General features: G+C 27.9%; 4 protein-coding genes across 7 annotated transcripts in view; 2 read left to right on the forward strand and 2 right to left on the reverse strand.

Moving 5' to 3' along the window:
- The window catches only part of LOC119662503, a 48,916-nt gene extending 42,962 nt beyond the window's left edge, over nucleotides 1–5,954 (forward strand). For 2 of the 3 annotated variants that reach the window (XM_038072133.1, XM_038072134.1), the window contains exon 5: nucleotides 3,150–5,954. In XM_038072133.1, the coding sequence (XP_037928061.1) occupies nucleotides 3,150–5,659 (2,510 nt within the window). In that variant the 3' untranslated portion in view covers nucleotides 5,660–5,954. The remainder of the gene's footprint in view (nucleotides 1–3,149) is intronic. The other variant, XR_005250790.1, reaches the window with a different exon arrangement.
- Nucleotides 5,955–32,390: 26,436 nt separating this feature from the next.
- LOC119688035 (sodium/hydrogen exchanger 9B2) lies at nucleotides 32,391–85,761 on the reverse strand. Of its 2 annotated transcripts, none has more exons than XM_038102657.1 (8): nucleotides 85,642–85,761; nucleotides 45,537–45,797; nucleotides 42,120–42,231; nucleotides 35,909–36,160; nucleotides 35,656–35,828; nucleotides 33,420–34,187; nucleotides 32,994–33,348; nucleotides 32,391–32,928 (listed from the first exon to the last, which is right to left on the reverse strand). In XM_038102657.1, exons 2-8 carry the CDS (start codon nucleotides 45,780–45,782, stop codon nucleotides 32,768–32,770), a joined length of 2,067 nt encoding a protein of 688 aa, XP_037958585.1. In that variant the 5' UTR covers nucleotides 45,783–45,797; nucleotides 85,642–85,761; the 3' UTR covers nucleotides 32,391–32,767. The 2 variants fall into 2 exon arrangements, with proteins under 2 accessions (XP_037958585.1, XP_037958584.1); XM_038102656.1 differs by lacking the exon at nucleotides 85,642–85,761 and adding an exon at nucleotides 45,982–46,062.
- On the forward strand, nucleotides 52,409–53,477 carry LOC119688037. Its single transcript, XM_038102658.1, has 3 exons — nucleotides 52,409–52,800; nucleotides 52,856–53,329; nucleotides 53,389–53,477. Exons 1-2 carry the CDS (start codon nucleotides 52,473–52,475, stop codon nucleotides 53,242–53,244), a joined length of 717 nt encoding a protein of 238 aa, XP_037958586.1. The 5' UTR covers nucleotides 52,409–52,472; the 3' UTR covers nucleotides 53,245–53,329; nucleotides 53,389–53,477.
- A 12,048-nt stretch (nucleotides 85,762–97,809) lies between the features above and the next one.
- On the reverse strand, nucleotides 97,810–99,015 carry LOC119690166 (ubiquitin thioesterase OTU1-like). Its single transcript, XM_038105164.1, has 2 exons — nucleotides 98,206–99,015; nucleotides 97,810–98,132 (listed from the first exon to the last, which is right to left on the reverse strand). Exons 1-2 carry the CDS (start codon nucleotides 99,001–99,003, stop codon nucleotides 97,923–97,925), a joined length of 1,008 nt encoding a protein of 335 aa, XP_037961092.1. The 5' UTR covers nucleotides 99,004–99,015; the 3' UTR covers nucleotides 97,810–97,922.
- Nucleotides 99,016–125,817: the final 26,802 nt, after the last annotated feature.

Here is a 125,817-nt window from a genome sequence, read left to right on the forward strand (position 1 = left end):
TTAAAATGGAACTCATTTTTATTTTAAATACTAAGAACATAAGGTCCTCTTCGGGGGTAGTTGTATACTGACCTTTTAGTCTATGTAGGAACCAACGCTATTCCTGTGGTATCACAATGACCCAATATTGGAGCACAAATGAACTTTCTTGGATACAATCCCATCACTTCAACCTACCTTGGATCAACATAACTTACAAGTTTTGTGTAGACAAAGCTTATACATCTTTATGTTATTAGGAATTACTTTTTTTTTCATTACAGCTGTTTTGATTTCTTTAAGTCTTAAGAAGTCTTAGATTAAGTCTTTTTCTTCTTGACATCTTTGGAACTCTGGTAATAACGGGTTAAAGTACAATAATGACAATTTTAAAAAGACTAATAAAAATCTTTTTATTTTGTGTCACAAATATTAGATTTTTAGGAAACTTGCTTTAAATAAAAAAAAATCCTTCTCATTCTTCTTTAAATTTCCCTCCTTCGTTTTTAAAAAAAGAAATGCTAATAAATAAATATTTCTTTAAAATAGTTTTTTTGTGAAGCATAATTTTAAGAAGTCTTGAAAACATTTCTCAAAGTATTTTGAAGAAGACATTAAACAATCAGAAAAGAGAACTTAATATCGAGCATTGTAAATATTCCCTTCTGTGTATTGGAGATTTCGATGGCATCTGACCCCAATTAAACAACATATCCATCTTAGAGCTTGAGACGTAGTTGTTTACTTAATATAACAAATGATATAATTCATTTACGGGGGGAGAAAAGTCTTATTTCAACAATTTGCTTTCATTACTGTACTAGTTTCCACTTTTACCCAATCATTTTAGTTTCTGAAGACAAAATATGACATCTAGAATCTACAATTTAAAATCTTTTTTTTATTTTTAATTTAATTTATATATCTGTTAAATTTTTTGTTTTTATATAAGACTTTGCAAAGGGCATACATACCTATTTAATAAAAATATTCAATTGTTATATATGCAAACTACTGCAATTTTTCTTTCCACATTGCTTAAAATTTTTCTTTCCTTCAATTGTAGAGATATCATAGGCATGTTAAATGCATGTAGAAAGCACATTTATGCTCTGTTGCACCACTTTGGTTTTTCAAACATTTAATTTTAGCAAAACTAAACTTAATTGTTTTAATCAACTTCTGTCATACGGAGTCCTGCCCATTACTAGCCTTAATTACTTTCTGTGCTAGTGAACTACGCTCGATTACATTTTTAATTTAGCTTGTCACAAGCTTATGAGATGTCCACCGTTAAACTCGTTGATGGAAGTGGTTATAAACTTTTTGTGCGCTTCATGGAGACAGTTTTTCGTTCTTAATTGATACATTGTTGTCATTGTTCAAAGAGAATCTAGAAAGAATATATCAACAAAAATTGTTCACATTCAACAATATTGCCAGTTAAGCATGAAAATGACAAGTGTAATTGGAGGGGAGTGGTTGTCAAAAGTTACGAACTACCAAAATGAGCACTGCAAAACCCTGGCATGTGATGGAAGAAGACCCTGAAGTTGACGAATGCGTAGGTGGAATTTAATTTAAATCCTTACATGCACCAAAATTTTGAATGCATATTCAATTATACTAAAATTCTATATCATTTAACTAGTTTAGTAAACTAGTCTCCGTTAACTGGAAAAAAGTGTTGTCATTCCCGAATAATTTGCTTTTGGTTGAAAGTTTTAATTTTTGAATAATTGACGTTGAAATGCGATTTAATACAAAAGATATTTACAGTTGGAAAACATAAAAATTCGCAGAATAATATCTAAATAAAATTAAATATTTGAATTAATATTCAACAACTGTTGAGTTATTAAAAAACATATTGTTTATATTGCTTTAATCTTAGTCTCCTAACGGTAGCAATATTTTTTCTTTAAATCAACTAATATTATAAGAGAGAGCTACTCAATAAATATTTAAATAAATATTTCAGTGATAACTCTGAAGATAGTAATAGTCGTTATAATAGCTGCTATAAATAAACAAATCATATTTTTTTAAAAATTCACAAATGAAATGAGTTGTTTTTAAAAAACGATCTGAAGTTCTCCAAAAAAAAAAAAAAAACAGAAAACAAATACATATAAAAAATTAAATATGGACCTAATTGTCCAGCCATGAAATTGTATATTAAGTATTATTATATTATATGTATATTATGTATATTAGTAATATATTAAAGTTACTATGTTATTAGTTATTTTTTCTTTGATGTAGTCCCTTTTTAATATTAAATTTTTTATTATTATTACAGGTTCCAATAAAAATTATATACGTAACTAAAAGTAACTATTTATAAAGTTTGATATATATATATATATACACATTAGTCCCCCCTAAAACGCGGTAGATTGGTTCCGCGTTATAGGAAAACGCGCTATAGGGGTATTCTTGTATACCTCGAATGCATACGAGCAAAAGTATACGAAGCTAAATATGAACTGTAAAAATCCCCGCATTATATGGGGGAATCCACCGTGTTATACTGGAGTTACAAATCGCGTTATATGAAAACGCGTTATAAGGGCACCGCGATATAAGGGAGCTTACTACATATATACAGTGTTAAGCGATTCAAATGTTATCTATTCAAGCGCCCATATCTCTTTCGTATGAAATTATTTTTTATTGATTTAAATTACCCTTCACCCTTAACCCCTTCATTATTTTTTACGGAATGTAAATTATTAATTTTGAATTTATTATTTTTTTACTAAGTGAATTGGTAAAAATTACAAACACTAGTATTGAATACTTTCAACATATATAAAAAACAAATTGTAAATTGCTAAATAAAACAATAACTTATAATATGAATTTGTGTATGTTCCTGAGGTTTTTTCCGTGTATGGTCTATAACTCTTTAATATTAAATCACACCTCGTTATTTACCGTTTATTTAGTAAATTAGATAACATCAAATAAATCAAAAAGTGCTATAAAAGGCCACTTATACTTCTGACTACATATACATTTTTTAATAATTTGTTAATTAATTAATTAACAATAATTAATTATTGTTTTTACTTGTTTATTCTAAACAAATGAAATCAAATTAATGTATACGAATTTTATGTATTTTATTTTTCCCACATTAATTGAATATTTTTTTTTTCGTTTAGGTTATTTTTCATTCATCAATGAAAAGGGGTTACCAACTGCTACTTTGTATACATCCCTTGTACAGTTGGTACGTGAACGTGTCTACAAATTTATATCGGTGGATAACATGACTTCATTTACCGAATCCCAACCAAACGCAAACAGTTCTCCAACTGAGGGCTGTCTACCATTATATTCGCCACAGTCAAATAATCGGCCACAGTATGTTCGCTCTACAGCTCGTGGAGGCCAAGTGTTTCGTTTGCTAGCAGTATTTGAGGACGGCAAACAGGATCATAATGCTTTCACTAATAACAACAACTTAAAGTTAAATACAAGCCATGGACGTGAAAAAGAAAAAGGACGTTATGCGCAACTGTTAAATGAAAATCGACAGATTTTATATGTTTCTCTATCAACCAAAGGAAAGTTTTATGAAATTGAACCGGGCATTCCCCAGATATTGCAAAAACTGAGCGGCGTAAATAATAATGATCCGAATAAGAAGATTAATCCTGATTGTGTGCATAAAATCACGACTTTGATAACTCCCACTAAAGAGTTGCCAATAACATTACGTTACATAGCTGGTCCTCAATGTGGCCATATTACAATTCCTGACACAATATGTATAACCAAAATCACAACTGAAAATGTGGTTATTGTTTGCCCCATCGATGATGTTGAAGTACAGAGTCCACTGCATTTACGTAAATTACATTTAACCAAAGAAATGTACCTATTAAAGGATACTTTGGGCTTCGAGAATGAAAAGCGCATGTTGGCTAATACCAATGTGCAAAACATACTGAAATATTGTCAGTTCAACTGCGATCAATTTTTGAAAATAGTGGAAATTGAAATACTTAATCGTTCTGAACGTTCGGGTTCTAAAAGTCGTGTCGAAGGCTTGAAAATTCTTAAGCCGCTACATTTGCCAAAGCTGTTGCGCCGAGAAAAAACAACTATTCTGGCTCATGAAAAGGAAGATTCAATAATATTTCTTAGTAAGAATGATTTAGCTAATATGGAAGCTAAAGATACTGTAACAAATACTAAAACACAACGGATAACTACTGTTGAGGGCGCTTCAAGCAGCAATCGCATCTCTGAAAAGATGAAAGTTTTTCAATCAACTAAAAAGAAGTGGTTCCGAAAACAGGATAAGCATACTTCAACAAATAACTTTAATGATTCTACCGCGCAAACTAAGAGCTTAAGCATGGAACGATATTCTGATATGTCTAAATTGCTACAGGAACGTTTTAGCGATAAAACAAACACTATTGATCACGACAATATGTCAGAACACAGTTGCAACTCTGAACCTGGTGGCTCCGACACTGAAACTACTACACTAGCTACAATTGAGGAAAAACTTAAGAAATTTGGTGATATATCGCTAAAGTCCACAGTTGAAGTCAGCACACTGCAAAAATCTATGTCTTTGCAAGATATAGAATTAATATCTGGCGTTGGTGGTACTCGCAAACCAGATTTGTTATCCACACTTGTCACAACTGACACAATATCTGAAGCTGGTACAGATCTAGAAGATTTAGAAAATGCTAAGGATACTACACACCAAACATCGTTTATAACAGAAAAACTCTATAATGAATTTCATGTTAAGACACGTCAATACAGTAAATCTTCTTCAAGTCTCCATCAATTACTTAATTTCTCTTTACCACAGAAAATGCAAATGAACGACAAAGATAAGCGCGCGAGCAAAATGACCACAGGAAACAATGCCCCGGGTAATAGTGCTGCTATTGGAAAATTGGATAAACGTTTTGATTTTAATGTAGGTGAACCGGTCACAGGTCGTCGAGCTGCTGGGGGACTCACTTTACTTACTGTTGGTAATAATGGCAGCGCTTACAATAGCCAAAACACTTCACTTATATCACCACTAACACCAATGAGCATGCTGGAAGACGAATTGCCATATTCAAATGTACGCGATTCGCTTGTACTGTCAAGTGATGAATCTCCATTACATCATCAACGGGTGAACATTTGTCGCGATCTTAATTTAGTCGATTATACAAAAGAAAATATATATGCAGAAATCTGTCACGATCTTAACACTATGAGTAATACTCGCCCTTCGCATGTGCGTGAAAATTATTCAGCTGGTACTCATTCTACACGAATTTCTGATGACTATGGCGATTACGCCTCACTTTCTTATCCTACACCCAGACCAAAACAACGCACTAGTGACAGTGGCAAATCCATAATTGGAAATGCCATAAGCCGTGTGCATGTTAATTGCAGTGCAAGTCCGGTAAGCTACCATACCGTTTACTTTGGTGACGAACCACTTGGAGAAAATTACACACACGATCGGAATACACGGGCTACTGGCAGAACTCGGGAATCACGACACTCGCGTAACTCACGTGACTCGCAGCCCCCTTCACGTGATCGTACTCATATTACGACCGTTGAATTAGAAGGTGCTACACAGAGTGCTAGCTCCGATATTGAGGGATTCGACAATATTTACAATACGCTCAAATGATGTTTAATGTGATTTAGTTGGAAATTGGGGGCATCTGTTGCGGGTGGTGGTAATAATAACAACAAAACTGACACAAATAGGCAGTATGGCGGTAGCAACGGTGGAGGCAAAGGTTTATTTTGAAATATTTTTTAAAATCATATAAATGAGTTATATTAATATGATTAAATTTTAATTAAATTTAACCTAAACTTATTTTCTTAAAGGTTAAGAAGAGCAGTATTTAATATATATGATATCGGAAAACAACCCGAATTCCTGTTGAAAGATATAAATGAAATATATAAATATATAAGGACGAAAATATTGTAATCTTGAAAAATGTTACAATTTTGAAGTATATAACGCTTTTGGTGTCATGTTCTAATAGTTTTATATAATGATTATATTTAAAAGTAGTATAAGAATAGTTTAAAAATTATTACTCAAAATAATACTGATTAAACTTTTCACATTATTTATTTAAATTTATTTAATTCTTTACGAATTTTTTTCTAAGTAATTACAAATAACCTTATAAAATCTGATATATTTAAATATATACTTTCGATTTATTTTGTTCATTTGGAAAAACTTTTTTTTTCTGAAAATCTAATATAACGTTTGAAATATAATAAATCAATAGAGATATGACTAATGTAATTCCATGTATTATAAAAATTTAATTTACACATTAAAAAATATGCACCGGTGCATATTTACGGAAAAAAACGCGCGGCGCCGTAAATCAACAGCCTTTGTGGTGGTGAGATAAATGAGATAAATTAGAACATATTGCATAGCGGCTCCGCTATATACAGTGCATCCAACTTTGCCGCATTTGCGGCGCTGCGCTTTTTTGCCGTAAGTAGGCGCCTTTATTATAGGTCAACTTTGTATTTCTTAAACGCAATGTTATATCTTTAAGTTTATTTATTATCACAAAAGATACAAATAATTTGTCATATAAGTATTTTGTTATCTATTTCAAATTAATTAATTAAGCAATTTGAAATGCTCTAAAGCGGTGCTTTTCATTTATTAACGTACTTAAATCTCCATTCTCTTGAAATGCACTATAGCAGTGTTTCTTAACCCTAAACGTACTTAGATTTCCTTTCTGTTAGAATGCACTTTAACAGCGCAAAAAAATATTTAATGTGTTTTATAAAAACCTGTACTAATATTTGCTTTAATTAAATAATGTAAAAATATGCTCTAAAAAGATATATGTATATGTATGTATATAATAATTTAAGGATCGGTGTTTCACTACGTCGTTATTATCGCCAGTCTTTTAAATATTATATTTTAAACTTTAATGAGCTTATTTTCTTAGGCAAATATAAGTACGGGTGATTCTAAAATAAATTGAATATATTTGCGAACCGCAAAAACGCTGCTTTATATAATGAAATGGCAGAAAGTAATTACTTACTAATAGGTTTATACAAAAATCATCAAATTTTATTTTCGAGATACTAAAAAATCTCAATTCGTCATTTTTAAAAATTATGAACTTATATTAATGTGCAATAGAATTTATTTTTTATATAGTAAATTTTCTAAAATACTTATATCATATTTATTTAATTAATAATTATATTAACATCTTTAATGTTTTTGTTTTCAAATAAAAGTAGAACTTCTGTTAAGTCCCTCTTATTCTCTTGATAAAGTCTTAAATACTGAAAAACGTTCACAAAATATATTTAATAATAAAATTTTTGAAATAATGAAATTAATAGATTGACATATACAAAATTATAAAGAATTTCCGATCACCAGACAGACAGTATGATTTGACAAGGATTTTATTAACTTCTCAGTTTGGAGCAATTTTCTTTACTACTGCTATATATACTGATATAACTTCTAGCTTAATATATTAGGTTTTGAAGTTGCAATCTTTTTACGTCAATAACACGCACAAAACCATATGCCATCTAGCGGCAATCAACATTTGTAGTTTTTACATTGGTGATATTCAGATGTGCATCTGTATTTTGGTAATCGGTAAAGAGATAAAATGACAGACGTTATTAAATAGAATTGCCAAAGCAGTTGATATTGTTTGTGCTTGTTTTGTTTTACATTAAATTAAAAAATTAGACAGAAAAGTTAAATTAAAATCAAGCAAAAATTATTTTTTATTTATTTTTTTAATCTTGCTAATATTTTTTTGTATTTATTATGTTTTCAAGCACTTCAAATTCCATAAAAAAAATTTAATTTTGTACAGCATTTTATAATAATAAAAGTCAGTTAATGTTTCATAGTATATATATATATATACCCCTTATGCTTTGGTAACTAGTTAAATTGATAACGTGTTAATTTTACAAAACCCCAAATATATCTATATATAACATTACCGAATTATCGATTTCTCGAGCATGTCTTAATGCTCCTATTGATGACACAAATAACTATTAATAAGTTGACGCGGAGGATGGCCACTTGTTTTTTTTTTTTTTTTTTTTTTTTTTTTTTTTTTTTTTTTTTTTTTTTTTTTTTTTTGTATAAACATGCAAATTTATGGCACAATATCTTAAGAACTAAGCTATATTCTTGTATATCGTGTTGAAAAAAAATTGCCCATAGTACTGAAATTTATTAAAATCCGCTGACAAATTGTAGTATCCGGGAAACCGAAATTGTGTTTAATTTATATAGTAACAAATTATTTTATGTATGTATTTATATATATTAATAAATTATTTTAATTTTAAAACAGTACATGAACAAGACGCATATACATATGACATATTTATGTATTTAATAAATGCATATAATGGTAAATGTTATATATAATAATAATGTAGCTTCAAATTGTAACATTTGTCAATAATATAATAATTATACTAAGAACATGTTTAAATATTTAAATCAAAATATAAAATGTACCTTTAAAAAATTTATAATATATATGTATTTGTATATAGTTAATGAAATATTACAAAAGAACCACTTCTAGATCTGCTCTCCATAGTAACTATATGTGTTTAGTGTTAAATAGTTTTTGGCCAAAGCCAAAAGTCGTTGTCAAATGATAATGTAACTAATGGTTTAGTTAAAATTTTGTTAAGAATTTTAAAGTTGTTTTTATTTTCGTAGTGCTATAAATAAAATGCTTTCTTCTAAAACAAAAAATCTTCATTCGTATCTCTGTAAAAATTGAATGTTCTACACAAGAGAATTGTGCAACAATCATGCAACTTTCCTTAAAAAATTGACAACATTTATTGAAAAATAAAATAAAACTTTGTGTCTAATTAAAAAAAAAAACAAAAGTTATATATAAGTTAAAATTTTAATGCTTGATAAATTTACTATAACCAATCAGTTACTTATTGTACTCCATGAACACATAACCAACCACTCGTAATAGCTAATAACCGCCACCAATTTTGAAAACGAAACCTACTTAATTAAATGAAATAAATATAACTATTATTGTACATTGTAGTATCTGAAAAATAGCATTAAGTAAAAGAAAACCAACATTTATGAGCTACTCTAATATATTTTTAAACTATTTATTATGAAGAGAAGTATTTAATGAATATTTTTATAATTAAAAAATATCACATAAGAAAACTAATTCAAAAATTTTGAACTTTCTTGTACAAAAAATATATATATAATATAATATAATATGTATAAGATATATATTATAAATGAATTTGTATATGAGAGTACATATATAAATATCTGTATATGTATCTCTGTATGTATATGTATATATATATATATATATATACGTAACTGCAAACTCGCTATTTTATTATTCGTAAAAAAAAGAAATATTTAAAATATATTGTAAATCTATACTTCCAAATCTGACGGATTTTTCTGAATATATTCCCTCATTCTGTCACTCTAGAGTGGGTGCCTTACGGTACCACCAGTTAAAATATTCTTCCTGAAAGCAAATGCAAAAATATTAGAAATTCAGTATTCGGTGTTTCAAATGTTTCTTATTCTATCAGTGCCTGTTTTTAGTCCAGCAAGCGTAGCATAATGCTGGTCACTTATCGTGAGATTTATTAGTCCAAGAGAGTTAGTATTCTTCTACATATTCAATTTAATAATTCTTCTAATTGTTATAAATCTTCTACTCTTAAAAATAACATGCTCTGTGTTTTCTATTTTGTCAGAACTCGTAACAAATTCGACAATAAGGAATCGCGATAAACTCTGGCTGAGGTAATAATCCATTTAAAACTTTTTTTTCTCTCGAGTCATAACGTTTAATATTTCAGAACTGTTCATCTATCTGCCGTTTGTAAAGGTATCTGATCTCTGTGCTATTGTTTCGTTAATCAATTGCATTTTTCTAAACGGCAACCTACCGTCTATGTTATTTCTAGTATGCTCAGCTTTGTTGACAACAGTAATAATTGACTTCGGAACAGTATTTACGTTAGTTTGTCAGGGATGTAAATTGGCTACATAAGAGCATTGTCATTAACTTTATCATTAGAAACAATTTGGAATACCCAGCACATTATCAGTAACATAAACCTATGTCACTTCCTTTATATATATGTCACTTCTATTAATATCTAACATTCACCCGAATCGAAGTATACGAGAAATTTTATGCCTTGACATATGTCAATATATACCCAATGTTAAGTATAGGTCTTGCTACAGCTACGCATACTTTTGCAATTTTTTTTCTTGTACACTTGAGGTACACCCTGAAGTTTCATTTATAATCTTATAATATAATTCAGATCACGACTTTCGAAATTTTTTGCCGATAATCACTACTGTTACTATTTTATGTTATATTAAATATAGTTCACATTTTAATAAAAAAATTCTCTACTTGTTGGATTGTATTATTACAGTTTGTTACACCTTTGACCGTATTTCAGTTATTGCCACTAAGATTATATCATCAGTACTGCCAACTAACTATACTGCGTTGGCTTGTATATTCGCATTATATAGAATGCTCGACAATAATGTGTTTATTACTAATCGTATACTCTCCGTTATCAGATGTCACTTAGCACTGTTTTTAGTGGTATGTTTGAATATTCTTTTTACAAAGTGCTCTTGTTAATGTTTAATATATTACCAATGTTTTCAGGCCTGCAAAGCTTTGATATATGTAGTTGCATATTATCAAATTTAATGTGTTTTTACATCTAATATCAGTGCACAGTTCATTTTATCCTATACATTCATTTTGCTCGAAAGCTATATTTTTCTGTGTGTCTGTTATCACTTAAATTTAGTTGTGCTTTTAGATCTTTGATATTCTTTGACAATAGCGTATATCTGGGCTGTGTCAAACTTTTGTCCCAAAATTTGATACTTTTATTCTTCTTAAAGGTTTCGCTTAATATTATATTATATTTCTTTATTATAGACATTCATTAGATTGTTCAATATGCCTTTAGCTTGATTTGCTGTATCATTCACTGTTACCTAGTATGCTATTAACAATGTCATATTTCTTTACTGTATCAAATTTTTCTCCCAAAAAGGGAATTTGGTACTCTGTTTCCCTTTTATTATATGTCCATATCATATACATCCATTAAGTTGTTCATAATGCCTTTAGTTCGATATGCTGTATCATTCACTCTTATCAAGCATGACATTAAGAATGTCAAATTTTAGTATTTTTCACTTTCTATACTTTATACTATACCTTCTTTATTATGGTCAGATTTTTAAAACATAGACGAGGTGCTATAAGTATTATATATAATTGCGTTATGGTTGTTATGAGTGTAAATATGTGATACTTTTCATTTGTTGTTGTAGATATCAATTATTGAGCCTCTCTTGTTATATGTGGATATTGTATCGTGGTTTAATGAGACAAATGCATCTATTAGTATCATTTTTGTTTCTCTTGCTCAACTCCCCTTTCCTGATATTCCTATTGCATCCATGATTATTGAGTTCAGATTTCTACATCCCAAAAATTGATAGAGCCTAATATTTGTGTAAATGTATTTATAGGTATGTGTTCGTTTGGTTGTACGCATATTTACAAATATATTTTTATGTATATATATGTATATATATAAACATATATGATATTCTGTATATTTTGCAATCGAATAAAGATTAAACAAATGAAACAACCGCTTTAAATATTTCTAAATTTAAGCATATTACAGATATAAAGTGGCAAAAACTTATTGACTGTTTGGCATATATTTACTGTAACATAAAAAATTTCTTATATATTATAAAAATATAAAAATAATATTTTCTATGAGTATTAACTTGAATTGTGAATGCAAAGAGATAGTTGCATTTGAGTGTAAGACTAACATTTTGTATAGCTTGTTTTATATTCAGTATTTTATATATATAAGCAACAACTACATTCAATGAAACAAAAATAAAATGTAATATATATTTAATCTTATACTAAGCAATACAATTGTAAAACTTATAACTATTTTAAAATAGTACATACTTTAACATCTTTTATTTTTAATTTTTTTTAATACTCTATAATATATTATCCATACTTTTTATATAGTTTTTGTAATTATTTTTTATATATACAGTATTGCAATTTTATTTTTTATTTCATATTATTTATTTTATATATTAATTTTTCTTATTTATTAATTTTTTTTATGTGTTAATTTTGTAATATATTGATTTTTTATTTATGTTATTTTTTTTATATATTAAATTTTTAATATATTGAATTTTTTATATATCACCTTTATGTATAAATTTTTTTTTTATTATATGATTATATTATCTAAAAATATATAATATTTTTTATATGAAAGTATTAATTTTTTTTATGTGGTTATGTTTTTATGTATTAATTTTTTTTATGTATATCAACTTTTTTATATATTACATGTTTTTAAGTATTAATTTTTTTTATATATTTTTAACATTATGTTCACCTGAAAACCTTATTATTTCCGTTGCTTTCAAGGCGAAGCAGACTAACTCAGCAAGCCTAAATTGAATTCACTGATCTTATATTTATTTTTAATTATTATTTATGTAAGAAATTTGTTTCACTTTAATTTGTAATTTACTTAAATCGGCCAATTAAACATAACTTTTTAATATATTTAATATATTTTAAAATACAAGCAGTTTATGTTGGTAATTCATAGTTAAGTACTAGTTAGTTAGATGAACTTTTTTTTTAACTTCTTTCTAGATTTTCTATAATCAAGGATCGTCTTAATTTTTTGCGATATTGAATTTTTATTTTACTTCTCTTATTACCACATAACTAGGTATTCCTTATTTGTAAACTATCGTTGGGTAAATTTATTTAAACTTAACTTATCTAAACTTTAATATTATGTATGGATTTACTTACACAGATAATAAAAATTTAAATAAATTTTATGATTTTGTAAATTACGTCAAAAACCGACGAAAAAAGTTGATACTGACAACTCAAATTGTAATATTAACAATTTAAGCCGATTAAATGTAAGCGTCAAAATTATAGTGACGCCAATAAAACACAAAATAAATTTAAGTATAATTTATAGTTATATAAGCAAATATATATATATATATAATCTCTATAAATAATAATCAGTAAATATGATAATGGAACTTTAAATGATTATCACTACGAAAGAATTATAATTTGTATATATGAAAGTCATGTTAATATGAGTTAAAAATAAATTAAGTGCAAAAATAAAAATACACACACACAATAAAAAAACAATAATAAATGTTAAGTCAAGTAGTGAACTTTAACCTTCTAAGGTATTATTAGTTACTAGTTATGAAGCAAACTCCAATAAATAACAAAACCGAATAATGTGAAAATCGAATCGAAATACCTATAATCAATAACATTGATTTAGAAATCAATACATTAATTTATTTTATAAGCCCATTGTGAGATTATGATTGTTAAAAGCGACTCTTAATTATTACACATAAATCACTATTTAAAAAAATTATATATAAATTTAATCTGATATATATCTTACTTATTTATCTACTAAGCTCATATGTAAACGAAGAACATTCGAATTTTGTGTACACTTTTTTTTATTCTTTATATAATATGATCTATATTTGAAATTAGTGCTTGATGCAATAAGAATTTGTTGATATATTTTTGAAAATTGTATGAATTTATTGTGTGAAGAATTTTGTTTTATTTTAATTTAACCAAACAAAAATGTCTTAACATAATCAAAATTTTATATCATTTTAATTAAGGAAATAATTTTACCGAGAACACAAATACACTCAGCTATTAAAATCTAAGTTAAAATGATTTCGTTAAATAAGCTTCATTAAAGTTATTAAAATTATAACTTCTATATCCTTTTTATTATTGAATTATTTTTTATTTTTATGTAATATATATATATTTACAAATTAAAAAAAAAAACAAACTGAAAATATTGATGTTTTTATTTATTATTTAATATTTTTTAAATTTATTTTTTAATTTTTATTTTAATTTGTTTTGTAATTTCTTTTTTTATTTTGATTTTAAGTTTTGTTTTTAATTTATTTTTTATTTCAAACTTATTTAATTGTGTTATTTTTTATATATATATTAATATTATAACTAATATTTTCTTCATATTATTAAATTGCTTTTGATTTTTAGTTAATATATATTTACAAATTAAAAAAAAACAAACTGAAGATATCGATGTTTTTATTTATTACTTGTGTTTTTAATTTTATTTTTAATTTTTCTTTATATGCATTTTTCATTCTATTTTTTATTTTAAATTTATAAAAAAAAATATGTTTATAAAAATAATATAATTCTTTGTTTTTATTTTAAAATTATTTTCCGATTTATTTTTTTTTTATTTTCTTTTTTCTTTTAAATTAATTTTATTGTGTTATTTTTTAATTAATTTTATGTATATTAAATATAAACTAAATCTTTATATTATTGACTTATGTTTTTTGTTGCTTAATGCTTGTTTGTTTTTATATATTTCTTAATTTATTTTTGGTTTTAATTTTAAATTTGTTTTTCATTTTTCTTAATTTTTTGGTTTTATATATTTATTTGATGTTTTATCCGCAAATTGTTTGTTTTTTTTATTACATTTATTTTGTTGTGTTTTTTAAATTTAAATTGTTTTTTTTATTTACTTTCGTTATTTTATTTTTATTTATTTTTGTTGTTTATTTATTATATATTCAAGCTGCTCCATAATATCGAAAATCTTATGTGTTATTATAAATAAATGAAAACTTCGTTTACAGCAGATATTACCTTCATTTCTGACAAAAGTTTTTATCTGTTAATAGAAATTTTTTAACTTTCAACCAAAATAAGGTCACTTGAGATCTCTTCTCATAAATAGAATGGCAGGCCAGGCCAATTACTTCGGGCCATAATTTAGCAATTTTGGGAATGAAACCAATCGAAGTGTTTACGCATATTATAACAAACTCTTTTCTTATTAAAATGAAAAATGTTTTCGACACGATTCGGGATTCAGTTGTTATGCGATTAGCAACATACCTGTTCCATACCCAAAAATCAGTAGCAGTGACTAACAATAAAGCATATTCCTTGTTTTTAACTCTTTCATACTTTTAATTCATTGTTTTGATTTTTATTTGGTTTCCAGAGTGTAGTGGTGGATCTAGATTGTATTAAAATTTTTGAATCTGCATTAAAAGTTCACTTTGTTTTGTTAAACAGCTTTGGACCTCCCTAATAAAGTCTTGGAAAGACATAAGACGATTGCATTTTGAGTCTAGCATTAGTCAACACAAGCAAAAATCTTCTGCCTAAACGTTCTTCCAAATACGTTGCTTTAGCAAGCTCTCTGGGTTTTGTTTGATCATCATCAAACACCATTTGATCCGCTTTTTAGATTGATTCATCAATAGCGGCTGATTTTGTCTGCATTGAATTAGTCTTATTATATTATCTAATACGGCTACTAGCCAATATTATTTGTTTTAATTATTAATTGCTGTAACTTTAAAAATTGCAACTAAAAAATAGATTTTATTTCAAAATCGGAGCTGACACTGTAAAATATTTCTACTCGTATACACAGTCTATGACTTAAGAATTGAACAGGGTTTAAAATATCAAATGGAACGATTATTATTTTTATTTTTCTTTTTATTTAAAATAGTCTTTTTTTCCAGTCAACACAATGCTGAAAATGTTTAGCGGATTTTACAAATTATTGTCAAAACTCATCTGCCGAAATTTTTCTTAGTGGGGTAATCAATGCCTTAAAGAAGATCGGTATAGTATCAAATGGAGTTTTTTCATTGTTAATTTCAGTGTAGAGAAAGGCTAGAGTAAAGCTAAATTAGGCATATACGGTGGATAATCAATAGAGACAATTCCTTTTTTGGTCAAAAACTTACGTATCATAATGGTTTTGTGCGATAAAGCATTATCATATAACAAATATCAAGTTTTTATAGCTGGCAGATTGCTTTGAGATATTTTCAACAAATCTAGTCTGTGGTGAGTTCTCCAGTATTTTTAATTATCTACTAGAGTGGGTATCTCATGTGCACATAGATGTCGCTCCTCTAAGAAATACGGAAGCTAAACTAACCTGATCTAGGAAAAAATGTGTATATAGCAGAATTTCCTAAGCAGACACTATTCGTACAAATTTTAAAGATTTGGAAATTTCTACAGTTAAAACAAATAAACAAAAATATTTAAAATTAATTCAATTCTTACTATTTAGAAACTTTGAATCTTAGAATTTCCTTATATGGAGCAGTCATACATGGCCTATTTTTGTTTGGAAGTTTAAGAATTATTTTTTACTGGTTCTTTTAAGTTAATTTTTAATGGAATTATTCATTATTGTTTACTTAACATATTGCTACGAGTGATTAAATTACTTGATTTATAAAGTTCAATAATATTACTCTAAATAGAATTACACTTAATTGTGTATGTAAAAACTCATTATACTACAAATACATAAATTTAATATAGATCTCAGAAACAACAATTGTAAAGAAACTTTTATCAGTATAAACTATCAACAATCCTGCTTTTGAAAGCAAAGCTAAACCATAGTACTTAGCTTTACTAACTTCAATAATCGTAAACCGTTTATGATTCCTGCTCCACAACTCCCTTCAGGCAACAAAAACCGTAAATACTAAGTTGGTGGATACAATTAATTGGGTAAGAAGATATGTGATAATAGAGGTGAGATCAAAATGAGTATTAAAGTCCTGAAACAATCTATTGGCTTTGATTATTTAATATCAATTTACCTGTCGATATTTTTAAGTGCTTTTAAAACTAAAATATTCCTTATTTGTAAAAAATCGTCTTTGATCTGTTTTCCTGCTAACGTTAAAGTTCCAGTTTTTATTTGATCCCAAACATATAGAGTAATTCATCATTTTGGTGTATTGTGTCATTTTAAATTTCTGTTCAGTGTTAACCCTGGTGAGTTTGACTTCTGGTACTGCGATTCTAACATAGTTCTAGAAGATTGTGTTTTAATTTACTGATCCATATATTATCTTATAATCGAAGATGCTTTTTTATTATTTATTTAATAATGTTAGAATTAATTTATTATAAAATGCTCTTTTACTATCGTAGAAACTTAATTAAAATTTTGATCTTAACATTATTAGCCTCAGTAGAATTTGATTCTGTCGTTAATTTTGAGACCAACATTATCTATTGATTTATTAAGTTTAGGTAAATTTCTCAAAGTCGCAATTTAGTTAAATGAATATTTAGATTTATTTTGAATACTTCCTCTAATATTGATTCTATTGACAAAAGAGATGGATTCGTAATTGTTGTAGTTGGATTGATTACACTATGCGACAAAAATGATATCTTTTTTCTCTTTCCGAATTTTTCAGCAGTACAAAGTTGTTTGGATCTGCCGAACTTAAATATGCAATCTATTTTTATTGTAGTCATCTGAATCTCTAGAGATTTTGAAGGGTTAATAAAAAAATATTTATTTTAAGATATACCAAAACTTGCTTCGAATGAATAGATAAAAAATGTTTTTTTTTTTAAATCACCTCGTCTGCTTTTCTAAAACTGCTTGATTCTGCTACTTTTTTATAAAGTTTGTTGAGACAGTCCTTATATTGTGCAGTAACTATATATTAAACTGGAATGTATGCAATACTTGTATTATGTGGCGAATATCCGCATATCTATTAAGTTACAGACTTGTAACTACTTTCTAAGCAAATTAATATTTTGTTAGGAAAATGGTAACATAGATTTTACAAAATCGATCAAGCGCTTTCTTTAATCTTTATGTATATTTTAATCGAGATTTCGCGGACGTTCGATACTTTAGCTTCCACTAATCGTGAGGTATTAAAAAACCGCCTATAAACGGTATTTAATAATAACTGCAATATTGTTAATTTAAAATTTTGTCAGCATAATTTATAATATCTTGTATCTATATGCTTCTGATACAAGTTGGTGACGTTCCTCGCTGTGTTATCTGATTGAAATAAGCCATATAGACGCCATATGTTAGACTGACAAATTGTGGAAAGACGCTGTCAATTATCTGTATTGTAAATATTATATAAATATGAAGATAAAAAAGTATCTTAAAGCATATCAACTTCTACACCTAAATTGGAGGAATTAAATGTTCCACAGTCTTTAAGAAATTTTCGAGTTGTTGTTACCCAAGAAGTACAAGTTTTATACTATTTTTATTCTCTAGCTTCATATTATGACTTTGTTTTCTTTATTTTATCAAATAGTATTATAAACTCATTCCTTATGTACTTCTTGAGGGGTTCTTCAATGTTTGTGCGTGTCGGTGTGTCTGATACCAGGGAGTCCTTCTTGTGCGTTTCATCGCAGTATTTTGATGTGTCTGTAACTACAATTCAGTATTGTTATGATTGGACTAAGTATGAAGTGGAAGTATTACAACTTGTTAATAGTTCAGCATTTTTTTTTATTTTTGAATACTAAGCCTCCTTTACAAGGCTTACTAAAGTAACCTAGTATTACACTTAGTTATATTATTGTTATATTAGTTATATTCGATTATAATCTCATTTTCTAATAATGAAAATATTTTCCATTTGCTGAAATTTCTTGTTATTTAATTTATGTTATCCTGTAGATTCACATGAATGAAGTATTCTTCCTTGCTGTAATGTATTATTTAGGTATCGTCTCTATATACCAAGAGAATGTGTCCGGGTTCTTAAAGGATGTTCGTTGAAAATATTAAGCTTAAGTCACTTCAAGTAATTTACTAAGTTGATATATTGAATTTCTATTTATTAATAAGCCAATAAAAAAATTATTGAAATTTTTGCATATTATTAATAAAAATTAATTTAATAAAATATTTTAATACTCATTTTGAATAGATACATTTAAGCAATATAATTACGATAAATGTTTATTAATTTTTCTACATTTTCAGATTTTTTTCACCAAGTAAATTACGGCAAAAATATATTTATATATTAAAATACAAAAATTAGAATAAATATAAGTTAACAGACTATAACCGGAAATCACTTCATAACTTAAATCTTACTCAACTGTTATTATGAAGCTGGTACAAATTAGTTGAGGAAGTTTTTAACAAATATATAAAAAAAATAATTTTAAAAAAAAAATTATCAAAGATACGAAATTCAATGGCAGCTATTTACATTTCCCAGCAACTTACAACCGACCGTTTCAACTGCAACGGAACTAACACTATAAGGAAATCTCTTAAGTAAAACTTATTTTGATATACAATATAAGAAGTTTTACAACAAAATATGAAATTAGAAATTTAAGCTAAAACAATAATAAATAAATCAAAATTTGATAATATATAGAAAATAAGTTAATGTCTAGTAGAAAAGATATACCTACATAGGATTAAGTACTTGAGTGCGTTTATCTTTGATGTGCAATATTACATTTACTTGGTATTCGGTTTTTTTTTTGAAAATGGGTAACCGCTTAATTTAGTATTATAATATAAAAAGTTTTAAGTAATATTCATCATATACATATATAATATTGTACATAATGTTGCTAAAATTGAACTTAGCTGCTCATGCTGCTGATATATATTATAGGCTTTATCTTAAAGGCAAACACGGTAACAGTAGTTAATAAGTAAAATATATCTTCTATGTCTATAGCTCTGGTATTTTCTTCGTCTTTTGTATAGTAAAAATAAGAGCCTTTTGTTTAAAAAATTTAATTTGATAATTACTCCCGAATTTAACCTGATGTATTAAAAATGTTTATTAGATTTTGAAATAATAAATTATGTACTTTTCAAAAAGTTTACTTTTTTTGTAATAATTGTAGTCCATAAACCATTCTTAAAAATTACAAAAGGCAAAATTTCAATTAAATTAAGTCCGAAATATAAAAATTGTTTAGCTTGTGTACGCTTCAACACACGCTCACCCTGTATAAACAACATCGAATTGTTATAAAGCAAACAAATTTATAAATTTTATGATAAAAAACTATCATATCGCTTATAATAAAAATGGACAAGCTTACTGTACATTGGTAAATGATCATATAAAATATCAACCCATATAAACTTCATTAAAACCGATTTTGATTAAAGAAATTTTAGTTCAAACATTTTTCAAAAAACGGCGAATACTTTTTACTACACCCAATATATACGCAATGCTCTTCTTCTTCTTTTTTTATCCATATCCAACTTTTGGTTGTTTCTATTTGAACGGTATCACTAAGTCGTATTGTTGCTTTACTTGTGGTACTGGATCGGATGTCTTTTATATTTGTATTATTAATAAAACTATTGTCGTGAAATCGCATAACAACCTGTACTGCGGCCAGAGGAGTCTTATCATACCAAATTAACATTTAATTACATAAAGCACTATAAAGCTTTCTGAACAAAGTCCAGACCTAAATCTGAAGAAGAGCTCTTACTCTGTTCTAAATTCCATATGATATAAGTTTCTTCTGTGCGTTGTTAAGCTGGACAGTCACAAAGAATATACTTGGTTGTTTTCTCATCTTCGAGACATAATCTGCATTGCGCATTAGCAGATAATTAAAGTTTATGTGGGTAATATTTCAGACCATAATGACCCGTAATGAAACCTTTTGAAAATTTAAGAATGTTTTTGTAGGAATGTGCGATTTAAGCAATGCTTTGCTTTGTCTAAGTTCTGCGAAATCTTTCCAATACACTAGCCGCAAACGATTCTCTCTCTCCTTGACTATTTATTTTGTAATGGAACATTTTTAACCCACAAAAGGATTGAGGGCCTGTAAAACAGTTTTTATTGCAATTCTGGTTAGCTTGTTATGAGTTTTTCATTTCCCATTTACATAGTATTTTTATAATTCTTTTTGATGGATTACCTAGTTCTTTCTTTAACTCATACATTTTCAACGCTTGCCTTACTATATAGATCCAACTGATTCTATATAGCTTGTTTATATAACAGTTTATGTAGTTCACTTTCAATTCAAATGACAGTGACAATGAAACGTTCCATGGCTTTGTTGTTTGTCTATAAGCTTTTGTGATTACTTTCAATCTTCAGCTATTCTGGTCATAATATATAAACAAAAATATATATATATTTTATTTAACCTTAAACCTTTTTATACTGCATTTTATACTTTTCTGGTCTTAATAAATAAACAAAAAAATATGTACATTTTATTTGACTTCAAATCTTTCTAGATTTTATTTTATATAACTAGTAGCTATATTGTAGTTATATTCTCAAAATCTTGATCCATAAAAAAAATTATTTTTTTCATAATTTACTGACAGATTAATAGAAAGTCAATACAAACAATCCTAATGTCCTTTGAAGAAACACAACTTTTTAAATATTTAAGATTGTATTTTAGGTAAATTAAAAAATAATGCATAAGTAAAACCAAAAGACCCTGTAAAAATAAGAACGATACTCACAAAATAGCTATGATATTAGTGTTAAAAAGTAAAGGAACAATTAAATCTGTAAATAAATACCATATAAATATATATAAATAAATGTAAAATAACTATATAAAAACAATTTGAAATAAATATATAATTAAATTAGGACAATTTATGTAATATAAGTAAACGTAACGAATTTTGTTTCAAATATGTATAGCAATCATAAGGCATTAAAAGTGATGGGCAAGTACCACGTTTGATTAACTCATGCTGGCAAAACGTGAACACCCAGTATATCCTCTTCTAACACTAAATGTGATAGTAGCAAAGTCTATATATGCATAAACGAAATAAGAAAAAAAAAAAATAACTTGAGTTAATGTTTAATTATAAACTCTTGATTATAAAATAATTCAAATAATATAACAATTTTTACAAAAAAAAATAAAAGTTTTATGCAATTTAGACTTTTAATAAATTGTAAAATAATAATTTTTTCGAAGTAGTGTTGATTAATAATAATAAGATAAAAATAATTAGAAATAAACAACAGAGAAAGATTTTTTTTTAATTTCACAATTTAATGGAAAGTGTGAATTTCAAATTAATTATATATGTATATGTGTACATATATATAATATAGTCATAACTGTTATAAAGATGAAAATAAATCTGTCCCCCTCCTTTAACTTTGCATTAAGTATAAAATACTGCTAAATATAATCGGTTAGTCAAATTCGATTTTAATCGAAAATGCACTGCAAGCAAAACTCTAATCAAATTTAGGCTTTAAGTATTTGTCTATATAATAATTGTGGTTTTAATAAAATTGTTATAAACTAAATATGATCAATATTAGAAAGAGAATAATATTCTTCATTTATTGCCAGAAGGGAACTTAAGTTGCTATACCAAACAGCCGATGGTTTTGCAAAGTACAGTGAGGTCAATCCAATGGGTTATCTTATTAAATTGTAAATTAAAATATTGTTGAATTTATTGAATTTTAATATTGAATTTATTACAATTATTAAAATTATTCTTTCATATATCTTATACTTATAAAAAACATCATTTCTTGTGCTAATATTGTTAAATATAGTATTTTATAGAATTTTTTTGTTTGATATTAATTAAGATTTAAGTTTTAGTATTCTAAGGCAGTAACAAATAACTTATTTTTAAGCTTTAAAATAAGATATTTTAATAGTTTTGCATTTGAAAACATAATTTATTTAAAGTTTGAAACTTTATAATTCTATATCATGAGTAAAAATCCTACAAATTTCTTTGAAACAAAAGGGAAATATTAAGTTTATATTTCATATTATTATATTAATTTAATTTTATATTAATTTAATATTAATATTATTTTTTATAATCTCATTTAATTAGCTTATCAATAAAGTTTATGTTATATCTATATAATGACCAACGTTATATAAAATGTCCAAAATATTGGACATTATTAAAATATATTTCATTGTCTTCAAACCAACCCAATGCTTGAACCATTTTTCCGTATTTTTTTCATAGACTCCTTGAGTTATGTTCTTCAACCACTTCATTGAATTTTGTTTTTATGCAAGAAAATCGATTGGAAACGTTTTTCACAAGATACCACTTTTAGCTGCAAAAATAAAAAGATTTTATGGTACTTTGTCCAACACATGCTCTGAGTGTTTTTGCAGTAACTTTTGATTTTCGGTTACCACAGAACACTCGAAGGTATAATTGCAAAAATAGCTAATAGTTGTTTGATATAACAAACATTTAATTAATTTGAATAAACGTATCGAATATTGGATGTAATAACAATTTGTTATAAAGTTATTATTTATATAAGTTTTATATAAAGATTTGGAAATGTAACTACCTTATTTATAAAAAATATGAATCAATTAATTTTGTTTTTAATTTTTCAGTTTTATTTTCAAAATTAACACAAATTCGTTTATTTATAAATCTGAAGAGATGCTGATAAAATAAATTTAGAACCCAACATATAGCAAAATATCACTCACTGTACAGTGCGAATGTTAGCAAGGAAATATATTCACATACTATACATATATTTATATATATGTATACAAACGTATGTACATTGTGTAATGAATAGCATAAAAATAATAATTTTAATATAAATTTATGTATTTACTACTGTATAAGTAATTTATGAAGTTGGTGTGTAAATGCTAGTATTTGTGATATGAAGTACAGATAATATTAAATGAATAAGAATTAAAAAATGCGAAAGTATATTTGCACTATATATAATTGGAATGAATTATACTAAATATGAAGAAAATTATTTATTTGAAGATGCAATTTAAATAATAACAAAAACAAAAAAATTAAAATAACTTTGAAGAAACCAAATTTGAACATTTGAAGAAACCAAATTTTTCAAGTAAAAAATAAATAATTCAAGAGAAAAAAATATAAAAAAATTAGTGTATTTGTTTTAAATTTAATTAAATTAACCGACAAAGAAAATCTCCCGCCAGTGTATAAAATGGTGTGATAAATAAGACATAAATAAAAATAAAATTTACTATTGAGCACAAAAATAATAACTATAAAGTCTAAGTAATAAGTAACTTATTTAAAATATTAAAAATTCTATACTTAAAGCAAATTTTACAATGCACACTTAAGCGTTAATTTAATATTAAAGTCACAATTTAATTAAACTTAAGTGCTCAATATATAAACTTAACTTAACACTTAAGTGTGCGTTGTAAAACTAGCCGTAAATATATTCAAAATAATAAGTAAAGTCAAACAATTTTGACAATGAAATAAAATGATATATTTTCCTATAATAAACAAATTTACAATTTTAAATACATTTTAAACTACTTGAAATTTTAACTAAACTTGTAATTAAACTTAATTAAATTTTTATAAAAACAAAATTCCTCTTTTATACTTTTATATTTTAGGCTGAACAATAAATTCTTTTGTATTTTGTAAAATCAAAGGCAAGCAGTGTAAAGTAAGAATTTAAAAATCTAAAGAATTAAAAACAATAATTATAATATGCATATACATAAATTAAAAATATATACATACTTAATACATATAGTATATGGTGTATAAGAATTGCATTAAAAAAGTTACGGTAGAAAAAAAAATTGAAAAGTTTACGGTGTGTTGAGGAAGTCATTTTTGAGAGATATTCTTTAACTATAAATTTTAATTTTTGTTATAGTTGAATATATGTTTACCATATATAATACAAATAAATTATTTATTTACAATTATTTCATATAATATTTAAAAATATCATTATTTGCTTTAAATTTGGAAAAAGTATTTTTTTAACTAAAATTGAATCTTAAAACAATTGAAAGCCGCCCACTTGAGGGCCTCAAGTAAAAAATAAATATTTATATAAAAATTGTAAATTGAGAAGAAAAACAAAATTTTAAATTTAATTCATAGTAAGATACAATTTTAAAACAAATTGATGTAAAACATTGATAAGATACAAATAATATTCATTATATTTAAAAATTAGAAAACTAAATTCGGTGTCTATATTATACATTAGAAAATTTTGATTATTATCTGAAAATGATTGAAAATATATATTAATAATATACGCAAATCAGTGTGCTGAAAAAAACTACATATTAATAATAAGAATAAGAAGCAAATTTTTTCTTTTTAAATGATAAATTTTCATTACTCTGTTAAACACCCCGCGTACTAAAGTAATTGGCGTAACGTATACGCACTGTTGTGCGCATTTAAATCAGATTAATTAAATGTCATGTGTAAAAACAGAGACTTTAGAACATCTCTATACGCAGGTCTAATAAAAAATATGAATATGAACAGATGAGTTGCAAACAATATTAATTAAATAAAGAATAAAAAAATTTTGTGTTTTACGATTACCAATTGTGGTTATCAAAAACTTTATAAATCTTTATATAATAAATGTCCTTTTTAACACTGAAAAACAAAAAAACAAAAATAAATAAATTTATATTCCACAAAAAAAAATGATTTTAGAACTGAATAAAACCAACAATAAAATATTATTAATTAATGAAAAAAAATTTATTTGTAAGTTTGGTTAAAAATCGTTACAAAAATGTTTAAAATAGTATTTTCAATGTATTGTACTTGTGTTAAATTTAACATTATTTTGTCATTTGAAAACGATAATAATAAGAATAATAAGATCATCAAGTTTCTTTTACAAGTAACAATTAATACATTAAAATTAATTTTTTTTTAATGTTAATTTTTTTTGCCAAGAGTGACGGATTCGAATAGCAAAAAAAAGACAAGAACAAAACTTTGATTTAATTTATTGAAATTGAAACTGTCAAGTACTCATCATCAGTGGTCTTAGAAAATATTCGAATTTCTTAATTTGTTTATAGTCCGTATATAATTTATTTGGACTGCAAATGCCAGGCAATTATTTTTATTAAATTATATAAATCACAAATATTTTGTAAACCATCTTCCATGTGTTTATTGATTTTAATTAAACTATAAAGATTTTTTTACACATTAATTCCTAAATATATAAATACCTAACAACCTTAAGCTCGCGTTAAATTAATTAATGATGTTAAATAAATATCAAAAATAATTATTACCTTATAAAAATGTAATGTTTTCAAGAATTAAAAATTAAATATTCAATTTCGAGTTATAATTTAAAACTATTTAAAAGAAATTAAAATTAATTAAAAAAGAAATCATTTAAAGAAAAATAATTATTTGAATAATTTAAATTAAATTTGTTAAATTTGTTATTTTATTCTGTGGTTTAAAATTTTGTTATAATAATATTAGTCCCGTCCTCCAATTCTTTATATAATCTGCAAATAAACTTCAACTTTATAATGCTGATATATTTTTGTTATTATATTTTAATACTAATACTAACTAATAATGTTATTAATCAAACTATAGAAGCTTTAGAACTTTAGAACGATCAGAAAAGGAATGATAAAAGAGTTTTGAGTTTTTAAGTAAAAATATCTGGAAAAAAAATCAATAAGGATACTACTTTCTACATATACATATTTATATGTATTTTGATTTTGATTTAGATTTATTGAAATCCTTTTATATCCCTACTTGTCAAAATTGTTGCTACGCTACTGTATTTTAGTGTAGTCTTTTCTCGACAATAATGAAAGATCTGTTGAATTACATAAACTCAGCGCAATGAATCTATATAGTTTTATCTATCCAGATTTCATTAGTTTAATGTGGGATTAAGACGGGGCAATCCGGCCTAACCGCACTAAATATGAGAAGGCTAAAGATATCTGCTAATCAGCCGCTACAACCAACTGCAACCTCCTTGCAGCTGTTAGGTGCTCATTTTATAAATCTGTAGGTTTAGTTGCGGTACAGAAATCAGTCAAATTTATAAACAAAATAATATCTCAGCCTTTCAAAAGAAATGATTAATCATAATTTTAACTATGGAAAAATTTTACTTATTGTCTGGAAGTTATAATGTTTAGCACTTCTGACGAACCATGAAATTTTCATATGTCAGTTCACGAGCAAAATATTTGCTTGATAAAACTGGGTTCAATTATTACCAATAAATCATACAGGGGAGCCTTATAGACTTCTTGTTTTCACTAAATCTTGTTCTCTAGTTTTTGTATGTTTATTAATTTTTTATTAAAATTTTTTATTTTAGAAATTTGATCATAATGTTTTTTTTTACTTAATAAACACAAAATAAAGTATATATTGAAAATACTGACCATTGGGCTGGGTCTAAGTTTACGAGTACGTATTTATGAACATTTTTGTAACGTTTGTTTTCAATATAAATTTGAGATTTTAATGCAAATAGCAAAATAATATAATGAAATAATAATTATTTAAATATTAATTAAGATATACAAAAATGAAGAATTTACACAAAACACGAAACTAAAATTAGTGAAAAAATTTAATAATAATCTGAATGTATAAATAAATAGAAATATGTATCTTAAAAAGAAAGCAATTGATGTTAAATTATATTTCATATTTAATTTAAATTGAGTTACGACAATTTTAAATATTTAAGTAAAACTTTTGGAAAGACTGAAACGAAATTAATTGTTGAAATCACATTTGTTGCTAAACTCATAATGGAAAGTTCATTATGCACTTTTTATTTATTGTTGAAATTATTAATACATTTATATATTTAATTTGTTTTATTATTTTTCATTTTTAAATATTTTTTTAGTTTATTTTACATTTATTTGTTATACTAATTTCAAACGAAAATCTTGTTAAAAGGTTTCGTCTTGTTTGCATATCACAAGAAAGAAATATATTGAAAATTAAAATTTATTTATTTAATATTTAAAAAAAAAATAAAACAAAAATAATTTAAATAACTAAGATGAAAAAATTTAAACTGAGCATAACTACAAATGTTGAGTAATTGAAACGAAAAGGAATATTAGAATTTAAAATTAGATAAAGTTAGTTTTGGCTTTGCCAGAGCTTCAATACCCTTCTCACATATACTTTTACTACAAATCTATTAATAACTATTTATTTGATCAATTTCTGCCACCATAATTTTAAATTTCACGTTGGACATGAAATTCAATCCATTTTAAGACAGTATTGGTCTGTTTTAGTCTAGAAGACAGAGATGGCCAACCTTTTTAAAACGCTTATTGAGTGCTAAAATTTTTTTTTGTTTTAATTTTGATTTCCCCAGATCGTAGTAAGTCTTTACATATTTAATCACAAGTGCCATCGCTGTGGTCATCTGCCACCATCGCTGTGGAATTGGAAATTTGGGAACTGTAGAGATGTAGGGTACCGGTAGTGTCAAAGAAAATTTCACTAAAGCAGTTTGTGTGCCATAGGTACACAATTGCAGTTATAAACTCTTTTTAACATTATTTTGTACAAGTGCTACTTGCTTTAATAGCACTGACTAAAAGTTCTGTTTAGAACTAGACTGTCCGGTTGTCTTCATAAAGCGGAAAATCACTACATTTTCATAGAACACTAAATTAATAAATTTGAAAAACTGTACAATAGCTACTTAAAACATCTCGTCCAATATGGACAATTTGTAATATGTTTTTTAAATCTATGCTCGACTATTTAAAGTAACTCGAAAAGTAGATTTCATCAAAAGAGACGTAGGAACAAAAAAAAAATAAAAGACAAACAGATTAAGACACGACTTTGAATTATTTCACACTAAGACTAAAGAATATATAGAATAATATAATGCTTTAGAAATCTAATAACCTTACACAAGACAGGGTGATTTTTGTAGCGACAGAACTTTCTCTTTCATGGGATATAAGGCTCTAAGTTTTGAAACTAACAAGCACAATTAAAGAAGGAGATTATTTTAGAAAGACCTATGGTATACATTTTCATAGTACAATGCCATTATCTTACCAACTCTGGGTATTGACATAACTTTCCATGTACCTCGATTAACGATTTTTCGTCGTTTTGCTACCACATTTCTCCAATAACCCCGCAGATAAAAAAATATGTACTAAATCCAACCCGGGAATTTAGATAATTTAATAGATCTTTTATCTCTATCTATGAATAGTCTCATGAGCTGTCAAAGAAATACCTTCCTAAAAATCTATTTCTTTTGAACGCTAAAATCGGGCATTCACAGAGAAAGTGTTTAATGGTTTCTTTTTTCTGCAGATTTCCACAACTTTTGCAGTGAGAATTATGAGGTAAGCCATTTTCATTGGCATTGCAATCTAATAGTTTTTTTTAACTTCCTTTTCCAATTGCAACCATCTGCTGTCGTATGTCTCTTGATTAGAGTCATAAAAGGTTCAATGTGCAATATTTTATTCGATTAATCCAAAAACTAGTTTAAAATAGATACACAGATAGACGATTATCACATTTCGATGTATAGTTTATGTGTTAGGCAACGTTAATTTTGCAGAGTTACAAATATCTGGATGAACCTAATAAATTGTAGTGTATAGTTGTGTGAAGGGTATGTGACAAAAATAATTTAATAAATATATAAAAAAATAAATATTTTGTCTCTTTTATATGTGTGCGTAGTTTGAAGTTTATAACATACGGAATAAATATTAAGATAATTATACTATATTTAAATATAAATTATAAAATAATCACCTGTAGAAAGAATTTGGCGCTGCTCAAGAAGTTGCATATAATAAAACAATTGAAATTATTGAAATAAGTAGCTGAGCAAATAAAAATGAAGAAAATTATATTTCAGCATAAAAAAAAATTAAATTTTGGCAACCCAAAATGGAAACTCAGCAGCTCAACTTCTAACTTGAAAATTGTCTGTCCTATGAAAATCTGCTCACACATATTAATTTGTTAAGCAATAATTTATTAAATTTTAAGAATTCAACTATTTGCTTTTTTTGTTTAATTCAGTAATAAATTAATTAAAACATTAATTAGTTTTAAATTAAGTAGCTAGAAACCTGCTCTTCTATTATAAGTAAATGCAAGCAATTTTCTTATAAATTTCATATCTAATTAAATCTTACTTCTACTCTTTTACTTGGGAAATAGTTTTATTTAAATTTTTTACTAAATTTTTTAATTACTTACTAAATTCTTAAACAAAAATTAAACTTAAAACGAAATATAAATGTATGTGAAAATACCTTTAAGAATATGGAAAATTATTATCAGAAACGAAAAATACAAATACTTATAAATAAAATATATAAATATTATGAAAGTGAATAAAAAGAACTTCTTTATGCGTTTCATTTTCGGCAACAGGGATATAACAACTTTAAGGTAGTCTTCTAATTTTATGGGTTAATCTGTTATCACCAGTACTATATTAAAAGTGGACATAACACACGATGGCTCACAATTGACATAATTATGTGCAAGATAGATGCCCTGAAGCTATAGGAACTCAAATATTTTGGGGTAAAAGAAAAAGAATACACGTAAATAAGGTTCTGCATCATCTCACAAAGCAATGACGAACTAACAATTCAATTCAAGATTCCATGTTCCACACTTTGTTTAACCATACAATGGTGTCTACAATCACCTCCCAACTTGTTGATATAGCGGAGTCTAAAGCATTTTGCATGGTCGATATGCCATGCTAATGGTATGCAATTTTCCGAAATCCACTTATGTAGCCACCCATGATTATGTTGACATGATGACTTTATTTACACCGACTGTTGTAACAAATTTTTTAGCGAAGGTGCAAATACTTAAAACCTCACAAAGTCATGCCACTCTGTGTTACATCTGTGTTAATTTTTTTAATCGAGATTTACTTTTAGTACAATTTAGTAGCAAAATTACACGAAAAGTAACAACTGTTTTATATGACTTGAAAAATACAATGTAATTTGATTCGCTATATTATAAAAAATATTATTGTCAACTAAATCTACTACAAAAATGTAGGACCCCTTTAAGCTCGAAACACCGAGTTCACTGATCTTTCAACATTTGTATAGCTTTAAAATAATATGATGTGAAGTTCTTGAAGATATATCTCAGTTTCATATTACCCTTCATGATTTGATGTAAATATTTTTATCTGAAACCATCTTTTCAAGTTTCGAAACAGGTAATCAGGTAGTCACTAGGAGCCAAATCTGAAGAATACGTTAGGTGCGGAAACAATTCGTACCATAATTCATTTCATTTTGGCATGGTTTTCATAATGTTTGAGCGAGTGCGTTATCCTGCAAAAATAAAATTTTTTCTTCGACAAAAGTGATCGTTTTTTCTTGATTCAATCGATCCTCATTTAATCATTCCAATAATATGCAATAGTAGTCTGATGTTATTGTTTTTTCTCTTTCCAAACAGTCTATGAAACTTATTTCATTTCAATCCCAAAATACAGAAGCTAAAACTTTTCCAGCCGACTGTTGAGTTCGTGGTCGTTTGGGAGCACTGCTACTGGGTTCTACTCACTCTCTAACTTGTTGTTTTTTTGTCCCTCAGGTATGAAGTAATGGATTCATATTTTATCAATTGTCACTATTCGGCGCTCAAAATCAGCTAGATTGTACATAAACATTTCCAAATAATGTTTTGAATGACGAAGTCGTTGTCATTTTTGGTCTTTGATTTTTAGTAAGATTTGCGGCACCCATCTTACCGAAAATTTCTTCATACTCAAATGTTCATGTAAAATATTTGATATACGTTCATATGATATGTTTGTCATCTCCGCTTTTACGCAATTTAATTTTTAGATCATCCAACACAATAACGTGGATTTTTTCTATGTTTTTCAGTTGTGACCTCTTTTGGACGACCCGGACGTACGATCCGGATGAAAACACTTATACGATAACGCTTAAATTCAGCTTTCCAATATATTATTGTTGTTACCAATAGTGAAAGTTAACAGCCGCCGTTAACAGAATCCATTTCCAATTTGATTGGTTTATTGTGCTTTCTTTTCGAATGAAGGAAATTTATTACTGAACGATATTCAATTTTTTCCATTTTATAAGAAATCACATAGGTGCATTATTTCAATTATTTGCAAAAAGCAAACCAAACATTTGACGAAGTAGAAACCTTTATTGCTGTCGTTTAAAAATATAATTGTATATATAATTGTATATATACAATATAATTGATTTTGTTGTGACTCTGTCCACTGTTGTGAAGTCAGGTAATGATCAATCCACCAAGTACAACAGAAAATCCATTCGAAAACTGTTAGAAATATTATTTTTGCTTCATGGTTTATACGCACTGAGGTTGTCTAATGGAACTGATTATATTTGTGGACTGTTTTAGATTTTTATATGAAAAATATAAAAAAGCAATTTCATATAAAGGATTTGGATATAAAAATACATCAGTAAAAAGCAAAGTTCATGTTTTTTTTTAAGCATTTATATTTTTATTTTATTCATTTTTAAGTATTTTACTCTGCATTATAAACTCGCCGCAAGTACTTAAATGTGTAAGGTCTCAGTTTTTGCTAGTTGCCGTTCATACTGCACACGTATGTACACATAAAGGAATAATTGTTATTTAATTAACTTATATAAATAAACTTTGAATAATAAGAGCTTAAAATTCAACAACTCAACAAAATCAAGTTTAGCTGAGCAGGGATCAAATGAATGGCCAACACTTAAAATATTTCGCACAATGTTTATGAAATAAGACGACTTTTTTAACAGACTGTATGATGGCAGGGTCTGCACTAGGTCTGTCTGATGGCAATGTCGCTATGTTGGCTATGTTAAACTTAACAAATAGAAAATCATTTATTGTAGCTCGTACAGCTAATATTGGCAATATTTGCGTTTGTTTGTGTGTTGTCAACAGTAGTTTTATCTTCAGGTATTTCGGGATCTTCGCGTTCTTCTTCTTCATCAATAATACTGATATCACGAATCGATGGACGATGACTCCTGCGCCAGCCTACAATGAAAACATCAAAATATGAGTATAAAACAAATTAACGAAACAATAATATATTAGTTGACCTTCAAGAATTTGAGGTTGTTTGGTCTTCGTCAGTAGTTTAGTGCCAGTGATAGAAATCAAGATAGCACCTAGGGGAGCTGTCAACACAATACTTAATATTGCTAGTGTTTGCACTATGTAAGCATATCGTCTATCCGCATCACTTGATGCATCAGTTAAGTTTCTCATAGCAACCGGACCAAGTGCTGCCTGTACAGTTGCTTTAGACATCCACGACAAAGCAACAAAGAATTTCTCTTTTACATTGAGGCGATCACCAAAAGCAATACCGGCTGTTGAAAAAATACGTAATATAGCACCGGCAGCTATGCATCCACAACCAACATAAACAATGTCAGGCTCTAATGCGCTAATCTATAAAAAAAAATTATTGTGAATCAATATTGTTGTCAACGTTCAAGTCGTGAGTGTAGAATATATATTACCTTAACAGTAGCACCAGTAATGCCGAACAATATTGGTTCGAATATCATCCAAAATATTTCAAATGCAGTCGATACTGGATTATCTTCAACGTCCCAACCTTGTTTACACCAAAACAAATTTGAAACAAATGCTGAGAATACAACAGCCAATGGGCCAGCACCTTCATAACCGATTTCCTCGCTACCATAAATTGCCATCAGTCCGCCAGTAAACAGTAAAATTGTACGTAGTGGTACTACGTAGGGATCGCCTTTCTCGGGGAAAAAACGTGACATGTAGCCCCAAATAACACCAAACCCTAAACCACCCAAAATACATACAGGTGCTTGGGAAATTTGATAACCAATACCACGGTCAGAAAACATCACACTGCTTATGATACCAAATATGGCTACTGATAATGCATCATCGATACCAGCAACAGCAATAATCAGAGTAGGTATGCCTTTAGCCACACCGTAACCTTTCGTACGCAAACGAAATAAACACGGTACAACAACAGCCGGCGAGACAGCAGCGATAATAGAACCCATCAAAAAGGCCCAAACCCACGGCAAATCCAACAAGAAATGTGTCATTACTGCAACAACGCAACATTCCACTGCCCAGGGAACGATACCCAATTTTAGTATGGTCTTGTAGACCTTTTTAAATGCCTTCGGCTCCATTTCGAGGCCAGCTCGAACAAGTATAATTGTTAACGCAAATTTACGCAAGTGCGCTGTTACGCGTCCGAAGTCACCATCTAAATTTACCCAGCCAACATTCTGAAAATAAAATATATTAATTAACAAGATAAAAAAAAAAAATAAGTAAGATAATTATAAGCAATTAAGTGCAATTAACTTCATCATGTCAAAGTTGAAACTAACAAGTAAGACGTTGCGCTCGAGGTCAAAGGTAAAATTTATATAGATCCCAGACGATAAAATCAGATGCTGACAAACAAAAGCAATAAATAAAAAATTTGGAAGATTAAAATAAACAATATTCAACTAAAATATTCAACTAAATATTTGATATAAGTCTACGACTTATCATATCAAGTTATCACTTATTGTGATTAGCAGATTGCATACGGATTTTGGCAAAACTATAAGGACCTTTTTGTAGACAATTTATTGAGACCAATATTATGATGTTGTAATCCATTACTTCATACCTGAGCAAAAACAACACATCAAGCTAGAGAATGAGTAGAACCCGGGGGTATTGCTCCCAAGCGACCACAAACTTAACAGTCGGCTGGAAAAGTTTCGGCTTCCGTATTTTGAGATTCAAGTGAAATGAGTTTCATAGACTTTTTGGAAAAAGGAAAAACAATAACATTAGACTACTATTGGATATTATTGGAATGATTGAATGAGAATCGATTGAATCAAGAAAAAACGACCACTTTTGTCGGAGAAAAAAATTTTATTTTTGCAGGATAACGCACTCGTTCAAACATTATGAAAACCATGCCAAAATGAAATGAATTATGGTACGAATTGTTTCCTCACCTAACGTATTCTTCAGATTTGGCTCCTAGTGACTACCTGATTACCTGTTTCCAAACTTGAAAAGATGGCTTCAGGGGAAATGATTTGCATCAAATCATGAAGGGGAATGGGAAACTGGGGTGAATTTTGAAGGACTTCATAAATCATATTATTTAAAAGCTATCCAAATGTCGAGCTAAAAGGACAAACATTTTATTTTCCAAAATATAATGCGTTTTTATTACTTAGGCCGGGTATTTATCAACTAGGTGGGTAGACCTTATATATACAATAACTCCGCTTCTGTTCTTCTAAACGTCATTAAAATTTGTCTGTATATCACAATGTAGTAGATGGCCTATTTTAAGAAGTTCTGCTTATTTCGAATTCACGTCAAAACAAGGACGGATACTTATGACATTATTAAAATCATTATATTTGATTCAAGCCTTAGTATTTGAATTAACAATTAAGTTAATAAATGGATGACTGAAATTGTTTATCTATATAGTACATAAAAAAAACAAAAATTTTAAAAATAACAAAATGAATCCTATTCTAATTTTATCCCTGATTCCTGATACGTATGTCCAGAAAGCATGTCTTCTTTAATGAGTTTTTCTTTTCAACCTATATAAATATTATAATTTGTAATGTTCCATTTCATATAAAATCAGCAGCACTAAAATATGTCTGTTAGACTGAATTGATGGAATATGGTTCGAACCTCAAATTATTTAAATTGTCAACTTACTTGAAATAGTATGCCAACCATTAGCATACCAATAAGGCGAGGTAATGTTGTCAGTGATATCAAATATCCACCGAAATTAGCTGCAACAGTAAGCACCACTAAACCAAAAAGTTGCCCGCCAGGCGCAGCTGACTCTCCAATGATCACAAAAGCTGTTACCCAAATTAAGACACCTAGTAATCCAAAAAAAAAAAAAAAGAAATTAACATACATACAATAATAACAATTGCGGAATTATATTGTCTAAACCCACCGATTAATATTAGAACCATAATTCTAGCAAACTGTCTAAATGATGGACACAATGGATACGGGCACACCTTTTGCCAGTGTGGTGGTTCCCATGCCTGTGTGTGCTCTTCGCCTCTACATTTCAAACAGAAAGTGTAAAGCCATGACTCTTCCAAGTTATTGGTACCATTCGAGGATTGCTGCTGTAAATTGTGCTGGTTGATTTTTGCATTTAAACTGTCTAGTGCCGATATTCTGTATGGCCTATTGTTATCTGAAAGTAAAGTGAAACATCTTAATAATTCGTGTCGTATTTGTCATTTTTATTTATTATTATTTTACTAGTTTCTATTCAAGTGCACCAATAACCTTTAAAAATATTCCAATAAACGTAACTCGAGTGTTTTGACGCGTTTGATATCTAATTACAATATAAACATCACGACCAATAATACCGCAAATTAAATAGCGTCATTGTTTGATGAACAGGCAGGCAGTGCATATACACTTCCCTTACCTCAACTGCTAATTGATAAACCAGACTAAGAAATGTGCTTTAAAAATTCACAAATAATAATAATAATATCATAAAATATTTAAAAAGTTAATCAGCAAATATTTGGAAAAGTTGGTACTGAGCAACAGCTAACGCCGATATCTCAATTTATTTAAAATTTCTGTTAAGAACCTGACGCTTTGAGAAGTAAATTGAAAAAACAAGTAGATTAATGAATATTCCAATAGCTTTCGAGTGTAGAATGTAGTCATTCTACTGTATTTAAACCCTAAAATAACAAATTTTTAATCAAAAACTAATCACAAACATCTTTATTCTATTGTATGGTACAAATATACCACATACCATATATTCAGAGAATACATTATTGTAATATTGCAATGGAAAAATCGAAAAATCGATGTATTAAATATTTCTCGCCTAAAGACTTATACTTTATTAAAAATTGTTTACTTAAATTTTTTTTTTTTAACAAATAAACATTTATTTATTGTATCTTCTCTAACAATGAAACTAACAATAAGTTTTAAAATTTTATCACTAATTAGATATCACAATTTTTATTTTAACAATTTTTATAAAATAGGAAAAGAAAACCTCACTTTTAAATCAATGGATCAAATTCTTTGGAATCAACTTTTTCAGATTACTAAAAAGAAGAATAGGATTTTACTTGAAGCTATTATAAATAATGGCTAGACAGGCAACGGCTTTTAGACTGGAAGTAGTGGATAGAAATGCGAGATTCCTAGGTAAGTGGTTAACATGTTCATGCTTTAACTAGGGAAGTTTGTAGATCTCGTTAGATACTTTCATACCTAATATTCTATGGGGCATCAGTGATTGTTCTCAGTATTTTTGACTCAAGAGTACTTTATATTCTACGCACAGGCAGGATATGGCTCATTAATAGCCAGTGCAGCTTAGAGGTTTGGAGCTTCATTGGTATTATTTTTTTGGCTCCGGTATGCTTGCACCAAGTAAGTCGCCTGTCTAGTTGAGTAGCTAAGTACGTCATATTATCTGCATGTGGTAGTGGAATGTTATTTAATAAAATTGTTGGAGATATACTCCGCTTTAAGGTAAAAATGACTTATCTACAATTTAATTAATTAATTTTAATTCGTCATTTTGACAACCATTTCTGCACCCGAAATAATGTTTTTGTTTCAGTATAAAATTGCCATATTATCGGCAAACGTTGTGGTGACAACTGAATTACTTATTGGGATATTGGGATGCATAAAGTACATACAAGATAGGGCCACGAACACTGCCTTGTGGAACGCCAGGTTCTATTGGAAAATTAGTTAAAGTGAATAAATAATTATTTATTATAATAATTATTTATTAACATAACTTTTTGTTATAACAATTATTTATTGCAATAATTATTTATTATAATACTTATTTATCATAATTATTATTATCGGATAAAAATTATATAAGCAGAGTTATTGAGATATTTGCACATTGATATAAAAGTAAACTCTGATCAGAGCTTGCTTGTACAATAAATGCATATAACTAAGTTGAAATCTAAGGGCATCACAGATGAGGAATCAGCTATTATGTCAAGTAATTACAGGAGAACCTGCTGAAAACAACTGTAGACATATCTATATCTATCTATCATATCTTACACAAAGTTTCAAATAAATTCATATGTTTTCTCGATATCAACCACTTACGAGTATAAAATATTTGAAAAGTAAGAAATTTATACCAAATGTTAATAATCATCTCAAGTAGTCTTAATAAAAAAAATATAATATACATTAAATTCCAAATCCAGCTAAAGTTGTGTGATATTCTAAATTTTCTATTTCACTTTTCACGCAATATATCAAAATAAATTGGAAAGATCCACAAAACAAACTATTATAAGATTCTTTACTTATAGCCAAGCAGTTATGAAAGTGTCACAATCACTGTATATCAAAACTTAAGACGTCCTTATCTTGTATTACATCCTTAAACAATGTTAGCAGAAACAGGAACGTATCCATCATGACACCAGGACATAGGGACTACCAGAGTTACTATATAACAGATAAACTTGTTTGTACAAGCACAACACAATGGATATAGTTCTCCTATAGGTATTTAAATAGCAATCAAAGTCTGTAACTGTATGACACACTTTTGTTTTCTCTAAACAAAGCAAATGAGGTAGGAGAAAGAGACAATTCTGACCACTATTAACCCAACTATAACTTGAAAACTCATTGATTTAAATATAGATGAAATCGGCAATATTATATCTTTGTATTAAGTCATTGCGTAATAGACAAGCATACTGAGAATCTTTGTGACATCTACCAAGAGCAAGAGTAAGTATTATTGAGCTCTCATCTATTGTGTATTGCCAAGGATCTGAGCGACAATACTTGGATTCCTTTTTTTAAGAGAACGTTGAAAGACTATCAAAAACAGTTTTCGGAACCATCACAAAATTTTAATATAAAGAAAATTGGTAGAATTAGCTGCACTCAGTAAAATAATTTATTTGATTTAAACTAACTCTCAGATCAAAATATTCTAACTCAACGCATCATTCATATCTTCTTTATCACATGAGCTAACATTTTTCTAATTTTTCTAAAATTATCAGTTCAATTTAATTAGTATGTGGTTAAAGTATATTGTTCTGGGTGTGTTGAATGAAAAAGACATTTATCATAAAAATCCCTTAGAAAAAGGATTCATAGGAGGAAATACAACGTCAAGCAGAAGTCATAGGGAACAGCAATGGGCCTATAGATTCGCTCTTAGGCGTAGCACAACCTAAAAATAAATAATTCATTAGAATTATAGGAATATATTGAAATCCACTAGCACTACCATATTTATGTGAATAGTATATCATATATTATTTATGTAGTTATTATAACTACATAATTAATATAAAATATGTAGTAATCTTCTGATCATCTATTCTATGGTACTGAGAACTATTTTATTTGTTAAAAAATACAAGCTGAAATTAAAAATTTTCCATAAAGCAGTTAAAAAAATTAACATAAAATTTAGATTAAGTAGAGTGGTAATATTTTTCCATTATTATTAAGAACTGATAACACATTTTTCAAGAATCCCATGTAGTCTGATGTCTTACAAGCCAATTGATTATGTTGTCTTATTGCTTATCAGTAAGAACAGTGAAATTGAATTGTTATCAGGTGTACGATTTTATATTACTATGAGATAGTTCTTGAATTTTTAAATTGGGAAACCACTGCTAAAACCACTGCGATATTTAAATTCACAGTATCGATCTATACACAAATTAGTAATTCTAGATAAAGCAAAGTTTTTAATTAAACCGTCAAGTGACTACAAAACATACGCAAGTTAAAGACTAGTATGGAAGAAACTAAATAGGTGTATATAAAAAAAACCAATTGTTATAACAAGAATATCTATTTAAAATGGGCAAAACCCCTAAAGCAATAAATATTTTTTTTTTCATTTTTTTTTTTGCGCATTTAAAATTCATTAATGAATGAAACGAGGCAATTACAATTGCCCAATTAGTTCAATAAAACCAAATTGGGCAATAGCATTTAACAGAGGTGTGACCGTAAAGACGTAACTATAGGTGTCACAGGTTAAATATTCCATATGCGACAACAGAAAATATAATCTATCAGAAGTCATCTGATTTAATTTGAATGGAATTTAAACTTTTCCACGATTTTATTTATTTGTTTTAAAATACAATAAAATAATAAACTTTATTTTGAGATTTGATAATTGTTAATATGAAATATTAAACGAAAAATATCTAAAAAATGTTGATTAATAAACAAACACCTTATTATCTTGCTAGTATTTTTTTTCCAAGGGTTTATCGCCCATCAAGCGCTGTTTTCCTATAATCGACCCTGAGCTACTTGCTGCTCTTTTCAATAAAAACATAGATTATTCCTATTTATTCAAGTTAAAAACGCCCTATTATTCAAGTTATTGAGATTTCAAGATGTATGGTGTTCAAACATTTAAATTTTGATCCAAATATTAGAATTCGGATACACTGTAGCTGTTAGAATACTTTCAAAGATTAACATTCATACATTCTAATAATTTTAAGTCCTTTTATCGTAAAACTGATCTACTGCGCACAATTCAGGAATGCGGTGCATAACAGTTGGAAAGGTCTTGCCGTAAAAATATTCGCAAGCTAATAAAGTATCAATAAAGTATCAATGCTGGAAAAGTCATCCGAAAAAAATGTTTTAAAAAAATATTGAGACTAATAAGGAGTGTTAAATAACTGACCAAACATTTTTCTAAATTTATTCAAATGTAAAAATTAAATTGAGAGATATTGAATGAACTAAAAATTAGTATAAGACTTAAACTTTGAATATATAGTAATAAGATATAGACATTTTTTTGGTAGGATTCTTTTTTTTGGATGACTTTTTCTTTGACAATCTATATTTGCCTTCATGTGAGAAATGGACTCGATCGTTTTAACTTTAGTTTTATTTTTCGGAGCTAAAAATCATTTCTCACATAAACAGATCATCTTTATATATACATATATAGTAATTTAGTTATTAATGCTTACAAATATATTTTTTAAGGTTAGGAGTATGTGAATGAGATCTATTACGTACTGGTTTTGCAGAAATGTTACCTAAATGAATGCTACAATTCACTAGGGTATCCTTAACATTATAACAAATTTTAAATGATAATTTATTCAAATTTTTCAGATTATCAATGTTTTGTATAGAATTTTATAGACAAAGTGTCAAACAAAAGTGTGATAATCACTCGTTTGAAACCATTTGAAGCAAGTAACAAGTTATAAAATTCTTAAATATGTATGAAGAATGTTTAATTTTTAAACATTTATAAATGTTCGCATTTTCTGATAAAGAAGAAAAATTAATTATTTTGACATACCAAACGTTTTTGTCGTATCAAAAATAGACTTTTAAATGTTTTATTTTTGTACTTTAATATACAATTTTATTTTTCCATAGTTTTATTAAATCTCAAAGATGATAAAATTTTGTCTATTTTGTTTTGCTTTTAATTTAAAATATTAATATTTATTTAAAGCAAAACTTTATTCGTCATATCATTTCTTACTCCTCAATTTTCCTCTCCAAATTTATATATAACATTAAAGCCTTGCTTATCAATAACTCACTTCAAAGTCACTTTCTCCAGTACTCAGAGTAAGAATATAATTATTTTACATTTTTTATGGAAAACATGTAACTCAATTTTTTAAAAATACCGATAAATACAAATTTTAAAGTCTTCAATGTCACATAGAAGAATCTATGCCATTCTCAATCCTTTTGATCCAGGTAACAACGACAGATTATAGATTATAATCTATACTCTGTTATAGATTATGCAGAGTATCTCGACGAACGATTGTCAAATCGTTTGGATTGTCTGAATTACTAATAGCTAATCAGTGCAAATTACGAATTTCTCTGAATTTTTCCACTTATTTACGAAGAGACGTTATTATATATACATATCTTAATCGAAACATATAAGTAATTATGTTTCAAAGAATCAAATAATTGGAGGTGTTTACTTTTTATTTCCTCAATTAACTGAAACTAATAATTTAGTATTCGAATTTTTGAATGATAAATGTGGTTTTGAAAAATTATTTAAGAAAAAGTCATGTTTCATATGTTATACTTAATCGTTCAGTATTAATCTTTTAAATCAAACTTACCATAACTATGTGTTGAGCCGTGATCAGATTCATTTTCGTATGCGGTATTATTATTTACCAAAATACTTTTTTTTCTAGTTGGTCCGATATCCGAGTGGGAATGCACAGAAGTCTTAAAAAGAAAAATAATATAAAAATTATAAAAAAATAACTTGATTCTGAAAATGTACATAACATATTATTCGTATTATTCATAATTTAATAGCTTAAAAAAAAATTCTTTATATTTTATCAATAAACAATGTTATCTAAATTTCGTTTAAGGCAAACAAGCAATTATCACCTAAAAATTAGTTTAATTTGATCAAGAATTATAAAAAAACATCTCATTCAAATTCTTCGAAATTTTGCGTACCTGTGAAAAAAAGATTTAATCGATCAAATACGACTTTGAAACTTTTCGAAAGTCTCGATTAATAAATTATATATTTTTACTTATATACAAATATATTTGAAATAATTCCTATGCTAATTTGGAAAAGCTCATTAAATTATTCATATTTTCATTTGAGGGAATATTATTATTTTTGGCATCCTTCAAATTTTTTTAGCAAGAATACGATATGGCTTTATTGAGAGATTCAGTCTGAAATCAGAAAAAAAATCTTATTGAAAGAATAGTTATTTATTAAGACTTCAAATCAGCAATTTCTTCATTACGGGTTATTTATAAAAATTCGGTTCTTGTTTTTACTCCTGTAAAAATACCGCCTTTTTTCGGATTTCAGTTCAGTTCCCGTTCGAAGCCTTGGTATTTATAAAAAATAATCAATGAAAATATTTTTTTACTTTCCATAAAACTTTTTGCTAAGCAACTGAATAGGGAGATTTGTTTGACTAGAGCTAATCCATAAATTTTTTATTTTAACTAGTAGTCAAGAAAGGAATTCTTTGCATAATATTGAAAATATTTAATTGTGTTATTACCCTATTTTATTATACGTATATTATAATACTAGGATTTCTAAATTTCTATGTCTTACATCAGTTCATAAATAGTAACCTTCTAAAAATATTGTTTAGTTTCTCTGATATAAAACATTTAGAATAAGAATTTAGGTAATAGAGAGGTTTCCAAAAGTTGAATTTAATTCTTAATATTGATTATTAGCGTATTTTTGATATATAGAATATCTTTATTCTAAACATTCATCTGATTTTTTGTTATATGAATTTAAGTAAAAGTAGGGATATAAGGTAACCAATGTATTTGATTGAAATTTCCATTTATAAACTCCATTGTTCCATTTATAAACTGCAAATACGATCCACAGACATTACTATGTGAAGTATTTCATATAAACTATATGTACCATAAAACAATAAGAAGTTCTTCATACATATATACTAAATGAATTATAGATTGTAATATTAAATTGTAAAATATTTATTAAATACAAAGACGAGACGTAACGATAGCTTACGATTTCTAAACTAAAACCGAAACCATTATAATATTGGGCTTTAGCTTGAAATCCATTGTTAAATCGGTGTAATCTAAAAATTGTCATCGTGTCCTAATTATAAATGTACTTAATTTATACAATAACTACTATATATATTTAGTTCTGTCTTATTTAACTAGTTTAGATTTCAGAACAATGGATTAAATCAAGATCCATTGGTCATCTTAAAAACAGCAAATTTCTGAGTGGAGAAAAGTCTTGTCTGAATCGACCAAAACTTCAATTTATGGCTGATAATGTCTCTTATTTTGTGATGTGCTCAGAACAATATTAAAGATTAATTTATTTAATTTTACTAAAAATAAAACAAAGTTACAAATAGAGACGCATCAATATCGATGTTTAATTTGCTTATCTGTATATTTTTTATAAGAAATCACTAAAAAATGTTTTCACATAACAAAGAAAAAGTGCGTTTCTAATAAAGCCGTGCACATTATCACACATTTTTGATTGGAACAATCAAAAATTACACTTATAATTGCTTCCTAATCGACCGTATTTACTAGGTTAGGTCCTCAGCAACAAGTCCGCAAATCCCAAAGAGATACTAAATTCATATAGAAAACAAATTCATACCTTATATACAATATATTTTGAGGATTAATCATTTTATATGAGAGCCATGGATATGTTAAAAAAAATATTGTAATGATTGTGTTGCTGTTGAGGGAACCTAAATAATAAGAAGAGTCCATGTAATAATAAATTAATATTATTTTATTTTTCATAGAAAAAACTTTTCGATTTATTAAAATATTTTCAAACACATTGTTATTTGTTACATATTAAAAAATGTTATAGATCGATAAGGTCTTGGTTGTAAAGTAACGATTATGTACATTAATGGCTTTAATCACATGGTCTCATTTTTGAATTACTCTGTATTTAACAGTTTTTGAGATATTAAGAGTCTTGTGAGTAAATGTCTTTTTCATATGTGCGATTTTTGGACACCCCTATTTGTGTATATATTGTAAATGAAATAGAATTATTCATTAATTACCATATTCAATATATAAGGTTCTCCAATAATAATTATTTTGTTATAAGAAGTCAGATATTAAAAATCAATTTTATTCAGAACAAATATTTTAAAAAGTTTAAGCAAAATTAGATACAAATAAATTTTAGAAACTAATTTTTGAAAAAGTTAAACTATACTATATTTAAGAGGACGTTAATTAATTATATTAAAGACTTTATGTACTTTTTAAAACAAGTGCGCAAAGGATCCATAAATGGTGTAAGTGAAGTCTGTTGGAGGATCGCCCTTGAAATGTAAACTCAGCTCTATATTAATTAATTATTAATTAATTAATTAATATTGCTTATCTAAAACAATTTCACTTTAATTTTTAGTACATCCATTAAATGTAGAGATTTAGATGTAAAAAATACATTTATCAATTTTATATAGACGTTTCTGATAATTTTTTCTAGAAGTTTTTCAAGTCATACGCAAGTCAATACATGATGGATATGGTTTTTATAAAATAGCCTTATTAAAAACAGACTATTAACTACTGTAAAAATCAAAACTATTATATTTATTAATAAAACTCTATAGTGTAAGTCTACTGAATATATTAAAATATTTTTTTCTTATTTCTTAAGCTTTGTAAGTATGCCATGCCGGTGTGAGATAAAGCTATATAAATCTTTTCATAATACATTAATTTAAAAAAAATCTTAATTATTTATAAAAAAACAAAACAAAAATTGTTTTACAACAGCGTTTAAATAAATTTTTTTTAATAATTTTTAAGCAATTTAAATTATATTCCAAAAAGTTCTTAATGAAACGAAGAATTTTTTTTAACCCTCTTTGGAAAATTATTAACCTTGTAAGAACACTAATTATATTTATAATTTTATAAATTAAATAAACTAAATTAAAATAAATAAACTTATTAAAAAAGTAACAAAAAAAAAATAATAAAATTCTTACCTGTGATATTTTTCTCCGTGGATTTTGTTCGAAAGCTGGGTTGTCATAGCCATGTCTGCCATCAGTGGCAGGATCAGAGGCTATGCTCACACGTCGTTTTGGTTGGTTATCAACAACTGAAATTTTAAGACTATTACCAGTTGCGGCTGGCATGGGTGTGGTGCTTATGCCAGTAATTTCGGGTACTACCATTGTGGGAACGCCAGCGTTCCCATTGCCAGTGCCCGATTCATTGCTATCGTTCATATTCAGTTTATATGTCTGCGAGAAAAAAAACAAATTTTCATTTATTTTCAATTGCAATAGCTAATCCGTGCATGCTATTTCAACAGAGATTTATTTTAAACTAATTTCACGTAATCTGTATTGATGTCTAAATTTAGTATGCATTTATTAATTTATTTTCAAAATCATTTAACACTTTTATTCGGGATCAATCACTCACAAAATGCATTTTCACCGCTTCTTTATCATTTAATCTCGTTATTCTCGGACAAATTATTTACGACCTTTTCGTACACCGTTTAATGGCGAAATGAAATGGTTTACGTTTTTCTGTCACAAATCGACTTAACTAATTTCATTTGCTATATAAAGTTTATGAAGTTGTGAAAATGCTAAAAATTAACACATAGACTCATACAATCTGCTTTCAATAATAAGAAAAAATCTCAAGGAATTAGCATTAATTAGTTTCATTTTGAAGGAAGCTCGAACAGTAAATACAGTAAAGTTATATGATTTTTAACTTGAAATCTGCCAGGTTTTCATTTGTATATATAGCACATATGTTCTTCGATTTCATTATACACAATTAAACTGTTTACCTCACTTATTCATTACTAACTTTATAAAATTATTATTATTATTTAAAATATTATAATAAGTATAGTAATAATTTAATAATTAACAATATACTCTTAACTTTACTTTGTGTATATTTAGTTACTTACAACTCGATAGTACATATATAATAGCATTGTGATTTATAAAAATCGTAGCACCCATGGCATCTCCGAAACCCTGAGTTTTATTGTAAAGTTGGTTCAAAACAAAGCCTCAGATAGAGAAATCAATTTAAGCAGAAAGGCGACGCTACCAATGCAATTTTTTGTGTAACCACAATCAATAGGCATACTTCTTCAACATAACAGAGGTTTGTCAGTTATCGAACTATAACTATTATTGATATTCAGATGTCTGAGTTGGTGAATCAGCACCTTTACTCTATTTTATCTGTGGACAGTTTTAAGTCACACTAAGAATAACTGAATACGGGGCTTTATAATATGATGGATCTGATGTCTTTGTATCTGCCTGTGTTTATCAAATTACGCTGTATTTTTAGGATGCTGAGAGTTGGATTATTGTGACTGTCAATTATATTGAACAGTTTCAGAGCACGAAACTTAACTTTAACTTATTTTGCATCTCAATTAAATGAGTATATCTGAATTGACAGAATTTTGTCACTTCTCATTACATTATTTTCGAGTGTGTAGCTTTCATCTAAGCGAGAAAAATAATGCTGGGCAGAATTTTTATTTTAATCTGCTATTCTTACTACTATAGTAGAAATAGGTCTTAGGTTAGACTGACCTCCAACGAGAGTCATTCTAACAATTATTCGAAATATAAATGTGTACGGATTGGTCTGTCAGGCGCAGTGTTCTTCCTCCCTGAATATTTAAAACCTTGTTTATTGCTATTATTTCATTTTAAATAAGAAGTCCTTAAATAGACTTTGATTTGTTAAGTTATAAAATTTTTACAAAGGCAATGTATATTTTGCAAGGTAACTTTGGAAAACAACTTTTAAAAAAAAATTAATTTTTAATTCTTATATATAAGAGGGCATCAATTAATTATATTAAACGCCCCATGTACATTTTAAAACAAGAGCGGAAAGAATTCATAAATGGTATAAGTAAAGTCTGTCGGAAACTGCCCTTTAAAATATAGCCTATAGACGAAAGAGGCAAGGTTAATCACTTTAACGCGAGTCTAAAAAAGGGAATACAAAATTTGTACTGTTGTGTAATATATGAAGATTTTATTTACCCAGTAATGCAAAACGTGTCCTTACATCACAGCAATAGTACTCTCCAGCTATTGGGAAACTAAACCTAACTGTAGCCTTTCAATATGTACTTAACTTGCACAAAATTAACAAAACACCTCTGTTAAAAATTATGGTAGATAATAAAGGCCTTAAAACTTCTTATTGTTATCTATAACTTTCGATATCCTGAAAATAATTTTTATTTAACGAAAGCCAATATATATGACAGGCTACCGTTATTTGCTGAAGGTTACGCAAATAGGTGACTTACTAACTATTTATGAATATTAGGAGTCAGATATCAATCATAACAAACTGTGCATAATTATAGCTTTTAGCAACTAACTTCGTCTACAGGATTTGGGAAACTGTATACTCTCCAACATATGTAGATTATCATCATAACCAGTATACCTGTTGAGGTGATAAATGTTACGCACGACAAAGTTCCGTAGATATAACAAGAGATACAAACTCAGAAGAAAGAAAAGAATTAGCTAGTAGTAGTAAACAAACACCAGGAATTAAATAGTTATTGCACCCAACATAGAATCGAACCCTAATCAAGTTGGAACCACTATAATTTATACTGATTTGTTATATTATATTGGATATAACATATGTAAATATGCTATAGATCATCTGAATGAAAGAGAAATTAAAGATGTTTATATATTAAGTGTAAACATGTATCTTGAGTATCACAGTTACTTTTAAGATATTTTTTGAAATATATTGTACATATGGAAGCGGTGAAGCGGTAAGCGACTGATTTTGTATAAATTATGATACTAAAATATACTCTAGAATATTGTTAGAGTTAGCAATATTCTATACAGCTAATTACAAAAGAAATCAACGACGCTTCTATACATAAAGAAAAATCAAACAAATTTTATATTTCTGGAGAAAGTTATATCCTATATGAGTCATAAAATACAGAACATGATATTGCTATAAATGCAATCAATACATAATAGTTCAATACACTAAAAATACAATATTATAGAATATATATAAGTATTTAATATATATAAATCAATATATATATATCAATATATATCATATCTCATATCATATCATATTATATATAGCATATATATCACTATATATACTTATCAATATATAAATAATTGATTCGACTCCTTCAAATGAAGAAATATTTTCTCTTGGGTGCTAATAGAAAATGTACGAATTGTATATTGTTGGATGTTGTTTAATTACCATACCATACACAGAGTAAACAAACATATATATCGTGTAACATGACGCTTCTACATATTTGAAAGGTCACTTATTTTCATTATCGAAAAAATAATACTAATGAGAAATTCTGAGACTTCAAATTTTAAAAATATTTACAATATTAAGAATTTACAGGTCTTAAACAGGAGAGCAAGTCTCCTACGTTATCATTTAAAATCGTTCAGTCGAAGTGTGATTTCACATTAGTTTTTAAGAAAAGATATTTTTTTTATCTTTTTCCTGTCTGAAGTGTGGTCCCCCTGCGGGTAAGGGGTTAGAATAGCAGCACTGTTTGAACTGTAAATGTTAGTGAGTGAGTTTTCACTTACGTCACCTGACAGGAGGTTTGTACCACGGGGGTCAGTGTCCGCAGCTTCATTAGTTCTGACCAATAGAGGTTGGCAGTGTCACGGTGGATGTGATTACTATAGACAAAATCTAAGTCTTCTAGTACACAATCGAAACAAAGAAATGAAACAGCTTCGAAAAATTTTAAGACCCATGAACTGACCAAAAACATGATGGCTAGAAATTTTAGCATTGTGTATTGTCTTATTCATATGGATTATCACTCGTAGTAACTATTACTATGTAGTAACTATTTCTTAAAAATTTTAAGACCCATGAACTGACCAAAAAGATGATGGCTAGAAATTTTAGCTTTATTGTCTTATTCATATGGATTATCACTCGTAGTAACTATCATTATGTAGTAACTATTTCTTGATTAATAACTTATTAATTACTTGATTGTAGTTACTACTTAGTTAAGAACAGAGTTCTCTACCATCAAGAAAATGCATACATGCAAGCATAACCGCCTTTTTTTGTGAATTCATCCAATAGATCTGTGTAATTCAAAAGTGATGCTTAGATAGATTAAAAATATTTAAAAATCAGCTGTTGTATTTACATTTTGTTTGATTAAGGTCCTAAAATAAGCTATGCGAAATTACAACACAGCATTTTCATTCACAATATATCCAAAAAAAGAAGAAATGATACTTTAGATTGAAATGCATCTCAGCGTCTGAAGCCTGTTTTATAAATTAAATCAAAGTTTAACGTTCTAAAGATTCCAAAGCTATGCAGTGTCTTGCACAAATGAGTTATATATATATACATTAGACCTATATCGTATCTATATTGTACCAATGAAGTAATCAATTTTTGCCAAAGATGAATCAAGTAAGGTGGTTTTTAGTCAATGCTTAAGAATATTTTTTAATATGTTTTGTAATTAATATTTAATAATTAATAAAAATCGATACTTGAAAAACCAATTATACCAACTGAACGTGTAGCGCATCCATTTTACAACTTAGGACAGCAAATAATTACTTTACTAGCTCATATAAAATTAAGATGTGATATAATTTAGTAGCGAAATAATAAAAGTTCGTTCAGTGCTAGTTTACTGCACTTACAGCCAAATCTTGAAAAATGGTAAACAACTGCAAATGAGTGAATCTATTATCTGAATTCACACATTTGTACTAACCAATACCTGCTGATAGAAATGCAAATGCCTTTGAGAGTTCGAAAAAATCTAACATCTGCCAGATTTTGTTTACTCGAAACTCTTGGCGTATTAATTAGTTTAATTAATATAAATTTTATGAAATTTTTTTGACTTTGATTAACAATGATTTTAATGTCGCACATATCGCGTCACGTGCCCAAAGTAAATACATATTTCGCATTTTTCTCACACAATTCAAAGCAAATTAAATGAGAATACAAGGGAATGAAACAAAAGAAATTATAATGTTTTTTGAGTGAATCTCTTATGATTAATAGACAAAAAAATTATAAAAAATAATGAACATGTTATATCTATTATAAAATCTATTATAAAATAGATAATGAACATGTCATATTGAACGCACAGATTTTAATGTTTAACAGGAAGTAGTTGTTCGGTGAATGACCGTGTAATAAAGTAATTTGTTACTAACTCAAATAATTGGAAAACTTAATAATAAAAAAAAAGTTGTAGTAATAATTATTATCATAATTTTGTAACATAGCTAATCCGCATATCGACAACATTGAACAAAAGTATGCCCAGAAAATGAGCACCTACATTCCACCATTTCAATCGGAGTTTCAAACAAATTTGAAGATTTTAGCGAGTGGTTATAGTACCAGTAACGCTATCAGCTACTGCAATAGAATCCAACCCTCTAAAAAACCAACGTAGATACTTAAACTTTCGGAACAATTCATAACATCCATTAATAAATATGTAGCTATTACTGCATACCTACGCAAAGGATAGGGAAACTAACAAGGAACTTTGGAGAAAACTACAATAACACAGGTGTAGAGTAGGAACTATAACCTTCAATAAATATAATTTTTCCGAATCTGTGTACTCACTATTTCAAAAATAATTCTGTACCTGTATTCAAATAAAACACACAAAAAACAACCGAATGCTGGCTCTCTAAGAGGAGTACACAGAATAAAATCTATCCTCTTAGTTCCAATGAAAGACCTATCCTTAAGTCACAGAAAAAAAGACGCTACACCTTTCGAATGTAAGCCAAATTTTAAGTTAACAAGAACATCTCTGGACAAGAATAGAAACTTCCGAACTCATAACCGGAATCTATCCTCGTGGTACCAATGAAAGACTGATCCTTATTAAGGTGATAACGCAAGCTCAGATGACTCATTCGATAACCCACTAACTATCTTATTTCCATGTCACTGATGAATGATAGTCTACTGTAGTGTAACGGACTTACTAACTCTTTAGCCTGGTCATTATCTGGACTGTCGCGTCAGTAGTAACTTCTTTCGGCTACAAACCTTCCCTGTATTACATAGAGAATAAATAGCTACTAAATGACTACAAAATTTACTTTAAATTAAGAAAATTTCGTTACAGCTTACTTGCAACATCCATATTATGTTACGTGTGATATGTTGTTGCTGAAACCTATAAATTTATATAAAATGCCGCGACCTATTTTTTCGGATGTTGTTAATAAACTTTGAGAATCTCATAAAGCCTATTAATTCTGTTATTTTCTCGTTCAATGCGTTCGGGGTTAACTCTTCATTTCAAGATAGTCTAAATGGTGCAGTGATAAGGTTTAATTTAGTCTCCTAGAAAATTATTTCTTGCAGAGCTATACGTAGACTGTAAAAAAGTTGGCAGTCTATGGTCATTACACTAAAACATAAATGCAGATCTATCAAACACAAGTGATTATGGTTGGATCACTGGTGTGGTTGGATTATGCATCAGATGTGCTTCCAAGTGTAACGCGTACGTGGTTATTATTAATAAAAGTATGTACAATTTTACATAGAGTATGAAAGTGACTTTCTGTATAATTTCTAGAACGTTCCACCAAATCTAATATATACATTTTTACCCTCTTTAAATTTTAGTTTAAAGAAAATTACACGGATGATGGTAATAAAAAATTCATATATAATATTTACAAGATATTTATGAATTTAATCAAAAAATGTGACTGAGAAATTATTTTTGTTTTCTAAACTGACAATTCTCAAAAGGAAAAGTTGGCATAGAGTGTTTTTCTTAATCTTGAATTAAAAGTGAAAAAATTTTTATTTCTGGTAATAGAGATGAGTGTGTGACAACACTTACTATGGAGAAATATAATCAAGAATGCATTAGAAAATTCGTACACTATTCGGAGAATAGCAACAGTCTTCAACACTTTTTTTTAAACAAGCCCGAGCATAGACTATTAGCATATTATTGGTTGCAGAAGTTGCGAAGTTATGAGTGCGAGAATTTCGAAGATCAATTTGTTCGCAATCGTTATATAAGGAATCTGATGGCTTGTATTAACAAGGAAACGTTGTTTGGTTCTTTTTTGCTGAAGCCTCCTAAAGGTAAATTACCACCTACTGATTTTTATATAAATTATTATGCAGAGGAAAAAGATACGAAAAAGGGGTTGCCACAGAAAGGTATTAAAATTTATAATTATATAACTACATCTTAATGAGAATAATTTTCTTTGAGGATCCTTAAAAAAGCCCAGTTTCGTGCCCAATTTAGACCAATCAAGTCAAGGTGAGTATGATACATTAAAGGAACCAGATATTAGATGCCTGACCAATGTGTGCGATGACAGTGCAGAGGAAATCAAACTTGAAATACAAGAAAGTGATCCAGTATGGAAGCTCAATGTGAAAGTTCTTCTCAAAGCAATAACAGCAGAATTAAGAGGAGACATTGATAATGAACTTAAACAACATCTTGACCGTGAATTAGAGCGCTACAAAGATTTTATAATGAATTATCCAGACTTAATGGCGCTGTATGAAGAGCAGAGTGTTTCATCTCAATACTCCTTTCTTTTAGTTCAGCTTCAAAACGATATCATCAAACTACTCCATTCTGCGGAGTAAATTCCTATGCAAAGAACTTCAGAAATAACTAATGAGGATATATAACCATTTAGAACTCCCACACTCATAGAAAGCCATTACACCGGTATATAAGCATACAACCATAAGTCTGTTATCAAAATTTCTTCAATATTTGTCTTTCAGATCGTTGTCATTATTTACTGAATGGAATACAGATGTGACTTATTTTAATAGATTATATTAATTAATGGAAATTTTTTGATCAAATAGTGAGAACAGCACTCTAAGGAGTTACAAAGCTTATATATTTTTTTTAATTTAAACCAAAACTGCAGATGGATTTTACCAATTTTCTTTGTATTAACTATAAATTTGCATATCTCAACGTTGTCTATTATTTTAAATATACAAAATTTGTTTCAAAAAAAGACGATTTCTTGAAATTATCTTTAGTATAAGGAGAGGGATTAAAACAACATTGTTGATTATTAAATAATCAAAAATTTGTAGTTGAAGAAAATTAATGTTAATAATTTGATATTGAAATTATGATCAGAAAGTTAATTAAAATACATACATATGTAACGTATATAGCAATATTTTCTTAGCTAAATATTAGAATCCATAAATTAATGTAATAAAGATAAACGCTTCAAAATAAATATGAATATTCCGGGAAATTATTTAGCTAAAAGTTTTAAATTAATATAGTAAAATGGTAAAAGTTAATTTTTATTATCATTGACACTACAAGAGACGTCCGCTCTTGATCTCATTTAATTGTTGTTGTTGTTGTTGTAACACCCTGGAACCTGCTTATGAAGTTCTTTTGGAAGGTGCAGAATATCAATTGGTCATCGCTGGCAACGAGTGACTCTGGAGTGCAAATCCGGTCAATCTTGAAACTACCTCACTTAATAAGTCTCTACATCGAACTAAATTGCAAGTCGTTGTCATTCAATTAAGCGCCTCCCAGGTCTAACAGTCCTGATTTACACCTTCCTGGTCTGCTTATCGCTTATTATAAAATTTTTCACAAAGAATTTTCCGAATTTATTACTCCTCAGCCATACAAATTAGATGATCCGCTCACCGAAGTGAGTGACTGTATCTATTTTAATATAGTTCACTTATAGTTTGTAGTATAACTTGTTCAAAATCACTTTTATCTTAAATGCAACTAAGAGTTCAGAATGCCACTTACTACCCAAATTTATCAAGATTCACACTTGATAAGTGGTAGAATCATTGTTTCTTACAACAATGACTTCAATAGAATCATAATAGACTGTATCAACCTTTGTTGGATTTTAGCACTAGCTTCGATATATAAATATGTTTTATATAATTTAAGAATAATATCTAATATATAAATATATTTTATGTAATATAAGAATAATTTTATATTAAATAAAATTTAATTTATTAATTTAAATTATACATATAATTTAATTATTTAATATAATATAATTATATAATTTATATATAATTATAGCATATAATATAATATATAATATTTTTATAATATAATTTATATAATATATATTATATATATAGCCAAAATTAATAAAAAAGTTATTGATTTTATTGAAGATTCTTTACCTATCACACGTGTAATTACAAATCAAATATATTTAATAATATTTCATTTTAATTTTTTTAAAAACTTAAACTTTAAAATTTGCTTTCTAAAATTAAATCATACATAAATCCAGCCCACAAAAATAATCAATAAAAAATCTCTGTCTTGAGTTTTATTCGATTAGCTCACATTAGTTTGCATATGAGCGGCTAGCTCAGGAAACACATGGCTGCGAGGAATATTATTGGTTAAAATATACCATAGATGGACGGAATTTTTTTCTATCTCTTTTTACGATCTTTGAGACGTAGTCATATATTTAATACAACAATTTTTTTCCCTTGTCACTTATAATTATTTATTTCAAACGGGTACTTATACCTCATAATGTGTTAAGAGATAGACAGACAGGCAACCAGATGAATAACAATAAAACATTCTGACTTAATAAAGAATTAAAAATATTTAGAATAAATATTATCTCTATGGGCCTTTACCATAGCTTTTTTTTAGCGTTACAGACATACCATATAGCCAAACTTGAGAGTTATATCCTTTGTTCACAATAGTATGAAGCGTGCAATACCCTTAATAAATGTTAAATGGAAGTTTGGCATTTTAGTATTAGCAATTCTTCTTATACTCTTGAATATGACATGACTAGTGATAAAGTATCTAACTTATTTGTTTTTTAAGTTACTTACATTGTTTTTTGTTGTGGTTATTTTGATGTTAATAAACGAATGGTAACACATTTCGTAAAACTTTGAAAACTTGGCAATCAATGCCAAGTTTTCGAATAAAGTTGAAAAGTTTCGAGATTACTTTTGTAAGTTTTAAATGCTAAATAAATGTTTAACTTTTAAAATTCACAAAACAAAAAAAATTTGTTCGCTTTATAGTAGTTTTATATATTTTTACTTGTTAACCATCTAAGCAAGTACTTTTCCGATATTCACTCTATGACTGAATAAAGTTTTCAAGGCATGTTAATATTTGTTGACTTTTATGTAAATATATTGCAATTTTTTCATTTTTCTTAATTATTTTAAAATTTTTTCTAAGCTCTTTGCGATTTTTGCAAAGAAGCACATAAACAATTCTGAGAATTGAATGAAACGAAATAATTTGCGGCATATTTACGCCAAAAATGCTTTAAAAATTCTCGGGCTCAATATTTGCTAGTGAGAAATGCACCGATCAAGACCAAAGATTATATAAAACTAAGTGATTTCATCGGTGTGATGTACAATTGAATAAACCAGTACGGTAAGCATTCAGTGAACATCTGACCAACCTATTAAACCCAAAAAACAATTTGTACACACCGCACGTTTATAGTTGAAAATCAGTGGAAAAAAGATACAATGAAAAAAAAGCATTTATTTTCATATGTAAAAACAATTTCGATTTTTTTGTTCATTAACTTTTTCCATTTTTTTTTTTTATTGAACAAATTTAATCGCCGACCTTCAATGAGGTCACCTTATTAACCCATGCGCAACTAAACCCAATTTTAACTTAAAAAATTAACAACTTCGGAGCCAATAAAATACTGTAAATTACTATATTGATCGAGGAAACTTACATAAAAACTGAAAATTAAAAAAAAAAATATTACATGTCAAATACTTAAATTAGCAATAAAAGATAAATATTTTAATAGCAAATATTGTTAATACTTTTACACAATAATTTGTTAATCATTACTTTTGCTAAGCAATTCAATTGTTATTTTTATTGCTAAAAAAGAGTTACTTTTGTAACCAATAAAATGTACTTAAAATAAATAATTTTAAAAGATTTAATTATATTCACTCATATTAATAACGTTAATAGCATTTTTTTTTATATATATATAAACAATCATAAACTATTAATGTAAATGAAGTTTATGGTTTCGATCGTAGTTAGGGCATTTTTAAGAAAAAAAAAACAATTTCCGGACTTGCACAGAATATATATAATATATATACAACACTGAGATCACTCGAATCACTCGCCAATCGATGGCAGATTGCAGACATACAGACAAAAAGGGAGACAATTACTATTGTGCACATACTATTTTGAATTACAAATTCCGAATAGTTTTTACACATAATGTATCACTACTAAAACTAAGTTAAATAACTAAAAAATTTTTTTTTACAAATGTTTGGTTAATTGGTTGCAGTGGCAGGATTTTAGATAACTTCCATGTACCTCAATCAGCGATTTTTCGGCGTTTTACTACCACATTCCTCACAAGAACCACTAAGAAAGAAGAGTGTAGACTAAAGCCATCCCGTTGAATTTAAATAATTTAATTGGTTTTTCGTTTTTACCGATGAACAGTCTATAAACTGTCTTCCTGAAAACCTATTTCTTCTGGACGCCAAAGCCGGGCATTCGCAGAGAAAGTGTTTTATAATTTTTTTCCTGCAGGTTGACATAAATGACATAATGACATAAATACTATATAAGAACGTATATGGTACTAAAAAAAAGGTGTGTCGATGCTGCTCCACCACTTTTGTCGTACAATGTTGTATGCATTGCCACTAAATTTACTAATTTTGTCTCTAACCCATTCCATAATTGATCTTTCAAGCCAATATTTTCTGGTATATTCAGTTCGAGGTCGCTCAAACTTAAAAATTGTATTGTATAATAAAGATTATTATATATATACAATATATTTAATTCATTAATGGCTGATTAAGGACCAGTAATTCAACTATCAAACCAGTATTTCCCGGTATATCTAGTTCGAGGTCCCTCAAGCTCATTAATCGTATTATATGATAAAGATTGTTATATATATAATGTATTAAACCATTGAGGACCTTTAATTGAAGTCTTAAGCCAGCATTGGCAGTATATCCAATTCGTGGTATATATATATATAATATATTTAAAAATAATATAATAATCACGTAATGTAATTCCTAAGAGCGTTACTATCCAGTTCTTAGCTTACCCAGTTTAACTGGTAAATTAAAAAACTCTGTTTAATCCTAATAAATTTTCTTTCTTAAATGGAAAAATGTTAAGATGATCAGAAGTGGTTTAACTAAAATATTGAAAACAAAATGTTGCGAATCTTTTAGAGACAATTGAAACTTTATATCTCAATATGTAACCTTATATTATATTTTTATTATTAAATTATTATTTTATTTTTACTTGTACTTTTCATTTAACATTTCTAAATTATATAGTAATTAGTAGGGTTAGATGAAATAATTGTTACGAATTCGGTCGCCAATCTATTCGATGGTACATTGGGACAATTTCGATATTTCTTTTAGCATTATCTTTAAAATCACCTATAATGCTGAATACTAGTTCACAATTTCTTCATTAATTTGACACAATTCAGTGGATAGTATATCATGTTAGTACATCATATAAAGTTATAGATGACGACATCCCACGGGAGTGTCGGAGGAGAAGCATTGTGACCCGAATAAACACTTATTCAAAGTGGAATTTAGATTTTAGGCTATACCAGTGAATCGTTAGCTGATTTTATTAGTAGTGTCATACAAAATTTGCAATTAAATTTTAATATTATATAGAAATGCAGCTGCTTAATATTAAAACAATTTAATATTTGTTGCTACGTTCATGATCGAAAAATTTAATAAAAATCATAAAATTAAAAATAAAAAATTACGCTAGTCTATAAAATTACTTTGAAATGCATAAAAAATTCATTGATATTTGTTTATAATTGTGAATGCGTGCCGCTAAAACAGATTTTTATCTAAGCCAGAGTCTCTAAGGGTAATATCATCATAATGAACGCTAAATAATTAGTCTCCCTCATGATTTCGCACACGTGATAAATGAGGCATTGTGAGTTATCACCACTTTGTCAACAAACCGGTACAAAAGCCAGCAGAAGCGACAAAATCTAATAAATCACAGCGCGAACAAGTTATATACGAAGTGCTGAGAAAGCGCTGAGAACGTATTATTGTGCTAGGTAAAGTGGCGCATGGGTAGCTGCTAGAAATTAAATAAGCATAAAATATATAATTGAGAAACAAATAAACAAATTCTGCACAAAGATTAAACTTAGTAAACCGAAGAATATTTAATCCGAATTGGAACTTCTAAAAACCCACTACAATCCAGAAGATGACACATGCGATTGCAATGTCCGATTGTGCAAGAAACCGACCTATTTTTTTAACTAAAATGTTAAGAGAACCGTACATATACAATAGCATTAACCAAGCACACATTTGCTTTAATAAATATACAAAGCTATATATTATTAATTACATTATTTAAGCCTTATGTTAATCATTTAAAGATACTTAATAATTAAAACATGTACTATATCTATTATTAGATCTTTAATTGATTTATATCGTAGAAAGATATATAGAACAGATATTTAATAGAACAGATAAGTTTAAAAGGTTTTATTTTAATTTGATTGATTAATTGAATCTACTTTCCTTAAAGTCTATAGATCTTTTAGCCCTCGACCACAGTTAGATTCATTATAAAGTTTGTTAGCCTTTTTATTGTTTGAAGGAAATGGACTAAATTTAGCTGGCTTAATAACTGATAATTTCACTTTAATGTTAACTTACATATAGTACAATCATCATATTCCCACAGGTATATATGTGAGAACTTGATGCCATCTAATTCAAATAGGTAGAGATCATAAGTAACAATATCTGGACGTATGTTTAAAAATTTAATGTCATATAACTTTCAATTGTTTACGCTAACCTTAATCAGTGAAAATAAATATTTACTTTCATTTAGGGTTGCTTTAACTAATAATTCAAATATTTACAATAAAATTTACAAGAACTTTACTTGAAGTACAAAGTCGAAGTGTAAATGATTAAAGTGTGACATGTTAATTACAAGTAACAATAGGGCGAAATCTTTTGTAAATAAAATTTATTTAAGGCTTTCGTCATATGTAGTGCTTCAGTGAAGTCAAGATTATGTGAATATTTAAGTATTTAATGGAGCGTGTATTTAATGGAGTATTTATATTTATTTATAAAAATACTGGTAAAATATCAAACTAGCACATCAAGTTTAAATATTGAAGTATGTGCATTGCATTTCATTTTTCTGCACAGTTTGAGAATTAAGTCTTCCCTAAGGCTTACGAAGTTTAATATTTCAAAAAAAGATTAATTTTTAAATTAAATGCAAAATAAGTTGAAACTTTGTACTATTCATATGTGTGAGATAAAAAAAAAATCTAAATTCAAGTTCTCAAGGACCAACTGCCGCGGAAGATAATTTCAGTATTAGAGACACACGCTGGGAACTCTTCCTATTTCGTTGATTAGCGATAGCAGGTCTTTAAATAGAATCTATTATAATTACTTTCAAAATTTGTTGCTAAAAATTCATTAACAAAAATATCAAAATGTATAATATGCCAACAATTAAACCGCTAAACTGATTAATTTTCGTATTATCATAATAAAGCTAAAACTGCTAAATTACTTTTAATTTGTTACGTTTTTAATCATCTATGACAAACCGTAAAAAGATGATAATTGAGCTAAATCAAATTATCAGCAGTTGACATTATTAGAGCGTATAATGATAATTAAAACTCATTTCAAAAATAGGTATATGATTTCTTTTAAATATAATTTATATGTATATTTATAGGTTGGAAATTCTAATGCGAACCACACGTTTTGATTATATCGGCGCTTTAATATTAAGAAGAAGCCGTTGTGTACTACTATGTAAAATAGAACTAATTAATTGGGAATGGTCTATCATCTCATTGATTTTATTGATATAATATAATATAATATAATATAATATAATATAATATAATATAATATAATATAATATAATATAATATAATATAATAATATATAATATAATATATAATATTATAATAATATATAATATAATATATAATATTATAATAATATATAATATAATATATAATATTATAATAATATATAATATAATATATAATATTATAATAATATATAATATAATATATAATATTATAATAATATATAATATAATATATAATATTATAATAATATATAATATAATATATAATATTATAATAATACATAACATAATAATATAATATAATATAATATAATATAATATAATATAATATAATATAATATAATATAATATAATATAATATAAAATATACTATAAAATATAATATAAAATATAAAGAGTATATAAGGCGTATACCATTCAGCACCTACGTACTTAGTTATAGATATCGCTACACCAAGAATTTTTATAGTATCAACCGATCTGTATATACAATGAAATGAAAATTGGTGTGATATTATCTAAGTCCTATTTCGGATACTTTGGTTTGACTCTCCTTAACTGTACTAATATTAAAAATAAACATTTAACGTCTTTCACATATCTTTCACTTTGATGCCCTGTTAATGTGATATATGTGTTTATGTGATATACTGGGTGTCACAATTGGACTACAACCAACTTTAATGTGCTATAACACGCAAAATTGGTGGCAAAAATCATCATGAGTTCGCGTATGCACTTCTGATTTCATATTTACAATCTCGGTTGAGATTTGGATATAGTTATCTTACAAATTAATACTATAGATAGATTCTATATTATATGTGTGATTATAGATTCTATATTATGTGTAACTCCTCCAAAATAAATAAATAGCGGTATATACAATGGCTCCATCGCATAATCGAACAAATATCTGTTCGATATAAATGTGCTCTAAACTTTAAAGTAAAATACTAAATATATTATATTTTTCCTACAATTTACACTAAACATATTTATCTAAATATTAAAAAAAATACATTATATTAACTATAAATTTAAAAAAAAAACAAAACCAACACAACGAAGCGTTTATACGATGGACCACTGTAAGTATTAACAAAATTTTATTATTATTATTATTATATATAGTTTTTTAGTTTTTGTTATATTATACTATTTTTATTATCGTTTATGATAAATGGGACTTCATTGTAGATTTTAAATTCTGTGTGAAGGGCATCTAAGCTTCAGCAAAGCCAAAGCAAATATCATCATTTATTAGAATTATTTTCTGCAAATAATTTTCACTGTGATATATTAAATACATATTCAATAATGTGATAGCGCTATAATCAAACTTATAATCACAAGCACCTAAAGTTAAATCAGAGAACCTACTGTTAATAGATTTTACCAGTTCAAATTTAATGAGTTATAATGAAACGTGTATTGTTGCATATGCTATAAAAGTTTTCAGGAAAAATTATATTTGCACGGAAAGTCAAAATTCGAATTGAATGAAATCTGCACTACCGTAGAGCAAAACAAATTGCTGCTTAGCTAAAAGTATTGTAAATTACCTATTAATCTGTGCTCGAAAACAACCTCCTGACCCAGATTATTCGTTTAGGTCTGTTGTGGTTTCTTCGCTTTCACATTATTATTTTTTTGGTTAGAGTTCACTCTAGCATACAAAACCCTGTATGGAGATATATATTGACAATTAAAATCTGACCTCTTTCCTTAACACTTTTTGTTTGTTTCTTGAACCTAGAAATCACGTCCCAAAGGTAAAACACGGTAGGACAAAACACCCAGTGTATATATAGTCAAACTTTCATAACTCGAATTTTCTATAACTCGAACTAAATAGAGTGCAACAGGGTTTAGAGAGCATATAAATACAAAAAAAGTCTTTTACTCGAAGTCGAACGTCATCTTTACAAAATGATACTTTGAGTAATGGAAGTTTGACTGTATGTATATATAATGCAACTTTAACATTGATTGCTTGCGTGGGTGGAGTAAAGAACTTTAATTCGTAGTCTCAATGTGTCTCAATTTAGAAAAGCAAATCGTGTGCTGTGTAACATTTGCAATATATGACTTCAGTAATTACTTGAGTAAATAATATTAAGAATTGAATTCAAATAAAAACATGCAGCATTCTAGTATTCTGAAAGGTTATTGTGCAAGAGTTTACCTATACAAAAGTTATACTTGTGTATTTATATTTGTAAATAGGGATAAGAGTTTTTTTATTTTCTATATTTATATTTTGTTGCTATAATTTGTTAAATTTTAAACAAATTAGTCCAACTTTTTCTGTTGGGCTAATATGGTACACAACTTTGTTTAAAGGTAGCACAAATAGAATAAGACTCGCTGGTTTTCACAAAAAACTGGAGGGAGTAGATTTATCATATACAATATTGCAATATTGAATAAATATATTATATACTCGAATATCAACCACTAGATAAAATCCTTGCAGAGTTGTAGCTGAGCAGATGAAGTTGAATGCTCAAGCTTTCTCTGTGCTGTCTATTGTAACGCTTCTAAATGCCAATTGTTAAGCTTTAGAAGCTTTTAAAGCTTTCAAGCACGTATTTTAGAAATCCAGAGGGGACATTTATTTTGTCTCTCATAAAAAGTCTAGTCAGCCAGCCTTTACATCGTCAGACGGTTTCGGTTACATGCCTAAAATAGACGCACATGTCTGTTTGCAAGGATGAAGTTATGGTTGGAAATAAATTATCAATAAACCTTTTTAAATAAAAGAAGTTTGAATTTTGCTATGTAATGTTCATAAATGTATATACACTTACATATAGTGAGTTTCAACTTTGGGACAGTTAACCAAATATCCTTGATAATTAATCTTTGATACAAAATCGTGTTGCTGACAAAACTTTCTTCTTAACAAAAGAAAACAAAACTGATGGAATATTCAAAGGGATACAAAAATAGCTTAGCTAGCTGAAGGAAGTGGACTGGGTGTATGCTTTTGTACAGTTATGCACCATCTCATTTAAATTAAAATAAAAAATCAGTGTCCTTTCACAAATTACCAAAAAAGATTAAAATTTATTGGAATTTTTCATCGGAAACAGTTCTCGAAAATGATTAGAGTCTCAATGTTTAATAAAGTATTCAAATTAGTGGTGTTTATATTATCAATTCAGCAGAAGATAGATAAATTTAAGGAAAAAAAATGCTGATTAAATATTTTATTTTAATAAATATTGTATAATTATTTAAAATATCATTAAAAAAAGAAAAAAAACAAGAACATTTATTCTGCTAGTTATGTACATGCTGTTTCTGAGTACGCAATACGAGAAACTAATCCTTAGAAACCAATCTAAAAAATAAAAAAAATGTATGGCAAAGAAGCGTATATCAATAATAGAGCGATTTTGTGGTTGGGTTTAAATGTCGGAAGGATTATAAACCGGATTTTCATTTCAATAGATTTCACTTCTATTCCGCAAATTTGTAATTTTACGGGTTTGCTAAAAAATTGCTTTGTGAAGAAGTGAAGTAACCTCAATACTTAAATATGTCATTCAAAATCTTACAGTCAGCTACTATATATTGTAACTGCATTGCAAAAAAAAAATATTCCTCACTTCTTTAAATAAAATATATCGCTGTGATATTTATTAACACATTAAATTTATCTTACGTACAATCATTTCATACGAACATTTGTCGAAGCTATCAATTTATAATATACTTATTATTATTAGTCTCGTAATGATTAATAAATTAATCACTTAATTTTTAATGATTGATGGAATGATGCAGAGAATTATGTTTGTTTGTCATAATTTAAAGTACTTATCTAATCTGACAGATACAAATATGGTGCAGTATTTTAGAGTGTTAATTTTAAAGTGCGTTTATTGAAAAATATTGTTTCAATAAAATCAATCAATTTTATTTAGTTTATCATACCACACCTTATAAAATACAGACATACATAATTCCATAAATAATTATAATGCAGGGCTTATCTTAATCCAACATCAAGGTCGCAAACTTTTTAATCGATAAGAACTCTCCAAAAAAATTACGTTATTATCCCTAAAGTAACATAATTTCCTAATCACTTATGATGAATTACTAAATCGTAAATAAATAATAAAAATAATTAAAAGGTAATTAAATAACATATTGGTTATTGCACACATCCAGAGGAAGATCCAACTTAAAATAATTTTACAAATTGAAATATTGAAATAATTATGAATTTTGCCAAATATAACCAAAAATTTTCCAAAATAATCAATTTTAAACCATCATTCTTTTCGAATTCATTTAAGTGAAATAAACATTTCGAAAGCGATTTATCCATACAGTTTATCAAATACAGTTAAACTTCCATAATTCGAAGTACCATTTTGCGAAAATATGGCTCGACTTATGGAGACTTCGAGTTGGAGAATTAATTTTTTAAATTTTAGAAAAACTAGAATTACATTTTAAGATATTTATTGATTTGAAAACAAACACGAAACAGAAGTTATAGTGAAGTGAATTTTTTTTCTTATTTTCAGTTAACAGAGATTCTAATTTCTTCAAACCCTTATAGTGATCATCAGTTGTAGAATCATTCGTTTACAAATAAAAATTCAGAATTTTGAATGAGTCTTCTACTTCATTCTTGGAAGGCTGATGAACAATCACATCCACCCTCATCATCACTTTCCATTGCGCTTAGAAATGGATCCAGTAATTTAGAGCTATAGTGTTCAATAATATCGTCATCTGTAGGAAATCTTGGTATAGAAATTCAGTGTTAAGCTCAATATAATATAATGGTTAAGAGTAGCATTCGAACTTATTTTATTTATTTTACTTTCACTTCACTTTTACATCAATTCCCGGTAATTATCAATGTTATTCAAGAAAATTAAAGGAATGTCGTCTTGTTCGTCCCATGTAGAAAATTGGTCAAATCCAGTCTTTTTAGGAGAGTGCGCTATCGTTTGACTTCCGTTTGCCAGCGACTGGCATTTGCACAAAGAAGCAACATGAGAAAGAAAAAATTGAAAAATTTTGTTTGGAAAGAAGGGACTTCAAAAAATCGAGTTATAGAATGCACTTTCCCATATTCCTATTGACAAGTGACAATATTTTTATTCGAGTTATGACGAAGCAATATTGTATGTAATTTGCTCTCTAGAACCCTGTTGCACTCTTTTTAGTTCGAGTTATAGAAAATTCAAATTATAGAGTTTGAGTTATGAAAGTTTGACTGTATTCTTTATTGTTTAATATGTTCTCATTTTTAAATAGATTCGCAAATTATGTATCAAAATTAATTGTTTTGAAAAATTTTTAATCATTATTAAAACCTTAATTATTATAAAATTTTAGTAAAATTGATTTTTTGTTTATTTTTCGTACCTATTTCACTAACTTATTATCGGCAACACTCTACCTATTATTTTTTTATAATTTGAAAGAACGAATCTTTTCGCAAATATATAGTATAGCAAATAATTCAGAAAGACCCCGTATATGTTACTCCTGTACCTATATCATATACTCAAAAAAATAATGTGTTTGATTTAATCAGATTTTAACTAAATCTTAGGTGAAAATATTCCCATTTGACGCATCAACCATACCACATGTTGGTTTTCATATCTTCTTCATCACACCAGCTAAAATTTCTTTAACATAATGATCAGGTCTATTTAACTAGTATGTGGTTAGAGCATATTTTCCTGAGTATATATAATATAAACCTGAAACCAATATTTTACTTTATGCTTAGTATAAAAATATTTTTTTCATGATTAATAATCGTGCTAACTTTGTTAGTACTAAGAAAAAATGTACCGCCACTAATATATGAGAGACGATAAGTCTACAGTACTCGTAGTATCACAAGTTCTACAGCCTATACACAATTGTTGTTTTGTTAATATTTAAAATAGGATAATGATCAAGGCCGATAATGATAATAATAAATCTTTATGTCTAGTACATAGTAATTGTATGGCGGTATTGTATAATATTAATATAGTTATATGCAATAATTACTTTGTTATCTCCATAAATAAACAAATTATTTTTCTTTAACTTAATTTATTTTTGATTTAAATTAAGCCAAGTAATTTAATTGTTAATGAAATAAAGTTTTATTTATGAAATTAATTTTTATTATTAAAGAAATTATTAAAGAAATTATGGTATAATAAACCAAATATTATTGATTGATATTGTTTAAAAAATTTGCTTAATAATCGCAATTTAGAATTTAAATTTTGAAATACTGCACCATATTCGTATCTTTCAGATTAGTTGAGTGTTTTAAATTATAACAATCAAACACAATTCTCTGCATTAGTCCATCAATCATAAAAAATTCAATGATTAATTCATTAATCATTTCGACACTAATAATAATAAGTATATCATAAATTATTAGCTTCGATAAATTTTGTTTGAAGTTATGGTACACAAATGTTAATAAATATCACAGCAATATATTTTATAAAGAGGAGTTGGGGACATGCTTGTCATGCAATATAACTTTAATATTAAGCGTAATAAGATATAATCACTGTCAGTAACAAAATCATTAGTGGTTTCGTACTGCTTCTTAAAGGAGTAAAGAGTAAGAACCAAGTCAGTACAGTCAGTAATTATTGTGTTATCAATAATCATCTTAAGCAGTCAGTACTTTTCTGAGTTTTCTTTAAACATGATCCAATGATTTTATTGCTGTCTATGATTGTGCAAACGAGCTTGCTTTTAAGCAGGCGCTCTTCTCCCTGGCATTTACTTCTCAGATATAGACGTTCCACTTGGTACAGTTAAACTGGCAGTTAAATAAAAATACCTGAGCATAACCAAGCAATATTGAGCTGACGAATCCTTTTGTCAGATATTTAGATATTTAGACTTGGTCTTATTTGTACAAAAAAAGCACTAGTCAACTACTTTATATAAAGCGGAACCTGCTCAGCACCACTGTATCTGTGCTGACGGGCTACTGCGAAATAGGAAGGTATGCTATGAGAGTGGGTCTACTCTATAATGACTTTTGTCGCGGATGTGGGCCTGAGAATGAGAAAGAAACCGTGCTCCATCTCATGTATCAGTACTTTTCTTTAACTCGAAGATAATCGAAAGTCTTTGGAGCCCCTTTTCTGAACAACCTGACCAAGCTGACATCTTGGAATATTAGGGACTTAGCCGAATTCATAAAACTGTCAGGTTGGTTTTGCTTTACCTAGTGGGGGAGTCGTTACCTTTTTTGGCGTTGGTTGTATACTGATTTCAACCTATGTAAGTACCAATGGTGTTCCTGTGGCACCACAATAGGTCATTATTTAAGCTCAAGTGGGTTTTTTGGAAACATGTTCTCCACTCAAACTTACCTACCCACATTCTGACGTTAAAGTGTGATCAATATTTTTTTTTTTCTTTTCTATTTTTACTTTTTTGTCGAAAGTGACACGTCTTGTAACGAAAATTAACTATTTAAAAGCTAGAAGGGTTCGCATAAAAATGAAAAAACAACAACAAAAATGTAAATTCAATAAGTTATCTAAAATTTTTGTTTTTGTCTTTTCATTTCTAATCGAACCCTTCTATAAAATGATATATTAGGAAACAGATTAATGGTTAAAAAGATGAGAGTTCTATTAAATTTTTTATTGTTTCCTTTTATTTCCTCTTTTGCGTAAATCGCAAATGTTTTAATAAAAGTAAATAAATAAATAAATTGAACTATTCTGACAATGATCTTAATTAATTCTGTTCTTGTATGACTAAATTAAGTGGCGCAGTCAATTAGCTGAACATAATCAGAGTGCTTAATTCGATAAGTTCAATGGTTTCGCTAATTGTTTGTGTACAAGTCTTGTTTTGGGTCAAATCAATCAAAATTATCAAAATAAATTGCTGCAATACAATGGCAATATTGTGTAGAAATATTGGCTATACTAAACGTATCGCTGTGATAACGCCAAAATCTAAAATTTCCAAAATTAACAACCATTTTCAGCAACCACTTCACTACGGTTATTGTAAAAAAATCGCCCGACCCATAGACGCAGCAATCAAGCGGCAGTTTATGGCCGGCCATCAAACGGAAGCAATTAGTTCTGGTGCCGGCAGTAGCCATTTGTGCTGGCGCTGATTTCGTACTTCATATGCTTAAATCTGGTTAACAGAGCCAAATTGCAGTGCTTATCGTTAGTATTTTCGCTGATTGCGATTTTATACCGACCATAACATTTTAACGTCTATTGTGGAGATTGTTTTAATTTTACTCGACTTATCAAAAATTATTTCAAAAGCGATAAGACATCAATAAATCATTAAAATTTAATAATATATTATGTGTGCAAAATAACAATTATTAATTTATGTTTTCAGTTTGTTGTACAAGATAAATAAATATCTGATTAAATAAAATTTCTAAATATTTTTATTGAAGAACAAATTCAATTTCACATGTCAATACCAGTTAATTTAAAAAGAAGAGATATACAAGTGAACATGATATTGTTAATCATTTTCTAGATTTGATTCCTCACATTCAGATAGAATTTTATCATTCTTAAATAAACCACAAAATAAATAAAACTGATATAATGTTTATGCTCGAATTGACCGGCTTGAACTAGTTAAATTAGCACTAGTTCCTGTTATAAGATCTCTTACATTTTGTATGAAAACTATAGGGAATTTAAAAATATTAGACAAAGCAATTATCAATCCCTCAATTCATTATTAGAGGTCAATTGAATACATTACAACAATACTATTGATTGTCCCAATTCTACATACATTTTTCTAAACCGATCAACTGATAAACTGATTGGCCTACAACTCCTTCGATGCAGAGAAAGAAAACCAAAAAGAGTTACTTGGGTACATGTCAGGTGAGTAAGATTAGTCAGGTGCTTGGTCGACCACAAGCTTTTTGTCCAAAAACATTTAAACTATGTTCATTTTGTGATATCGCAGACCACTTAAATGCATAATACTAAAAATAATTGATGTAGGCACACCATTTTTGAAGTTATGTGTTCCGTAAGATATATATACGGAATGCATTTATATTGACAGCAAGCAATAAAAATGAGCAAATTATTCTTATGAAGCCCTATGGTAAAATGTATAGCAACCCAAATGGATCCTTCATAATATTTATTTGTAAATACTCGAAAGAAAATTTTTTTCATTATATTCAGCCATAGGTATATATTCCAGTATCGAAGCTTTATTTCGTACCAATATTGACCGATAAAAACCGATAAAAATATAAACATTTCAACGATCTGCGATATTAGTGATTCATAAAAGTCGAAATTTAAGAATCAAAGTTTAATGAATTATGAAATAAAATCATGGTGACAGAATTTTACTTTAATGGTTATATTAAAATTCAATACTCATCGATATTTTTCGTTTCGAGGAATTCATTACCCAAGGTTCTAGCATTTTAAAACAAAATTTTTTGTATCAAAAATGGAAATTGTATTTCATCAGTACTTCAATTACTCATTTTTTGTAAAAAAAAAACCCATTTAGATATTAGATTACTTGTAGAAAAGTCCTGAAGAAAGTATTACGATCAGAATAAGAATTATAAAATCTTTTAAAACTATGTTGGCATTGCTAACAGTAGTAATATTATCGTAAGGTTCCGCATGAGACTATCGAGCATTTTAGCATTGACCCTATTTGTTACATTCAACAACGTCACTGAAGTTGTTTTATTTGCTCTTGAAATTGTTATTGTACGCCATAAATTACAAATACCTTTCTGTTAACAAGCAATAATCCATATCACTGAAAATTCCATAGAAGCGATATTTATCAATCGGTTAGGTTTCGACAAGTGCGGTTACGTTTCTTCAGCTCTTTCAGAAATATACGCAGATATATTTCTTTTGCTTTTGCTCTTCAGATTTACATGAATTCCCAACATATTTATCTTTTGCCATGATTAGCGAATGATAAGATTTTTGTTATCGTACTCAATTTTCAATACCTGATATGACTGTAATAACGAATACAATGACGTTATACACAATTATCTGAAAGTCATCTTCTATGACGATATTTTCTGATAATTATTTTATGAGATTTTTATTCTTCTCACATATTCACACCTTTTCCACAGGTGCACGTAAATTTTACTATGGCTTCGATAAAACTATTTAGTAGGCCGTTAATTACCGCGCCTGGTGTCTGATAGTATTATCGTGCTATTGCTTGCAATATGTGCAACTCAATTGATGATCTCGGTAACTAAAAGTCAGCTGACAAACAAATAAATAATCGCTTTTACTACTGATTACATACACTTTTCAGTAATAAAGTGAGTAGTAGTAAATATTAAAAAGCTAATATTTTTTGGCACAACCTTGCAAAGTACGTAAATGCGCGTGCTGGAGAGGTCAGTCCCATACTTTTAATCTAGAAGCTCATATTAATATTCTGTTTGAGTACGAAAACTGAGCATTCGCTTGTTGAATTTTTGTTTTTGTGATTTTTTGTTTTTATGTTTTCTATAAATAATTTAACCAAAAAGCAACTTCTATAATAAATTAGTAACAAAATTGAATTAATTTTCTATGGGAATTTTTTAATGTTTATAATTCATTAAGAATTTCATTCACCTTTTTAGAAAACCTATATTTTATTAAGAGCTAAAGTGTTCAAGCATTGAAACTTAAAATATTCATTTTTTTTAAATACATAAATTTAACATAAGAAATTATTAAATAACTTTATTATTTAAAAATTGATATAAAGAAATTAAAAAAACAATATTAACACTCATTTTGAGTTTTTAGATATTTTTTACTTTTAATTTATTTATTAAAATCTGCTCAACAAATCACCAATGCATAACTTACCTCTTTATAAAATATTTACTTCTATATTTTATCGAGCTATTTTCCTAATACTATAAGACAGTATAAAGAATAAGTAATGGATGTACCCCATATTCGACCGATGATGTTTTAATAGATATTCTTTAAAAAAAGAAATTAACGAAATTATATGCATTAATAATAATGATGTGTAAATAGTTACAGGCAAATCCATAGGCAAGACAACCAAGTAATTATTTTATTTATTTAATTTTTATTTAATTTTTTATAACGGGGCTGTACGAAACAATCGAACCAAGATATCACACAGCAGAATTAAACCAAATGTTGACGGATGATTAACATACAAATGCACATCGATATGTCACATACCAATAAGTAGCTGCTAGGCATGAAAAATGCGACCACTCAATCTATATCAGACACTACTCAATCGCACCAAGAAGATTGAAGCTATTCAACACCTGGATATTACTAATGAACTGAGAAGGCTATAGCAAAAAAAACTTCATGCGTTAAAATAGATATTATTATATTATACTTTATTTTTATGGGAACTGAACACTGGTATAATAAACCTGCACACGCCTCTCTTAATATATATTACAGTGATTTCCAATTTTTTTTTTTAACCAACGACCACTCTGATATTTTTGTTTTTAGTAGGGACCACAAAATTTAAGAATAATAAAATGTATGATTATTTTAATATTCTTTATGCATCTCTGGTATAATGTATAATGAATTGTACAAGTGCATAGGTACATTATATACATTATATATAGGTACATTACATTATATATATAAAATAGGCAAATTAATACTTGGAAATTTAATTTTTTGTGCTTATATTCTAATAAGTGAGGTCTCAGTAAACAAACTAGAAGCTATGTACTCATAGCTATTAAATTTCATTTCACTAATCTTTTAAGCGCACCTCATCTATAGTACTAAGTTAGCACATAGTTAAGTTTGTCTATTCATATCCAATAAATGATGTTTAAGAAAAAAAATTTTTTAATTCTATATATATAAACAAATCAAATTTTATATATAAATAATTGTATATATATATATATATATAGTAATAATTTTGTCTTTTGTTCACAACAAAACAACTTTTAAACCGCTCAATCATTCTATATTACATTTAAATAGGGTAATCCAATAATCTAAATATGAAAAAGCCATACACTACATTCTAAGAAACCTATCAGGTAATATATATGTGGTATTTCTTATTTTGTTAGTTCTCACATTACACTACATCGAAAGCTGATCTATTATTTATAGATTAGAAATCTTTTTTGAAGTTGACAATATTGCAAACAACACAATTGCTTCTTTTTTCAATAAAGTTTCGAACAACAATCTCGAAAAGACCAGACAGATGATATATCGGTAATTGTTGTTAGTTTGGCTGGTCCCACATAAATTGGAGACAGGTTTATTACATCAACAAAGTTGTAAGTTATCCAATTGAGTTCTTAATTTCGTTAGATGTTTCTACAGTTCTATCGTACAACGAAAAATCCAGTTCCATAGATGTTTCGTAAAGGGGCGGAACATTAGATTAACTGTGAAAAACAGATGCCTAATGTTATGAAGAAACAATTTTAAATGGAAAATCGTAAAGACATGAGCTCTGATACCACACATTCCCATCATTATTATCATTTGCTTAGATTGTAAACCATTACAATACTGTCTGAAGGTATATTACTGTTCAACTATAAAAAACCGAATTTTAACAATCAAAGTTTAATGAATCTTGATATATACGTAAAATCATTTATTTTCTGTTAGAAGTAATAACCCACCCAGGTTTTTATTTTTAATTTGTTTCAAAACTGAACCATAACTACAATGTCCAAAGGTAAAATTGCAGTGAATACATTAAAGTACTATTTACTTACACTAAAATGATATTTCCTAGCAGTTTAAGTAATGAAATATTTGATTATGTATAAATAAAGTCAATAACTGTAGAATTAATTGTGTCAGTTGTGAGAATTAATATATTTATAAGCAACTTGTAAGGAATAAAAATATAAACATTTCAACGATCTAACTTGGGGTGTAATAGTATAGTGAAAAAATCATGTTTAAAGAAAGAAGCTCACGGATGAGTATCCTTAAGTTAAAATTGAAATGATAGTTAAACTACAAAGTAAAGGGTTAACTAGATAGAATTGCTTCGTAGTAATTTATAGTACAGTCTTAAAAGATAATTAATACATAATATATAATTATACAGGTAATTTGAATTCAGGTATTATACAGGTGATTATATTATCAAAACCTTTAAAAAACTAATTTTGGCGGTCCTTGAACTTAACTAATAAAAATCACGTTAACCAAATATTATATTGAGATAGAAAAATTATATTATTTACATAATCTTTATTAACCAAAAGTTAACACCACTATGACGCAACTATGAAGAGACGCAACTATTAAACCCAAAAATCTCACCCAGTCTTTAAGTAAAATATACAGTTAACTAATTATTAATAAAACCGAGAATGAGTAGGTAAAAAACATGTTATACAGAGAGTCATGGTCACGTCATATATAAATTTTTTGTTGTTTTTATTGTAAATTAAAAAATAGAGAATGACAAAAATAAGGAAATTTTGATTAAAATTTGGTCCCAGTGGCGAGGATTTGTGTTTCACGTCACGTTGATCAAAAAAGTGTTGCTTAGTAATAAATGTTAGAATTTACGAATATTAGGAGTAAATATGTGTATTTATATATGGATATTCTTATCCACATAAATAAGGCATAAATAAAACCTACCAAAATAGTAGTAAATGTAGGAAATTGACAATTATGATACGGGTCTCTGTATGTATTGCCGGAACCATTACTCATTTGACTGCATATATAAGATTAGGGCTATGTTATATAGGCCACAATATTTTTGATTTAGCCAAGAGTAGATGTAATATTATCTAAATAAGTTTGTATTCATATTTTTTGCTTTTTTATTAGAATTTATTGGATGTTAAAATTCCTCGCCTACGGCATAGGTTCCACGGTTTCCATACAAGTTCTTCATTTTTTCAAATTAAGGTTCTTTATGCTTTATTTCGTATTTTAAATTCATGTTGTTGAAATTATCCTCTTATTAGAAATTCTACATTATTATTAATGGGGACTTAATAATACTTCTTTGATCTTAGTGACAGTCAAATAGAGGTTCACATTAAGCTTAAAGCTTAAGCCCTTTAAAGTCTTATTAGTTTCTTCTTTAACTTTTTAAACTAGAATACAAGACAATTATTATATATGCATATAGTACAGTCATACATTGTATATATGTGGTCCATTTTCTTGCATTAGCGAATATTTAGAAATGTTAGACAAGTTTTATCGAAAGCTTTGACAAAGAATATGTCAAGTCAGATGATATATATTAAGAGATAAAAAATTGTCAATATAATTACGTAGTTTTTAATGAGGAATAATTAATTATTTCGAAGTGCTAAGTGCATTGCTACCGATAAAAACATTTTATGGTTAAAAATATTAATTAAAAAAATTTTTTAATTAAATATATAATAAAATTGGCACTGAATAATTTAACTTTTCACGCTTTTTCATGTTAAGAAAAAAAAATAGTTATAAATAGGCATCTTCCCAATTCTAAATACTAAAGGGGAAGGGGTATACTTATTACGCGTTCTTAAAAGGTGGATACAACTTGATCTATTTAAAATAAATTATTAATCTAAAAACTGTTGTTTTGTAAGAATATAATATAAATATATTGGGGAGGTTGTATAATCATATACCATAAATGTAGAAAGTTATTATCTTATCTAATAAACGGAAATATATACATGAAAAAGGCTTCTGAAGACAATAGGCTGTCCGAACATCCTCGATTTATTAAGAACCGTTTAGTTCGTATAACTTTTAATTTGAAACCTTTATGTATGTTGGGCAAAAATGGATTTTAAAATTGTGTGATTTCAATAATTTCTTCATAAATCTCATTTTGTTAAAAATTTTTTCAAAACTTATTCAGGTTACTTTTCAATATATACCCATCGACACCTCATTGTTCTTGATATATTAACGACTTTTGGACTAAAGGTTTTTTTAGTAGATTTTTTTGTGGAAACATAAGTATGAATAGATACTATTAAGTGGCAGATCGAAATAGAAGATTCATTAAAAGAAGATATTGAGCATTTTTTGATAATGTTGTTTTAAGTAAGGTAAAACTTTATCAAACTTATTAAATAATAAAATAGAAATCGTGAAATTCGTTACCTTTGATATATTGCATACGTTGTTAGTTATATGGATTGATAATATATATCATGCTGCACTTTACGTGAAAAATGTTTGAAATGTGTGTACTTATTTATTGTATAATTCTCGTTAAATGAAGTAATAATCTAAATGTTATATTATTTACATTTATTTTCAAGATACTTCTAGAATAAGTTAAATTGAGTAAAGTAGATTGTCTTTGCATGTTGGATTGATTATAATGATTGAGCAATTGTCAAGTGCACTTCGCGATCATTATTATGGCGATCTATAAGTACGTGTTGTTTATTTTTTTCAATAATTTTATTTGGAAAACTTATTATGTCAGCAGTTACCGAATAGTTACCGAATGTTTTATATTATATACTTTTATGTTATGTTCACACTGATAAGTTATGAAAATCAAATCAAAATAAATTAAATATTCTATTAATGAATATAATTGTGTTTTAAAGGATTAAATATGATTACTCTTTCTCTCTGTTCCTTACATTGGAACAAAATATCACAAAAGTACGAAACTTCTATAACTTTCTTGACTATCATTACGAACGTAATGGCTTATTAGAAGTTGGAAAATGAATATTAGAATATTTAAAAAGTATATCTAGTTATGTTAGTAGCATAAAATTTTGACTCAAACTTCTATAACTTTCTTGACCATCAATATGAATTAATTGGCTTATTAGATGTTGCACAACAAAATCTATACGTAGCATATTTAAAAATTAAGTCTGGGTTTATCAGTATAAGAGAATTTTGATTTAAGTAACATCCAATATTTGAATGTGTTTCAAAGTTATATGAGTAAAAAAAATTTTTTTTGACTTAAGTAGCATCCAAAATTTGAATGGGTCGAGTATTACGGTTTTCAGAAAGCGTAGGTGTACACATATTTAAAAATTTGTTTTGAGCATTCAAAAATTATCGAGCTTCTTCTTTAATAAATTCAAGCCCCACAATTGACCATCGGCAAAATTCTTGAAGCTTTGAAGAGCCTGATAAATATTTAATGTTCTAATTTACGACCTTCACACACCTATTGTAAAAACCTATTGATAAAAATGATCAAATCAGTTAACTTATGTCCGTCTAGCCACTATATAAATCTCTTTAAAGTAGTCTTATATTTTATAAGAGAATCAAATTTACATAGGAAGTGTTCATAAACCCATTTAACTCAAGTTGATAAATACATATTTGGACTATATATATTATGTAGCTTTCATATAAAATAAGTCATTTATTTTACAAAGCTCGATAACATACTTTTAAAGAACATTTTAATGATTAATGACTTTCAAGCTAAAGCAAGCTTGGAAGTCAAAGCTTTAAATACAAAGTTAAAGATATTGAAGTTAATTCCTTATAAATGGAAAAATGTGCAAAATAGTAAATAACACAAAATCAAAAATTTAAACACACTCCTTTATTTATATAGGAATTATATGCAACTTGAAACTGACTATACAAGCATTTTATACTAATATATATTTATTCACAATAATAGTTAGTTAGTTATAGTCGAGGAAGAAACGAATCCTCCTCAATTAGTTAAGAAAGCCGTTTTGAATTCACAAATCCCCATAATGATGAGTGGAAGAAAAAAAAGCTGAACCAGCCAGAAGCAAAAATATTGGTACTAAGTGTTGAAAATTTTATGCTCAAACAAATATGACTTTAACTGTATTTAGATTAACATATTCAACTCGTTCAATGTGTTTTAACGAAAGTGGTGTTCAGACCAACTAAACAAGTTTAAGAGTTACCTAATTTGTTCAAAATTTATTTGTGTAAACATTTCTATCATAAAAATGGTAAGACTAAAATGTAAATTTTGAAACTTTAGCACAAAATTTGCATTCACAATAGTCCTCATTATGTTCGTCAATTTTCAATTTTACACGGATCACAATTTCATGTTGCAGCTTATACTATTTTTCAATTTAATTGAGAGTTTATTTATTTATCAATTATCTATTTAATTGACAACTATCAAAAATAATGTACCCGATGTACTGATTGTTAAACATAAAAGCCACACACGTTTAAACTCGTTTAGCAAATGAAACTAGTTTTATTTTTGACAATAATGGCATTACGTTAATACAAATTAGTTTCTCTTTTTCGTTAAATGAATTTTAAGAAAAAAAATGTATCAGTGAGGTCACAGTTCTAACTTAGATATAAGCTAGAAGAAGAGCTAGAAGCTAGAAGTGCTCTTTAAAGAGAACATATACATTAATATAGTTCTCCTGTTACCTATATCTTAATAAATTTAATAAGTCCCAAAAGTGGAGTCGTTAGAAATCTGCTTTTTATATACACTTCTTCTCACTTCTTAATACTTCTTGCACTTTCTCAAGCGATTCATTAAACTCTAAATTATAACAATCATTAAGTAATTAATATTTAATTATTGTAATTTGTTAATAATTCTAAATGACTGACTATATATTTCTCTGTATGAATATTTTATTCATAATTACTGAAAAAATTATTTATATTAAAATCAAATGATTTTTGCACAATATTGAAGTTAAAAAATATCTTATTTATACAAGACCCTTAAGAAATAAAGAGGTTCAATCGAAACATTTCTCAACGCTCTTTATTACGCATTTTAATTAATATTTTTTTTATTAAATATTTAACAACATTTATAAATTTAATTTAAAAAAATTTAATAATCAATAATAAATAATTTTAGCAGTATTAAATGTGACAAAATGACTGCTTAACAATTATTTGACCCTAAGAACCAAAAACAATATTTTGTATATTTTATGTAAATTTTTTTTAAAAATTTATCAAAATTGTATTGTTTTTTTTGTGTTCCGAAAAAAGGAACATAAAGTATATATATTAATATTAAAAATCACAAATCAACTTTTGCGAGCAATTAAAGATTTTTATATGTCCCCCGATTAAATCAGAAGTAGAGTATGCAGAAATAATTTATTTAGGTGCCAAAAATTAAATAATTTATGTGCGATTTTTAATTGCAAAAAAAACGTCGAGTTAAAAAGTTAAAAAATTTGCGTTAATTATTTTTAAACATTTTGCCATTTTAATCATTTTTATATCTCCCTTGAAGTGGTTCGCTGTTTTTATTTCGAAATTCGATTTTTAATTTATGGCGTTAGCTTAACATTAAGTACTTGAATATTAACCGAAACCGGCAAAACGTTTATCAAATTCAAAAAATACAATATTATTTGTGCTAATGGAAACCTAACACCCAAATCGGTACATTGGGGTTTAATAAAAGTGTCGTATAATTTGTCTAGTAGGTGACCGGAAACGGTGCGTAATTGGTAAAGTTTTGGTTGCAGTTTCGTGACTATAAAAAAGTATTAAATAATTGAAACATAAATACACATAATTACCAAAAACGTTTAAATTCTACGTTTATTGTATATATGTATAAGTATATCTCATAATATTGCTGTACTATAATTATATGGGGTTTCTGCCGGTCTACCCTAACCCCATCCATGTGTAGAAACTTTCTTAAGACATTCACTCTCAACGCTTAACTTGGCGAAAATATATCTAAGCAAAGAGAACTCAAATGAAGTTCAAATCTATAAATTATCAGTTTTCCTTATGATTAGAGTATAAAGTCTTGTTATGCAAACAAGTCATTAAACCAATCTGGATGTACAGCTTACAGCTATATGACAATGCCTGTTTGTCAAATGTAGAAATCCTGCACAGAGCTCAAGCAAAGATTCTAAAAATGATAACTGATGCACCCTGGTATATCAGAAATGAAAACTCACATTTCGATTTGGAAGTTGCGATGGTTAAACTCGAATTCGAGAGAACTAGGCAGAAGTATATTTCAAATCTTAAAAACCTTGTGAAGCCGCTGGTTAGTTCTCTTGCTAATATGATAAACTCTTCTAGACTGAAACGGAATGATAGACCTACCATCCTGTTTTTCTAAATATTATCCTGTTTTATTCAACTTGTTCGCCGTGATATATTTACCATATATCAAGCTACTTATTTAGAGGTTCCTTAAAATAATCTACAATTCATTGTAGTATGTACATATAAAATGATGTGTAATGTAATATTTTTAGTTTTTTAGGATTCTAAAATGAATTGTTAGGCTTTAAATATAGCGATTCAATAAAGATATATTGTTAAATAACAAAAAAAAAATTTTTTTTTCAAAAAGAATATTATAATTCCTTATCAGTATTCCAACATTTCAAAAATTATAAAATTGTTTTAAAATGACCGAAGTGTTTTATTTTAATTAATTGGAAATAAATTAATAAAAAATTCATTAAAAAATTATTTACCTCATAGACGTAGTAAGAAAGATGAGTGTAGTCATGTAAGGTAGTGTTTAACCCATACACCCCCTATAAGTTTGTTCGAAGTAATCTTTTATAAAAAAAAGAGACTATGGATAATAACCACCCCTTCTGTTTGCATTGGGAGCGGGGGTCGTAAAATAAACATAATTGATCAAAAGCTGAATTGATTGATTGATGAAATTGAAAACAATTTCTTGTGTAGCTATTGAAATCAAATTTTCGATATTACCTTTAGAAAATATTATAAAAAATGTACGCATTATTAAGTTTTCTTCGGATTTACTAAGATCAATTGCTTGAACATTTCCAATGCACTATTTGAACGGCTCAAGCAAAAGAAGTTATGTAGGTTCGCAACTGATAATAAACTATGGTATAGATCCACCCTAATAGTCCCGAGACTAAAGAAGTACTTTACAGTACTTTATAAAAGCGTAAAATCTATGAAGCCTTTACTGAACAACAGTTTCCACATACTCAGAAAATCTTTTATCCGGCACATACTTGGTTAAGATCTGACCTTCAATGGCCATTTTTTTGTTTTTGTTAAAGGTTCAAGATAAGCTCAGAGTCTAAAAATTTTGATCAAACACAGAGATATATATGCTGTAAATTGGTATTGAAGATCTTTACGCAGTGCAAAATTTAAAGAGGAGAAAAATGTTGAAAAGTGTATCAAGTTCAGAAGAGATTATGTCCAAAAATAAGCAGAAACAAAAATACTAAAGCATTGTTTTTTGTATCTGTGAAAAATTGTTTAAAGTCTGCTTGTATATATAAAAATAAATTTATCTTAAATCTTCAGTTTATAAAGAATTAATCACTTTATGACCCTGACTGTTTCAGTGATATCCGTATATAAAACAAAAAAGTCAAACCAATACATAATATGTATAACTTTATATATGCTATTTTAACGTAATATACACCCTGATTTAATGAACGAATAACAAAGTCTGGATAATGATTTTCTGCTTCGAATTTTGTTCAATGAGGGGTCTCCAATGATCCCCCTGATGTAGAATTTGAATTGAATGTACGAAAATCTAGAACTTTTTTTGCGGGAATACGCAAAGTATCATGTCTATGGCAACAATTCACAATACTAAGATTCTCGACACATTGGAAAATAACAACCGCCAAGCTATTGTCGGATATGTGCCGACACATAAATCAAATTTATCTTGAAAGTATTCAGTATTATACGATTTTTAGAGGAGAATATTTGCTTGATGATGTGCTTTATACCCTTTAGTTTGGTTACAATCTAAACGGTATATTATTCACATTCACTTTGGAATCACATATATAATAACCTTAATATTTTAACTGATAACTTTTACTAATTCGTCGATTTATTTATAAAGAGATATCTTTCCTTACCTGAATGAGCTTAAGTTGCTAAATAGTTATATTTAGGAGCACCCTAAATCAAATTAACAAGGCAAGTCTCTCTGATGTGACATACTGACATCACTATTTAAAATCAGATGAAAATTCGTAACATAGTCTGTAAGACTACCTAACTCGAAGTAAGAGTAAGCTTCCGATCTCTTTGATTATTAAAATTTGACAAAATATAATACACTTTTACGCAGTGAGTAAAGTATTTATTTTTTGGTAAGAAACTTGCATTCGATACCAAAGAACTACAAATGTCACAATACTTCTGTTCTATTCCAAGTTTATGTCGTTGTTTTTTATTTTCTTCCTTTATTAAAAAAAATAAGCTTTGGCTTATGAGAATAAGTTATTTACATTTATTTGTATAGGAAAGTTTAATTAAAAACTTTGAATATAATGCAGTCATAATGCTATATGTATATTATGTGCTTCTTTAATAGAATCTGATAAATAATTTTGTGTCAATGAGATTCTTTATTAGTCGCTTAGGGTCGACTATTACTCTACGAATGCTTCAAAGTGGATATTATCTTAATAGTTAACCTTGTGTTAATAAATCTTCGTTTATTTTCCTCATAGCCTTATGTTAACAACTTATGAAGAGATTTCTGCTAGTGGTACTCAATCTAGTCGTATACCTATATAATATAAAGCTATATAATATATACCTGTATGACCTTTAATAACAGAAGTAGGCAGATAATTACTTCTTCTAAATTTTAGAGAGTGATTGTTCTTCTAAGACACATACTCGATCACAGTTACTTTAATATAAAACAAGTCATCCGGTCTTTCGTCTAGTATTTTTTATTTGTATTAATATTATAAAAAAAAATGTTTATTTTTGTTTATAATAACTATTTAATAGAGTTCAATGTGTTTACTTAAAATTTTTTTACGAATTAAAAAATACAAGTTTTTCACATAAAAAAAAAATTTTAATTAATATTTTTCTTAGAAGTTATTTGTTAGTACGTGTTGTTGATTTATGTAGTTGCATAAATCTAATCCGAACAGATTAGATTATACCAGTATTCCATTTATTTCATTGATACTCTAGTACTACTAGTAAAAATCTACAGTGCTTTTGCCATCAAAACAATTTTTGTGTTAATAAGCGAAACAATTAAAACTTAAGGGAATTTATTTTTAAAATTAATTCTTAATTTTATAAAAAACTTACATTGTTATGAAATTAATAATTTATTAGTTTTAAGTTTTTATTCTTATTTACATAATATAATTGCCTAATTAAAAAAATCGTTAATATGAAAAAAAATTTAGTCAAAATATCATTTCATTTTAATGACTCCAATTTAATGAAACTATGTAGTATATAATTAAAATAAGCTGTAAAAGTAAAAAGATTTTAACTTCAACTTAATTAATTATCTCATTTAATTATCTCATTTATACATATACATATTTAACACTTATTTCTTTTTTTAATTTCAGCCACAATTTTTCAATAATTATACTTATAATTGTTTAATTTATAGGTTGAAATAATTTACTCTAAAATATTTTAATAAATTACTTTATATAATAAAATTCATTTTACATATGATTTAGGTAAAAATTATAATTACTAAGTTAAAAATAATTAATAAATGTTTGTGTAAGTGTGTACTATATATATATATATACTGACGACTGGAACTTAAAACGTTGCAAATATATTAAAAATATTAATAATAATTAAATGAAATTGTTCAAAAAAGATTTTCCGTTTATATTTTAAATTTATTTTTATTTTTTTTTTAATTAAATTGATTAAAATATAATGAAATACATAGAAATTATTTATTTAATAATATTTTAACACATTTTTGCAGACTAGAAAATTAAATTAAATTTATTTATTTTGTAATAACAATAAATGTATATTTTGTATTAACAAATAAGCATTGATATCAAAAAAAAAAAAACATCAAAAAAACAACATTCTATGAATTACTATTTATTTAGCTTATAGTCGCAAAGAAATTGTTAATACAACAAGACTTCTTAGGCATTAAATGGATTGATAATATGTATTAAAAATGATCTTTAAAATCCACACAAATTGAATCGAACAGTTAATTATAATTATATCTGAGAATTTATACCAAATAAAGATTTAACTCAATAGCAAAATTGCAATATAGCAAGATATATAATACACTTATAATTAGCACTCTTCCATATATGAAATTAACCGCATAGCTCTTATTAAATTGTTATGCTAATATTAGGAACTTCAACACAAAATCCTATCTTCAAATTTAAAATTTTTATTATATTTGCGCTGGATGAGAAGATGTCTGTGTGCTAAAAAAAATAGCTACTGGATAGCACTAGAAAACACAAAACTACTTCTGCAACATTCATGAGTTCAAGCAGATAACCAGATCCAATCCTCTCATTTAGAAAATATTGTTGCGATAAGTGTTTGATGCAAGCACAAAGTAAAGACAAAGAAAAAAATGGATTGACACTATTAAAAACTATCTTTATAATGAGAACGCACATAACTTTCATTCAATAGTTGATAATTAAGGTGTTTGGGAATAAATATCAGGAAAGATTTCACTTACTAGCGAAATTATACTGCAACTAGATTTTCACTTACAATGTTAATTCCTCTAAATAAATTCAAATTATAAGCACATACGTTTTAAATATAATAATGCTGAGATTCCATTTTATTTCAATCCTTAAAGTGATCATCAGTTGTAGAATCATTCGTTTGCAAATAAAAATTCAGAATTTTGAATGAATCTTCTACTTCATTCTTAGAAGGCCGATAAACAATTTCATCCGCCGAACCCTTATCATCACTTTTCGTTGCGCTTAGAATCGGATCTACTAATTCAGAGCTATAATGGTCAATAATATCGTTATCTGTAGGAAAGCTTGATATACAAATTTCAGATTCAAGCTCAATATAATATAATGGTTAAGAGTAGCATTTGAACTTATTTTGTTAACTTTACATTCACTTCACTTTTACATCAATTCCCGGTCTTCATCAATGTTATTCAAGAAAATTAAAGGAATATCGTCCTGTTCGTCCCATGTAGAAAATTGGCCAAATCCAGCCTTTTTAGGACAGTGTGCTATTGTTTGACTACCGTTTGCAAGCGGCTGGCATTTGGTTTGGAAAAAGGAATTTCCCCTAACATGGATTCATACTCAAAACAAAAATTCGACTTATAGAATGCACTTTCCCATATTCCTATTGGCACGTGCCAATATTTTTATTCGAAGAAGTTATAGAAGTTCCAAATTCAAGTTATAGAAGTTTGACTGTATGTATATTTTTCGATGTTTGGATGTATGGCAATACAGGAATCATTAGTTCTGTATATTCATTAAAAATATTCATGCTTAATATAGAGTTTTTTTATTTTCCTTTTTTTTTTGTTTTGTGTTCTCAATTTGTTATTGTTTATATATTTGCATTGCTATTAATGAAACAATAACAAAGCTTGACATAAAATAATTACTAAGCCCAACTATGCCTATTACTGTTTAAGCCTGTGTGCTCTGAAGTTAAAGGATTTATCTTGATCATATTAAGGCCAACCGATAGTAAGACAAAATTGTTTCAAAACAATATGAAGTGAAATATATGTATGTATGTACATATGTATGCACACAGGTATGAAAGTGTTTCAAAACTATTTAGTCCTGGTGTGTGACTAGTCTGTCCTATTAAGATATAGCAACATAAATCTGATTGCAACTTTTTTCTTAATACCTAACTAGGCTAGCATTTGTCACAATTTGTTTTGGTTTTGACTTTTTTGCTTTCACTTTAGAATTATTTTTCTATTGCACATGATATACATGCACACATAAGTATGTATGTGCGTACAGCTGTTAGTGACAAGAAAAAGCTCATCGGCCAATGAGCAGGAAATTCTCAATGCGTTTTCATTTTTAATATTAATTTATTAGCATAATTAATGATTTTTTATATGAAATATTAATTTGCCACACATAACCAATAGGAGTTGCACTTTTTAAAAATAATAATAAACCAAAAATTATTTTATACATATATTTTTTTCAAATTATTTTGAAAAAAAAAATTATTTTTATAAAAATTAAGAAAATTTAATTTGTTCATTCTTTAAACATTTTTTTCACAATAATTTTTTTGATTTTAAGAATATATGCATTAATTTACCTTTCCACTTTAGTACGTCAAATATCCGTGATCCAAATAAACACTACTTTGACACTTGATTATTTGCACATTGGCGCAAATATACATAAAAGAATATTAATTTATAAATTTTTAAAATATTTAATTTTATTTAATATATATATTTTTTAATATATATATTTTATAATATATATATTTTTTAATATATATATATATGTATATGAAAAACAATTTATTTATACTGATCACTTTTTTAAAACAGAACTTTTTGCTCAATCTTGTTTTCTTCACCTCGTTGCACAAATTAACATTTTAAATAAACATTTTTCAAAGGAGAAATTTGATTAGCGAATCTAATTTAATTTTAATTAAAGAACAATTTTAAGTGCAGTTGGAAAAGCACAGATAAATTTTGCTAAATATTTTGTTATTATTTTAATATTTCGTTTGGAGTTTCTGTTTCTGTTTCGTACAGCAAACGCAACCCTCGTCTTACAAAGACTAAAACTGCAAAAACACTTTACGACGCCTTTATATGTTTCGAAAAAAATTCACAAAAAAAGCACAATACCGATCGTAAAAAACAAATCACTACACGATGTTATTTAAACACGACGACGACAAATCAAAAATACTAAAAAAATTAAAAGTATGTAAATAAAACAGCAATCATGCAATCAAGAAAAGTGTTAAGCAAGGAAGAGCAACAATAGCAACAACAATAGCAACAAATATTAATGACAAATAAACAGTTTACTTACTGCTCGCTCGAATTTGGCAACAATAACACGAATGATAGCAAATCATTTTTATAAGCAGCACAAGAACAACAACACCAACAACAACACATCAATAAGCTAAAGACTTCGCGCTTAAATAAGCATAAGACCGAGTATATTTGAAAGGAATAGAAAATGATAAAATGACAACGATATAATAATAAAAACAAACAAAAATAAAAATAAACAAACAAAAAAGGTATACATAACATATATCTTCAATACGTTCTTAAGAAAATGCTTTAAAGAGTAAAAAACAATACTGCAAACGCATTTCAATTGAAAGAGGAAGACTTTTAAAATCAGTAAAGCGTTTGCATAGAAAAATACACAACAAAATTTTCGTCATTTCTCATACAATTAGAGAAGATAATATTTTTTTTTTACAAATACATATTTTAATGGTATTAAATATACAACTTTTTTAACCTTAATCATTATATACAGAAATATGTACATAACGTTCATAGGATAACACATAGATGGCGTCACACTATTAGCAAATCCATATAATTTTAAGAAAGTGACAGCCATTAAAATTTAAGCCAGCGGTGTGGACGGGAATCTATCAAAAGAGCAACGCAACAACTTCAACACAAATACAAAATTATAGGTCTGTTCCTATACTTTTCAAGTAAAAGTAAAATAAGATTAAAAATAAAAAAAAACGCGTATTTTATTTCTGAGAAAAGCGGTTTACGCACAAAGTACGGAAATGCTTTTAAGTAAAAATTTTGTAAGTCAGATGTTTTTATTCCTACTGGCCCTTTTGTTTCAATAAACAAACAACGTTTTTTAAAATTAAAATACTTTTTTTTTAATTATAACCTTAATTATATTTAATTATGAATTGTTTATTTTTACTTCGCAACAGTATATGTTATGTGGAATATTTTACATTTTATATTGCAGAATATAATTGATCAGCAGTTATCACTCTTACTTGAACTTTACTTGAACAAATTTACCAAGTATAACTACAGTGAGTTTTGTTTAATATAAATTGACAGTTCATTTTCACAAAATATGCGGTGTCTAATAATTTATGGACTAACCGTGAAGACTGTGAGGTCGCTAGAACCTTATGGCCTGCAGTTCTTACTGGAGTACTAACGGGTCACTGTGCCATTGCACCTATGCTTCAACGGTGGCGAGTTCCAACATATGGATTATTCAGGAGTTGCCAAGATGAGGAGGAAGTAGAATCCATCAACCACTTCCTGTGTCTCTGTCCAAAACTACAGACAAGGCGACTTCAATGTCTTGGGGATCGCTTTTTCACTTATCGGATCTCCTCAACTTAATCTGAAAATCCAAATGGTTTAACAGACAATACACGAAAACAACAAAGGTCAGCAACTTGCCTCTCTCGGTAAAATCTGATAATTGTCAGCACATGCCTTCTCAACCTAACCTAACGTCTCACAAAATTTACTATTTTACTGGGTTTTCTTTTCAAATTCTACATTTCCAAAACAAAACTAATAGTTGTCACCGATATTCTGATTTTCTTATTTCTAGGATCAAAAAATTCAAATAAAAATTGGTGTGCAATTTCTTGTCATACAATGCTGCTTGTCGAACAGCGTTGTTTTACATGCAGCATATCACAGCTGTACTTATCTACTAATACGTATACTCATAGCCAGTTGGCCGGAATTCGTCCCTTGAATATTGGTGTATTCAATCTACTCAATATTGCGGTTTAGGTACTTACAGGTCACTGCATACTATGGTAATATGCAATGAGACCTGCCACTACAACGAACCAAATACTACTAAAAGCGAAACCAGTACAGTACTACTGTATAAGTACTTACAAATTAGTGCATTTAATGAAGATAACTATGGTAATGAGACTTCGTCCATATTATAATATCATTTATTATAGTTGTGGATGTGCGAAAGAGAGAGAAACTGTGATTTACCTTCTTTATTAGTACCCATCTTTAAACAGTACAAGATCAAAAATAATAAAGACCTCTTTTCTGTTTTGATTACATCGGTTTTTTACCTATTATTGTGGCTCTGCTTATCAACGTTATGAATAACATATATTCTTACTATCACAATACGCCATTATATAAGTCAAAGTGGGCTTTGCTGCACAAGGTCGTAACTTCAACGTAACCAAGCTAATTTGTTTTTACAATAGACCAAAAAATTATTTTGCACTAATTCAAGATTTCCTCAAATTTCCTCACTAATTAGTTTCCTCATATTAAATTAAAATAAAAGTGGTGTTAACTAACATAAGTAATGAGGTATTATAATAATCAGAAAAAACGGAAATAATAAATTTGGTTAAAATATAATAATAAAAATAATATATATTATTTTTATATATTGTTATAATAAAAGAAAATTAAAATTTTATTCACTACCGTAGAGAGAAATTTATTATCTAATTATCAATTATCAATTAATTATAGATAAATATTTTACTCCAGCTATAAAATAAAAATTTGAAGGTACTTAAAATAACTAAAAAAAATCACATTAGTTATGTAAATATAATAAAGCAATTTTTTAAATTTTTATATATATAATATTTCAATGAGTAAATAAAATTTGTTTGTTCTCGAGATTGTGTTACTCCTCACTACAGCTACAATTCCGTATAGATTCCATATAGAATATACATATATATTTTTATAAAAAACCATCTATCAGGCAAGTAAAAAGGTGATTATTGCGTATCGAAATCTGACTAATTAATTTTACAGATTATATAGAAGATTGTGATTATTTATCGTAAAAGCGAATAAATTTAAACAATTATATGATTAATAACGATATGTGTAGTTTGTAATAGTTGTGGGAAATGTTAAAACTGCTCAAACGCACTTTTTTCTTTTTTTTTTTTTTACATTCGATTTATTTAATTTCTTCATATGAGAAGACATCCATGAAACAATAAAAGCATTCCAAATTAAAAACAACTGTTTCAAAATAAGTATTGGTTTTAGAGATATATGTAACATAGGTATGCCTGCCTCGGTAAGGCTGTTTCTATACTTCTGTACTGTTAAAATTACATGACCTTTGTGACGTCTGTTGAGACTAGTCTATTTAATGGGTTTAGAAAAATGTTGGTTCCTGCCACATTAATGAACACAGAAAATGGTTTGATTAAACGACAATTTTCAATCAAAACTTAAGTCATATATGTCGGTCGATCAAACCAATTTTTAATCGTCAAATAACCTCTGTAGCACAAAAGTTCTACAAAAATGCATCAAATTGACGTATCTGAATTGGTTCAAGTTCCATTCAACGAACTTTAACGAAAATTATGATATTTAATAAATCAAAAATAAAATTTTAATGGAATCTATAGTCGCTACAATTTCCAGTTGATCAATATACTAAAAAAATTTTTTTTGTATAAAAACAATTAAATAATGAGAGCAAATTCATTAAAATACACAAAATTTAAAGTTGCTTTACAATGGAATAAAAACCATTTTCGTTTGAAATTTATTAAATGCGATAGTGTAACAAGGTGTAATAAGGAGGGATAAATTATGTAAAGTTGAAGCACAAATTTTATATTAAAATAACTATAGCAATTATTGCTCACGAAATATATGTTAAAATAATATAACATTTTTTATACTTTGCTAACTAAAGTAAATAAGAATTATAAATTTTTGATATAATCTAAAACGTTTTACTTATTCCAAATTATTTTTATAATTGAAAATAATAAATAACAAGTAAATAAAAATATGACAGTTCTGAAACTTTATAAAAACTGTATAAAAATATTATATCAGGCGCCTTAATAAATGCACGAACTATTTTTAAGCAACTTATTAAAGTACTTTTAATATAACTGCATTATTTACGATAAGTCGAAAACTAAATATTTTGAAAGATTTATCTAACCAAGAAATATTTAATTTAAAATTTCCCATTTGCTTTTGATTGTGCATAAAATATAACCTTTTCCGCAATGTTGTAGATGTCCCTCTTCTAACAGACAAACCTTGTCAGTAGTCAATAGATCATGTCTGAACGATGGTGTGTAGTATAATCTGCATATGTATAAATGTATGTAGGTTGATATTGTTTTTTAGCATTTTTCATAGTTCTCAATAAGCAGGAGTGAATTATTTTTTAAAATTGCAGCCTTTTACAGTTATAAAATAGCTAAACACTGAAAACAGTTGTATCTGTAAAGTTTCCAATTTCAACACTCAAACATTAATGGTATGTAGGTGTCGGGATAAGACTTTGCGTGAGTTACAATGTATTTTCGCACATATATAATCGTATATGAATGTTGATAATTTCTAAAATATTTTCAAATGAAGTTCACACACATATTTATTGTGTTAATTGTGATTTACGTAAACCCTATCCCCTTGACCAATAAGCTTTTCACCACTAACTGAATACATCCATATATATATTAAAGCCAATAAATTTAGCATGCTAAATACATTCTAAGCCTTTCTGCTCTCCCCTTTTTTGTTCCCCTTTATGGCTGGAATAGATTGCATCCGCTAAATGCGACTACAATCATTTACAATCATTTCCAAGAGGTGGTTTTAAAGTGTTCAACTCTCATACGGTGTCTTTCGATGCTTTCCACCTAGTACACACATACAAAATGTTAACTATATACTAGTAACCGTATTTAAAATAATTTTTGAATAATTTTATACAACTTAAATAAATATAAAATAACCCGACTTTATCTGCCTCTGGATCAATTATTAAACTATGTACTTTTTTTTAAAAAATATTTAATTTTTATTGTGTCCCAATTTAAAAAAACAAGAATTTTGCATATAACTTTAAGATTAGAAAAATATATTTTGTTTACTGAAACGCAATTACTGAAGTAATTTAAATCAGCAGGTCTGTGACGATTAAAATTTAAGGCTCAGTTTATGATCCACATGACCTGGGTATTTGGGCATAAAATATTTATCACTAAATACAGTATGCTCTCGATATTCTAGAAGCTCAAAAATTAAGATATATTATATTTTATTATTATTTTTTGGGATTATTATTTTATCAAAGTTTTTTCTACTTTAGCCATGTACATAGAGATGGAATAACAGGTAGAAATAACAGTTAGTGTAGATAGCTGTGCATTTCTATAATTTTGGCAACAATCTTAATACCTTTTTAAAAATATATTCAGTAATTTTGGCTGTAAATTGATTTACATATTAATTGTAGTTATTATTAACTAAAAAAAATTTTTTTTGTTAATTTTGAGATTTCGGTAACCCAGACAACCCTTATTCTGATTATCGAGACGATACTGTATATTGTGTATATATATATGAAAGTAAAATGAATTGAATTGAATTTAGACATTTATTAGACATAAAAGATTTATCATTATATGTTTTGTTATTATTTAAAAAAATGAATTAAATTAAATAAATATTAAAGAATATACAACGCTGGACTTAATAGAAACAAATAAAATATTTATTTGCATTGCTGATTTTTATAAAACAAATATTTGTTGCTATTTTATATAAAACAAATAAAATTTAGTTAGTTTCTTATCTACGCAAACAACGTAAAACCCCGTCCAAATGCATTGACGAATATGCACACCGACATTAAAGACAAAACGTCAGTGTCAAAACGTCAGTGGCGAAACGTCAGTGCGTACACTCAGAAACTTGCGTAAAAATAATATGATAGACAAATAAAAAAAAGTAGAAAAAAAAATGAAGCGAACGGCCGCTGCAGAAGTGAACCCATCGATTTAACCAACATTTTATTTAGTTTATAAAATTTTTTTATTAGTAAATGTTGATACATTAGAGCCAGACACCATTATTGTAGGATTTCTGAAAAAGAATGATTTCTCCATTGTTTTTTTTATTTTTTTATTTTTTGAATATTTTGTACCCTTCTTGTAATTGATGAATTTATGTTCACTTAGTTGACTTCGGGGTATTAGGAAAACAATTTTTTTTTGCAAAATTTTTTTTTTGGTCAATTCTACAAATACATATAATGGTGAGATCGACCTAACAGCCAAAGAACTAATCAGTGGTTAGGTTATTATAAGACTATTTGATAATTGATGACGCCTATATAAAATTAATGTCTCTGCTTTAATTTAGTTTTACTGGCAAATTATCTTTTTTTTTATAAAATATTATATTTAAAATGGTATCATTCTTAATATAAAAATAATTATTAATAATTTTAATTAATAATTTTAATTTCTAAAATTATACATAACGCAATAAGCACGCAGAAAGAAAATGAAAATGAAAACAAGAAGGCAATAAAATATGTAAAAGAAATTTAAAGGAATTATTTAATCCACTGGAATAGGGATTTTTAATTTTAATCTGGAAATCATGGGACCAGAAAACTGCACTATTGGATTACGCTGCTAATAATATTAGTAATCTTATAGATTCTAAAATCGTTATGGATATTATGGTATGTATTAAACATACCATAAACCACCGGTTATTTGCCTTAGTAGTTTATTTAGTATTTTCTGTACTTTTTCAATAATAGAGGAGTACGCAGAGCTCTAGAGTTCGATGCCATAGGACCAGATGTGTTTTATGTTTTAATTGTTAACTAGAACCTTGTTTTCCAAGCTTAGTTTTGAATTTTTGTAATAACCCAGTGTAGTTGCTACGATTTCAATTATGGTTGTGTTTTTTTTTCTGTGGATATGGACTCTAGAGTCAACGGCTACATTCTGATGAATGCCGAAATATTTCTAAACATTTGATTGGGGTGTAATTATATTATTCAACATCACAGGAGGACACGTTTCTTTTGCGCAGCGTATCAGTGACTTACACACTTTTCGTTTCATTAGGTTTGGTGCACCATTTTGCAAGCATTTCTCCAAAAAATTTAAATGAGAGACTCGGAATACACTTTTGTGGTGATTGTGTGTACTAAGAATTGCAGTATTATCCGCGAAAGCAGCAACTGCATGATTTTAAATACACATAAGAGAACATCAGCTATATAAATTAGGAAAAGAAACAACCCGAGTACACTGCCTTAAAACAAACCAGCCTTTATATCTATTTTTCTTGAAATAAAGGAATCATATTTCAATTTAAAAATCAGATTGCTATAAATGAAATGAAAAACTTTGCGTATTTTCAGAAAGGAATTGACTTATTTTATGCATCAGGTCCACACTAAAAAGAATCAAAGTGAGTTGAACCACATATAATAATACACAGGAACAATAATTTTTGTTCTGAAATGCAGTCAATATATCTTTAGCATTTTTGTACATTTGCTCAATACTCCCATATTCCGTTCCAAAGCGGAATTTTACAGCCACGTATAACAGCAGTGTTTTCTTAAAAATTTTAAATGGTTGGAGTAGAACACTTATTCGTCTGTATGATAATCCCAAAGATAGGACCTGCTTGGCTTTAAAATCATTTGTATTATAAAAAATTTCTATGGCTTTGAATAATAGTCAAAAGAAAAAAAGCTGTTAAAAATCAACATTAGGAACCATATTGATAGGTGGGGTACTCGCTATATCATATTATCTGTAATTTAGTCATATCCAGGTGCATTAATATAATATAATATTATAATATAAGCGGTGCTCTGCTAGAACGCAAACTTTATTTTCGTTACTGCGAGCCCTAGATCCGTCAGGTTTTCTACACGGTGTATCCTTTTGGATTGGTGATCAAAGTTTTTTGCTGCCATCCACATGGAATGTTGATTTTTCGTAAGTTTGACAACTGAATGATGAAAGTGATTAAGTGATGGTAGCTAAATGAGGGAAGGTGAATGATGGTAGGTTAATGATGGTAGATAAATGATGGTAAGTAAATGATGTTAGATAAATGATGGTAGGTGCAGGACGGTAGGTTTAAGATGGTAGGTAAATATTGGCAGTTGAGAGTGTAAGAAAAATTCGTGTCAGGCACTATAACAGACCATCAAAATAACTGGACGGTTTGTTAAGCCACAAATATTATCCAAACATATATATGTCTGTCTATTGTATAAATTTGCTCTCCAAAACAACAAAATATCTTCGAACTGAATGCATAATATTTAGTTTATTAAAATTATTTACAAATTTAATTTTATTTTTGTAATTTGTATTCTATTATTTCGTTTTTTGTTATGTTATTATTCTGGTACCTCTAATATTTCGTGTAGATCTGTAGTTTAATACTTCGAAATAAATTTATTGCGCTATAACGTCTTGCCTTCACTTATATATAAATATATTATAAAGTGCTTATTATGTGGATGTACTCGTATTAAATATTTACGAGTAAAATAATTATTTTATTTTTTTTATTTAAATCGACACACTAACCGAATAAGTCACGTACACTCAACGCCAAACGATACAGTAAAGCTCTAAAAACAATAAAATATAGGTAATCCACAGTCTCTTCTGTGATGTGGGAACGTTTTACTTTAAACGCCGTAAAAATACTTTTCAGTTTAAGCTTTTTTTTGAGTAGAGTCATTCTTGATTACGCACTCCAAAATTATAAATTATATAAAATTGTTATAATATACTAAAATATACAATATAAAAATACACCCAACGGCAAAAAAAACCGCGTTTTGAACTTTTATGAATTTGCGTCTTTTATAGTCTGGGGTTTCCCCAAATGTTATTCTATACGTCAATTCTTTTTTTTGTTTTTGTTCTTGAATTTAATGACGATTTTCTATCATAGTTAAAAATAGTTTGTGTTGAATTAAATCCTGGGAAAAGAATGCTTAAAGGAGGGCAATTGTTTCGGACGGAAATTTATTGCATTGATCACAAAAAACGTATAAATTCGTAAATTGAGCTGTTAATTTACCAATATTAACGAAAGCTCAGAGGTTGGCTACATGGAAAGCCATGAGAAGATCGTGTTATCATCAGAACGAGCCTCCAAGATTAATTTAAAAATGCTGTTGAAACAGGATCTGAAGTGCAGAACATTTTACAAAAGATATTCCTGATCGAATTATTTAACGTCAACTAAAGAAGATCGGATTAATCGCTACAACACCTGCCAAAAACCTACTTTTGAATAGCCGAATAAAGAAAAATCGTTTAAATTGGGTTAATGATAAGAAAAATTGAAGTGGTCATACATTATATTCTCAAATCTAGCGTCATTGGACCCGATGACTTCCTTACAGTCTGCCATAGAAACAGAAAATGATTTTGTATAAACGGCTGTATTGCCACTGTAAAGCATTCTCCTTGAATTAGGGCGATGTAGGAAATAAATATAAAACTGCTTCGCTTCAATTGATCGAGGGCATGGTCAATACAGAACTCTGCAAAAAATTATTCTTAATGGAGTTGTGCCTACAATGGAATCCATTACTCAAAGAAAAGAAGAACCCATTTTTTGGGACGATTCTTCATCTTTTCATCGACTCCGCTCTGTAAGTGATTCATTGACCATTTAAAATTTCAAAAATTTTTCTGATTAATGTTGACTATTTCAAAACGTTAGATTATCATTTTGAGGAAGGAATTAAGTATTAAGTCCTTTGTATTAAGTCCATAAAGAACGCCTGGTCCTTATAAGTGTCAAAATTGGAAAGCGGAAGCCAAAAACTAAGATGAATTTTAGAGAAACTCTAGAAAAGTATGAAGACCCAAAGGTTACTACAAAGTATTAAACTAAAATAATAAGTTCTAGAATATATTCTAAGAAAATGATTATGAGCTTATAATAAATAAAATATTTCATTAGTAAAAATTTGGTTTCTGTTAAATATATATGTTTGTATAATTAAAATTAATTTTTTTTTCCGTTTGCTCAAATTATTGAAAAACCGTTATATTATATGGTTGTTATGTGACGAAATCTGGAATGGACTTTTGTTTAAAATTGTATGAATAACTTGTAAGAAAAAATAAGATAAATAGAACTAAATTTGAGAAAACCTTACTAGGCTAAAGAAGGCATTAGCCTGCTTGAATGCGGCTTTCGTTTTATCGCTGAGTGATCAATGATTATGATCGATTAAGCATCGTTCTCACCTGACAGAGACCCGTGTTTTTTTTTGTTACCGAAACTGATATTTCCACTTAAGAAAGATCTTTTACAGTCGTAAACAAACATTGATAGGTGTTGAGGGCTATTCAAAAATTATATAGAAGATTGGGTCAAGGGTTGACATTAAAATTAATTTTGATTGACTTATGGCTTTTAAATGTCTAATTCAACAAGATTTCTCTAATTTCATTTGTCTAATAATTTAAATTAAACATATAGTAACAAATATCATCACCATTCATCTGACTACCGTAACTACCGTAAAAGCATATTCACACTCTAAAGCACTCTAAAACGAGATTGCGAGAATTTCATTACATTGGCATTCACACGACATTTTTATTAATTAAAATTAACTGCTTAAGAGAAATATTTGAAGAATAATACATACAATTATATAAGAACAAAGTGGTTTTGAAGAACAAAAAATTTAAAATCGAACGAAAGAAATTGTTTGAAATTAATTTTTGCGAATTGATTTGAAAATAAGAAACGCATGCCCAACAGTAACAACGCAATCCAGATAAGCAGTTAATGAGCAATAATTTGTGCCGTGTGAATAAGTTATAACACTTTAAGTTCACTCACAATAACAATAGAGTAAAATAGTAATGAAGGGAATTAAATAGCAGTTAAATGCAATGGAACTAAAACATTAATAATATAATGACAATAACATAACTATGACGACAATTGGTATTAAATGACACTGTGGGTCATAAACTTGATTCTCTTAATATTATAAAAAGCTAATTCTCTTAATATTATATAATATTATTGCTAATTTTGATTGAATCAAAATAACAACAACATATTTTTAAATTTAATTTTGATAATTAAAAAAACTTCAACAAAATTGAAATTCCTTGTTTTAGAAATACTGGAACTTCTACTTTTTGCTAAGCCAGCGTTGGAATTTATTTTACATATTTCATTATCATTTTATAATTCATTTATTTTTAATTTATTTTAATATAATATTATTAATTTTAATTTAATTAATAACTAACCCTTTTTTGTTGCCAGTATATTGAAGTTATAATGTTCATCTGTATGTATATATATAAATACACGCAAATAAATATTAAAGTAACTGGAAAATAAGCTTATTAATTTTTTTTAATATTTTAAAACTTTAAAACTTTATTATTATTCTGGTAAATACCAACATTCGTCATACCGACATAATTTACTATTTTCCTTGGACGATTGATAGTCCATCAATTTACTCCAACTCGCACACGGCCTAAATATATAAAATGTTTAAAATACCTATTTTATTATATATATATATTATACATAAATATATTAATATATATTGTATATATATATAAATATATTTAAAAAAAAAGATATTTTTATAAGCTTCAAATCCTTAAATCAGTTGTTATATGTGTTAACGTTCCTTAGAGTTGTCTTAAGCATAAAACTAGTTATAATATAAACTTTTACTTATAGAATAACTATAGTTTATAAAAGTATGTTATTAATATTGTTCATTTTAAATTTTGTCAAATTTATAATGTCCGAATTGCTCAGCATGTTCCTCAATCTGTGCACTGCCCAAAAATATGGCATCGCATTCAACACAATAAGTTTTAAATTTATTGTCACTCAGAGTGTACTTCGATTTTTGTTCTTTTGCGATCTCAAGCGCCTGTTGAAAGACATTCATTTCGTCTATCGGAAATATTGTTTTCGGGATAGTATCCTAAATTGATTAGAGGAAAGAGTTTGAAACTAAACATACAGTACATAATGTATATGCCTATAAGATTACTTACATTATTTTTCTTCATATAAAGAGCGTTATAATGAAATCCATCGTATATTATAAAACCTCTGCACTGAAATGCTTTGTCTTCCCCAAAACGAATTATAATCCCATTTCGAGTATCAACGACATCAATTTCAATTCCATAAAGTTTTGAAATAATTGATACTTCAATAGACCCGCCCCAGGTGCAGGGCTGCTGAATCCATTTACAATAAGTTTTATTTGGTATGCCCAAAATTGCACTATTGTATTGTATTGGATCAGCTGCAATTTCCTGTGCCACCATACGACGCATTATTTGATTCCCATCATAGTCCAATCTACCCATCAATACGAAACGTATGCTCCAAAAGAGACATGAATTATCCGCTGGCACCACTTTCTGTGATAAAACTTCATTTGAACTATTTTCTATTGAATGTATACTATGCTCTACTGAAAGTGTATCACTTTCCAAATCATTGTCATCATTAGAAATGTTTTCATGGATCGAATGTAATGAATCATCATTCATGTCTTCTGTTAGCTCTTGTTTGTCTTGTACGTAGAGAACATCACCATCCATAATTCCAATTGAAGTAATACTCTTTGTACCCTCAGAGGTGTTTAAAGGTATAAATGATTGACCTTTTACGCGTAGTATATCCACATCGGATTTTGGTATTTTCGTTATAGCAGAAACACGTGACTTAAAATAGAAAATGGCAGTATCGGAATGTAATCTCTCCAAATTGTAGTCACCATTCGTCGTTTTAATTGTGATATTCAGTAATTTTGACTTTAACTTTACTTTACACTGAGGCATTGTTGTTTTAAATAATAGGTAACACTTAACAATTCAATTTTATTTAATTATTTTTAATAATTTAATTTTTATATATATAATTAGACTGTTACTGATCTGTCTTGAATGCATTTACAAGTTCAAGTGAATTGCTTTTTCCGAGAAAATTCTGTTTAAACCACGCTTGTAAATTATTATTGTTTTTTTTTTGCAACTAGAATATCGTCCCATCATTGTATTCAGTGATAAGTTCTAACTAACATTTGGTATTCTTACAGATAATAAAATAAAATGCCTTCAACAATCGACAGTTTACTATATATAAAAAAAACAATTATTGAAATGTAAGAAATGTTGATCTTAATATATTTTTATTTAGTAGCAAATAAACAAAACAAAATATGGTTAGAGCAGAAAACTAACAATAAGTTATTAACCATATGTGTTAATGGTAAGATAAATAAATAAATCTTACCATAAACAAATATCTATAAAAGCTTGTAGACTTGTATCACTTGAAATGAGTAATACTATTTAAAAACAAATAATCTGAAAAACAGCTATCATCATACCGGTCGATAAGCCTCTTGATAATATTATTGAAAATATTTAAAAAAAATACTTCTTGGACGATTTTTACAGATACTGACAGATACTGATACAATATTTTACAAAAGGGTATTGCTGCTTGATTTTACCGACAATATTCGTATCATTGGACCGAACACCCATGTCGTCAGTGTAGCTTTTTCCTGAGTGTTACCTGAGCGTTTTGGAAAACCCACATCAGTATTGACAATTATAAGTTTAAAGTTGTGAAAGACAACTTATTTATTTGAAACCCAGTGGAAACACCAAAAATGACATCAGGCTAGCGATTACATTGAAAATTACTCTTGCCAACAGATATTACTACGAGTTAACTAGGCAATTAAGAAATTAAGCCTACTTAGTCCTCTTACTACTTACTACTCTACTATGGTAGAGAAACTTGGATAATAACCAACAGTAATGGGAAGATATAAGCAGCATAAGCAGAATTAGAGCAAAAATTTTTTCGAAAAATCTATAGTCATACTCCCATACTATAGTCATACATTAGCGATGGAATGATGAGCTGTATAAGCTATACCATGACATTGACACAGTTGAGCGCATAACTAAATGACTAAACGACGTCGTTGATTTAGTCATATCTTTTGAATGGAAGAAAGTGCTGTGGCTAGAAATGAATTTGGTTCGGTACCCGCTGATCGAAACACGATAAACAACAACCGAATCTTCAGTGTAAGGGCTAGGTGACTAACGATTTAAAGACATTCGACACTACTAACTGACGACAGCAAGTTACTGATTGGCAGAGGCTGCAGTACGCGTTCAAGAACGACTCGCGTCTTTTATCCACTACATCCACTATTCTTTTGATAGAATTTTATTTTTCTGTGCCAGGCTAAAAACTCTTTACCGTTTCTCAACTCATCTGAACGTTCTTTGTATACAATAGTTTTGGGACATTTTTTATATTTAGTACATTTATAATAAAAAATATTTATATATATTTTTAAATGGGCTTGTTAGTCGATTTTAAATAATAAATAAATTTTTAAATTAGTTTTAAAAAATTTATTTTATTTGCACCGATATTTCGACTATAGTTTATTGTAAAAATATAAAAATATTGCAAAAATACAAAGTATTGTCTTAGCTCTGTGGTGAGTATGAAGTATCTTAATTCATAAATATCATAGTATATGTATGTTTTATGTTTATGTTTTGGTAAGGCCCAAAATTTTGATAGGAAAATTTAAAAGAAATCCATTTAAGACAAACACAGTCATAACAATAAATTACCAAATAGTTAAAGACAGTAAAGACATATCTTCAATATTTTTACAAAAAATTATGATTTGTACCTATTTAATATAATATGGCTGAGGATGTTAAAGTTAAAACTATGTGAAGTGAACGTTATTAACTTAAAATTTTACCTAATATTCATAATTTGAAAAAAATTATTACAAAATATTTACTATATAGAATTTAATTTTTATTACAATATTTTTGGTTCAAATATGATTTCCTTCAAAATATCTTATTATTCGAAAGCAATTGCTTAACTAATTAGAGTATCTGCTTCATATTAAAATTTTTATTTTTTTTGTTAATTATGACGTTTTCATTTGCGGATTCAGGTAAGAAAATCTCTGCAAACTTTAACACATTTTTATCAAATACGTCAATATTAAATTACGCCAATAATATTTGGTACCGCTAAAGAGAGATAATCATAAACGCAAATAATATTTTAATTATGATATAATAAGATAAAATAAAATAAAATGATTGCTTAGCCATCAAATAGGTCAAATTGATCACATAGTCTAGAAACGTAAGTACGTCATTTTAATAAGCTTTGCGTAAGTTTATGTTATACGTAATTTTTTTTTAAATATATTTAATATAACCCTTTTATATGAAAAGTTCTTAAAGCTAAAATCTTCTCTTTCAAGATCCCAGGTACATTGAAAAGCTTTCTTAAGCTTTTTTTAAGACCAGCAAGCTGTACCATATTTAAACTGAACAATAACTATAAAATTACATGACAAGTTTTGAAGAATATAATTTTCAGTTTACAATTATGTATTTGAATTGTGACGTTTTAACATATACCAAAGTTTTATAATTCTTATTCACTTTAAATATCAAGTAAATACTGCTTTATTTTAATAATCAGAATATTAGAACTAAGCCATATTGAAATGATGGCTTCCCTTTTAATACCAATAATGCAAAATAAATTTGATTTTTATATTAACAATAAACTTTCAGAATATATAATTTTTATTATTGAAAATACTATTCATTAATAAGGAAAAACAAAAAGTTGTCTTAATAAAAACGATATATTTTATTGAAAATTATCCATTTGTAAATCCATACCGTAAATTGTTCAGACTAAAATCATATGAAATAAGTGTTTTAGATCGTTGAGTAGAGAAACACAAAGCTACTACGATTGCAATTATAATTGAATTGAAATTTTATGATACTTCAATTCCCTACAATTCTGAAATCACATCAAACCCTTTACCTAATTTCTAAACGGGGAACTCGGGCTTTTCACAACTAATGCAACTGTACAGAAATGTTTTGGAGACTTATATATAGATTTTCTATATAAAGATTTTCGAGTGTACACAAAACTTTCTTGTTTTAATATCGTGGTAATAAAAAAAGTTATAATTTGCATTTCAAAGTTCAAATAAGGAAGAACTTCTTAAAAATCTGACAGGGGTGGACCATTTTGCAAATAAAGCTTCATTCAAGGTACTGATGAGCCCTCCAAGAAATAAGTGGCTGCAAATGTTTAACTTCAGGTTTTGCTCTAGAAGAAAATCCTGAACGCCTTTTTTCTCCCATAATAATGGTTATTTTATGATAGAGCTTAACTAATCTCTTACGATAACAATAGATCGGCCATGCTAATTTGGAAAATTAGGCAAGAAAACAAACACAAAGCTGTCAGTAAGTCTGGTTCTCAGCTAAACCACTCGAACCAGAAACAGATTTACAGAAAAATCTCCAAATGAGCCTTAATTGTTATAAAATTGTCTCTGGTTGACGAAGAAATTAATGTAACTCTCATCAAAAACCCATATATTTGATAATAAGATCTGTAGACTAAGATCTACAAGCCGTGTATAAAACATTTGATGTTCATTATACTGGTTATTTCAGGATAGAGCAAAGTTAATCTCTTACGATTGCAATAAGTCGGCCACGTCAGATTATGCTACTTATTTTATAATTTAATACTAACCGGTCTTAACACATTAATTTTACTAGTCCTTATAAACATTGTCAATATTAACCAATGGATCTATGCGAACTCTTTTCGGAAACCGAAATATGTGGTTAAAATAAAATAAACTAATATTAAATTCATTTCACAAATTCATGATATACAATTCCGTTTAAAGCTAATCTATGATGAATTCATATACAGCTTTGATCGAAACTGTGTTGATCATGGAATTCAGTTGGCCGATGTTTTGTCTATCATTTAGAATATAAATTTGTCTGCTTTTAAACCATGTATACCACATTTGAAATCTGCAATAGAATAAAGAATTATAAAGAATTAAATTTGAATCATAATTTGAAACTTTTCGGTAACAGATTAAAAACTTTGTTCGATGATCATTTTTATACCAGAAACACAAATATATTCTAAATATCATGGAATTCTTACAGTATATCCCTGTAAAGATCTACCTTACCAACACATATATTTCAAAATAGATGGTCTCCTTATAAATACCTGCTTCCAAAAAATGTTTTACTTTCCCGAAAGCACTGTATAAATTTTGAGGTAATATATCAGTACATTGCCTTACTTAAATTTATTAATAATATATACATAAATCTAATACATTTTAAATCGTATTCTTATATATTGTAAAAGTATATTATACCTTAAACAACAGTAATAATTTAAATTTAAAATAATATCCGTGAAATGTGAAATATTTTTCATTGTAAAGATTCGAGGTTCGTAATTTTGGTACTAGGACGCATTGGTCCTACTCCTTTGCAAATGAGTGTCTCTTTGTCTGCCACCTTAAATAAGTGTCATCTTCAAATATTTATGGGAACAGTTTAATGCTTTAAGAGTGAAGGAAAAGTTTTGGGAATTAAAGTTTCCTCGAGGGCATGGATTAAGTAAAGTGAACAGAAGTTCATAAAACTTCTTTTTATGGTTGAAACAAAAGGTATGCACTTCGCAAGGTAGTTTAAGAAAAAGTTTTCAAATATGCAAGTTACACATAAAAACACTTAATATACAATTAATATATTAAATATTTTACAAAATTAATTTAGTTAATAATATTGAAATATTGTTCCTTAAGTTTAATTAAATTTGAATGGTGAAGTTAAATAAATTGACAGATATAACGGATTCATTTTGAAAGTTAATTTGAAGTATTCTTATTGATAAGAGGAAATAGTTTATTATGGATGCATTTCAAAATTTATTCTATAGTTTCATTTAAAACAGTAGAATGTATAACACAAAATAATATTTTACTTATTTTACTTTTACTTTACTGACATTTCTAAATTGAATTCTCTAAAGTAATTTAGTCAGCTAAATATAACTTTCCTATATATCTGATTTTAGAAATTAAAACCAAGTCTAACCATTATAAAAAAGAGATAATGCTCAACAGTTTCACAGGTTATTGAGTGTAAACCAACAAAACGTTTTGATTAGAGTTAGTAAGTAAAAGGAATATGAACAAAATTGAACTGCAACTTTTCGGAATTTTGTATCTAATTATCTGATATTGAACTTTCTAATACCAATAGAAAAAAATGTGGGTTTTGATATGACTGCTTTTATCTCTGAGTAAGGGAACAAACGAATAGCACACTTCACAACAATGAACCTGCGAAATTTTCATTTAATGTTGATTTACAAAGAAAGCACATATATTATATATAACTATTAATATTAAATCGAAGGACATTTTACATTTTCATACTGATAAATCCATATAACCGTGGAGTCTGCAACAATTGGCCATTCACGCATACTCTGTTTAAAGGATTGAAATATTGATCCTGTTCAAAGATTTATTTTCTCTCATAACTATATTTGATTTCCGACGACTTCTGAAAATTTCTCAATCATTTTTTTTGCAACACATATTCACATGAAGCTTAACGCCATAGACCTAAAACACCATCGGAAAACAATCCACGTCACAGTTAAATGGCTTGCAAATTTTCAGAGCATATGCTTTCTTTTATAATACACTATGGGAGAGCGACCAAGAAACTTGTTCAATTTGAATTTTTTTTGATCATCAAATAGTACGATTCTCGGCAAATGGTGCTCTTGTTTAGGTGTAATAGCGTTGTTGCTCTATAGAGGTCTGTTTTTTTATAACAGCTGTGAAGTCTTTTTTGTCTAGAAATTATCGAACACCTACTTTGTGACCTTTTTCAATAGAATGGAATGGACATCCACATTTTCGGTGAAAGAACTAAGTAAACAACGACATAAATGCAGTCGGTGTTATTAACTGGTGACAATAAGCGACTGATCGTGTTGGTTGACAAGCACTACTGGACGCGATCAACGACAAGTAACGGCTTTAATGGTCAACTATGTAAGTAATAACGCAAATATAGTTCAAACTAATTCTACCGTAAATGTCTTTTTTTCCAATAACTACTATAGATGTTAGCGGTATAACATAATATGGTTCGGGACACAAAAAGTTTGATTGAGATCTTAGCCGTCTCTAACATTAGCAACTTGTGATTTACTTAAATTTTAATTTACCTTAAATTTCATTCTATAGAAAAATGTTCTTAAAAAAAATGAAACTTAAGATCATAAAAACTAGCAAACAAACGATGAAATTTAAGGCTTCAAGTTGGGTATTAGTTAATTGCACACCCTGTATACTATTAAATTGTTTATGAAAGCCATAATTAGTGTAAATAATTAATCGAAACTATAAACTTTAAGAAATTCAGAAACAAATTTTTTTATTTTAAATATTAAATTTTATTAATAAATAATTTTATTGAATTTAAATTAAATTAAATTTTGAAATGTCGTAATTAAAAATTTGAAGAATGAATTCGCCAAACACAAACTATATTTTAATTTAAAAAAAACTAAAACTTAATTACGGCTATTAAGCAACTTTATAGAAAATTTTCATTTTCTATATTTCATTACACATAATTTTCGAAATTTGAAACTTTATGCAAATTTAATGGCTCCAATGAAATTGTTATGCTCTTCGCCGCACTAACCTATGCCAACAGCATGTGCAATTTTAGCCAATTATTTAAATTTTAAATCCTTACTGCCTACAGCCTACAGCCTTAGCTTCAGCGATATTAGCACGAGAGTCGCTGCGTCTTTGTATTAGTGAGTTCGACAACATGTAAGTCTGTGTTACTGTGCTTCTTGGCATCAGTTTAAGTAAAACTTTAAAACGGTAAATTCGTCTAAAACACAAAATAGGCACATTTTACTTTACAATCAAGGCTAATTGTGTACGATATCAGCAAAACTTTAACTTTATGCTGCGCTTAACCATAAAACAAGGAAAAAATTTTCGGCGATTACAACAAACACATACATAGCATGATACAACAATAGCTCAGGCGCATAGAAATGCCGATACATAAACGAGAGTCGAACCGCCATATAGAGTGCGAATAGGAGAAGAGAGAGAAAGTATGCAATAAAAACCGAAACGCTAATGCCTGAGGCTAAAAATATCAGCAGATTCTGTTGCACAAGGACTCGAAATAATTAAAGCAAATTTGCACTTCAGACACTCATTGAATCCAAACAACAACTACAAAAGCCGTCACAATAGCAACAATGGCACACGCATACTGAACACAATAATAACACAATATAAAGGCATCTCACATAAAATACAATAAAACATTTACAACAACATCAACAACATCACATCAACAACAGTAAAAACAACAAAAAAAGCAAAAACAACACGATAAACATAATAGATTCCCTTAATAACTGAGTATGCGCCAAAACGATTGTGTTTCGACTCACTACTACAATATACGAGTGTAGTAGAAAATAATTGTTGTTGTTGTTGTGTATTTTTGGGATTTTTTGTGTTCGTTTTGAATTTTCCATGTTGAACATTTTTTTTCAATGTGAATTTTGTGAGAAAAATAACTGTAAAACACCAAATACATACAAAGGGCTTCTCGCTGAGCCCTTGTGAAAAGGAGAAGACAAAGTAGCACCGCACCAGTGGCAACAGCAGCATCAACGAGGGCAGCATCACACACACAAAATTTTCGAAGACGACAACAACGCACAAGAGAAGAAAAGATTTTTAACGCAATTAGAGACAACGCACGGTCACGGCAAAGTTAAAACCGTTTTTCTCGCACTGTACAAAGCTTATTTTTTATGTGATTTTTTATGTCATAATAAATAAAACGATAATCAAAAAATAATTAAAAATAATATAAAATATTTAAATATATTAAAATTGAAATTAAATCGAAAAGTGCAAACTAAAAATCAACAAAACTTATCAAAATCGGCAAGTGATAAAGGAGTTTTGAATAGCAACAGCACGAGTATGCATAATTCAGCAAATTCATAGAAAATCCTTTAAGTATATTTCAAAACAAATAAAAAAATTAGTGCATAAACAAAAGGCTATTGAAGAGAGATGTGTATATAAAAATCTATTAAGGATTTAGCTAAAATTTTAAAGCAAAGATATTTACACAAAAATAAACCGGAAAAAAGAAATTACACAAAAAAAAATATAAATACACATGAAAACATATTTCTAAAAAGTTAGTAAGTTCAACGGAAACAACAATTCCGTTTATTCAGTGCACAAAAAAAATATAAAACCAAATATAAACTGTAAAAAACCATAAAGTAGCAAATATTTATACAAAATTTATATTTGTATAGGCAAATATTCTATAAAGCACATAAGAAAGGTGAGCAAACATAGTTTCAAAAGGTTTAAAAATAATTGAAATAAAAAAAATAAAATTTCTATAAAAATAACTGCTTAAGATAAAAAATACTTAAAATAAACAATAAAAAAAAAAAATTAAAAAAATCTGTACAAAAAGCAAGTAAAACAGCATTGAGTAAAAATCATTTTAAAAAAGTCAAAAGCATCAACGCCCAAACACATATTTTTCTTCACCATTTCCCTAACGTTCGATACAGACACAAATTTCATTTTTATCCCTGCGCCGCCAATCGTCCCCCTTTTGGAAGGAACGCTGTAGCTGTAGTCAAGTAAAACCCCAGTATAAAATCAAATACCCTCGCATGCACACTCACATGCACATACTTAAAAATGTATATCATACGCTAGGCATACCAGTACGTGCGACTTGCCACAGCCTATGCCAACATGTCCGTTGGGCACAGCCAGCCAAGCACGGGCTTGCACAAATTCAGGCACAGCCAACGCAGCACATACAAAAATAAACAGGCGCCCGCGCTTATATACATACATACCATACCCATATAGGCATTACACACTACAAAACATGGCGCTTCACTACACGATATGATAACCACTAATACACACACACACACACACATACAGTTGTTGTATTTGTGTGGTACTAAATAAGTTCAAATTGTGTTGGCGGCATAAAATAATGTCTGACATTTATGGGTCACATTTGATATATAAAAAAGAAATAAGTTAAAAAAATATATAAGAAAAATATAAGATTTAATATTTACTACTGTACATGCACATCACATATATGTACATACAAGTGTAAGAACAAATCCCATTTCATTCATTCATTTTTCATTTCTTCTTACATTTTTCATTTTTTCATACACATATACAACATGCAATAATGGTCATAGCATTAAAATTGCAACTCGATGACAACACTAGTAATGACAACAGCAACAACAAATAACGAGCACGAAAACAACAAATAACAACAAAAGCAAAAACAACGACGACAACAACAACAAATCGAAGTCCATAGTCCATCCACTAAAGTGTTGAACTGTAAACAAAATCTTAATTAAAAATATGAAATTCTACAAAAGCTATAAAAGAGCGTGACTGCAGCTACAGATTGTGTAGTTGCGTTCATGTTTGTGTTTATGTTTGTGTTTGCGAACGTGAGCGACAGTGTGTGTGTGTGTGTGTGTGTGTGTGTTGATGTTTTCATTTTCGCAATTGTGTTTGTTTGCAGGGATTCTATGAAAAATATGCTACGAAGAAGAAAATGTAGTAACTTAATATATAATACAGGGAGTTGAAATTATAGTTGGCAAAGTATGTTTTCCAACTATAATTTTGTGATGTATCAATCTACAACTATCTTCAAGCAGTTGTATTTTTATTTTGCCTAAATGTTAATTTGTTTATTTATTTGCTTTATGTTTATTGTTGTGTCGAATGCTATGAAACAAAATATCACATTTATGTTCAAGGACATAACTGCTCCAATGTTAATTAAACAGAGATTTATTGGACTACTTCTGCGTTGCCACTGACATATGGTCATGTTAAACATATCGCCCACTTTGGCACAAATTAACACAATTAAAGATTTCAGACAACGTGATTGCAGGAAGAATAATTAATTATTTCAGTTTGGGGTCAAAGCAAGAAACAAAAGTAAATCAAAAATATATTACCGAGAGAGAGTATTAGATTTGCTGACACCTTCGATTCACTGCCCGAGATGAATAATAGTTCACATTTCTTTTGTAGGAAAATTTATTTTCGTAAATTAGGAATATTTATCTATTTTCAATAAAATAGCGTTTAAAGATGGTGTGAACTAATAGACCATCTTACTAAAAGAATTATAAGAAATTATAAATCTTGATATTTATTCTTTAATAAAATTTTATACAGTATTAAATATCATGTCTATACATAGATATGCAATTATGAATTTAACTTTAATCAAATTAACTTAAAGAATCTGAAGATATTTCGTTAAATACTTCTTAACGAAACTGTTGTTACTGGTATTAAATGGGGAAATATACATATATATATAAATATTCATATCAGTATTCACTCTTTTATAAAATTTTATGCAGTATTAAATATTATATCCATACATAGATATGTAAATATGAATTTAACTTTAATCAACTTATCTTAAAGGATCTTAAGAAATTTCATAAAAAACTTCTTAACGACACTGTTTTTACTGGTATTAAATAGAATCGTACATATTACATGAGGTTTTTTTACTAATTATTAAAGTTGATGTGCTCTTGATGTGAATTGTAACTGAATATTTCGACATTTTTTATATAGCTAGTGATAATTCACTTTTTCATACATATTTCTGTAATTTTCTGGAATTACTTTCAAGCCATTTCACAACTCTATACAACACTCCTTGTTTTCTTAAATAGCTTTTTTTACCTAACTGTATGAATTAATTAGTCCGAACAACCTATTTTTTAATTTCAGCCAACCCAAAACTCATCCACAGATTCCTGTACAGCCGTTCTCAAGCTTTTGTTACACTCCTTGCTTTATTAAATCGCTTTTTTTGTATCAACTTTTATACTTACTTAGTCCTAACAACCCATTTTCTAATCTCAGCTTAACTCAAAACTCTTCCTCAGAGTACTTAACAGTCATTCTCAACTTCCTTTTACCCTCGTTGCTTTTTTAAAAAGCTTTTTTTGACAAACTTTCACACTTAATGAGTCCTAACAACACATTTTCCAATATCAGCTTAGTCCAAAACTCTTCTTCAGATCTGTCTGCTTTGCGACTTCCGTGTTTTGGTACATTAAATGGATTAGTACACCCTAAACTTAACACAACACTCTACAAACGCCATCCACACACCCTGCGCCAATGACTACAACTACAAACATCTAATCAACCTTTTCACAATTAATTTGTTAGTCCGGTCAAAATACACTTTTAGTATTAAAAAATATATGGAGATCTAAGCTTTACTCGTAAATAGCAATAATCAACAAAATCTACAATCTTTAACTAACGAAAAAATTTTAATAACGAGTTTACATTTAAAGATACATGGCTGTTGGGAGATCCCTGAATATGAGAGGAATTTTCAAACCTCTGATACTGTAACACAATGAGCCTCTGGTCTTAGTGAATTCTAAAGATTACCGATATAACCTAACCTTACTTATGGATATTTATGAAAAATCCCACGAAGATGTTAAATACTACTAGTCTATAAAATGACTTTTGAATGCAACCGACATGGGAGTCGAAAGAGAAAATAACTTAAAATAGTATGCATCGATTTATTTTCAATGAACCCGAAAATTCCTTTAATGAAGTTTTACATTAAGGCTCCGGCAACGATGGATATTGTACGTAAACAACCTATTTACTTCTATTTTTTAGCTATGAATCATCTCAGAAGGTACAAAGGGTGAATGTCAACAAATAAATAAATTATATAAAATCACTGTCGTTGCCTGAAGCTAAATGTCAGGGTTCATTAAAGAAACGCGGATCCCATGAAAACTAAACTACTGAAAAACATCATAATAAAGTTTATATAGTTTATGATTAATTCGTAGGTGGTAGTTAATACATACACATAGAACCAAAAATCCAGCAAAAATTTGTCTCTCAAACCGTGCCAGTTCTGCTTCATCATTTCAAATTAAAATTCATAATACTATTGTCTTATACACAAACACAGGTAGAAAGAATCAATTTCAATTGTCGTTATAGTATATCAGATCCGAAGTCCCCACTATACTCGTAATATTAGCTAAACGACAAAGGTAATTCTTTATTAAATCTCGTAGCAGACATCATCATTTTTGTTTATGATGAGACTAAAAAAAGGCAATTCTGGATATAGTCAATCCAAGTATATTGCAGTACAGTTAGTAAATTTTAGAGTCTGCACATATATAGATGGATTCAAACTTTAGAATGTTTGCTTGAACATTCCTTTAAGCTAAAGGAGGAATGGAAAGGAAACCATTAACTGAATAACTTAATTTTATTAGTTTCAACTATTTATTCACACAATTCTATGTTAGAAAACTTTTATCGAGGTCTATTTCAAATATAGTTTAGTGCGTTGGCATATTCGTTGAGCCCAACTGAATCTGATTAAGTCTAAATCTAATTGTTTAACGGCTGTTCTCGTGTAGTTTTTCCGAATACCAGAAAACATAAGTTAGCTACACTAACATTAGCTTAATCTTATTCCATACTATGTTTTGATGATCGATATTCTGTGAGAATAGATATATGTTATCAAGTTTGAAATACTAGTTTGAGGGTGTGTTAGTGATGTTACTACCTATTTGACTGCTATGATGAAATTAAACAAATTCTTGTCAATGTGTCACAGAAACTGATCATATGGCTTGCATAGCTAATAAAGATATTGAAAAATCTCATTATGATAGCTAACCGTAATGTGAGTCATTGGAATATACATATATTAATATCATTTTCGATCTTCTGACAGGTACGCAAGTGACTTTGCCACTGTACTTAATTATACTGAAGAAAAGTTTGTATAACACATAACTGAATATCTAAACACAATAATTACTTTTATCGAACGACATCGATAAACGTAATCGACGATTAGGCCTTTAATTTGCCGCTTTCAATATTGCACCCAAGCTTTATTTTCCTCTCTTGTCAATTAATGTATTGGTATATTGACTAAAGCATATCTTCGAAAGCATAAATATTAGATATATAATATATTTATATAGAAAAACAATTTTTTTAATTATCTATCATTTGAAATATATGCTTTCATGTTACAAAGACATTTTACAGTAATCTTAAGTTTAGACTTAAAGTGGTGATAAAGTATTAATACCCCAAATTAATAACCATAAAATAATATCCTCATCCTCAATATCATGTGATTATATATACCATAGTTTATATATAATATTAGAATAAATGATATATAAAATATCCTGTAATCCTTAATACTCGTTTATTTACAAGGTTTCCCTTTTACGTTTATTAACTTTAAAGGGACTAGTCCTTCAAGATAAAAAGATTGAAGTTGATTTGAAAATAATAAACATTGGATATTAAAGAAAGTTCCATATCGAAAAAATGTTCATTGACATATAACAGAGTATACTAAGACAACATTAATTTCTCTAAAAACTGAAATTTAGGCCGCATATATCTATATAGCGTCTTTTAACTTAAATTTTATATCAAATAAAAAATATCTGTTGGAAGGATTTTGTTTCATCTGAAGTTTTACTTAATCTGCTGAAAAAATTGCATATGTAAACAATAGATATATATTTTGCACCTTTTCTATAGTTGAAATTTTAGGTAATTGAATAACTTTTATCTTTAAATAAAACCGTTCGAAAGAATAAATTTCAATGCATAGTTTTTATAAATTTTTTTCAAAAAAATCCTAAATAATACAATTGCTTTTTGTATGCAGATAATATTAATGTTAGCGTCGGATGAATAACAAACACTTTCTAAACCAGCCTAAAGGACATTCCAACAGGTCTTTAATAGAATTTCGCTATCCTGTATTTCATATAAACAAAGTTTGTTTCCATTGCAAAATGTTATAGAATTAATATAAAATGTGCAATCATTCAGATAAATTATTGGAAATTAAAAATTTCATAAGCTGTGTTGTGTATAACGACTGAAGTCTTCTTTTGTGTATTGGTTTAACCGCTAGTAACAAATGTGTTATAAATCAAACAACTACGACGAATAACTTATGTCTCCTGAGTGAATGAACAAAAATTATATTTCTTATGTGCTTTAACGTATGATGACAAAGTTTTAATAAAATTTTAATAAAATTAAGCATAGCGAATTATTCCAAATGTTATGGAAAGTTTGTAGCAATGATGCTGTGGAGATGCACATTACAACCTTACTCACAATGACTCAAGTACAACTAAAATTCATCGCAGAAAATAGTGCTGTAAAAAAACATGGGTAAACCTCTTCTCGGTACTTCGGCAATTTACAGCTAGGCTAGGGACGAACGGCAAAGAACAATAACAGAGCTCCGCCTTTTTACACGACACATCACTTCTGATTTATTTATTCGGTCAAGTTTAAGGCAACCCCACTCCCTTCAACTATAAAGACTATCACCCACTAAATATGCTTTTAGAAGTGCGATCAATTTATATTGACAAATACTTAATCTATCTGCTCTCATTTCCGTTCTTCATTATTGGCATGTGTTTAAACCGCAAAACCAGATTGCAATCTTCTATAATTCTATTTCTAAGATATGGTTTTAGTTGGTTTAAGTCTTACACTATGGCTTTGGATGCTTTCCATCTAATGCAAATAAAAAAGTATTAATTCCATTCGTGATATATGAATACTATTGTGACAACCACGAGTTTATGAATGGTACAAACGTTTACAAAAAGAATAAGGCAATGTTGCAGTTGACGTAAGAACCTCTACAATTAAGGGATTAAAATCGTAAAGATTACAAATTAGTTTCTTAGATTTTTTTTTCTATCAGCAGTCTATCATTTTATTGAGATCAACAGTAATATTCCAGCGTACAAAAATTATAGTAAGTACGCTTAATTATAGCAATTAATCTGTCATGGTCCATTACATTCCACAGTACTATTCTTCTTCTTTTCATGGAAGAGTATGATATTACCACGCGTAGAAAACAGACGATCGGTTCATTTCGAAGAACCTTTAACTCTTTAAGTCACTCCTCTGCCTATGTAACTATGTTGGTTTACATATCCGAATAAGTATATAAATGATAAAGACATGGAAAATATTAAACGAATTGTGATTAGTAACAGAAGTAATAGTATTAGAGAGATTGTTGATAAAATAGGAATGTATATAAAAAGACACTGATTTCAATAGCAATCAAAACCTTTTATATCTTTTATTAACAACAATGTAAAGAATTAAATAGTTCAAAAAAATAAATGATTTTAATTTTTAATATAATGACAGTTATTTGAAGCAAATGCTTGTAGATACAGAGCTCACAACAACTATAAACTTGATTTAAATAATATATATCAACAAAAATATATGAATTATTATTATATAAAAGCATTATAATTATAATCTTAATATAACTAAACCCGAACTAAATTGGTGTTTTTAGAAAATTTAATGGCCAGCGTTGTCTATTCAAAGATAAGCCTAGGTATTTACAGGAAAGTAAAACTACATTAAGTACAAGTGATGAGATATTCACAAACAACTCAACCCAAAAGATAGAACAATCTAGAACAATCTAAGAACGCAGTACCAAAACATAGCCACGTGCCAAATAAATTTGGTTACCATCTTCGGTTATATAATTACCTAATTACACTATTCATAGATATGGTTAGTTTTAGTGGTAGCAGAGCTGTCTCTTATATTCAAACGACTTATAATTTTAATTATCCATTTTTTTCTGGGAATTCACATATCAAAAGTTTAATTTTTTATTCAGATTTCCAATTATCTTATATAATAGAATATAAATTATATAATGCAACTTATATAAAGTTGCACCTTTTGCAATACATTTATCAACTTAAATGTGTAGTGTAAACATTTAAACAAAATTTGGTTGCATTGACAGGTCAGCAGTTAACTTTCCATTTATGTCAGTTACGCATTTTTCGCCGTTTTGTTACCACATTTTTCGCAAAAACCCTTATACTAGAAAGAGACAGACTAAATCCATCCCCTCGAATTTGGATTATTTCATCGGTCTTTCGTCCTTACCGTGGAACAGCCTGATAAACTGTCAAAAAAATGATTTTCATGAAACCTATTTTTTCTGTATACCAGAGCCGGGCAATTCAAAGAGCAAATATTTTATAGAAATCGATGTTCTCAATCCTTAATTAAATTATTCAGACCTATTTGAAATTGTAAAGCACGTATTAAGGAAATAAGTAAAATTAGTTCGAATATTTATAGAATTTTGAATTTTATTTAATACGATATGCTAATTTAATTGAAAGGGGAATAAGTAGAGTCAACTTCATGAAACAATAACTGACAAATTGGACAGTTCTTCTTGCTTTCTCGCTTTACTTTAATTAAATTTTGTCTTTTGTGAAACTTTCTGCTGCTGTAATGTACTGACATTTACGCCACGCACTGTAATTAGAGCAAACTCATTGCTGCAATAAACGAAATAAGAAACAGCATCATCCGAACACCAGCGAAGCCAAAAACAACTAAAAATAAAATTGTTTCTATAAAGGAGTATACGTGTGTGCGTCCGTAGACGTGTGTGTGTTTATGTGTGTGTGTGTGTGGAAAATGATGAAAAAGTTTAGTTTGTTTTTGATTCAATTTTGCGTTAGCGCACGTATGAATGTGAATGTGTTTGTTGTAACTTTATCGCTTACTTCCACACACAATTACACAGCCACAATTTGTATTCGTGCTCACAGTTACTAAACACCATTGGCATTCGCATTTTCGGTATGCAATTTACAATTTATATTTTTGTGTGTACAGGGTGTTGCCTAATTAAATGGCATAAAATTAGCAGATAGTTTCTTATTTCATGAACTGAAGAAAAATCAAGTGAAGTTAGTTCTTATTATTAAGAACTTCGTTCGGTTTTAATGAGCTTTACAATCGTTGTAATTTAAATTAAATAATTAATATAATTAATTAATATCTTGAATTAATAAAAATTACCGAAAATTTGATAATTTTGTTAAAAATTCGCATTTATCTAAAAAAAGCATTTGTCATTTTAGTTTTTTTAAATATAATTATCAATATTAATATTTTCAGTGCATATTTCAATAAAATTAAATTTTTTCGGACTTTAAGCCCAAACCTTAAGCCCAAAATAATTGTTTTAAAATACTTTTTTAAAATATAAAGAATACTTTTAAAGATAATTTAGTAAATGCTACTTATTAATAATTTAAGTTCTTACATAATCAAGCTTAAGTCCGGTTGAGTTAAGTTTTATGAATATATAATAATATTTTAGAATGCAAAATTATTTACTGCAAAATGGTTTATATATTATGCGCTGTTCTCCTCCCATCAGGTTTAAGAATGAGCTTTTTCATTTTATCATTTATCATTTTATCAAAATTAATTAGGATAACTAAATGATCAAATTAATGTTTGATAATTTATTCAAAAAACGAAATTTCCCTCGTAAATATTGAAAATTTTTTTTTTATAGTTTTTCAAATATAATAATATTTGAGACAAAATTTTTATTAAATAGTTTTTATCTAATATGCATCCTTTTTTTTCAGTCGAATTTCGAAAGAGCATTTTCATTTTTTCTCTAAAAAAAAAATACAAATTTAGTGTGCTATTTTTTTATTATAGTTTTTTCTCTAATCAAAAAAGTATAGTGTGATATTAGTGAGATTATCTAATGTGCATCATTTTTTTTCAATCAGATTTCGAAAGAGCATTTTCATTTTTTCTCTAATAAAAAAGTACAAATTTAGTTAGTTATTATAGTTTATTATAGTATAGTTACAGTGTGATATTAGTGTGTATCTAAAATGCAGCGCTTTTCTTCAATCGGACTTGAAATGAGCTTTTACAAATGAGCTTTTACAAATTAAAAGAGCTAGTATAAATTTGTCAAGGCGTATGAGTTTTGCATTTTTATTGAATAAGGAAGTAAATAGCTAAAAAATAAAAGTAACAATCATCTGCAATAGTTTTATTTTTTAGTTAAAAAAAAAACACCCTGTATGTGTATAATATAGTGTTAGCAGTACGTTTAAATAGATAGCTGTAATTGTGTATATGCACGTTTCTATTAACATTCATTAGCGCATGTTTAGTTACAATACATACAAACATGTACGTGTGCATGTTGTCTGCAATCAGGTTACCATATATATGTGTGTATTGGTTGGCGTATGTATGGTGTGAATTCTTTAGGAATGTGTTGGTGTAAAATTTTGTATTGATGCCCACATAAAAAGTACAATTTTACACATTTATAGCATATTTAAGAAGCAATTTATATTCTCTTTCTGCAACTTTTTTTTTACTTACTGATATCAATGTATGCGTATAACATTATTCATTTTGTGACTTTTCTTCTGCACTTAGCGCGTCGATTTTTCAATCTCTTTTTTCTTTTCGCACTGTGCTTCAAATAACATTTTGGTTTTTTTTTTTTTTTGGTTTCTTCATATTTATTTATTTCTCCTTTCTGTGGCTGTTAACTGAAAAACAATCTTGGACTGTACTGTATACACAAAGTCACTTTCAATCTACTTTGTACATATTTGCTGGCTATAGAAGATCCAATGTGTACATTTTTTTTTGTTTATTGCTTATCTAAACTGTTATTGTGGTTGTTGTTGTTGTTTTTGTTGTTTTTGTTGCTCTGCTACTGTTGCCATTGTTAGTGGTGGTGGCGGTGGTGTTGTTGTTGTACTGTTTTTACTGCATTTTGCAGCTACCATCAACAATTTGTACTGAAAACGCTTACGCTTACAATCAGCACAATTCTTTTCATTGTTGTGAATTATGCAAACATAACATAACATAACAAAAACACAAAAGCACTTTAAGTACTGTTAGATACAATTGCAAACATTTTTGTGTGTGTTGTGTAATGGATTTAAGCACATATGTTTATTAAGAAATGCTAGGAGGCGAGTAAATGTTGTGACACTTAAGGCGATATGCTTGTGTGTTTTTACTTGTTTTTACTATGTTTTTACTGTTTTGTGTTTGCGCTAAAATGTGCTCAATGCAGAACTGAAGAGACACCTCTTTATTCCGCACCTCTTTAGCCACTCCGAACCCCTGCTGTTGGCAATAATATTGACGTCTTCAGTTTTATGTAAATTTTTTCGCATGATTAGGCAGTGTTCTCTGAATAGATATATATTTTTTTAATTTTAATCAAGTTTTTTACTTTTTACAATTTTTACATATTTTTAAATATTTTCCACTTGCTGTTATTTTCAACACTGTTGTATGGGGAAATCATACCGAATCCTATCAATTGGACTCAAATGACATTGATATGATTTATGTAAGAATTATCGAGATATTCGGAGGAAACATTTCACTGCTGTATTCAATTTAAGCTGTATTCAATTTACATCGATATATATATATTTTTTTTCGTCCTTATCTCTGCAAGTTAATGAATATATTTTCCGCGTGCCATGGACATAGAAGTAGCTGTTGAAAAATCCAGTACCAAAAAGAAATTAAGTGGCATAGTAATTGACCCCCTTAAAGTCGCTTGATAGCCAATTTTTCAGCTATGGGTTGAGCCTTGCAATCAATCGTCTGCATCGTTGTGAGTCCAAAGTAGGACCACGGTGACCAGAATCTTAACGTTGCTGCCATACCGCTATGATCTGGCGCCTTATCTATTACCTTTCGTTATTGTTGTGTCCCATTAAAAGCCATAAGGATTTACTGCTGTTGATCCTTTAGATCAATAGGAATACTGATATAAAATATTATTGACATCATTTTGTACTATAATATTAAATATCAAGAATACTTTTTTTAAAAAGAAAACTATGTAATCTCACAATACAGCATACTATCGGACCTCACCACACTATGGTGTAAAGTATTTTGTATAAAAAACTGTTCGTAATTGTTCGTAAAAAATGCTTGTAAAGAGCACATATTTTAAGTTACCAAAAACATTTTTCATGCATTCAAATAACAATAAAAAATATGCTTGTAAAGAGCGTATATTTTAGTTAAGAATATTTGTTATGCATGCAAATAATAAAAAATGCTTAAAAAGAGCATATTTTAATAGTTGTCAACAGAATTTGTAGTATTGACAACTAACAAGGAAAAGAGCTTTTTATTTATGTCACAGAATACCAAAACCTTTACAGCAGTCAATTTTGAGAGGTGTCAATGTTTGACAAGTTTATAAAGTGCACAGAATAGGTCCGTATATATATACATAATGTTATAATAGACGTACAGAAAGTGTTAGAAACATTTAAAAAATATTTGTTTTTATTGTGTATTTTTTATTGTGTATATTTAAGTCTCTGCAGTTTATCTCTAAAGTTTTCAACATAATGTCTACTTTATTATTATAAAATATTGCTATATATTATATATCATTTCTCAGGTCATCTAGTCTGCTGACTTAAGTTGTTTTAATTCATTATTTGGCTTTTAGGTATTGTCTCTCACCAATATGTATAATTCTGCAGCTGCTCAGTTTAAGACGTTCACAATGTTTAACAATTTCTTCATAGATTTTATAGCAACGACAATTATTGTGCCTGTTCAAAATTTTTTTATTTACTATCTTGATGGTATGTTGGTCTCTGCGTATTTTTTATTTATCTCACCAAATCCACGAAAAGGGTGATCCTGCAAACTGTACCAATTATCATGGAATAAGTTTTTTAAATATCACATATAAGGTTCTGTCAAACGTACTATTTGAAATATTAACGACTAGCGTCAAACAATTAATTGATTGATTATCAGTGTAGCTTCAGAACTGCTATTCACAATGCATTAAATACTTGAGAATACTCAAAAAAAAAAAAGAAATCAACACACACCATCTATTTGTCAATTTCAAAGCCGCTTTTGGCATTACGACTAAAAGCATTCTTTACGTCGCAATGTTTAAGTTTGGAATTCCAGCAAAACTTACGTGGTTATTTATAATCACATTGAGAAATACTACTAGATCCATTAGAATTAAGAATAACCTTAGAACAACCGAGCCGTATGATGCTAAACGAGGTGTGAGATAGGATGACTCCCTGCCATGTGATTTTTTTAAGGTAATGATAGAATCAATGATTCGATCAGCAGATTTGAACAGTATTGTCACAATATTTTACAAAAGTATGATATTGCAAGTTTATGCAAACGATATTTATGTTGTTGGCGTGTCTAAAGACCTACGACGTCAGTGCGGTATTTTCTTATGCTTAAACTTGTATTTTCTTTGTAAATGGAGTTAAATAAAATACTCACACATTCTCATATTGCTCTCTAATTCTTATTCGAGGATCATACAATACCATTTGACATAATTTTTTAAAATTTTTAAAAAAAAAATTCGTAACTCGAACTGAAATGCTCACGTTACATTTTACACGAATAAATAAGATATTTTTTAACAACTCTGCAAATATACAAATACATACCATTTAATAATACCCTTCCTTTCATAAAGGGCAACATCCTTCATCATTTTATGCTCTTTCAAGCTACATTTTATATTGACAATATAGAATACTTATATGGACCATGATGAATATGCCCTGCGTTATTCAACCGAACACAATCACACTACATATATGAAAAGTACACGAGAGTGTAGATATATAATATATAATATATTATGAAATTCATATGGTATCACATAACGTCTTGTAGTTGCACGAAATGATTTAACTTAGCAAATGGCAATTTTTCATCAGTGCAGTTTCTCAAACCTTGACAGGCATATTTATTACACAATGTAGACTCACTTTGCACATTTCGAGCTGCTTTCGTATCGCGAATAACTCGAAAAATATTTTTACTTATATATCAAAAAGAACTTGTATGTCCTTTCTTGAACTTAATGTCTTACAGGAACAAAACTCAATACATCGCTTTAGCTCATCGTAAGTAATATTATAAATGATCAGATGTTCATTCACTTCCGTTTTTAATAAGCGAATCATAATTGCGTTACTCATACGCACAGAGGGACTGAAATTTCTTGCACTTTTTACCAGCAAGCAAATTAGTAAACAAAATTATTAATGAAATTATCGAGAAAAACTGATGGAAATGAATTTTTTTTCCTTTTATTTTATACGATTAGTTCAATTAAAGGATTTTTATATCACAACAATCGTAAATAATCTTCGCTTGCCGTTAATAAATTAACTAAATTAAAATTAATACACTTGTAATTCACACAATTTCTTCGTCTCTTCCTTATATCTAGTAAGGCTTAAATTTCTACAATAACATTACAGATAATATCGAATTAAAAACAGATAATTTTTGATGTGGTGAAATACATTTTAGTACTATTTTCAGTAGAAAAAGTGTTACTGTTCGTAGTAGTAAAAATCTGTAATTCTAGTATTAAGTAAGTTATAAATTTAGTTTTTCTCTTTTAATTAGAAGAAAACCAAATTAAAAAAAAATTCGCCTTTGAAAAGTAATTTATTTGGTTTCAAAATAATTTCCTCTACCATCTGCATGCCTTCCATACCGCCTGAGTTGCCGTAAACGCCAGTTTTTAAACGCACTAACATCTTCTGTTTATGAAAATTTAAGTAGTTTGTCTTTGATGACCTCAAAGATATTTTTTTAAGCCTATATACAAATGCTTAAGGCATCATCCGCTTGACCTTCCTTATTGCTCTAAATACTTACTGCAATCCAAAGAATGCGGTACCATCCCGTATTGAACATCTACTTTATTGTAACAACACTCTTATTATATGACCAGTTTTTCTGAAAAAAAGTGACCATGTGTTTTAAAGAATTCCTATATTCTGTCAGATTAGATTTCATTCCTCAGAAAAAACACATTGAATTAATGGCTTTTTACTTTAAGAAACATACGCATAAATCCGTGATTCTTTCAAAGTTTTATATACCTCTTTTGAAGCAATCGACAAGAATGTCTGTTTCAGCTTTTGTCAAATTAGGTATATTAAGTTCAATGGAAAAAAATATATATTAATGAAAATATATTAATGGAATTAATTGAACACATTTACACAGTATGAGGCTTCCTCACTAAAATTCAAATTATGTTCAAGGATACACTCATGTCTTGATAATATGCATCGAAAAACATAGAGAATCCTTATATGAAAATTTTCATAAATTAATTTCAATTTTTGCTGAAATAAAACTTTTTATTCACGATAAACTCATGTTCATGGTAAACAAAAGTTAAAATGAATTTTATTTTCACAACTAATTATTTTATATATATTAAAAGTATCTCAAGTTTGTGAGGTGAAATACTGCGAAAATGGAAATCATAAACCTCTATCTATGGTTTTACCTTTATTGTTGAAAAAAAATATTTTTATGCAATGCAATACGTTTATATTACATTAATATTAGCCTTGTTCTACTGTATTTATTATTATTTTTAAAAAAAGGAATCGTGCACTGCAACCGAAAAGATCTATTGTGCCCCTTAGTCGTATTAGAATGTTTCTCCAAGTCCGATTTCTTTAATAAAATACAGAATAGGGCCTATCTTTCCTAGTATTGAATACTTATGATCCATGAAATGCCCTACTACGTGTTTCTTCCGATTGTGCATCAGTACCGGACACTTCCCAAGCACTCCTCTTCTATTCTATTGTATACATAAGGACCAAAACAGTAACATAAAATAACTTTTATAAATGAGTTTCAGTAAAATACAGATGGATGACTAGTAATATCTTGAAAAACTTAAGTACTTAAAATGTTATTTCTTACAACATAATTTGTTCAGTTACAAAGGTTACTCCTATTTCTGTTATGTGTGAAATGAAACTCAATCATGCCAACATAGTCAAATCAGTCAAGGTAATCAAATGCACGCATCCATTTACTTCGCTGTAGGTGATGAAACATTCAGTGAGAGTTATTGGATTAAAAGGCGGTTTAACAGTCACAAAGAGTAAAATGAAAACGGTTGAAAAGTTGATAGATTGAAAATTGAAAATTCTGTACAACCAAGAATTACAAAGCTCGAAGTGCACGAGTGGGAATAATTGAGAATTAAATGGATTCTAAGTGAATTTTAACATTTCGTGCAGTCACTTTCAGAATTGTAAAGTGCACTTGAATTGAATTTCTTAAATTCATTTTTTGCTCCTTTGATTTCTAAATAATCCTGTTATTTATTTATTTATTCTATTTTATTTATGTCAACATTTACTCGATTTAATATTTCAAAGGGATTAAATTTGACTTGGACTTATGTGGTACTGAATTTAATCAAACTACGATTAATACTTCATCCTCACTACTTTTAAACAAACACAAAGACAGCAGAAGACGGCATTTGGGGTTTGCTTTCGTTATTAAATAAAATTTATTACATCTATTCGATTAGTTTTATTATATATTCTAATGTTTCATTTGAGAAAAAGAATAGAATCATTACTATTATTTTTAAATTAAATGATTGAGAATATTTTGGAATTAAAAGTTAATAGCACTAAGACAGAAGTATTTACTATCTACTGGAAATGAAATATTCAAAATTTTTAGGCAAAAGAACTATTATCAGAGTACCACATCAAATATATGGCAGTAATAACTATCCTTACATAGCAATAACTATAGCCGTAATGTTTTCTTTGAGAGTCGCAAAAAAAACACTCGCAACTTAAGAATGAAAACATGTGAAGCAACAGCAATGCTCTTTAAATCTTCAGAGTTTAATTTTACTAGCAAAACTGTTTATTTTTTAAGTTTATTTTCAGTGCAGCTAAATTCAAAAATTAGTATATGTTTAATGTAGGACACTGGCCCATAGGCCGGCATGGAGCTAAACTTAGCCTACCCTGTGGTATCTCCTGCAAAGCGTGTCTATCAGTTCTCAAAGAAATAACATCAGAGCACCTGATGTGTCTATGTCCAGGTTTGGTCAGAACTAGACTTAAGCTTCTGGGGGTCCCCTGCTTCAACACACTCTGCTATATCATTAGCATTTGCCTTGACCAAATTCTTGCCTTTATAAATGCCTCTGACTGGTTCTAGCTTGACCTGCCCTCTAATACCCACTATCACGAGGTTTTGTGGATGTAAAACGGGTTTTGTAACTAATTGAGGAGAACTCATTCCTTCCTTCACCACAACTAACTAATATGTTGCAAAATTCCAGTCATCCATTAAAACCATATGAGGATTTCATTTCATAATTAATTCAAATACATAAATAAATAAATTAATTTCAATATATAAGATAAAAATGCTAATATTTATTTTGTTTTTTTCTATTTAAATTAATCAATTTTTAGTGTTAACAGTTTTTATATATCATATTGTACAAAACACAATAAAAAACTTGGCATGTATTATAAGCATTTAACATATTTTAACAATGGTGCCGATTTGTTTCAAACAGATTTAAGGCTGTTTTTTTATAAACCAAAGAATAGCCATACCGATTAACAGTCAAGCATTAAACTCTCCTTCGATGATATTACAATTGATGAAGTGTCTCGGAAGGGTAAACATATTCGGCTAAAATAATCAATCACAGACTATATGGATTGTAGTGCACTTTTGGAATTAAAGATAATACGAGAAGAGATAAACTTGCTATTAAAAGTGTAACATATTTGCTTTCAGACCAAAAGGATCGGTTATAGCTAATATTGGGAGTTTCTTTTAGTTGCATGAGAACTATCGATATCGGTAACTATGGTTTGACAGCTGAAAATATCAAACTGTGTAGACATTTTTGTTCTGTAAGGTTTGGGAATCCATCATAAAACATTTAACGCTAGAACAACTTTTCCAAATTGTGAAAATTTACTTTGAAAAAAATAAATCTGTTCGTGAAGTTATAGTGCACTTCGTCGACGAATTGTGTTTAATGTCAATAAACGAAATAGCCATATATGGAGCGAAGATAAAGATGAATTTATTAAAATGGACTGTTTGGAGTGGTATCATCGGTTATTATTTCTTTCGAAAAGAGGAAGGACTTAGATCATGCTGATTGATTTTTGTTTTAAAAATTATTCAGTTAAACATTGCCAAATATTTGGTTCCACCAAGACGGCTCAACTTGCCATACAACGCGCTTAACAATCGATTTATTGCGAAACCAATTTGGTAACAACTTTATTGCCAGAAGTGCTCCTGTTAACTGGCCCCATCGCACTGGTTCGTGCAACTTAACGCCTCTCGATTACTTTTTATGGGACTATTTAACCTGATAATGGTTAAGTTTATGCGAACAAACCAGCAACTCTTGAAACATGGATAGCCAATGGTGGCATTGTTCATGCCACCATTGACGTTATTGACGGCATACGGCCACATTTATTACAAAAAATAGTCAAAAATTGGACTAATCGAATGAACCATGAAACTCGTAGCCGCGGCGGACATGTTCCGAAAATCATATTATAAAAATAAATGTCATGAAATTAAATACCAGATTATAATTAAAAAAAAGCATTCCAACAATATTTCTTTCTTGTATTACCATTGTTATCATTTTTCATGTCGCTAAAAAAATACCCGATATATCTTTAGTAGAGAAAAAAAATAACAAAGAAGTTTCTGCTAAGACAACTTACTCCCTTTATCATAATCGAAAAGGGTC

This window comes from Teleopsis dalmanni, chromosome X (assembly GCF_002237135.1).
Source record: "Teleopsis dalmanni isolate 2A chromosome X, ASM223713v2, whole genome shotgun sequence".
In the NCBI taxonomy this organism is placed as follows: Eukaryota; Metazoa; Arthropoda; class Insecta; order Diptera; family Diopsidae; genus Teleopsis; species Teleopsis dalmanni.

Bases quoted from the DNA above. Each gene is read 5' to 3' on its own strand.
- LOC119688035 (XM_038102656.1), bottom strand. The intron at 34,188-35,655 runs GTAAGTTGACAA...TTTTATTTTCAG, and splicing joins TGGTTGGCATACTATTTCAA to AATGTTGGCTGGGTAAATTT. The intron at 32,929-32,993 runs GTCAACTAATAT...TTTTCATTGTAG, and splicing joins ACAACCTCAAATTCTTGAAG to GCTGGCGCAGGAGTCATCGT.
- LOC119688037 (XM_038102658.1), top strand. From the start codon at position 52,473: ATGGAGAAATATAATCAAGAATGCATTAGAAAATTCGTACACTATTCG. The intron at 52,801-52,855 runs GTATTAAAATTT...ATTTTCTTTGAG, and splicing joins AAAGGGGTTGCCACAGAAAG to GATCCTTAAAAAAGCCCAGT.
- LOC119690166 (XM_038105164.1), bottom strand. From the start codon at position 99,003: ATGCCTCAGTGTAAAGTAAAGTTAAAGTCAAAATTACTGAATATCACA. The intron at 98,133-98,205 runs GTAAGTAATCTT...TAATCAATTTAG, and splicing joins TTTATATGAAGAAAAATAAT to GATACTATCCCGAAAACAAT.